The sequence below is a fragment of the Manduca sexta genome, chromosome 16, assembly GCF_014839805.1.
Source record: "Manduca sexta isolate Smith_Timp_Sample1 chromosome 16, JHU_Msex_v1.0, whole genome shotgun sequence".
Classification (NCBI taxonomy): Eukaryota; Metazoa; Arthropoda; class Insecta; order Lepidoptera; family Sphingidae; genus Manduca; species Manduca sexta.
Window position 1 is genome coordinate 565,256 of NC_051130.1, and position 144,179 is coordinate 709,434.

General features: G+C 37.7%; 6 protein-coding genes across 19 annotated transcripts; 3 read left to right on the forward strand and 3 right to left on the reverse strand.

Annotated features, from left to right (window-relative positions):
* The first annotated feature begins 1,672 nt into the window (after positions 1 to 1,672).
* LOC115452841 (probable serine/threonine-protein kinase kinX) lies at positions 1,673 to 39,539 on the forward strand. Of its 10 annotated transcripts, none has more exons than XM_037439247.1 (14): positions 1,683 to 2,087; positions 4,459 to 4,770; positions 13,642 to 13,769; positions 23,631 to 23,768; positions 24,373 to 24,478; positions 25,300 to 25,320; positions 26,155 to 26,246; positions 31,777 to 32,409; positions 32,868 to 32,933; positions 33,348 to 33,446; positions 35,693 to 35,815; positions 36,164 to 36,236; positions 36,535 to 36,590; positions 36,830 to 39,539. In XM_037439247.1, the coding sequence occupies exons 1-14, from the start codon at positions 1,931 to 1,933 to the stop codon at positions 37,298 to 37,300; spliced, it is 2,475 nt and encodes an 824-aa protein (XP_037295144.1). In that variant the 5' UTR covers positions 1,683 to 1,930; the 3' UTR covers positions 37,301 to 39,539. The 10 variants fall into 10 exon arrangements, with proteins under 10 accessions (XP_037295150.1, XP_037295148.1, XP_037295144.1 ...); XM_037439244.1 differs by having other exon boundaries at positions 1,685 to 2,087; positions 13,642 to 13,814; XM_037439253.1 differs by lacking the exon at positions 4,459 to 4,770 and having other exon boundaries at positions 1,673 to 2,087.
* Positions 39,540 to 41,244: 1,705 nt separating this feature from the next.
* LOC115452843 (NADH dehydrogenase [ubiquinone] 1 alpha subcomplex subunit 11) lies at positions 41,245 to 42,158 on the reverse strand. Its single transcript, XM_030181450.2, has 2 exons — positions 41,577 to 42,158; positions 41,245 to 41,370 (listed from the first exon to the last, which is right to left on the reverse strand). The coding sequence occupies exons 1-2, from the start codon at positions 42,076 to 42,078 to the stop codon at positions 41,360 to 41,362; spliced, it is 513 nt and encodes a 170-aa protein (XP_030037310.2). The 5' UTR covers positions 42,079 to 42,158; the 3' UTR covers positions 41,245 to 41,359.
* A 445-nt stretch (positions 42,159 to 42,603) lies between these two features.
* Positions 42,604 to 44,523, forward strand: LOC115452844 (F-actin-capping protein subunit alpha). Its single transcript, XM_030181451.2, has one exon. It carries the CDS (start codon positions 42,641 to 42,643, stop codon positions 43,502 to 43,504), a length of 864 nt encoding a protein of 287 aa, XP_030037311.1. The 5' UTR covers positions 42,604 to 42,640; the 3' UTR covers positions 43,505 to 44,523.
* A 5,590-nt stretch (positions 44,524 to 50,113) lies between these two features.
* Positions 50,114 to 78,962, reverse strand: LOC115452595 (alpha-2-macroglobulin-P). Its single transcript, XM_037439346.1, has 28 exons — positions 78,491 to 78,962; positions 75,790 to 75,962; positions 75,509 to 75,581; positions 73,870 to 74,032; positions 64,752 to 64,922; positions 64,246 to 64,361; positions 63,452 to 63,650; positions 63,063 to 63,188; positions 61,933 to 62,118; positions 61,299 to 61,478; positions 60,547 to 60,864; positions 60,014 to 60,239; positions 59,575 to 59,744; positions 59,091 to 59,237; positions 58,550 to 58,657; positions 57,895 to 58,091; positions 57,288 to 57,370; positions 56,884 to 57,002; positions 56,496 to 56,634; positions 55,786 to 55,910; positions 55,438 to 55,560; positions 54,690 to 55,056; positions 54,211 to 54,356; positions 53,834 to 54,011; positions 53,367 to 53,527; positions 52,966 to 53,083; positions 52,402 to 52,595; positions 50,114 to 52,090 (listed from the first exon to the last, which is right to left on the reverse strand). The coding sequence occupies exons 1-28, from the start codon at positions 78,598 to 78,600 to the stop codon at positions 51,143 to 51,145; spliced, it is 5,364 nt and encodes a 1,787-aa protein (XP_037295243.1). The 5' UTR covers positions 78,601 to 78,962; the 3' UTR covers positions 50,114 to 51,142.
* A 25,593-nt stretch (positions 78,963 to 104,555) lies between these two features.
* Positions 104,556 to 117,222, reverse strand: LOC115444092 (juvenile hormone esterase-like). Of its 5 annotated transcripts, XM_037439329.1 has the most exons (4): positions 109,510 to 109,603; positions 107,506 to 107,641; positions 105,941 to 107,205; positions 104,651 to 104,987 (listed from the first exon to the last, which is right to left on the reverse strand). In XM_037439329.1, exons 3-4 carry the CDS (start codon positions 107,128 to 107,130, stop codon positions 104,720 to 104,722), a joined length of 1,458 nt encoding a protein of 485 aa, XP_037295226.1. In that variant the 5' UTR covers positions 107,131 to 107,205; positions 107,506 to 107,641; positions 109,510 to 109,603; the 3' UTR covers positions 104,651 to 104,719. The 5 variants fall into 5 exon arrangements, with proteins under 5 accessions (XP_037295224.1, XP_037295226.1, XP_037295222.1 ...); XM_037439327.1 differs by lacking the exons at positions 107,506 to 107,641; positions 109,510 to 109,603 and adding an exon at positions 117,001 to 117,222 and having other exon boundaries at positions 104,556 to 104,987; XM_037439325.1 differs by lacking the exon at positions 107,506 to 107,641 and having other exon boundaries at positions 109,510 to 109,726.
* A 17,698-nt stretch (positions 117,223 to 134,920) lies between these two features.
* Positions 134,921 to 141,015, forward strand: LOC119189510. The gene is made up of 2 exons (XM_037439409.1): positions 134,921 to 135,459; positions 139,530 to 141,015. Exons 1-2 carry the CDS (start codon positions 134,921 to 134,923, stop codon positions 140,272 to 140,274), a joined length of 1,284 nt encoding a protein of 427 aa, XP_037295306.1. The 3' UTR covers positions 140,275 to 141,015.
* The last annotated feature ends 3,164 nt before the right edge of the window (positions 141,016 to 144,179 follow it).

Sequence of the window (144,179 nt, forward strand, 5' to 3'; positions counted from 1 at the left end):
GTTAATTCATTTTTACAAAAGAAAGACTGAAATACCTTGGTCTAGAGCAACTTTACGTGAATAGGTTGCAACTGTTCGATCAGGCACGTTATCTGGATATAATGCAGTTAAAACATATCAAATGTCATAAGGCCAAATTCTAAGTAATTGAGTTATAACGCATTCAAAATTGTTCATTCCTACATTTTTGTATGTTTTTTAGGTTTTAGAAATAAAATGGATTTTATATTCGGTCTAACAGTGTTTTATTCCATCATATCCGAACACAAAACTCTAACATAGCAAAAATTATATATCAATAAAAAATTCTAAAATGTTGTCAAGCCCTGATTTACATATATATGGCGCACTTACCCCGAATTTGATTTGACAGCCATAGTTTGTTATAATATTGATTGATTAAAAATTATCCAAGAGCAATGCGTGTAAAACTTATTTCTCTATGGACTAAAGTGAGTGTTTTCTTTATAATGTTTCATATTGGCGTTTTTTTTACACAGGCGCACTTACCCCATTTCCGGAGGCAAGTGCGCCTACTACCATTTTTTTTTACTTTGAGCAAAATATTATTAATTTATGGTCCGATTTCCTTGAATGGCTATAGGTTGTTATCACAAAATACCAAATATTCTTAAATTAATAAAATTACATTCTTAAGTCAGCACAAAAAGAAATTATTTTGCATTGAATCCAGCTATGAAATTTTTATGGCGCACTTCCCCCGACTGACCTTAGATATTGAGAATCTTTAATATTCTATCTAAATTTTAAATCCCACCAGCAGACGAAAATACAAACTTTTGTAATCCTCGGTAGCTGGTTTAGCTTCTCTATTGCCCCGAATTCTGATGTCATAACCAACTGATAAACAATCCTTATCTGTTGACTGAGCACCGCATGCAAATTACGTAAGATTTTAGAACCTCCTCAGTCTAACGGCAATGAACTAGTTCGTACAAATGACCCTGTTTGAGTCATAAGGCAGGATTTTTACACAGATCTACTTATCTAATATAATATGGTCTCGGCACGATGTGTAGCTTTAACATTTTTGAAACGCGTGCCAACGGCAGATAGTGCATACAATGTTTCCTTGTGTCGCCGTCAGTCATTCATGTTACTCCATGAATGTAGAATCGTAGCTCAGTACGCGTAAATAATTTCATATTTTCCGCAAGACAATTCTATAATACAAATGTATACAGGAGTGGGTCAGGCGACGGGCCCGCGCCGTGTCACCAGTGCGCGTAGGAGCACCGCTGCGTCATCCACGTGCATCTCAAAAACCTTTCCACAAAAACTCACGCTAACCGAGCAGCGAGGCAAAAGGCGACGAAGCTTTTAAACTTTAGGAACTTTTTCCCGTCGTATCGCATTCGTCAAGTGACAAGTACCTACACAAAGTGTCTAATTAGTATTCATCTGGGCGCGTGTAGACCTCTTCGCGGTGGGGACGGGTTATTAGCCGGCGCCGCCTCCGCGCCCAGGCATATTGTTCCGAGTTCTGCCCACCGAGCGCCGTACGCTCGCCCGACCAACGATAATTCATATTGTCAATATTTGTACTGCAACAACGAACCGACGATTTCACCAGAGGAAGCCGAGCCGGTGGCTGGGAAGGCAAGAAGTCGGCATAGCTGTTTGAAAATGATATACGGCTGTGTCACTTCAAGCCAGCTCAATCCACCGGCTTTCTGCATAAAGAAGATTTGCGGACGCTGCCGTAACGCGAAAATTCGGATCGCTCCCGTAGCGGCGCGAATCCGGCCGGGAGAGGGCGCATTGACAGCTGTCACTGGGCGCTATTTCGCTTTCTTCGCGGCCGGACGTGGGAGGAAATCGTTTATTTTTATCACACACGACGATGTTCCCGTAGAGTGCGACCGGCTGTGTACGTGCGTGACGAAACGATCGAAAACAAGACGACAAAATGCCGAACGAGGAGGTGTTGGGTCCGCGGAAGACGATGTTCGTACTAGTGATTGTTGTGGGATGTTTCGCGGTGCTGTGGCCCAGGATTCTGTCGCCGCTGATCTTGGGCCACTCGCGGGACCAGCTCAAACCGAACGCGTTCGACCGGGAGGCAGGTAAAGTCGGTATTTTTAACACAAGCTCAATGTCAATACCGCTGGACGTGCTCGACCGATGGTGGCGTATGTTGCGCACACTTTGCCATATTAATTAAATTAGATGGCCAATAACTCGGTTAATTATAGCTTCGATATTAAAAATCCTATTTTGAGGACACATTACATAAATGTTTGTAGGCGCGCAGTAATGTCGCGGCACGGTCATATTTGCGATGTGCAGAGCGAGTTGGCTATGCAAATAGCAGCTGGTCCAGTTGTTGACTGTGAGCGTGTAATATTTACAATTGTTCGATCGGAATGTGGTGTTGCGTGAGAAAATCATTATAAATAGGAGGGCATGCATTGTGGGGTAAATGATTTAATATCTCACAGGAAAATATGCACTACTGGAATATAGGTGCCACAAATACTCTACAAAATAAAACCATGTAAAATATATATCAGAGAAGGGTGTCTAAACATGTTTGTCTTGGAGATAAAGTAGAAAAATATCCTAATTTCCAGCCAGTGCAAAGGTTGCAGCCATAATTTTTGGCTTAAGAGACACATTTCTATAATACATACTTATTTTATAGTGCTGGAAAAAATATTAAGCAGTTGTTAAATAAAAAAAAACAAATTGTAAAGATAATATTTGACGACATCATAAAACATTTGCTATGTTGAAACAAACTATTATTCTTTTGTAATAGTCAAAGGTTTTGTATGTTTGAGGACACTTACAATTTCCATACAAAATTATTCAAACAATCTCTTACATTGTTATTTACTTAATACACAACAATATGGATATTTTACTAGAACAATATGGATGGTATACAATTGTTATTTAATATTAACAACTTGCAGACATAAAATTCAAAATTATTATTAATTGTTATTGCGCTGATTTATTTCTTTTTCAAAAACATCAATCCAAATATTACCTTATGGTTGTGAAGTTTGGTTGCCACAACATAGGCCTCAAACATGTACTTATGAAATATAATTTTAAAAGAGTTACACCTAAATATTTATCTTGTCATATTATAGCTAATTCAGCTATGTATAGTATGTATAGGTATTTCATACAGTCAATAAATAGTTAGAATTTCTATAGTTACCTTTATGAACTCTGCCAGAATTAATATACTACAAGAATAATAATCCAGTCTATAAGCATATTTCAAAAACGATCTCTTATTAAGACCGTCAATGCTATGATTCTGCTTAATTGCATCCTTACTCTGTTATTCTTCAATATTACGTAAATTACTTATTGAATTTAAATCCACATTAACAAGTGCTATTGTATGAATTACTGACAATAGTAGGTACATTGTTCTGTCTTGATATAAACACATTACTAAAAATATATATTAAATAAAATGTATCAAGCAATACAAACCTTATAATCTATAAATAGTGGTCCATTCCAATTATAATACTGTTACAAAGCTGCCTTATCTTTTGTTTTGTATATGAAAGCTTAATGCATTACACATTTGATAAAAAATATGTTTACAATGTTTTAAATGTGGGCTATTTGCCATAGGCCTGTTTTTCCTGTAAATGTAATAATTAATACAAGGAAATGGATTCATAGTTCACAATATTTAATTAGGAGGTATACTATAATACTCTAAAATGGGGCTTATCAATTCAACAGTTTGGTACATATAAAATCAGTTATTCCATAGTCCAGTTACAAATATATAGAGTTAGTGCCGGTAAATGATATTTTTAGAGTTCTATTTCTAATAGACATACATGGCTTTTAAAATAAGAGTTAGGCAATAATTGTAAGCTAAATTAGTAGACTTTCATTTGTTATTATTACATACATTTATTGTATCTTTACTGTTATCCTTTTTTGTATTACACACCTCCCTCTATCTCTGCACTGCCTTTGGTCGGCTGGGACACAATGCCCTAGGCAATAACTCTACCTATATACCATATATATACATTAAAATAAAAAATAAGTAATAATAATTTTTATGCCAAAAAAACTATTTGAATAGTATGGATTTTATATTATGGTCAATAATGGTATGTAATGTCTAATATTCTTAATTGGGGTGACTTACAAGTATCACAATTGTCCATGAATGGTACAGTATTATCAAACTTTATCTCCTGTATTAAATTAGTATCAAATAAATGTATAATGTTATTATATATCAAGTTGTGGATCGTAATATTAAGTCAGTCTACGAGTAATGTGACTTGGACAGCCTGAAGTTATGTACTATACTCACTATTTTCTATTTTATACCGAAAACTATAACTGGTTTAAGTAATCCAAGTTAATTTAATTGTTTAATGAACACATGATTATAGTACAGTCCTTTAGGTTGCTTTAATACAGCAAATTGATTCGAATCAGGATGCTGCGAAGTGATGTTCGAGACAGAACTGGCGGTATTGGAACTGATCAACGAGGTATGTAGTTCAGCAGTCCATGTGGACGGAAAGCTCTCTCCATACGCCGCTGCGGAGTGTCGCAAAGCCGTCAACGAGACCTGCGGAGTAGATATAGCGGCATTCCTAAAACGAACTGAGAATATCGGCAAGACCTCCAAGAAACTAGTCGAGACTATGAAGAACAGCAACTCCTCGTGCCTTAAGGAGCATTTTGGCGTGCCCGTCTGGAGTCTCGCTCCTCACCAGGCGTTCAACTCATGGACCCTACAAGACAGTTAGTGTTGTGTGCCTGGTACTAAAGTTGAACGTGTGATGTGTTGGCGTCTCTTTCGCTCTTGCGTGCATGAAAGGGACGGTAGTGTTTGCCTCTTCGAACGTGAATAAACCAGGCGATTGTTTGCGACTAACAAGCATGCTGTTTGAATTGATTATGAAACTAAAATGTTTGTTTAACATAATTAATGTGTTAATATTTGTACAGGAAAATAAGAAATCGCGTATCGAGTCACGCGATTTGAATTAAAATTTAACCTCCGTTCAACGTTTTTAATGATTATTTTACGGCCGATAGCATGCACAATCCCGATAGCTATCTCCAGATATACCAATCAAAATAATTAATATGTACGAAAAAGCGGCGATAGCCTAGTTGGGTGTGGAACGGACTGCCAAGACGAATGTCCGCAGGTTCAAATCCCAAGGGCACACACCTCTGACTTTTCTAAAAAATCATGTGTGTATTCTTTGTGAATTTATCGTTCGCTTTAACGGTGAAGGAAAACATCGTGAGGAAACCTGCATACCTGAGAAGTTCTCGATAGGAATTTCGAGGGTGTGTGAAGTCTACCAATCCGCACTAGGCCAGCGTGGCGGACTAAGGCCTAATCCCTCTCAGTAGTAGAGGAGGCCCGCGCTCAGCAGTGGGCAAGTATATAATACTCGTACTGGGCTGTTATTATTATTTTATATGTACGTGCATTTAAACATTCTTATTGTTTCAATTCCTCCATAGATATCCATCAATATAATTTCATTAGTAGTTAGACAGGCAGGCTAGTCATAGTAATCAAATACCTTTTGCTGCTTTAAAAGTATGTTGCGTATCGATTAGAATAAGGGTAACAATGGCGAAGGTCCATATAACTAGATTACCGCCGGGTTTCCTTTATGTAGAATCTAAATATTATCAGAATGATTTGCAGATTGCGTTTATGCATGTTAATACCTATATTATGTTGTGTCGGGTTCATAATGTTTCCTTTCGCCACTGAAGGGTAGGCAGAACAAGACATTTCGCAAAAAATATTTAGTATATTACATTATAATACTGATGCATTTACGTAAGCAAGTGCTAAAAGTAGCCCGCGTAAACAGCCGTAATGCATCTTTGCGGAACTACGATTGTTTCGGATGCCTTTACTGTGTAATATCTTTGCTGATAGAGTGTGGGATATATTTTATAACCAACTGGATGGTAGAAATAAGTGCGGAGTCTGGAATTTATGTCCGAGATGGGCATTGGCTAGCTCCCTATCACATCATGGGAACGTTACAAGGCAACAAGTTAGTGCTCTATACCTCTGCCTACACGTTTGAGGATGTAGGTGTGATGTGTGTTTATTTTTTTGTTTTGGTTGTAGAGAAAATTCGGTTGTATCAGCTCGTTTCGGATAAGGTTAGCTGGTCTACACCAAGAGACCAATAATGGCCAGGGCTTTATTGACAACTGTGGGTAAAGGAATGGTCAGTTACTATTACTTTTGTCTTAACTGTGATATTTGTATGCTGAATGGCTTATATTAGCTGTTACTTTAACTTGCAATTCGTGAAGTAACTGGTTGTAAAGTGCCATTAAGCTGCCTTGTATTTTATGTTGGAAGGCTAGTAGTCATGCAAAATTAATAGGACAAAATAGGCCTTATTCAAAAATGCTGTCGACACGTCCTTCGTTAACAGTTGTTGCATGTTACAGAACAAGCTGTTTAAAGTTATACCAGATGTTGTTGATGTTTTGTTCTCAGACATTTGACACAGTTATTTAAATAATATTGTAAAATTATATAAGTTTAAAAAACAGATTCATTTGCATAATTCTTGTCTTTGATGATGTTTTGAATTCTGTCGTTTTTCAATAATCAATTTTAATGTAATATTCGAACTGATGCCAAAAATAAACAAATTAATATAAATATATAGTAAAAAATCTTCTTATTGGTCTATTTTCGCGATGGATCAAAAAGAGTGGAATCGTTTATTCAAAATGGGGGTAAAATAAGCTTTTCCTATGTATACACTCAGTGTTGCTCGGCAAAAACCTTTCCCAGAGTATTATTCTTATAAACTTTTGAGGTAGAAAAAATAGCTCATACGTTGAACTGGGATATGGTCTGAATGACCAATTGCATCCAAGCCAATTCAGTAGTTTTTATATAAAATACTAAAAAAAATTTCACAAAATTGTATACCTAAGTAAGATTCTAAAAAGTTGTTCGTCAATCTAAAACTGTCAAACCATCTGTAAATAGTAAATAGGATGGTGTATGCGTAGCGAACGAGTAATACCCGTTCCTCGTGGCCTCTGCAGCTACGCAAGAACAAAAGTCTAGTCATATTGTCACTTGCTGAGGTCACGCGTGGCGCAACGCACGAGCGCTAGCGGCGCTGTTTGCTTATTAGATGTATTGAATGTGTACATGTCACTTAGCGTCCGCTTGCAAGGGCGTAGGATTTTTTTTAAGATAATTCTACCAGTAATGCCAGATGGATGGCGATTCAAGTCATCGTAAATTCGTCATAAAGTGGCTTAAGGCCGCCCTGTTGTGTAGATATGCGAGGAGCCAGAAACGGTCTCCAATTTTCCCTTCGGCGGTGTGAAAAGTGATCTCTGTATAATTTTTGTAGCCTAAAATTAAAGAATGACAAAAACCCTTGGAAAACAGGGGTTCTAACGCGATCTTTTCGCGAGAGCCTATATAGTACGGGTCCCCATTCGGAATTCATCGTCGTCCTAATACAGATAACCTAAATGAGCCAACACTTCATTTTCTTCTTGATCGTATTCTTCATCACTGAAGGTCGTGTTCGTCTTGAAAACCTTGTAACCAAAAATAATTGGAGGATAATATCTGGTCTATTAGCGGGAGTAGGTAACCAAGATCCCAGGATCAAGATAACTCAACTCGCCCAGCTGGCCTGTTGCCGCTAGATTATAAAGACGAGCGAGATTCTATGACCTAAAATGACACCTAACAAGTTCTGACCTTGTAAATTGTAAAGGTGCGTATATAACTATCAGTAAATTTTGCACACGATCTTACCGAAATTGAAGTCGGTTCAGAATTTTAAAAAATATGGGATAGAGCACCAAGGATAATATAGCTTCCTGTTGATGCGAAAACACCCAGATTAGGCTAATAAATCCAGAGATTAATATAAATTAAAGTTATTAAGTCATATCATTAGTCAGTTTCATGAAATAGTGTACCTATGACATGTGTTAAAAATAACCCAACAGTACTTGTTAACGATACTACGTTAGACGAGTTTTAAAAGAATCAAACTGGCTAACTAGCTTGAATTTTAACATGCCAGACATTCTCAGAAGTGATAAATTAGCCTATGATCGTCGCGTGAATTCTAAAAATAATTACTTAAAAACTTCGTTAAGTTTGGGAACTCATTAATCATTCAACGCGAGATTGCGACGATTGTTTGATCCAGAATTGACCTCGGAACTGAAACATGTGGCCCACATGGGACTCTGAGAAATATTTACATTACACCAGAACACGTCATCTTTGTGATGGAATATTTTTTATTTCGAATCCTGTTCCGGATTAAACACATTATAGGAATGGAATGATATGCTCTCGTCTACTGTCTAATCTACTCCATTGTGAGCGCAACGTGTTGCGCTTTGATGGAAAAAGAAGTGAGAAGAACAACTAGGGAAAAGAAAAGAGGACATAAATTGGATTTTAAAACAACTATTAAAAAAGCTGCAAAAAAAGATGAACCAAATCAATTTCTGTTAAACATATTTATTATTTTGCTTTTTTTTTTACAATTAAAAGGATGTAGAAATGGGGACCGTTGGAGATTTTTACCCAACCAGTGATTGTACTAGGATACGAATAAATACCTAATAATATTTTTGAAGTTGTAGACAAAGAAGCAATTACTACAAAAATCGAGGTTTTGTCACCCTTATATAATTCGATCGCTTGAAGTGTACCAAGATTTGTATCGAGCAGAAATTACACTAACTGACAAAACTTTCTTAAATACTTTTGATGCACGTCCTGGAAATAAACCCCATCATGTTTTACATTATGGTACTGCAAATCTACAACTGAACCATTGATTTTAAAGTTCAGATGTTCAAATTTTCGACCACGTAATACTAGTAAGTTCTTTTTTAGTTTGTCTCATGTAAGAACGAACTATGCAGAACACATTCACAGTCCCGGATCTTGAATTTTTCCGAGGCGGGGCAAAATTTGAAAAATGCCGCCCCCACCCACCTATATTTTTACCTTTGTCATCATCATCATCATTGCGCCCAGCGGGAAATAATTTTAGTATTGAATATACTGGATGTCTCAATAATCAAAGTTGCTTTAATGGTGAGTTATATAGTCGTCTGCCAAGTTTGAATTTGCCGCCCCCTGAATTCGCCGCCTGGGGCATGGGCCCCGGCTAGCCCCCCCTTAGGTTCGGGGCTGCACATTCATGATTGGTCTGTAATGAGCTCAATAGAGAGCATCTCATGTAGATCTATGTATGGGCTCCTACTTAATATTTAAAATAAAATAGATTGCATGTAATTTTATAACACTTCTTGGTTTTATATTTTTGTACTAGTATTGCTCTTAATTTGATATGACGGTATTAATATTCATCAGTGAAACCTTTATTGGTCTATTAGTCTTAATGCCATTAATTTAATAAGTATAATTGAATATGCAATTTCGAAAAGGATAGATTTCATAAATCTAAATTATCTAATAGAAATTTATATATAATAACAAATAACAACAAAACTTCTGTAATTTTTCATCGCTAACTGTATCCAAATTGTAACACAACATTATCTTTTTTACACTACTTTAGAAAATAATAAGGTTTTTCCATTTCCTAATTTTTTTACATTTTCAGACATGTCCTTTTCGAAATTGCATATACAATTGTACTGTTTGTTTTCCAAATATAATAAAATAAAATAGATAAAAAATAAAATAGCTTAGTTTCACTGTGGAAGTGATGTCGTGCCGGCACAGTTAACGCTTTGGGACCTTGTAGCGCCATGTGTTTTAAACAAATTAGGTAACATGCCAATTGGCGAACGGGTCGTAGAGTCGCAAGTTGTGGGTGGAAGCGGTTTAAGTAAATAATTGTTTTTTCTAATTACATAATTTTGCATTAACTATACAGTCGTAAGTCATGAACGGAGGAGGTTTATGTAAATTAGTTTTTTTATAGGTCGTAAAAATGGCTTTACCGTAGATTGGATAGTTTTAAGCAATTACAGACATTATTTTTACTAAAAATTAATCTGATAGTCTTTAAATCTTCACACAAAACAGAATTGACATCACACAGTGTGTGTAAATGGCTCTATTTCTTGTTAATTTCCTTTTTCTTTTAATCTACGAATTCGTAAAACATTTCGTAAATTTATAGTTTTCTAATAAAAATCTTCTGTAGCTACAATGGTTAAGCTACTGTTATTACCTTATCTTTTCGTACTTTGTATATTGTCTCACTGTTGGGTCTAATTTACAACTGAGAAGTTTTAGACCTTCGTTTAACACTGTCCTACTCCTAAAACTAGTTGATACTGTATATAACTTAACATATTATAATAAAAATAATATTATACACTTCCCTCTGCTGAGTGTAGAATTCGAAGAAACGTGGAAATACTATTCTAAGTTTGTTCTTGAAAAACATTTATTTATAAACTGGTATTTCATTAAAACAAAACATTATTTAAAGAAAAACCTACCAGCCACTACACTAAGCACGGGCCTCCTCTACTACTGAAGGAGTTTAGGCCTCAGTTCCTTCAGCAGGTTCTGAGACTGTACATGCCTTCAATATTTTTATGGAGAGCTCTCAAGTATGCAGGTTTCCTCAAGTTTTCTTCACCGTTATAGCAATAGTTAGCAGTGCAGCGTTAAAATATTTTATGTTGTGTTTGGCGCGGAACACAGTAGCGTTTTATAAAATTGTGATCGAAATGAATGGTAATGAAGTTGACTTCGCTTTAGTGTTTTATATTTAGGTAAAAAGTTCTGGACGGTGGGGGTCAGTTACCAACAAGTAAACCGTATGCTCGTTTGCCACCTATAATATAAAAAAAAGCTAATTTGTATATTATACATATTTATTTGTTAAACGTTGGATAAAAGGATAACTTAGCTCTTTGTAAGTTTAAATTATAAACAATTTATATCTTATGGATATCATCGGCTCTTTCATATGGATGTAATAGATCCAAGTAAATAGCAAATTATGGTCCAATTGGACTCAAGAATGTCTACATTTAGGAAGTTCTTTCAGGCATCCAGTAGACATCCTATATTCGGCCAAATCAGATAAAACTAGATCGTATATTTCAAGGTTTATTCCAAAGGCATCCAGTACACATCCTAATTTAGGCTAAATCTGGTAAAACTTGAACGTATATTTCTAGTTATAACTCATACACACTGAACACTCATTGACGTCGCCAATTTAATCATTACAGCGGATGTAGTGACACGAATATTTGTTAATTAACTAATTGTAGTCGGAAGTAGCACATTTTTATATATTTTTTAACTGGGTGATATCAATTCGTTTGTTTCATGATGACGGTTGTCAACTGGGAGAGTTTGGGGGCAAAAAATCACACCTTGGGGAACATCTCGTATAAGTTTTTGTACCATGACTTGATCTGCAGAAAGGTTTAAAGTCGGCAGACGGTCCGTCGTAAAGACAGCCAAATCCTATCTCGATTAATGGATTATTAATGATAGGTTTTCAAAAAATGTTCCCAATCGCTTTTGTCGGTCCATTGTGAAAATGGATTAGAATAAAATCTTTCTTGACATACTTAATTAGTTTATTCTCAGGTTCGGATCGATTGGAATCGTTTATTGAAAGCGTTTGTAAGCAAAATCCTTTCTTGATTGATTGATGATTCAGACGAATGGATGGGTTTTGTCGTGGCTTATCGAGATCCCAAGTTTCTCAGAATTGTGTCTGATGCAGCGAAAGGCCTCTCACTTAGATAATCCTGCCTTCCGTTCAGTCTCAAAGTACGTCCGCTTACACTATCAGCGTCGGCAACTCTCGCTTGCCAAGACCTAATACTAAACATCTCAATTAATATCACTTGAAATTCACAATGAGTCACTCGTACGCTAAATTAGGAAGTGGCCAGTTTTCGTCATACAGCGGCGCTGGCGCTGCGTCACGGCCCACGGCGCATCATGTGGGTAGTCGGATGGCATTGTTGGGTTACAACTTTGGTTCCATACGGAGGTTCATGGGCGTAGCTATTTTCTAAGGTACTAAAATACTTTCATCTTGTTGATTTTATCATATTTAACGTTTATTATCATTGTCAATGTACCTATATTCATAATCTCATTATTGTATTAAAATCCGTCACAAATATCAAGTACGACTTCTGTTTTTCAACTGGCTATACAAGATTTGATAATATTTAGACTTTAGAAAATAAGTGCATTACATTTCGTCACGTGTCGTTAGAAATTTAGATGCTTCAACGTCTTGGTGTAGGGAGGGGTTATGGAAGCCTAGTTTCGCCTACTGGGCATATTAACCCTTGATTAATACATTTGGAGGTGCAGAACGGGGTCGATGGTTAATGTGATTGTAATTACAATGGCATTAAAATATTTGTTTCTAAATACAATGTCATATATAAGAGATGATTTCATAAAAGTTACGCTAATGCGCGGGGTTCGCTCTTCCAACGCTTCCAATAAGTCTGCTTGGAAATCTAGCCTAAATACAGAAGGAGACATAACAAATAATGTATTATAAATATCGTGCATTTGTTGTTACCTTAATTGTATGTCCTCTCTCTATTTATCTACCTTTCTTCTCTCCAAATACTTCTTAGTACTTTGCACTTTGAAAAGAGCAACTAAAGTTTCCTTTTGGTCAGAGACTGGTGGAAACTGCTTTTCGAATTGTGGAGTAAAGATTTGACTGAGTCTAAATAATATTCATGTTATAAATTTAAATATATTTCATTTAAAAAATTGTCTGCCTTTCCCCGTAATTTTTCTTCGCAACCATTTGTCTATTGAATTCTTTATTCTGTACCTAATATTTTATTTTATTTTATTTTATTAGGACATCCAGTGGTAATTACAATAAAACTTATAACTAAGTAAATCATTTAAGAAAAACACGTGTTAAAGGCATTACCTTCAGGCGTCACAGCATGCACCGAATGGAACTACTTATTTAGTTAGTTATGCCGTGAACTGTTTATAACTGTCCTGCAACCAACTCCTTCCCAATCTTCCATTTAACTTCCAATAATCCGAGCAACCATGTCTGCCAAAATCTAATAAATTGAATACCGATTTGTATGCTATAAATTTAACAAAATGATTGTTGTAATAAATACCGTATGTCTAATCATTTGCTGTGTGTCATTAACTATGTATTTAATAAGGTCGATTTTGCTTTGATGCCAAATTGCAGTGCCAATGGACAGGATGTCGTAATACTCTATGCTTTCAATTATCATAGAATCTAAAAATCTATTATGCGTTTTAAAAATGTGTATGAAATTATATTTTTGCTTTTAATCTTGGGATTTTTATGCTTGTAAGACAGACGCGGGTCCAGTGATTTGTTGGGGAATCATTTTTGTAGGGAAAAGGGGCTAATATTCTACACCCATTTATTTTTTTCCGAGATTGGAATTAGTATTGAGGTTCGTTACCTGATCTGTGTTATCAAGTCACAATAAGTTCAGTAATGATTGAATCAATACATGAAATGAAACAATACATTTATTAATTCAGATTTTATAGATTAAAAATAATTAAACTAAATTACAATATGACTGCGTCCAAAATTTCATACATTAGCTAACGCACTATTCCCTCTACAGCTGTGAAACAAGAGCGTCCTCTGAACCGCGGCGCAGGGCCGCATCCAGCACTGCGAGAGCGGGGCCGCGCGATCCCCCAGGGCGTGGCCCCCGCGAGACCCGCGACGCCGATGCCGCCCCACGTTCGGGTACGATCCTCCCCGCTATCAGTGTACTATGAGCTCGACATCAAGGTCAGTCGGTGTGTGTGGCGAGGCGCTTTGCAGGTAGGTGCGGGTGTTCATGATGGGGGCAGGAGTGGGAGCAGAAATTATTGTAGATATATCTAAAACCTAAATAAGCTAGCAAGATACCCATAAGGCTTGATAATTCGAAGTTCATACCGATACAATGAGTTTCGCAATGTTGCTTGGACCGAGAAATGGACAAAGCGGTCGAACTTGTCCAGACGACTCAGAGCTACCATCTAGTCTCGAATATGCTTTGTCTGATTCTGCGGTTAAGCAGTAATGTGAAAGCCACATTGGATATCGGTTTGAAGGACAAAAGTACTTGAAACTATTCGCATACCACTTAGCATCTTATTATTCAGTAAAAGTGGCCTCTTATGCCATCTTCCAAGTATAGTATCAGGGTTGATGTAATCATAATATAAAGATAGAATATTATAACACGAATAATTTATATTATATCTTTTTGTTTAAAAAAGTTATTTGGTTAATATCAAATTTAAATTCAGCCAGGATATCATAATCTCAAGATTATTTATTGCTTGAAATATTAGAAATTAGAAAAATATAAATCGAGAAAGGTTTCGGGGCCCGATGATCCCACCCCCCCATTGTGAACGTCCGTCAACTAATTCTATAGAACCAGCTTCGCCTATGTGGACGGTAGAAGTGCTAACACAGTTGGTAAGTGTTCCGCTTTCTAAAACACTAACATAACGAAGTACATCATTACATTTATTTGCATTACATTCTAAACAGTGGTTTGTTATTCGTCAATGATTTTTTTAAATAATTGAAATCAGCAATGCGTATCTGCTTTTACGGTATGCTAGGCTGGCTGTCAAAATGAAATAAAGACAAAATATACACACATTCACGTTTTGTTCCCAAAAAGGTAGGCAGAGGCGCAACTGGTGCACCCATTTTTCGTATATATTCAATTCCGTGATGATAGGAGGCGAGTCTATCACAATATAGGCACAAATTTAAAATCCGAGCTGATACTGAAAAGAAAAATCCAATATCACTTTACCCGACCGAGAGATAGAACACGAGACCTCATTGCAGTCGTACTGCAACCATTTAGTCCGAAGTATGACTGCACTAATTACGTCTCTGCTAGACCTCACTGCAGTTGTACTGCAACCATTTAGTCCTCATACATCGATAAACGGCGTGAACTTTACTCGAGGAATGCTTAGTGATAAGTAGTGAGTAAACACGTGTTCCGTCCGAATCGTAACTTGGCCCTGTTTGGAGAGCGCACACCGTAAGCTATGAGGCAATTCCGAAGTGAACAGAACCTATTGTCCTACATGTCGGCAGCGGCGTCGGTGCAGGTTTGATGCACGGGACGGGAGGCGAGCGTACAGCGTTTATAGAAACATTGCGAGACGGGTATGGTTTGTGGGAGATATGAATTCTTGTTAGTAGTAGAGAAAGAGGCGTGCAGTGTAAAGCAATAAAAAAATTGTTTTATGGTTTTTTATAAACTGAATACTGAAATTACTAATATCTGTCCTGGGCCCTTATTCTGTATGATAGTGTAAACGCGTAACGCGGCCGTGTCATGTTATCTTCGAGAAATGTGTGTGAAATGGTATTCTGTAAGCCAAATTTCTATAGTCCTAAACATGATGCGTTGTGTTACGTGCTTGCTACGCACTGTCAAAATAACGTGCGGGATAGAGAATAAGGCCCTTGTATTATGGGCTCTTATTTGATATGCCACAAGTTAATTTGACAGTGCGTAACAACGCGTACCGATTCGCGTTTAAAACAAAATTGGCACACAGAATATCATTCCACACTAATTTCACGAAGATAAAGTAACATGGAGGCTACGAGTTTAGTCTTCATAGAGAATAAGGTCTCTGTTACTGCTGAACTTATCTTGTTAAATATTGTAAAGGTTTAGGCCTAATTATTACGTTGGCTGGTCTGGATGGGCGCCGTTATCATATCTAACGTATACTATTTCCACATTCGGTCTCATTAAAAAAAAAAACTGGGATTGGAGTGGTGATTGGGAGATTGTGTGTGAATATTTGGAATTTGTTCAGCTAATTTTGCTAAGTACAAATCAAATATAAGAATCAACTACACAATAAACACCTCGCATCGAGTTGTACGTTTGTCATACAAACATTACCTAGTATATAGTCTACAATATTATAGAGTAGAGACTTAAAATAATCCTTATTTTAAGTCTTGAACTGAAAATACCTAAAACACAAAAATAATGAGATTTTGTTTGACGGAAAATTCATGGCGGCGACTGATCCTTGTATTAATATTTCGTAATTTGATGTTTGTATTTTGTTCAGCTATTTTTGTTGAGTACAAAATCAAACCATATTGTTATTGTTGTGGTAATTAATTCCGCTGTTCGCTCACAGCTCAGAGCGTGGCTTAGATAGAACGAGCTGTTAGGTGCGTGATGTCATGTTCATTATTATTTTCGGTGGCCCGCGGTACACGGCCGATGTACGCTGTAATTGTATAGTGTAATGTTATCAGTAATTACATACGGCAGGATAGAAGATTTTTTTTTTTCAGAGCACGTTTAGGTTTGCAAATTTTTTCCATTTCTAACATTAAACTATCTTCGCAAACCCGCACTAGGTTTGGGCGTAGGGGACAGACGTATCAAATACAGCATTCCCCCCACTCTGAACAACCTCTGTGAATCACAATAGTGACGTTGCTTACAGATTAATCAATAATTAAATAAAACTCTAGTCGAGTCATTGGTAAACTACGCACTAGGTAACTTTACCAAATTTCATGTATATCCGCTCAGAATTACGTTTTCTAGCATCTAGTGTAGTACGGTGGATGTATGCGCGTGGTCGAGGGACCATTTGCGGTCGCGACACGGCGCGGTACAGTTATACGACACTAAACACCTGGAGTTGTACGTGAACAAACATTACCCAGTATACAGGCTACAATATCATAGTGTAGGCTTATTGCTAGTCTTGAACTGTAAAGACAAACTTAGTGAGATTTTGTTTGACAGAAAATTCATGGAGGCGATTGATTTCTTGTATTCATATTTGGAGATATTTGTTGTTAATAAGTTTTTGCAATATACCGACGATATACTGGGTCTGCATAATGATTTCTTATGTTTACGCGAATGTTAGACATTGAAATTAAACTAATTTTCGGATTCTATCGCCCCCGTCCCCCCCGTGACCATGAAGGCTGCAAAGTCTTCGAAACGTCGGGAGAAAATAAAATACTAACACCGCGATAGAATCCGAAAATTAGTTTAATTTCAAAGATATACAGGGTCATTTTAACATTGCGTTATTCAAAGAAACTACATCACCTTTGTTGACATTGTGCCAAAAATCATCCTTTAATAACTATTACTTTCACGAAAAATCCTGGTTTTGGTTTTCAGATTTTTTGTTCATTTTGTACTTTAATTCGAATATGGGTTGTGTGGGGGTGTATTTCTGACTGCGATTTTAAAATGACTCGGTATAGTGTAGCCTCAATGTACTTAATAGGCGATGTCATATAGTAGGGAGTAAAACATGTGGAAGGTTGCAGGTTTGACGTCCGCCTTCAAGGCACGTACCTCCGGTCCTAGGTTTTGTTTAGGTACAGTACGAAGCGGGATTTTTATTTCGTCAAAGGAATTTCTAGATGCTGCCAGCAAAATCTAATAAGATAGTTCCGACATGACTTAAACATATAGGCATCTTACAAGCTCCACACAGAATTGAATCTACGACCTCGCGCACAAGGCGATCGCCCACCGCTCTCCCACATGGAATCCAGTAGATCGAAATCGAACCCGCGACCCCGAGGTCACGACACGAGCAATCCATCAAGCCCCTATAATGTATCAAACGCAACGAAAATTAATTAACTGCAATGTTTGTAAATTGAGATGTTTTGGCCTACTTTGCGAAAGAGTGTTCTTTAATGGTATTAATCTATGTAATCAGATGTTTATACATATCTCGTCAGTCGACATTGTATTGGACACCACTCCACTTACATCAGGTCCATTGGGGTCAATTTGCCGTGCACTTATAAAAAAAGCGACCATCCTACTTTTAAGTGGAATAAGAAGGCTATACAACTCCGACCGTTGAGCTATGGCACAAAGTTCCTCACACGACTATGTTAACTATGGACTAGTTTTTATTATTATAACCTTAGCCCTTAAACGGAAGCCAGATAAATATCTACCCTCTTAGTCATACGCGTTTTATATCTAAGGACGGAGTAATGCTGTGATAACAAGTCTGTTTCTCAGTGCTGACGGCATGGCAGCCTTCGCCGTGCGTAGACATAGAGCCGTTGTGATTGGCTAATATTGTTGTATATCAATATTAGCCAATCACAACGACCCTATGGCTACGCACTGCGAAGGCTGCTATGCCGTGAGCACTGAGAAACACTTGTTATTTAGCTTTGCTCCGTCCTTAGATAAAAACGTATATCAATACGGGCGCTAGAGTAGAAACGGTACTGTTATTCTTCTAAAATGTCAAACAAGGGGAGTGTTTGTGCTTTTATATTCTCGCTAGAAACACTAACCTTTCTCTAACCCACAGCGAAGGTAATAGTAATATGCATTAGAAATATCTACATCCAAACATATAAAACAAAGTCCCCTGTTCTGTCTGTACGTTATCGATTTTCTCAAAATCTAGTGAACGGGTTTTTATGAAATTTGGTATGGAGATAGTTTAAGACTGGGAAGGTTATAGGCTACTTTATATCCCAGGTAAATGTATAGCGGGACTTTTATCCCGGCAAACTCCTTCGGGTAGGCGAAGCCGCAAACAAAACTATCATCAATAAAAATTAATAATAAAGAAAACAAACACAGCTTAGTGCAAGACAAACAGACGCTGGCATTGGACTCGACCGCGCCGACCTAGACGCGCGACAAAAATAGACAACCGGCGACATTTGCACGCATCGTACGTGGACTAGACTTAGTTTTACTGGTGGTATGTTTCTAATATGTGAGTTCGCCTGGCTCAGTACTGCCCCAATGTCCATTTCTGTAGTCAAGCAGCAGTGTGTAGTCACTGTTATATTCCGGTTTGGAGGATATTGTAGTCAGTGTAATTACTGGACATAATAAGACTTAACATCTCATGTCTCAGGATGGCGAGCGCAGTGGAATACCAAACAATACTTTGTAATTCAAGGTGTTGAATGGTGTTTCTACTGTTTATGGAAGGTCGTATCGCTTACCATCAGGCTAACGGCAAGTTCGTCTCGTCATTAAAAGCAATAGAAAGAAGTTATTTGTAATATTTACAGTGGCATTAGGAGGTGGTGAAAGGGTCAAACGTCTAGGGCTTCATAAGGGACGAAAAACCCACATTTTGGCAAAACAGTAAAAGGGCCTCGCAGATATTTATCGTCTAGAATCTCGTTGGTTAAGGCCGTTATTATTTATTTACTGCTAGTCGTTTGCAGCTCACAAACTACCTCTCTCGGATTGTAACGTTGCGTACTTTTCCGGGTAAGAGGTAGCCCATATGATATTATAATTCTGGATAAGATTTAATTCTCCTGTGTCAAATTTCATCTAAATCCGTTCAGCGGCGTCTTCGTTTACTTCTATCAAATATCCAACGTTCAAATTTATAATATAATGATAGTAAGGTTTATATATTATATTAATTCTTGTTTGGACTTACATTTCCCGATTGTAATAAAACTGACCGATGTTGGCACTCGCGTTAAAGATTTGACTTATTAGCGTGTAACGGAATGCGCGTGAGTCGCTTGAGTTCGTTTTCTATGCGCTTGCACATCTTTTACTATAGGTACTTAAATTATAATTAGATATGATGATTTGAATTGAGTAAGTAGATAAATAAGTCACTTGTATTTTGATGAATTATCCAGTTTGCAAAATTTGTGTTCCTAATTTAAATAGCTAAAATCAAAGGTGCATTGGTATTTGCACCTAATGCCGGTTTTAATGTAAAAGCACAGTGAATATAAAATTGCCAGTAAATATTATTATATCATAATTCGCGGTTACTGACGTGGTATATCGTCGTAAACTGTTTTCGTGGTTATTCTAAAATATTCTCAAACTACGCAAATCGCAACGAAAACAGATCAACGGGAAGTAGCGGAGTTGTCGGCTGCGAATAGGGCGTATAGACGTACGATAAAAAATCGCATGCGATTTATTTAGTTGCGCGATATTACAGTACATTTTTGCATTATGTAGGTACTCAAAAATTATACTTTGGTTAATTTTATACAAAAGCTGTACTTGTAGCCTGCAAGCGTATCGACTATTTACGAATGTTTTAACTTTATGGCAACTGTCTGTTATGAGGAGATCCGTTTGCTCTTCTGCGAAAAACCATTCCATTCTAGTAAACCGTCGCAATTATTTTTCATACCAATTTACCGGCATTTTTGGACGGTTATTCCAAACCTTTTGTCGCAAACACGATTAAAAGTAGCAAGTCTGTTCACACCGGAAGCTGCCTATTACAGGAAGCCATGAAGCCGTGACGTACACGTATACCGAGCGTTGTACATCACATCTGATTTAGTCTATCGGCTTCTACGATACAGTGACGTTCTAGTGAAAGTGATTATGGAAATACATTAATATACACAATTTAGAACCACTAGCATCTTAAAAATAAAACCGACTACTAAAACAATAGAAAGAAAAAAAACACAAATTAACAAAAACAACCCGACTCCAAAGACCATACAAAAACAAAATTAAATAGAACGTTAACGAGAAATTAATTAAAAACACTAATAATGTTATCTACTATGAATTTCGTGGTTTTATATTTGTCACATTTAGTGTTTTTGTGAATGATAAAATTATCAAAATAAGTTCACACATATAGCCCCGAAGGGTTCGGTAGAGTTAGTACAAACTACAAACATATTACGTTGATATATCCGTAATGTGATAATATGTGGAGAGAATATTAGCATATATGATCCAAGTCGGACAAAATCCTGGGTAACTCAGCGGTGCGTTCATAGAATTGAAAAAGTTGTCCGTTTTTTCCCGACCGGGAATCGATCCTGGCACCTCAGTTTAGAGATAAAGTTCGCTTCTTACCATGCAATGAAACAGCAGTTATAAAAACGCATAAATCCATACTTGATAATCGTATATTAATATAACAATAAATAGAATAGCATTTTTAAACACAAGATTTTGCAATGGATTCAAAAAGAAAGGTAAATAGAAATTGTTTTTTTTTATTAATACTCATAACAAAAAATAAGCTAATTAATCTGGTAACAAACATCATTAAAAATAAACGTATTTTAATAATAGTAAGATCCCTTAAAACTTTTTTAGTATAAAGTGCGTTACTACCAACATGACCTTGGAAGTGTAAATATAAGGGTAGGTCGAAGAAGTGGAACATTAATTATAAATAAATTCTATTTATCGTACGAAAATAAGAAAGACCTATGTTTTCCGGACCGAGGTATCGCCCCGGTTCATAATACAGATTGGGTAGCGCGGAATTTCAATTTACAATCTCGGTCAATGTCATAATGTCGTGACTTTTCGCCTGTCGGATGTATTTACAGATATTCTGGACACGTCAGCGTTGTTTTGGGAATATCGTTTGGGAATGAGAAATATGAAGGAATATTTATGTCCTGTTTTTATACACGACTATCCTCCAAGGGTTGGGCAGAGATGTAACTAGTCCACTCACATTTTGTCGTTATATACGTCTCTTAAAACGATGACTGAATCTATCGAAATATCAGGTCATAGGGCACAAACCCAGGCAATTCAGATATATTTTCATAAAAAAATAGTACAGTCAACACAAAAGTAGCTGAACAAAATCGAGACTTCAAATCGCCCATTTAGTTTAAATAATCTTTCTTTGTGTAAAGTATTTTTTTTATTATAAATCCTAAAGCATAGGCGATTTGAAGACTTAGTTCATCCACTTATGTGAGTGAGTGTACCTCCGTGCTGTCTTACCCTCTTATTCATAGACGTTATTTATCTATGGACGGAGCATTGCTGTGATAACAAGTCTGTTTCTCAGTGCTGACGGCAGCCTTCGCAGTGCGTAGACATAGGGTAGTTGTGATTGGCTAATATTGAGATACTACTTGAATCTAGTTGGCGGTCAGATAAACAAAGCTGAACAAACAGCAAGCTGTCAGATAAGCAAAGCTGAGAAACAGACTTGTTATCGCAGCTATGCTCCGTCCTTTGATAAATAACGTCTATGAATAAGGGGGTTATTTGTCGACTCCACGATACTCAGCTGATAGATAGGCGAGAACGCAAACTGCTATTACTTATTGTATTGTCTATTAAAGTTTGCAAAACAAACATTGCTTCGGTTTCATACAAATTATTTTATTTAACTTCAAACAGATATTGTAAATGTGGGTAGTTAATTTTCCAAATTCAGTTAATCCCTTTCCATCAATATGATACCGGTTAGGGTGGTAAGTCATGAATGTTGTTTCAGCTTAATAACGCATGCTGCTATTTATTATATGTTTTACTAACAATCCGAGTGCTCTGTTTTATAATGTTGGTAAAACTTTGTTTTCGTAAGCAGCATTGGTTCTTGAAATTTACAAATTGTTATGAAAATTGTTTTCAGTCTTGGGAAACTTAAAAGTTTAATTTATATAGTTAAAGTTTAATTTATATAGTTAAAGTTTAATCAGTGTTACGATGACAAGTGAATGATCTAAGGGCGGTAATATGGCGGAGCGCAGCGCTGAGTATTATTTTCTGTCAAACTGTTATCGACATTTTCCTAATTGAAATAATATTCAAAATCATTTGACACAATAATATAATGTTATTTATTATTGTGTTATGGATTTTGAACATTATTTCAATGAGGACATTGTCGATAATGGTTTGAAAGTAATAAATTATCTGCGCTGCGCTCCGCCATATTAGCGCCGGCTGTAAGGTTGTCTAATCTAGTCATAGTGTTAATATACCAAAAGAACTTAAGTCAGTCATTGTAAATTAATCACTGATTAAAATGTGCAACAGTGACGGCTGAACCAATGCTTCTTACCAGCATTTCAATTTTATGATAAAGTAAAAAAAAATACAATTTTACATTATTGTGTCAAAACTCAGGCATTTGTGATCTGTTAATAGAAATTGCGGATAATGTAAACAGTCAATTGAAAACATTACGAGTTAAATCTTTTTGCCAGAAAGCTGATTCCATTTGAAGTATCGCAGAAAGGATTCAAAGGACATCAACTCTCTCCGATGATCCTAAATCCCCAGCCAATTTATTGTGAAAAAAAATGTAAACAATTAGTATAAAGGCTTGTTTACATTGTCTGAGAATTTTGTAGCATACTTTATGATTTTGTATGAATGATTCCACTAGGCAAAAACATTTGGTACTGAAAACTTGCCAAAAAAATTGAGTGTTATTGCACTAGAAGGCATTAGAACGGCCTCTGTTTACCCCGTAAATAATACGGATTTATTGCACCTTTGTTAGAGTTGTTTGGTTATTAGCATCGAGAGGAGATTCTGACCTGTTAGTACTGACGAGTGAAGATTCCAGATGATAATTTCAGGTGTTTTGTTAAAATATGTAATGGTATTTTTACCGCATAGTTCCAATAATGTATTTAAAGACAATTTGAAATGGCGTGATTTTTATAAAGGTAACATTAAATAAATAATTAGTTAATTAGGATCCATGGATAATATCCTCGATCCTGTTTGTCGAAAATTTAATTTTCGCAATGTCCATAGGGATTTAATATGTCTAGCGTGGCTGATAGCAGCTAAATATCTTTTTTTTACAGCCACCACCAATCCCGGGCATGCGGCCCCCGCTCGGCTCGCCCGGGGGTCCGGTGCCCACGCCAAAGTCGTCCATGGGGTTCGTCATGCCGATCTACACGATATGCATCATAGTGTTCTTCGTGTACACACTTAGCAAGGTACGTGGTGGTAGAAATATACATCGCGGTGGTACCTACCCAGGCGGACTCTCATATGAGAGACTAGTAATATGATTAACCGATACTTGAATCGAACTATTGATGTCAGCAAATGGCTAGTCAAAAAAAGAAACAGCGATAGAAAAGAAAGCGGCGATAGCCTAGTTGGTTGTGGAACGGACTGCCGAGACGAATGTCTGCAGGTTCAAATCCCAAGGGCACACAACTCTGACTTTTCAAAAAAATTATGTGTGTATTCTTTGTGAATTGTCGCTTCCTTTAACGGTGAAGGAAAACATCGTGAGGAAACCTGCATATCTGAGAAATTCCCTATAGGAATTTTTTTAGGGTGTGTGAAGTCTACCAATCCGCACTAGGCCAGCGCGGTGGACTAAGGCCTAATCCCTCTCAGTAGTAGAAGTGGCCTGTGCCCAACAGATGGACAGTATATAATACGGGGCTGATATTGTTATAAATGGCCAGTGGTGAAGACTGCGCGAAATGCTTTCGACAACCCGCTTGTTAAATTTCGTGATCTATTTCGACAACTTTTAAAATTTTGCTACCTCTCCAAAAGCTAATAGTTCCTATAACGCCCCGTCAGATCCTGTTCAAGCGCACCGCGTCCGCCTACGAGCCTGTGAGTCCCGACCCCCACTTCAGGAGCAGGGTGTTCCGCGACGACTCCAGGACGTCGCCCGACAAGCTCGGTGAGTTACTGCATACATTATTATGAGTACAGGGTGTTATAAAAATTTGACTACATTATAATGTTAGTTTGAAATTAGTAAGCCGTTAAAAAGAATAACCCCCTTATTCATAGACGTTATTTATCTTAGGACGGAATATTGCTGTGATAACAAGCCTGTTTCTCAGTGCTGACGGCATGTCAGCCTTCGCAGTGCGCAGACATACGGCCGTTGTGTTTGGCTCATATTGAGATACAACTTAAATCTAGTTGGCTGTCAGATACACAAAGCTGGATAAACAGCAAACTGTTAGATAAACAAAGCTGGGAATTAGACTTATTATCACAGCCATGCTCCGTCCTTAAATAACGTTTATGAATAATGGAGTTAGTCGACTCAGAATGTTTATATTATGATTTACTACATATAAAATAATATGAATTAGAAAATTAATTTTCGTGAATGGTTTTGAAAATATAAATATGAAATTGGGGAAGATGGGGGAATTAGGGCCTACTAAATAATGTCAGGGATTTTTTTTTATTAAAAGTAAATTTTATCAATTATTCTCAGTGTGTGCGTATGGAATGTCAAAATGTCCAACATTGATGTTGAGCTATATGTCAAATATACAAAACAATACTAACTAATTTAAAATGTTCGCAGTTTGTATGTGATCCTAAGTGTTATACAAAAATAATAATAATTATTCTTATAAATTGTTTTGACGTTCATTATTGCAACTTTGTTCGCCTACGTGATACGTAAAGTATTTTATTTATTTATTTTGTAGTACGAAATATAGTTGTTTAATAACCGATTTGTCCTTTTAACGCTACCAGGACCCAAAGAGAGGGACACAAGTGAGTATAAATACGTCATTATGTGTAGTTTTTAATTACATTATAAACAGGAAACATGTTACAACGATAACAAATACTGCGAAGTGTTAATTAATTGGAATAATAGGGCTGACTTTCCTCTGTGGTTTTATATGTGCGGGTTAATGGTTACTTCATGGAATAATTAAGGCATAAAATTAAAAGAAATATATTACTCTGTTAGGGGGCCAGGAGCACGTCCTAAATTGATTAAATGGTATTTTTGTTGTTAACACAATATTTGACATTACGTTGAATTATAAATAATATATTATAATATATAGGTTTTAAATGTTTGTTGGATTATCCTGGCAATCAATGGATGTCATATCGGCGTAAACACGTAAAAATACATCAATATAATTTGTATAATTGTTTTAGTTTATTAATTAATATTCGAGTAATGTTATGAAAAGGTAAATTAATCACCCGTTAAATTTTATACATAACGATTCAAAGCAAGCTGTATGCCACGCGCATTTGCCACTATTTCCTTAATAAAATTTGTTCTTAAACAACCAGGATGTTATTTCAAATATTAATGTAAACTTCAATATCCTATTAATAATGTGGTAATGGTTAAAATCGTATACCTACAAAATGGGGATTCTCTAAGTAATTGGACACGCCGGCATAATTGCACCGACCATCAACGGATACTTTCGTCTTTTGCCGGTCGATATTTTGCTTGGATTTCCCTTTACTCATAGTCCAGTAGTCATTGTACAATGCTATATAAAATCGGTCTCTGTGAATAAAAAAGGGGTATGAAAGACAAAGATAAGAGGAAGACTAAACATGATGGTAACTGCTCAGGGGATGTTGAACTGGAGGCGCTGCGGGCGCGGCTTGCGGAGACCGAGCGCGCCATGCAAAGGATCGTCGGCCAACTGGCTCAGCGCGACGCGGTACCCCACCACGAGGGCTGGTGAACTGGCTAGGGGCTACCAGACACTCACTGATCACTCTAGTCGGGATGTTTTACTTAGTCGGGAAAATGTCGAAAACTAGTCATAAAATTCTTCATATGATTATTATTTTTGCTATAAAGTATAAAGGTAGGATTCGTATTTATAATAATAAATAAAGATAATGAAGATCTATAGAAGAAACGTTTAATACTTCGTCTCGTTTATGAAATATTACTTAAATGTTGAATCTAAAACGGAAGGTACTTTAGAGAAGAAGTATATTTTTAAATTTAATTAAAAAAAAAATATTTTTTTTACAAATATAATATTTTGCATGTAAATAAGAAACGTAATATTTTTATGGAATATAGATAATAGTTAATGAAAAAAAATCGTATACTTATATTAGGTATCTGATTAATGATTCGAATAATTATCAAGCCACTGCCATATTTTAAATACAATAACAGTCGTATGTTTAAATATAAACACAAAAAAGTTTTAACATAGTTAGGAGGGTCCAAAAAAACACATCACAAAGATATAGCCCACATCTAGTCTCCTAAAGCCAGTTCACAACTCTTAAATCAATTATATTGTCCAATGTACGTAAAAATAGACGCTTGTGGCATGGTGTCGGTGAGCCCTTATGTTCTTCGAGCCCGGATTACGTTATAGTCGTGCCTTAGAAACGTACAAATTTTAACTATTGGACGTCCCTGTCACTCATATAGAATTTATTGTAAGACGAAGAGTGACAAAGCATTCGATAGCTAAAATGGTAACGTTTAAGAAAAGGGCAAATAGATGTTTGCTGTAGTGTGGCGGGGAGATTTATGTAGATGTAGATAGGGTGGCCACTTTAATGCAAAAATATACAGGAGAAAATAAACAGTTGCACAAAAACGTTAAAAAAGTAAGGATATGCGAAGAGAGTAAAGAAAAATTAATTGACAAATAATAACTTACAAGAATTTAGTATTTTACATACCAGGGATTTAAAAAAAAAATCATTGGCAATCGTGAAGAGAAAAAGCTGTTTAACACGATATTGAAAGTAGCCACCCTGTAGAAGAGTTGATTGTTAATAAAATATATTTTTGGTATTTTTGTCGATTTTATAATATTGTCGCTAACATTGTTCCCCTGTAACTGTTATTTTGTTATTTTAAGAATATTTGTTGTCTTCCAATTTTATTTTAATTAAAACATTTATTTAAATTGATAAGAAATGGATTAAAAAATAACAACTATAACAATATGCACCAGTGCATTATTTGCGAATGGAATTATGTTTGATACAATTTAGAAATAACAAAATTAAAAGAAACTTTTTGATTTTGCTAAATATTTACAAAATTTAACACCTAAATAACAAATTAAAATAAGACTATTTTGAAAGAGATGAAGTGAAATTGTGATTTTATCAGGGTGTAGAATTTTACATTGCAAATAAAAAAAATATATTTACAGATCGTGCCCTAAATAGGATATAAAGTATAATGAATTTTACCCAATTGTCGTTTAGACGGTGACCATATTTGTATACTAAAACAGGATATTTAAAACACAATACAGTCTCACTATATAACACCTTAGGTAACACTATTTGGAACCACGGGCTGTCATTAACAACTAATAAAATGCTATAAGATCGAAAAAAATGTTAATTTAGGGTTTATTAGGTCGACGAGACAAATACGGTGACAGCGGGACGTGTGGACACATCACTCGTGGCTCGTAACGCGCACGCCGCGTTGGCCCCGGGCCAGCAGCTGAACATGCCCGATCTGATGCATCCATTCTATTTTAACACGCGCGTCCTTCGTCATTTGTTGATTACGGCTATTTTTACACAATATCATTTTTGTTTTGAAATTTTTTTACCACAATATCCTGTTGAGTTTTATTAATGTGGTAGTTGCGAAAGCGGTGTGTTCGTACTCAATTAAAAAATGATAGAAAAAAATACTTGTCCAATGGTTACAGACAAAATTGGTTCTAAAAACCACGTATAAAATGATAATTTAATCCTGAAACTATGCTATTGATACCGACCAACCACGTCTAATATCTGCTGACATTCTCAGGTGGCTGTTGGGTCTAGACTTTAGAGCTACGACTGAAAGTGGTATTGGACCCAACACGGTTTGGGATGTCATTCTAGGCTCAGTACTACCGATGTTTGCGTGGAACTCCCCATGAGAACATGTTATATTGTTTTTAAATGCCTATTTAACTATAATACACTTAAAAACCAAACTAATAGTGTGCATTGTCGGGCGCAGTTGTTACTGCAATATCGGGCCTGGTGGCAGAGGTACATCAGCAGATGGAGGCGAGCTACGCGCAAAACCAGCAGCGACAGGTCAAATGCATGCCTGCCATCCCTTTCCTGTCTCCCCTAACACTGGCCTCACACTTGCCATGTAGATATGTCATAATATTTATCGAAAAAAATATGTTTTTTTTTTTATTTATAAAATTGTTTACTTATTTTTTTTTAGTTAATTTTATATATTTTCTGGAAAAAAATTGTCGGTAGTACACGTTTTTTTAAAAACGAAAGATAAAAAAGGGTTTTTGTTTGTAATGTTAATTAGAAACAAAACCAAATCACATCCATCTCTCCCCTAACTCCTGTGCAGCGTTTGATGTGTTACAACAGAACATTCCTTTAATCTTTTTCATTATAATTTTACGAGCACGTAATTAATTCGTTATTACTTCATAGATATGTACTGTCTGTTTTGATGTCAAAATTATAGTACATTTGATGGTGAATACAATGTGGGGGATTTATGTGGTACGACCTCTGCTATAAGGTCTCTGGTTCGAATCCTGAGTCGGGCAAAGTGATAAGATTTTCTGGTCAGTATCATCAGAGTGTGAAAGTTGTGTGTGAAGTGGCGACAGGCTCGCCACTTACATCACGGGACGGAACACACATTCCAAAAATTTGATGCACCAGTTGCATCGCTACCTACCATTTCGGGGATAAGGACATGATGCCTGTTAGTTTTCTAAATGTTGACCAACCGTACACGTTGCGTCCCTTGTCAGTCGCCAAAGTTTTAAAGCCAAATAGCCCTTTAGCACAAGATTAATACAATAACGTGAAATAAATGGAGTTGGTTCGCGAAAGCAACACGTTTTTGGCACACGCACTCTATCCATGACCGCGGTTTTGGCAACAAAGTTTCGGTTTAAATTCCAATTTATTTGAAACTGAATGTTTTGGAGTATGTTTGTGAAAACACTTTTTTGAGATGATGAGTATATTTTTAGTTAAAATGTATAATATTCGTATAATAATATGATACCTAAATTGCTGCAACTATTAATAACGTATCAAAACATTTTGTGTGATTATTATTCCCTATATAAATAGGTTTTGGAAAGACTAGAATAATCTGAAATTCTTGCAGTTTGTGGATTCTTTTTGTTCCTTTGTTTTTGTCATTTTATCATTTTTTTTATTTATTTCAATTCTATGCATTTTGGTTTGTCCTTTTGTGTGTTCGCCTTTGTCTGTGTGCACCTGGTACCATGCCTTAATAACTTTTAACCTTATAAAAATCACAGCCACAATAACAGTACCCATATAAATCCTCTATTTAAGGCCCTACCGCGTGCAAACGGCCTTTATTTACGAATAATTCCTTTAAAAATCAGTTTTGGGATGAGTCCCGCGTGACAAGAGTATAATACAAGGAAAAGTCTATCCAACCTAGCAAGCCAATAGTTTCAAGAAGCTGTGTGCAATTTAAAAAGCTCAGCAATATTTTATTAGGGGTCGTTCAAGTATTACGTAACGCAATTTTTGAAGATTTTTTAGCCCCCCACCCCGCTATGTAACGCGCCGTAACGTTTTCCTGTACGCCAAAAAGTTACGTAAGTCTAAAGTATTTTTTTTTTAATATTCACAATTTGTCACGCAAATTACCGGAACATCGTTAAAATACCTTTGTTATTGTTTTAAAATAAAAAAAAAACAATGTTACTTAATGCGTTGCACAAACACCCCCTCCCCTCCAAATTACGTTACGTAATACTTGAACGCCCGCTTATCACATACAATGGTTTTACTTTGTAGTTCATTCGGTGTTCAAATGCTATTGTACGTGTAAACGTGGGAAGCAGTGACGTAGCTACATTGGCGGCGAATTGAATATCATAAGTTATTCGAGCAACATTTAGACAATAAATATTTATCTTGCTCTCAATGATTATCAGGGTTTATTTGGGTTCAAACGTAAACGCTTGTAAGCCAAAAAATCTTGTGTTCATAACTAGTAAGAATAAATGTTTAAGCAGGCAAAATCGCCGCGATTTTGAACAAAAAAGAATATCTAATTTTTTTTTGTAAATGATTACAAAGTAATATACAAGGCAACTTTAAACAATTTGCATTTAAAGGAAACGGTAAAAAAGTAAGTTTCTGAATAAAAAAATGTTGTGTCGACGGCACGCACGGAGAAAAGATTTTCGGTTATTACGCTCTGGATGAGATGTGCAAACTATAAACTTTGATTCACACACACTACTGAAGTGTGTGACCTGTTAAGAATACCATAAGATTGTATTCTTGGTACACGAGGCGTAAAACCCGCCATATTGGCACATCTAAGTGTGTCGCGTTCCAGGATCAGCCTGTGTATCTATTAATCCGGCCGGCAAAATTGTGTCGAATAGTGAGGCATAAACATTTCTCGTCAATCAATACTCTATCTGAACCCTAATCACTTACCATCAGGCGTAGTGGGTTCAGTTTCCCGTGGCTGGATAAGAACAATTCGATTATACGCAATCGTTACCAACGTTCTGTAAAAAGACAAGTTGATACCATCCATACATCTTTAATATGGCTGTTGTCCAAAACTCTAAGCACAAACTTATTAAACATAACTGCAACATAAATGTAAATAAAAAAAAATCTATAAAAAAGCTAATAATTCAAATACTTATACTCAATATCGTTAAGCTATTATTAATATTTTTTTTTGTGTTATGTTACTTTTGTTTTTTTTTTTTAGATAATCTGTGTTATCGCACTTTTTATTTTCGAGCTATTTTTTGGCGTAGGTAACTAATCAACGCACGCTTAAAGCTTCTACTTATAACAATTTGGTTAGAACTTAAACAATTTCTAAAATATGAAAGTAAAAAGTTTGAATGTTTTGAAAAAAGTATTTTATAGTATGTAAAGAATCTTAACAGTAAAGAATGTAACATGTCAATTCATGTTTAATCTCTAACCACCCCTTGTATCTTAAATATTTCTAACCAAGTTTTGTAAGTATACAAAATTCTCCAAAAAAAGCTTAGAGAATATTAAATATAGATGTTACGCTTCTATAGATGTTACCTCTACCCCATAACGAAAACTAGTCCAATGCTATCATAATGCTTTAGAATTGAGTGGCATTATAGAATTAATTCTTAAGTGTAAAAGGTCTTATATTCACTGTGAACAAAGGCCTTTAGAAACAAGGGCTGTACTTACCATAGTATTTATGCGTTATAGGAGGCCCAGGATGAGCAGGCTCGCCCGTACACGAACGGTACAATACTTCACAACACCGGCCCGGTGCATATCGTCGCCAGCGAATACCAGGAAGCATCCAAGGAAAAGAGTCCTGAACCTCAGAAGGAAATGCCAGAACCTTCACCTGAGGTGAAGGAACCTGCCCCTGAATCTGAAAAGCCTCTGTCAAAAGAATCTTTAGAGACGAAAGAGTCTGAGGAATTAGAGGCTGAAAAACAGGAAGAATTGGTTCAAGAAATACCTGCAATACAATCTGAAGAAGCAGAGAAGGACGATGTTAAAGAAGAGAAGGGTCCAGAACAAAATGACTTAAAACTCGTTGCTGATGAAGAAGTAGACGAGAATGATGGCGAAGCTAAATCCGATAAAGAAGAATCGGGTTCAGAGCCAGAGTTAATAGAAATTAATAATAAAGAGGATGAACTGATTAAATTAACAAACGATGACGTAGAAAGCGATGACTACGTCAAAGTGGTACAGGATTTCTTGAACGAGGAAGCTAAAGTAGCCGGGAAAGAAGAGAAACAATCGACTCCGGATCTCCTGGAAGAAGCTATTAAAGAAGACTCACCTGATAAACCTGAGGATGACCAGGAAAATGCTAGTGTAAAGGTAAGATTGTTTTGATGGCCTAGTTCTAGAAGCCCATAGCTTGTCAATAATTACGTCACAACTAGTGTTGTTACTAAAACGTTAAGTTGATTAATTGCATTTGCTTGTTGGGGAGTGCACTTAAGTGGATGGCTCCCTGCACTTACTAACATTGTGATCGGAAAGATTTTCAAGTTAAAATAATAATAGTATAATATGTAAAACTGTATAGAGAAAGTTACTCGTGTGATGGTAAACATTATGACAAAATTGTGATAAAACCACATTATAAAAAGTTTTATAACAAAAAAAGTAGCTGAGTTGGGTTCACACTTTGTCTGTTTATATTTTCTCTGTACAGCATAGTAATTTTCAATTTATTTGGGGATTAAGATGATGATACTTTAGCCGGTGATAGAAGTCGGACACTTTGTAAAGTTAAATAGAATAAAAATATTTATCAAATTATGTTCCAATAGGTATTACCGTTTGTGAAGGAGATGTCGCCAAACTGTGTTTTGTTACAAAACTGTACGGCGCTCAGTGTGAGTCCTGGGATTTTGTGAGCATTCCCTCTCATCCAGGCGCCAAGGCTTCAGGTGTCCGCGTTTATCCATGACATGCACCATTCACACATCTGAAGTATTAGATCCGATCTCTCAGTCACTAGATCTTAGGTTTCATAATTAGCTGTTATTGCAATAGATATTAAAGCGAGGGGCCTGGCATCACTCTTGGATTTGTCATATTTATCGTCGTATACCATTAAACACTTGTCTGGAAGCAACATATAAAACTTATTATCAAGCAATCCCCTACCAAATAAATTCTTAGCACGGGTTTCGCTTTCCCCATTAAACATAATAGGTTATTCGCTGCGTCAATATAGCATGATAATAAACCTATAACATTAGTCCACGCTTGCTCCACTTCCCCGTCTCACGAGTCTCGTCCCGTAGGTGGTAGGCATGGAGGTGACGGCGCACACGGCGGACGGCGGCGCGCTGCCCCGCGCTCCCCCGCCGCCCGCGCCGCCCGCGCCTGCGCCCCCGCGCCCGGTGAGGCCCTACTGCACTGTGCATATCGTGCAGACTTTGTACGATATTGATTAAACTTAGTTTCAATCAGGCCGGTGTTCTTGTGTCAACCGGCGAGGGATAATCATCTCTCGTCAGTCGATATTGCGACGCTACTCCACTTATCATCAGTAAGATCAGACAGTGTAAACAAGCTTGTAACTTAGCTTTTGATCTTTGGTTTTGCCTGGGTATCACTTATAATTTATAGCTAGATGACTTCTGGTGGTCCAATCATATCAGTATCACCCGCTGAACTAACTGAAGACTACCTAAAAATTTCATGAAAATCGCTATTTTGGAGTCCATAGGAAACATGCATGTACACTTATGTGTAGACACTTAATAACAATAAAGGTAGTAAGTGGAGATTAGTTTGTTCGCACTGTCTGAATTTTTAATGCATAACAGAAAAAGTCAATGGATTTTTTGTTTATTGAAGGGTATATTATTTATTAAATAGAGTCAATGTTGCTAGCGCCATCTAGTAACTGCCACTGTTCAATTTTAAACAAATTGTTGATTTTCTATTGATTTTGAATCAACAGTATTTGTATGTTTATACCCTTTTATAATACAGACCAGCAAATTAATATTTGAATAACGAACGAAACCAAAAACCTGAGAACGGTGTTTAGCATTTGTTTATGCATTTTACTATAACACGTCCTACATTGGTTTATGTTTATTCTATTTTCAAAACTTCTTTAAGATAATAATTTATTTTTTATTGTTTGGTGTAGTTAGAGCGCATAATTCAATAATTTACCTTTTTGTACTTTTTGAGTGTGGTAACACATGAAGTAATTTTATTTTATTTATATTTATAGTAACACTAAAGTATATAATTTAATTTATATTTTAGTTATGTTCGATTGACACATTCCATTACTGACACTGCTTTGCTCAAATATTTGCTCAAAGAAAAAATCTGAATAAAGTTGAGTTCTTACGATATAGAAGTTACTCAGTAAATGACAATAGATAAAAAAAGGAATTTAATTGAGTGCATATTTTTTTTATAACAATTATCAGAAGAAATTTAACAGTAAAACTGCTTACATTGCATTTTTTCAACACACATTTTTGCAAGGGCATAGGCTTAGTATTCTAGGCTTTGGGGTAGGGTCAAAACTAAAATTTCATAAGGGAAATTATAATAATTAAACTCAAGTACTTACTTTCGTTTGTGCTTGTTTTGAACGGGGGATAGTGGCGTCCCCGGCTCCCCAGCTGCCCACGCTCATGCATTATTAATGTTTTTTTTCAATAAATATATTTTTTTATCCGTCAATATAAGCAGTTTTATTTTTGTAGTAACATGTCACGACTTACTAACAGTATTTTACTTACTTATATTTCTTTTATGTATTCTGTTTTACAATAAATAAAAAAAAATAAACAAATAATATGTTTAGAATGTTTTGTAGATTAATGCAAAAATCCTTATTAACAGTTAATAACATTTTGCATAGTGAATTTAGAAGTAGTCCGTAAATTGAAAACAGTGAATTAACCCGTGAGGTAGCTGAATGTTTGCCGGCAAACATTGACAGCTACGCGTGTGACGGAAAAATAACCTTATTATGTAGTATATATGTAGTATATAAGGTTATAATCCCGTGACACACGCAAATGTCATGTAGCTGTCTTGGCTCGCCGGCGATTCACGAGAGACCAAGAGTTAACCAGAGAATGATAAAACAAAATTTAAATTACAAAGTATTTTAGTAACTAATAACTGGGTGGTAGAAATTAGAATCAAATGAACTGAAATTAGTTGCGTGATGCTCAGGATACTTATAGTAAAAATACGTGATGTCACAACCTCAAAAATCTAGAAATAACACGGCCAAATGACCCTTTCACAAGTTGAAAATAAGAGCATAAATGTGCATCAGGCGGTAACAATTTGCTCCATATTATTCAGAATTAATGTCATAATTTTCACACTAAATAAACCTTCCATGAAAAGAGCAAAATTTTTCATTTACAATAAAACCGTGGCCAATTTACACAGTGACTAGTTTGCCTCGGGTCCTTATCATACTGGGGGATATTTATAGTGGTAACACTCAAATAAATGAAATATTATTAACGCTTAGATCTTGTCGTTCTGTGATTAGCTTCATTTTTAAACTGACTTTTCATGTAGGTTTCAAAAACATGTACAGAATATTAAATTTGAAGTTCATAAGTTGTTAGGCATAACGCACGTATTTCCATAGCACGAGGCGGAGGAAGTGAAGTCGATATTCCTGGAGACGGAGATTCCGCAGAAGTCTCGGGTCCTCGTCGCGGACTTCGTCGAAGACAGGCCCGAAGAATCCGCGCCCAGTAGCAATTCCCCAGTAAATATCAAAATTGTTTCAACATACCGCCGATTTGGTTCACGGCTTGATGCTTGACATTTTGGAAAGACTAATAAAATCTATTCATTCTTTTTCGGAATACTAAAACTTAAGATCGCGCTTAGGATAGTTTGGGCTGACTAAATACTCTACTTTACTTCAGTGACAATGTTATGTTTAATTTAGTACTAACACTTTCTATTTATGTGCTCCTGGTACTTCACTAATCTCGACCTTCAGCATGCTTACGTTTTCTTTATGTTTTTATGTTTTTTTTCGTGTTTCTATGTTCAAATGATTTGTTTATAGTCCGAATTTTCATTTTAAGGAAATATTTATTTGGTACAGATGGTGGTGAGCGGTAAAATGACCTTGTCACTCATACAGGACGCACCGAGAGACACTCCTGAGAAGGATCCAGGTAAAAACTATATTGATATAATTTTAAATCTTAATGGTCACGTCGCCTTTTTAGTTTATTGAGCAGCATGTAACTTAAGATGGTGAGAGGTCCTGGGTTCGAATTCCAGGTCGGGCGATACTTTGTGTGTTTTGTTACAAGTGTTGTCCAACACTGGTTCCTCTAGATGGGGTTGAGTCAGAAAGGTCTATCAAAAAATCTAAGGCAAAACTCTTCTAAACATAATAAAAGTCTTGGAATGAAAGAAGAGAAGAACTTGTGGATTAGTTTGGTCATATTTAAAATTTTCTTTTTTCAGAATCAACAGTGGATGATTTCACAACAGCTAGTGCGATCACTCAACCAGCCGCTGATGTAAGTTGCGACATTTAAATTGATTTTTTAGACTGGCGTATTTTCAAAGTGGAAACCATAATCATTAGAGCTTTACGTTGTTTCCACACCTCCCAGGCTAGGTTATTTCTGGTTTAATTATGTTAGTTTAATGTTTTATGGTTGCAAATACATAACAAACTATATAACATTTTATTTCTAAAATGCCTATGGTATTTTTTTTAAGTTTCTTAACTATACATAACTAATACACTTTACAGAAACAAATTGAAGAAGAGTCCGACGAAGAAATAGAAATCGAAGAAGAAATAGAAGTGGAAGAGATCGAGGAAGAGGAAGAAGTTGAAGAGATTGAGGAAGACGAAGAGAACGAACCGGTGGAGGCGGAGAAACCAGAAGCAAAGGAACCAGTCAAAGTGCAAGAAGTAAAGGAAGCTGTTAAAGTACAGGAAGAAGTAAAACAAGCAGAAGAAGATTCCGAAGAGGAGGTAGAAGTAGATGAAGATGAGGAACCAATACAAGATTCGAAAGTTGAACCGGTTAAAGAACTAGATGCCGATAAAGAAGAAGAGTATTCTGAGGAAGAAATTGAGGAGGATGAGGAACCAGTGGAAGAGTCAGTTAAGGTAAAGGAACCAGTGAAATTAAAAGAGCCAGTTAAAGGAAAACCATCTGTAGAACATTCAGAAGATGATAAGGAACAGAAGAAAGCGAAAGGAGATAAAGAATGAACTGATAGGAATTAACTTGTAGTGAGAGAATGTTTGGTGGTTCTGTAAATAAAAATATTAAACAAGTAAAATGGATTCAAATAAAAATACCTACATTATTTGACCCATTAAATGGACTCCAAAGAAGGAATTAGGAAGGCATAATATTTGGGGACCACCGAAAAATTTTCATGTTTGAAGAAAAAATACATCAGGCAAAAACAACATTAGTATATTTTATACGGAACCACTAAACAGTTATTTTATTATTATCTTTAAATATAATTTTAAAAATGTTTATTTTTGCAAGTTATATTTTCTTATGCTTTCGCTCGTCACGTTATTTTTTACAATTATATTTTTACCTTCGATCGTCGTTTCAGATGTATATTTTGTGCAAATGTGGCCGTTCGCTTGTAGTATAAGATTTTAAGTGTGTTTATGGACGTGGCAATTTCTGGGGCAGAATTTATCAATATAAAAAAAGACCCCGAAATTTTAGGCCTTGACAAATATAGTAATAGTAAAATTACTATACTAAAAAGATTTACAATTACTCAGGTTTGCCTATGGTCCTCAATGACAGCAAAAATTAGGATTGTATATTCATCAATCGAAAATGAACCAATCAAAACAAGTAATTAGTACGCCATCATTTAATTCCGATTTTTGCATTCAGTGATTTGATAATTATCTATTCATTTCGATTGAGAGAATGTAAGGCACGGCATAATGATGCCTCAGTATGCTGTGAAAGTGCGTCCATGAACATGGAACTACGAATTTAGCATTGCTCTCAGTGTTCGATATTTTTGTGCCAAATTTACTTCGAGCTTTTTAATTTTTGTCATAGTTGACCCCACACATTTTGTATTACATTAACACCCCATTGGCAAGTTTCCGGTTTAAACTACGATATTTAAAGAACCGGAATGAGGTAGCCAGATTAATGACTGGTTATTATGAGTTTCACAGTTAATGCGTCATGGTGAAGAACACAATGCATTACCATGTACTTGTAATTTAAAGTTTTGAAAGATTGTTTTTCGAAAACGTTGCTCGTCTCATACTGTTCAATTACATATTTTAACTTCTTAATATATATATTTCAATGGGGTGATATAACTATGTATCAATGTGTCATTTATAGGTTAGCGGTGATGGACACGGCTGAGAAAAAATCGATTAAATATTGAAAGTCTGACTTATGATCAGTCGCATAGAGTTTATAATAACGCAAGTGTAATATTAAGTGGAGCGAATTTTTTTGTTATGATATATTAAATCTTATAGTAGATAAAATTAAATGGGGTTTTAATTGTCTTCGATTAGTTCAATTGCCGGCACTCCGTCAGCGCTGAACCTTTAAATTCACAGTCGCTGCTGGTCATGGTTGATGACGTCATTTGTCGTTTCTTAGGCTGTCTTGCCAAAATATTTGTGGATTAGTATAGACAATTTTTTTACCCTTAGCAAATCTAATTTGTGGCAAATCTTCCTTCCAAATGTTTAGCCAAATTTTTACAATGTTTTCCTATTATACACTAATGTATGAATTATAGGTAATAATATAAATTAATATTGTATGATCGCTTGCAAAAAATATTGTATTAAACTATAATTAACAAGTTTCTTTTAGAATCTATTATGTACAATTTCTTAGAATATAAGAACCAGTTATGGATGTGCCGACGTATAATTATCAAAAAAGGGTTGGATTGATCCTACAAATTTTTTACAGCGATTTTTCTTGCAAGCGATTTTTCATTAGTATCATGCCCCAACCTCTACATGTGTTAATGTATTGGGTGTGTTAGAATAGACGGTAATTTTGCACTGGCGTGTAGTTTTTATGCATTTAAGTTTATATCTTTGTGATTTGTTAAGAAAAACATTATTTATTTTGTTATATTTTTTTGCGGAATGAACCCTTTATGTGCGAAATTTTTCGTCAATATTTTATCATACCTCATTATGACGGTTAGGTCTCTGGGGTAAAGTGATACATCGCATAATAAGGGTGAAAATATTTATTTTTGAATGTTAACTAATTTATATTATTGATTGTAAATTTTTGTTTAATGTGGAAATGTTTTTAGACGTTTTATAATCGAGTGTAACTTATTAATACATGGTATTCAGCATTCCTTGTCTTTCTGAATGTGTAGTAGATCCAGATCAGATTGTCTATTTAAATGTAAACATACACATTTCCGATATGTATTGCTTGTTTTAGTTGTAATAAAATAACAGTAAAAAATGTTTTTTTTGTGCAAGTCTAGTTCCCAGTTATGGACAAAATTATCGTTACTTCAGCCTTAAGAAAATTTTTAGCTGAGCAATTTCTGAGAGGGACTTGGTCAAAATCAAAACCATATTCAGCTATTAACTTAGATTTTTGACATAAAGAACATCATTTATAGGGCCTTACTTTTAAAACTGCCTATTAAATAAGGTTGCATAATGGAATATTGTTTTGCTTTTATAGAAGAATAGGAGAAATATAAGTAATGTTACATCTCACCAAGTCTTACTATCCAATAGTAGGTAGAGATTCAATATCCTAATTTGAAAACATCAATACTGCATATCATTAGTAAACACAATGGTTTTCTTTTTAAGATGATAGCTAATCATTATTTGGTATTTTTTGTAGATATATCTTCTATAGGTCTCTTCTATTTCAAATTTATTTTGTCAGTTACATGGTATTGTCTTGTATTTACCACTTGACTGTCTCAGTGGCATATAATGTATACGCAGTACGGGGACAGGCCATAATAACTCTGGGTTCTTCCATCTTCAAAATTACTTTGTAGCAGCTTAAAGACAGGAAGTCCCTTAGCAAGCATGTAAAGCCTTTGGTCCTGCACCTGATCTCTCTCCACTCATGTCAGATTACCATCTTACTGACAATGGGAGTGAAGAAAGAGTGCACCTGTGTATTGCACACACACTTGTGCACTACATTTCCTGCATACTTGGGTGATCTTCATTGAGATTGACCACTGTGGCCAAAATTCGGTTAGGAAGAAATTATTATAATCAGTTTACCACTTTTACTTGTGTAGTCTAGTTCAGTTACCTACATAAGATGAATAAATACAAAACTTCAAATGGCTTATACACCTTTGTGTTGACATTTCATTTTCTTCACAAAAATAGAATAAAAGGTACTTAACTTCCAAATAAAACAATTTTTCGAATTTTATTAGTTTTTTATATTCAAATTATCTCCTGATGTTTTGATGACTGCAGCCTTCATGGCCACAGAGCAGACCAAGGTGCTGCTCATCCAAAAAGTCAAAGCTACAATAGATATTGTATATGTGTATACATACTTGTGTATACACACAAGTAGTATATGTGTATACTTGTAAACATAGGTAGATACCTATGTTTACAAGTATATAACAAATAAAAATAGTTTCAATTAAACTTACTGTGTATAAACAATTTGAAGTTTTAAATTTGTTCAGGAAATTTCATGGCTGACGGATCTGCTTGACAACAAGCAGAAAAACATTCCTTGAGAATTACTATTTTGTAGGTCATTTTAGAAATCTTTAGGGAAAGTCTATGTCAGGGATGACAAACCAATGGCACACATGCCAGTGGAGACATGAGTCAAACAATTCAAACATGCATGTAACATCCTAAACATTGTATACAAATCCTTCTTTGGGGTCACATAATATATTACAATATGTAACAGGTGTAGTGAAGCCACTGTACCGAGCCCTAACAAAAACAAAAACAAAAACAAACATAGTTGGGTCATAAAAAATCACTAAAGTGGCTCCCACTTACATAAATACTGGATCTGCCTGGCACTGTAAAGGGTATATTTTTATTTTTTAAATAATGGCATGTTAACTATTAAAGGTTTCATCATCCCTGGTTTAAATTAAACAGTTCATATTTTGCTGATGATATTTTCTCAAATTATAATAAAAACATTTAAATCTCTACTTTAAAAGACAACAAGTTAACCATGGTTTTTATTTCAACACTTAAACAAAATTAAATTATGGTTTGATTTTATTTACATTCTACATTCATTGGAAACTAAAATCACCTTCAGTTGGGACCTGAAAAACAAAACAATATTTCATTAGAACTAATCAAGGCTTTTATCAATTTATTTTACATTTAAACTATAACTACATAATAAAGTCTGTAACATAATTGATTAAAATTTATTTAAAATTGAACTGCTTGATTTAGGTTCATAAACAGTTTCTACTTTCAATGTTAGCAATAATACAGAGTCACCATTATTAGTAAAATAACATACCTGTAGTATAGTTCTTCAGCTCATCAAAGTTTTCAGTGATTGTCCAATCATGTTTGACCGACTTGATAGTTTTAGTAGCATGGGCCACTGTAGGGAAGAACTCTGTGCCACTGTCAATAGCCATCTTCTTCACGACAGCCGCGGTGCCCAACACAAGGGCAGCGGGCAACGCTACCGCACCAGTCTTCATCCAGGCGCTGAAAACGCAGCCCGCGGCAGCACCACCCATAAAGTAATTTAACTTGTCATTTTTCCCTCGGTAGTTTTGTGCCACGTTTGTGGTTACAGTGAAAGCAGTCGCCATGCCCACCAGCGGGCCTATAATGTAAAACATTCGACCTGCAGTGTTCACAAAACCTTTGGGTCTCGAGTACATAAGGACATCCGCAGAACCGGCTGCAAGACCCGTAAGGAACGCATATTTAGATGTTACGAAGGTCTTCTTGTAAATATCGTGGCCCTCGGGCGTATCGTAGTATTTGTAATTTAGTAGTTTACTCATTGTGATAGCTGGTGAACTCTATGAAATAAGAGTTACACAACACAACCTCAAATGCAACTTAATTTATAAATGTCAAATATGACATTGCACGAAGTGTTCAGAAGTTTTATATACGTATTTTGCAAATATTCAAAATGTATCAGATTTTAATACGAACTTCATCTGATTCTTATTGAGGATAACAATAAGATTTATATAATTAGACTAAGTATTAAAATATTCCGCTTTTTTTATGAATTACTACTTTGTAATTTCATTTGATTTCTATTTGAACAAGGTTTATAAACAGACAACTTATTTTGCTGCTTGAGAAAGCGTTCATTTTAAACTTTTAATTTTGTTTTATAACCATGAAAAATATATATATATTTTTTAATTTCTTTATCGGTTGAGTAAATAATTTTAGTTAAAGCTTTTGAATTATACTAGGTATTGAGCTGGAGCCACGAATTATTCTAAAAGATTTTTTTAAATTTGCTTTTTTGAACGCATCTACGTATACCATTCTTGTGTAGCTTATCCGTCAATCCGTCATTACTCATTACTGTCAAAAGTATCAAAAATGGCGGCGGACGGTGACGAAGTGATTAGTGATCAAGAAAAAGTGAGAATTGTCTCGGATTTCATTTTACATTCACCACCAGGAGAGTTTAACGAGGTGTTTAATGATGTAAGAGTTCTACTCAACAATGACACCCTCCTTAAGGAGGGCGCAAGCGGGGCCTTCGCGCAATACAACAAGGACCAACTCACGCCCGTGTGTCTCGAAGGGTCGAAGTTACACACACTCATCACTGACTACAATGAGCTCGGCGGAGGCAGGTTTTTCGACCCTCGTTCCAAGCGCTCGTTCAAATATGACCATCTTCGCAAGGAAGCATCAGAGTACGAACCGTACGAGCCGGAGCAAGGGGAGTCGTGGCGCGCGGCGCTCGACGAGGAGCTGACTGCGTACGTCGGGGCGCACTACAAACACGGCGCCAGTCTGGTGGTGGGTCGCGCGATGGAGTCAGGCGTCGTGCAGTTGGTGGCGTGCATCGAGGACCATCAGTTCCAGCCGAAGAACTACTGGAACGGGCGATGGCGCTCGGTGTGGTCGCTGACAGTGGGCGGCGGCGCGGCCGAGCTGCGTGGCACGCTGCGGGTACAGGTGCACTATTACGAAGACGGCAACGTCCAGCTGGTGAGCTCGAAGGAGGTGCGCGTCCCGTTCGCGGCGGCGGGCGAAGCGGCCACCGCTAAGGAGTTCGTGCGGCAGGTGCGCGAGGCGGAGAACACGTACCAGACTGCCATCTCGGACAACTACAAGACCATGAGCGACACTACGTTCAAGGCGCTGCGGCGACAGCTCCCGGTGACGAGGAGCAAGATCGACTGGGCGCGGCTCGTCTCTTACACCATCGGGAAGGAGCTCAAGAGCCAATGATGTCCCGCCGCTGCGCTCTGAGCCGCAGCGGCCGCTCCATGCCTCTGTATATATATTCGCGTAAGAGTAAAACTTTGTTCAAATGTTTATGGGCGTCAGAAGCGTGCCCCGCGCTTCGGGCGCGTATTTATCTATGAATATATAGAGAAATGGCTATTGTAACTGTTAAATTGAATTGCATTTTGTTACTGTCAGAGGGGTATGTATAATTGTGTAGCGGGGTGCAACGCGGCTGTCTCGTGGCACGGGGGGTGCGTCGGTTCAACGAGTTTTGTCCATTTTAATTGTTAGCTACAAGTACATTATATTGCATGACATTGTACTTAGGTGTGGACCCGTTTAGACTCTTCTCTAGGTCTAGTGTTCTGCGACACCGAGTCGTAAATGATTTGTGATTAATTTATTTGCTTTTTATGAATGATTGTTGTGTGAGCAATATGGTTGAACCGTAGCTTAAGCTTTTTCTAAATAATTTCAGAAAGCATGTCAATTACAACAAATGATAATACATGAAAATCTGAAGCTACGCAGATGTTTAATTAATTTATCTCGCATGAACACAGAGTTATTCCATCCATTTCAATATTTATTTAATCAGTATTATGAATATTGCTTGCATAACAGTGGTCAGCAACGATCGGAACAGAAAGGCGTAAGCAAAGTTCTGTAATGGTGCATTTAACTGTAGTTAATTAAAATTGTCCACATAGCTTTAAACGCGGCTTGTGTGAGCATAGAGCAAAATATATACTTTCAATTTACGAATGAGGAAAATGCATTGCTCTAGTGTACCTACCATAAAAATAGGAATGAAGGATGTTGACATTATTGTCCACAATGTGAATTTGAATGAAGGCATAAACATTTCTTTTTTATACCTATATATAAAGCGTACTACAATAATTTTGTAATTATTATTCAATTATTTTAATAAAGAACATAAATGGATCTAAACACCCATATTCTGTAATGTACGATTGAATTCATTTGAATAAAAATATATATTAAAATGTTGCTAAGTTCTGTTTCCTTCCAACCATTTCATTAACAGGAAAAATGACACCCAGCTGCCCGCAACATACATGGATTGATTACAAAATATTAATTTACAATTTAATGCATACTACAGTTTGAGAATTATAGAGATCTATTTAAAATTAGAGTTGTTCCCACTGAGTTATCACTTACTAAAATACAAATTTTAAATCCGGTTTTTAAAATGGTTAATTAAAATTCTAATATTTATTTGAATCAAAACACTATTTTGATAAAAAGGTCTCTAATAATAAATATTTCATGTCTCATACCTATTCATACATATTTTATCAATTCTCAATTTGGTAACATTTAGAAAATAAACTGCAATATCTGTGACAATTTTTATTACACGGGCCTTGTCGCCATTCAGGCATAAATTCCAATCCCTCGCAATCCAACTGCGTTTTATTGAATCGAGAACTCACAAATTTTAGTTGCCAAGTGGGACTCAAATCGCTTGGAGGCCGGCGCAATATACTTTTAAACATGCTGCAGGGACACTTCGGGCTAGTTTTATCGATGACCTCTGGGGTTAGAGTAACGGCGATTCGACCCATGCGATCTAATTCACATACCTTAATAACATTGAAAAGGAGATACTATAGTGAACATTCAGTTTTTCCTTACGTTATACTATAGTATAGAGTACGTATAATGAGGGAAAGTGAGTCATTGAGGGTTGGCGTGACCGCAAACTATTAAAAGATCCATATTAATATAAGCGAAAGTAACCGTCTGTTGCGTTTTCACGGTTAAACCACTTAACTAATGGAGATGAAATTTGGTATGGAGCTTAAACCCCCAAGAAAGAATATATCTATATGTGCCCAGGCAATTTGTCCCTTCTGAATACCACGCGGGTGAAACCGTGAGCAAAGGCTATTATCTAATAACTATTTAGTAATAGAATTTTGTAACAAGTAATATTGAAACCTGTCAAAAAATTAAAGGATTGGATCGCACTAGCCTTAGCGAGATATCCGATACTGAACCAATTTCATCAAACGAGATGTCCTTGAAGTATTGATCCATGAAATGCTTTACCCAAAGAATATTATTACAGCGTGTTAGATTTTTAATAGCAAACATTTGTTTCGGCTTGGATTTATAAGTCCGTCGTTCTTGATGTATCACGACTTGTATTTTGAGGTATATATAATAATATCAGCCCTGTATTATACCATACCACTCTTGGGTACGGGCCTCTACTACTGAGAGAGATTAGGACTTAGTCCACCACGCTGGCCTAGTGCGGATTGGTAGACTTCACGCACTCTCAAAAATCCTATATAGAACTTCTCAGGCATGCATATTTCCTCACAATGTTTTATTTCACCGTTAAAGCAAGCAATAATTCACAATGAATACACTGATCATTTTAGAAGTCAGATTGTGTGTCATTGGGTTTTGAACCTGCGGAAATTCATCTCGGCAGTCCGTTCCACAACCAACTAGACTATCGCTACTTTTTTATGTATATATGCGCACAAGGTTTTTACAAACAGAGGCTGAAGACACGCGTGTTATGTCAAGCGGTTTCATCGCGTATGCAATCAACTAAAAGCAGTTCCCAACTGCATCGTGCTTACAATGCGTTTTAGTTGCCTTCGAAGCGCATCGACAGTAAAACCGCAATTTTTTTAGTACTCGAAATGTTATGAATTATGATTGTTAGGTTGTCTGTATCAGATTCGATTATCTTTCCCTATCGCTAAATGTTTGCACTATGATTGTAACGCTATATCCTCAGTTTAATATTAGGTCATACGTGACCACCAGGGTTTTAGATGATGCCAAGCAATGTCCCTCTGTAATGTTAGCTTTCAAGAACGAGCCTATTAAACTTGTTATTGTAAGACAAACGTGAAGTAAAAGTTATGTTACGCTTCGTATGAAAGATTTCCATAAGCCGAAATTACTTGCCTTAACTCCTACTTGACTTCAAGGTACGCAACGTATTATATACAGGCAACGATTCAAGTATTGAGCGTATTATTGGCAATGAAATTAGTTTACAATGGTGATGCATTGCTTGTTTACTGTTCTGTGGAAACAATGTCTAATAGATCTGCATGAATAAAATTTAGTGCTTTCTAAACAATCATTCATAGCTTGTAGGGTCTCTCTTTTGGGTATGCTCTTTCGTACTTAGTCACTTTTACTGGTCCTGGGCTAGTCACATTCAAGTTCGACGGGCGATCCTCGCCATGTTGATTCATTTACCTGTTGGTGCAACGTTGCCTTTATTTTGTATTGACCATCGCTCAAGCATCTGCCGTCACCTGTCCAACTCCAGTACCATCACGAATTATCTATCTCGAACTATAGTCTCTAGTCGGATTTTCTACGTATGTTAGTATTATATATACATGTAGGAACTGGGTACGTAGTGATTGCATAGATCTAATGACTAATGCGGTAATACAAGTTTAATTATATAGTTTACGTCACTTTATTAATACATTCATGTGGGTGTGTTATGCAACTCCATATAGAAAGTTATTTTTACTATGTGCACACATTTTTTATTTATTTATAGACCTGCAACGAAGGATACACATCATACAAAAACAATGGTGTAGCGTTGACATAATGTACAGTGTGACGTGTTTCTTCAATTATAGGAGACCGCAACATGCAAACTTAAATATTTGTACAGCGGCTAAAAATTGATATTTGTTATTAATATTATTTTGACATAATATATGAATTTATGAACACATTGCAGCTGTTTATAGATTGTGTGTAAACAAGCATTTTTTCGCCTTTCGGTAACTTCTACGTAACTAGGTGTTACTCGCGACTCCGGCCGTGTAAAAAAGAACCCATCTTACAGTAGCCTATATTGTGTTATCTTCGATATGGTCGATCTGTGCGCAAAATATATTCCAAATCCTTTTTAACTGTCATCGAAATGACGGTCATTGTTTTCAAAATTTGCGAAAGCGTATCTTAATGTCTTCAACAATGATGAATGAGACTGCTTCGGTGGCGTAGTTGTACTACATGCGCGGTACGGTAGCGCTCCGAGTTCCTGGGTTCGAATTCCGGGTCGGATGACGTGATATTTGGGATTTTTCTGCTCGGTATCAGCCCGCAGTCTGGAATTCTATCCGATATGGCGATAGGCTCGCCCCCTATCACATCATGGGACGGAACACACTTGGCGAAAAATGGGTGCTCTAGTTGCGCTTCTGAATACATCTTCGGGGATAAATGCGTGATGTGTGTTTGTTTGCCTTCCTAAGAAAGTTTTCTTGTAGCTACAGCGGTTGAGGTAACTGTATATTGGAAAATACTAAAACATTTTTTGTGATAAAAGAATATTGGTAGGAGTTAAACCTGTCGCGTTACTTGTTTTGCATACTCGTTAAATAGAAACTTATTAAACCACCTAGATTCTTATCTAATAAAGACTATCTCATAAGGCAAGTAATTAAAATACAATCCAAGATTTAGATATATTAATAAAAAACGAATAGACATAGAGTTACACATGAAGATATAGTACAGTTCTCTGTAACATATGACAAAATTGTTTTTTAAAGTCAACTGTTCGCCAGTGACTTCCTTCTCTATAATCAAACTGCCAAAAAATGCAAGACTCTTTAGAGCAGGAATGCGAATATTGCAAAGGTTTATTATAACTGCAGTCTCGTTTCCTCATGATAACTACAATAAAAACAGTCCGCGCAATTCTGAGTATATATCGCGGATATGATAAGCAAAGAACTGTTTGGCTGTTTTATAAACGAGGTCCCGTGAGATAAACAATTGTTTCATTTTGCTTTGATAAAATACGACGCTTTTATTAATTTAATAAAAACGAATCATTCCCAAGTTTTGATTAAAATACCAAGGATGAGTTCATTGATGAGCGACGGTCCAGGATTTTGAATTACTTACTGCACTTTTAGGGGATAGCTAGAGACAACCAGGGTGTCATGAATCATGATATAATAGTTTCAGTTGATATAGTATATTTTACTGGTGGTAGGTCTCTCATATGTGAGAGTCCGCCTGGGTAGGTACCAACGTAATGTCTATTTCTGCCACCAAGCAGCAGTGTGAAGTCACTGTTGTGTCCGCTTTTAAGGATATTGTAGTCAGTGTAACTATTTGACATAATGAGACTTAACATCTCATTTCTCAGGATGGCGAGCGCGGTGGAATACCAAACAATACTCTGTAACTCATGATGTTGGGTGTTGTCGTATCGCTTACCATCAGGCAACGCCAAGCTCGTCTCATCATTCAAAGTAATATAAAAACAATATTATGTAAAAGTATGTAATAGTAAAAGGAAAACAGACATTAAAGATAAATCCGAAATTATTTAAGTAGAGCATTAGCATGTTACATCTATTTAGATGATTTAAACATCGTCAACTATAAAAGGTTGTTGGAGACATTTTCTTTGATGGCTGTAAAGACCCGAGAAGGGCAAATCTTACTACACGACGTACAGACATTATCAGAGTTTGCCCTGGTTGATAAGGGTTGGTAGCCCGTTGTCGTTTTGCGCATTTCTCGGCTAAGTCTTTAAGCCAGGCATTATCGTGTGTTACGCCATCAAAGATAGTTTTAAAAAAAATATTTAGAGCAGTACGCCTGGTATACCAGAAATTTGGTTATTTAGGCCTCCGATCATCATATTTATTTTATTTTATTTATTTGAGGATTGCCGACAAAGTTTACTATAATACTAATATAATAATATATTCTAAAAATAAAACTAATTGTAACTTAAACTAAAGGCAACCACAACATGCGTAATACAATACAAGACACGAAATGCACAAGCAAGGACGTTTATCATCTGTTTTCTGTAGTAAGGTCTATCACTTACCCCCTACTTTAGTCGAGACGGTGTACACTTATATGCCTATAGCGAGTCTTTGCCACTTGCATTTGAGTTCAAAATCGACTGGTGTAGATTAAAATAACCTGCATAAACTCATCCTTGCTGCTTTAATTATTAAGGTCATATGTTGTGAAGGGTCAAATGCACTTTGCGCTCTGAATTTACTTTACCGTGTTGTTTATTTAGTTAATTAACCAGCTGTATAATATTCAGTACGCATTGCATAGATAAGTACAGTCAGCCACAAAAGGAGCTGAATAAGTTAGATGTACTTGAGTGACAAAGATAGAAAGCTGAAATATTATCAGAGTTATATTCAAAAATAGAATGTCAGATGAGATGGATATATAATGTTGGCACTGCTTCAAAGGATTTGGAACAATGTTCCAGCCATGGTTCCGGCACTGCATTGTGCAATCTGCGGCAAAACATTTTTACTTCCTACTGTTTTATGTTCTCATAGTAGCTAGCATACAATAAAAATCGACAGACAAAAGCTTCTTTTTTCAAGGGAGAATTAGTAGAACCTTGGCAATATGACGGGTGATAAGTGATACCTAAAGAAAGTTTCATATTTTAATTTGTTACTGCATTTTTTTAAAATCTCGTCAAGAGACTTTCAGGCATATATTATGTATCTTTCACGCCCGGAACTAAAGAATGAGCCAATGTGAGGTCTGGGGTCGATCCAAATGAAAATACGAATATTAAAATCACAAATATTTTATTCGTATCATATAGATATCATAATTTACTTATATTCTAGCGATAAATTATTATTCCGACAGCGGTGATCGACAACATTTTGCATACAATGGCGGCCATTTTGAACACAATGCAATATGGTGTCAATTGTCTGTCATAAATGCATTACGAGGTTGTTAAAAAAGGTTCTTTGACATGTGTGCCAAAATATATTAAAAGTATTTACCCTATTTTTTTTTCTGGGCTTGCTTTACAACATGATCAAGCATTTTACTTTTTAATTAAAAACGTAAAACTATATTTTGTTAAAAACTATGGTTTCTGATTTTTCAGTTCCTTTAAGTTTTTACAAGACTTGTTTAACATTTCTATAATAATAAAAGGTTAATAACCCATTCTGCCAACTAGTATATAAACATATTAAATATGTGTAAAAAAATATAATTTAAATAGACTCTACAAAAGTCTAAACTAGTTTGAATATCGTAAATTCATAACCGTTATTCCAGGAAAGAATAGTACATAATATAAGTAGGTATATTGACACAACGCTGTAAACAATCCGGCGTGAAATCTGACACGAATACCTAGCGACTAAAACCGGCTGTGAGCTGACGACAATCGGTGACCGACAAAAATCGGTCGTCTGCGTCATACAGCGAATATAAGTACAGCAAAGGATAATATTAACTTACTATGTTTATAATTTTTACAGCCTACGTTTACTGGAAATTCACTTAGCTATGAAACCTGCATCGACATCTTGTCAACCGTTTCTAATGGAAGAACAAATGAAGACTAGGTACTGTGCATTCACTTTATATGCTGTTATGCGTGTTTTTTTTATTCGAGCTATTTTCACACGCGTTTTTACTATAGTTATGAGTTTACTTGACGAATGATAGAAACATAGTAAATAGTATTTCATTAAAAAAAATATTGCAGTTTTTCTCAGTCTTCATAGATTAAGTTACTACAACCATCTCCTTTGAGACCAAAATTCTTACCTTACAAGGCGCATAATCCCGAAATTAACCCGTTGGTGTAATATATCTTCTGTAATTATCGTAATTCAAGGGCAAGTAGTACATTCCTGGGTAGTAACCATGGTACATTCTGGGATCTGGTCTTTGTGGTTGCATATTTGGAAACCTTAAAGGCGGCGGTTTTAATTCTGTTGACATAAAACTATGTGGTTGCGTTTCAGGTAAAAAATGTGGTTGAAATTCCATAGACCTTACATTTTGTGGTTGCGTTTTTGGTGGCACAAAATTCTGTGGTGGTAGCACTACTGCTGGTATAGGTCCTTCGATCCCAGAAGGAACTTCTAGATCTTTCTCTGAATCTATGACGTGAAAATCTGTTAAATTAGGGTTATCTATAGACCCATTTTGATCTTTATGTTCGTCTCTGGTTGTTATGCTGTGTTCTTTTTTCTTAGATTCTTGTATTTGTAAATCTAGCTTGTTTTTACTGTCTTTTGTTCTGGATAATATTTCTTTTTCGTTATCATTCTGATTGGTTTTCAATTTATTTACTACTGATTTTAAGTTCATATCAACCGTATCACTCACTGCTACGGATTTAACTGAATCAGTATATTCATTAGTTTTGATAATTTTATCGTTACCTAATTTATCTTTAGAATCTCTCTTTTCACTATCAACGTATTTCCCATCTCTCTTAACTTCTATTTTATCTTCCTTTATATCTTTTACCGTACTATTACTAGCATTAGATTTAACAGTTTTGATAAAATCTTTGTTATTATCACCTTTCCTTCTCAAAGTGAGGTTTTCGTATAAAGGATCCTCTAGAGGAACCCATCCTGGTGTGTCCTCGTAGGGGATCTCCTGGGATATGAGGATTTCGCTGCTGTCGGAGGGGGACTTTGCCTTGGTGAAGAGGTTGTCTGATGCCGTATATTCGTTGGTTTCGTGCGATATTTTTGTTGGACAATCTTCTGGTATTGTGTAAGCCTGGAAATAGTTTTCAGTTAAGTAATTTAGTATTAAGTGTTACTGGTGATTCGATCTGCACGAAACGCTTTTATCAGAAAAACAATACACCATTTTCACTTTTTTTAAGTTTTTTAACTCCCACATCTGGTGTATTTCACCTTTCATTATTAATATATTTAATGGGTTAGTACATAATATTATGTACTTTATGATTGTAACAAATGCCAAGGCTGTCTGGAAGACATTGTCTCAAGCGATAAGACCACCCAAAGTATATATTTTTTTGTAGGTGTAGAGCTATTTTGTCTGTGCAATATATTTAGTATTACCTGGGTATCATTCACAGCGGGTCGGTAGTAGTCGTGGAGCCTGACGTATCCAGGTTTGGTTCTGGCGCGGGAGCCCACTGCGTGCACTGAGTAGCACTGGTGCCCTGCGTCGGGCGGTGCGGCTCCGCCCTTCGCGCCCAAGTACAACGTCATCTTGCTAGAGTTCGCTGGAGTTAACTCGATGCGGCGGAGCACTGAAATAGATTTTTATGATGCTCGTAATGTACATAAGAGATACCCTACCTACTTCATTCTTTGCAAGATTTGGTGGTTAGCGTCGGCTCATTTTTAACGATTATATTATCTTGTTAACAGACACCATCTACATCGAATAGAAAGCGCCGCAGTTATGTTCCGATCAATCACGTTTTTATCGTATTTACACCCACCAAGATCACATTTGTAATTAGACAACTTCGAAAACAGAAAGTGGAAATTACAGACAAAAAGCGAAATGGCGGTAATTTTCAACATCAACACGCAATTGTTTAAAAGCCTTCACTTTCCTTCACCCTAGAACGCCAGCCAGATTGCATTATAATGGATATAGATATCAGTACTCACGCGTGTCTCGCTTGTGTAGTTGTGCGTACAGCAGCGCGGCGTCTGGTGCGAAGTCTCCCGGTAACGTCACCTCCAGCAGCGCCATCTCGGGGAACGCGCTGTTCCACACCACGCATGTCTGCAACAGACACAGAGCTTTAAAAGGTAGGGAACGAGGGAAGATCCTAACCCCTAATAAGGAGTCCAACGAGAATTGTGCTGGCATGCTTATATTCACCCGAAGAGCCATCAATATAGATCAGTAGAAAAACCCGTCATAGTGGGTCATGTTTTGAGATCAGCCATTGTATGTTTGATCTCTAATAGGTTGCCATAATTACCAAAAAACATGGGAATATCAGCGTATCTAGAGGCCTACAAAGGAGACAGTAAATAATAAATTATAAACAAAATAATGTTACCTCAATAACGGCAGCACAGGCGCAGTAGACACCGCTGGCGTCGCAGTCGAATGTGCCGTCGGTGGTGACAGTCACTTGCACCAGCAACGACTTGCCCTCCGCCGGCGCTGACCACAGCGAGTGGTACGAGCGTGTAGCTTGCATCAGCGCGCATCCTGTGCCTGGGAGTTGCAATTAGAAAGAGACATTAGGGTATTTTGTTGTATTTTATAAGACTCGATGAAGTGCGAAGCAATTAAAAAGTATGGAGTTTAATATGATACTTATTATATCAGGAGGATAAGTGCATGAAATTACTTATAAGTTATATTGAAGTGTTTTATTAGAAAAATCTATTTTAAGACAAGGTATTCTGTAAAATCGGAGCGAGCATTGAAACTATCTAGCATTAGTTGTTCATCTCTTTCACGTGGGCATCGTCAGGGTACTACTAGACTAGATTATTCTCCTAGATGTAGTCTTCTTACCTTCGACAGCAACATGCAGCTTGTCTCCAGTGCCCATCTTCAGCAGCTCGGGGACCTTCGCCCCGTCTATCAGTCGTGCGCTCCTGGTAATTCCATAACTGTACGCTGTTACAGTCAGGTTGGCTCTGGGCTGGCTAGGTGACCAGGCTGTAATAGCTTCTAGGGCTACGAGAGTGTCCTGATAAAGGAAAGACTAGTAAAAATACACATTAAGAAAGGGAGAATATTAGAGTTGAGTTATTTTTTTGAATTCCTACTTATTTGTAACAAGAATGTTGAATCAAACCATTATAAATTAGAATTTGTCAATTTCAATGTTTTAATTTGTCCCTCCTGCGCCAGGGACAGCAGCGCGTATGATGTGGTGTGGTATGTACCTGCGTGGTGAGGAAGCCGCCGGTGTCGGCGCGGTGCGCGGCGAGCCAGCGCAGCGCGGCCGCGGCGGGCGCGCGCGGCACGAGCGCCTCCTGCGCCAGGGACAGCAGCGCGTAGCTCGTCGCCTCGATCGTCGTCGACAGACTGCCTGCACCACACATCAATCATATTAATCTTAATATGGATCACTTGCTTGTATCTGCCATAGCGAGAAGTCACAGCGTCACATCACAAACGTTTTAGCCTGTAGTCAATTTTATTTGGAATAAGAGTTACTAATTAATAATTACTAATCCATGAGATATCTGGTTAACTTCAAACGATTCGCATTGTATTACAGTATGAGCTTACTTAACTTCATTTATCCATGAAACAAATTCAATTTAAATTCCTACATGTAGTTCTACAAACATCCAAAAATCAGCACGAACTTTCACATTTGAAATATCAATAGTAGCGGGAGGTAGGGTGTAATACTCACTCGTCTCCCACCACACGTAATCCTCATTCCTTTTGGCCATGTTCATCAGTTCCATAACCTCCTTTAATTCCTCATCTTTCCGCAGTCCTCCTCCAACCGATCTCCGCATCTCCCACATAAAACTTGCCTCATTTGTCTTCCTCAATTCTTCCTCGTACCTCTTAAGCCTCATAAAGGCATAAGCCAATAAGGCATGAGCATACACCCTGTTTGGATTTTTAGTTTTCATGGGTGGGAGTGCTCGGAGGCAGGCGAGGGAATTTCTGATGACACTGTAGGGCAGGGGAGAGGCACTCTCGACCAAAGAAGTGATGACGTAGGCAGTAAGGGCTACGCTTGCTATTTCACCATCTTCATTCAAACCACCCTGAAATAGAGTAGTGACTGAATTATGTTAGTGGAGAAGTTGACCTGCCCGTGCTTTGTACGCTGAGGTTGGTACTTCACAAGTTCCTGAATGGATTTCACTTAGTTTAAATAGTGTTAGAAAATCTCATATGAATTATATTAAGTATCCGATCTCAGTTATGAACAAAGGACCTTCTAGTCCATAGACGCAGCCACACTAATCCACAGAATCAAATCTTTATACTATTATTTTTTATAGTACTCATAAACACGGCTAAATTACCCTCTTACATCTGACAGTAAGATGAGTGCCAACTCTGCTTCCTTGGATCCTTCCAGATAGTGCGACTGACGAGCGAAGATTAACTAAACAAATTGTATTGTTAAGATCAAAATGTACCTTGAGCTCCCTGTGGAAAACATGACCCTCGTTCCTAAAGCATCCGTTCTCCATTTGCTGGCTGATGAGCCACCTCTCAGCTCGATCTACCGCCGGTGGAGCGGGTAGAGAAGGCCATAATGCCTGAAACCAAGGAGATCTTAGTAAAAACATAGTTTATTCTTTTATGATTTTTCAAGCCACGAGGTAAGCAGCACGAGTGGCGCTATCAATAATTAAGTTTTCTAAAGCAAATCTCAACTTCATACATAGTAACGTTAGTTTCTTAGCATCAAGAACATAGCGTCTGCGGAACGTCTTATTCTTGCTTTTTATATACAGTATGAAGTTCTAGAAAGTTCCATGAACCTGGTGTGCTCTCCGCAGGTATCTGACGACGAAGGCTGTGAGCCAAGTGGACGGCGTCTGGTCAGAGGGCCCGAACGCGCTGAATCCTCCTCCTGGGTGGAGGTACTGAAGCTGGCGGGTGAATCCTGCGAATTAATAAATACAATTCTGTATCGATTGCTTTGGCATATAAGTCAGGAAAATACGGCCGTTTCAATAAACGATCTTAATTTTATTCGATCCGATTCCTAGTATTAACCAATTAAAATAGTCGTTTCTAAGCATGTCAATAACTTTTTCCTAATTGGTGCATTTTCGCAATTAATCTCAAAAAAGTAAGTTAGAAAATAATTGTCATGAATCCAGTTTTCGAGGCCTACATGAGAACATGAGTTAAATATGGCACTGGGATTATATAAGGCACGGCAAGTATATAAAGAGTAGGAAATTTATAAGCCGTGTGAGATATACATATAAGATGTACCTATCTTACTGCCGCATTATCATTAGCGGCAAGATATCCACTACTGTACGTGGGTCTCCCCCTAAGATTTTCAGATCAGACGTCCATCCACGAAGTGGACAGATGACGTAATAAAAGTCGCAGTAGGTCGCTGGATGCGGGCCGCTTCCAATAGGTCGCCAGTCGCCACACTATATATTTGTAATAATTTACAAACCAGGTCCACATTCATGAGAAATGATTTAAAAGAGGAGTTGAAGTGATATACCTCTAGCGACATGTTCCCTGGCGGTGGTGGCGGCAGCAGATCTCGGGTCCAGCTGGGTCAGTGCGAGGAGGTTGGTGGCGAGTCGCGCCATGTTCTGCTCTCCGCAGCCTCGTGGGAGCAGCACTAACGAATCCGCATCCTGCAAGATATATTTCCAGTGTTCTAATTAGCAAATAATGAGTTCAGTTTTGTGCCAGACTCAAAACTTGGTCTTGATCTCGTAATTTTTGCGAGCCCCGGCGTCTGTACCCTACATGGATAACAGTGTATATACGATACAGTCCCTTATAAAGAAAATAAACTTCTAGAATTTTGTCTGCATGTCATTTTATTGGCGTTAGGTGTCCGTTAATAAAGAATGGAAAAGGTTGTAAGAAATATCACTTACAGCATACAGCGGCCCCGCGGCGTCACTCGAAGTCCAAATAGTCAACGACTCAGTGCCGGGAACAGTGGGGACTGTGGGCCACGTCCATGACACTTCAGACTTCCTGAAGTCTTTATCACCTGAAAAAAATAAAATTGAAAATTATAAAGAAATCGTTTTTTAATTTTTGATATAGAACTGTATCATCGGCAGAATGAGGGCGTCCGATGACCCTTATTGCCGGTACAGTATTTGAAATGTTGATAAAACTTCACCTGCATTGTTATATTATATTGTATGTGTGTTAATCATAATTCTAACTAATCGCTGTCTAGTTCTACTACCTTCTTCAAGTAGTTTAAAAGACAAAGAGTCAAACACCACGTGAAAAAACTGATAAAAACAAGCGAATCGAAATACATTACCAGTTCCGCACAGGAGTACAGATTTGTGCTCCTTGACCGGCACGCCTTCGGGGTCGATTATGATCGGAATGGCTACTTCGTCACTGGAACAATACACAAATTATAATTATACTACCAGCCCTGCGCCACTGGAACAACACACACAATAATAATTCCAGCCCTGTATTATATATCGTCTACTGCTGAGCACGCGCCTCCCCTACTACTGAGAGGATTTAGGCCCAGGCAGCTGCCTGGGGCTCCGCGCAAGCGACAAGGTTTTCCCGGGATGAAAAGTAGTCTGTAGCACTCAAGAGTGATGTAGTTTCCTATTAGTAAAAATATTTTCTCAATCGATTCAGTATTTGCTGAGTTCAGCGCGTTCAAACAAACAAACTCTTCAGCTTTATATAATAGTATTAGTATATAGATAATACGGAGTGTCTATAAACGTCATATCCGCAAATACGCTTTAGGCATCGCGCAGACACTACAAACTTATTGATAAGCATTCCGGTTAACACTACTTTCATATAAAACTGACAGTTGCTGAAACACCTTTTACTGCATTTCTTGGCAATCAATTGACAGCATCTACCCTATGACTTAGTCAGTTTATAAGGATTACCTGACGTTTCTAGCAGTCCCTTTGCCGCACAGTCCGTCATGAGCCACCACGGCTCGGAGGTTGAGAGCACCCTGACCCGCCAGCCTGGCCCAGATCTCAGTCCGGCGGGCTATAGCCGTACGAGCTGGTATGCACACCGTCTCCACCCTTTGCGCTGGACCTTCGATGTGCTTGTCAGTTAAAACGAGGATTTGAACCTGGAATTCATTTGGGTAGTATTCTATGAATATTGGAGATATCTGTTTTTTTTATTGAAGTGAAACGACGAGACGAGCATTTTTTTATTCGTGCACGGCGAAGTGGCCCCACTGCACCTGATAGTAAGTGAAGTGGGGTCGAATAGAATGTCTACTCACGAGAGATGATTACCCATCGACAGTCGACACAATTATGCCGGCCTGTTGGAACCGGATATACACAGGCTAAGCCCGACACACGTGGGCAATGTGGACGGTCATGTCGGATTGCCGTCACACCGAACTATGAAAGTGCACTTGTGCATTGCGCACACACTTGTGCACTATAATATACATATCCTGTGGAAGTGGCTGATCTCTGTTGTGATTGGTCGCCGTGGCCGAAATTCGGCTAGGAGGGATTCATATAGTTATAGGTACGTATATAACAAGTAGTAACGATGTTATAGTCGACTTACATTAAGGGGTTCGTAGAGGTAGTTGAAGAGTCTGAAGCGAACGATGGCGGAGTCACCTCGCCGCAGTCTCCGCGGGCTGTCGGCGTGGATGAAGAACTCTCGGAACACCTGCAATGAGGACAAACGAGCAAGTGGGTCACCACCTAAAACACTAGCTAGCTACAAAAGAAACCCCATCACGCAGTAGTATGAAAGAAAGAATATTGTCGCAGTACACAAGTAAATATAAAAAGAGAGAAAATAGCAAAGTATTAAAACATATTTCATGTTCGAATTGCAACAACTACGTAGCTATCTCAGCATAAGCTGTGTTATGATAACGAAAACACAGCACTGGTTTCAGTGGCCTCCTCATTTACTTAACATACGCACGCCGCATTAGTCATAAATCAAAGCAAATATATTTATTATGGCTGATTTGGATTATGGCCTGTATTGGCACCGCCCAATCTGGGAATTGAATCACGACCTCTAAATCTATAGCCCATTGCCCCGAACCAAGAATAGGCTATTTTGATGTTTATGAGATTAAAATACTTACTTGTAAAACTGCTGGCGGCGCCACCCCTATGCCGTTCCTGGACACACACAATACCCCGGCTTCGAACCTCGTGATAGAATCAGGAGTACGAGTGTTAGCAATAGCTGTCTTATTCCCATCAACAGCTAGAAGACGCCATAGCCAAGCCTGGTTAAAGAAAAACGTACTTTAAATTAAAACCATTAAGTCTAATTTACTAGATATATCGTCAATTCTATTCGAATTCGAAAAATACTATCTACCTAGAGCATATTATAAATGCTGCCTGTAAGTTGTCTGATATCAAGATAACTTTTTCTCTTTCATGTCTTTTTTCTTTAATTATGAGATGTATTAAATAATCATTATCCACGTCCGAATCATCACCATTCGATGTTGTTATAACTAATATCAGCGCAAGTCGAAAATGATTAATTGGTGCCGTTTTATTTCCTTCTAAAATGATTAGAACTAAAAACCGTTAAAATACTATCTCCAGCCTCACCTCAGAGAAGTCAGTCCTGAGCATGTTGCTATCATCTATGAGCGGCAGCGGCGCCGGGACACAATGCCTGGTGGTAGGTACCTCGCCTCCCAGAACCCTGACTCCAGCAGTTGCCAGCCATGTGGTCATCAGCTCGCGACTGTTGGTCGGCAGCTCCAGAGCATCCATGGCTGCGAAATTCCGTAGATTATCTTTGCAATTATCCATAAAGGTAGAAAGTACTTTAGTTGGTTAAAGCAGCAGCAGAAATAAAGCTTAGTGTGGTATGCCTAGTAAAAGTAAAATAAAATGAGGGTCTCTACCATTAGTAAAAGTTAATAATTTTCTGGAGTTCTATCTAACACTATTTAAGTTGGACTTTACCAATATTACCATATACAATTACAAGCCGTTTTAAATGATAATGCTCTTTGCTTCTCTATCCTTAAAATATACTTACTCAAAAAACAATCCCCAGCTGCATCATACCCAGTGAGGTTTCTGTGGCTATCTATAAGCCTTTTAAGACTTCGCATCACTTCTTCCTTGATGTTCGGGAGCGGTTGGACCCATTTGCTAGCGGTATCCAGGACAGTCAGGGCACATAGAGCTGGTCCGGAAGTCTTTACTCGGAGGGAAGCTATGGATCCTGGAAGAACTTGGCGAGAGAGCCAGGCTGCTTCCACCTGGGAAGATGAAAGTTTTGAGCATAGTGTAAGCAATTAGGCAAGTGAATTACTTGACGCTAAATGATCACCATGGTCCAAGAATGTTCGTAACGCCGGCAATTGGTAAGAGTATTGCTGACTTTTAATAAAAGGAATAGGTTAGGAAGGATTTTTTGAACCTTCAGCAAATTTACCGACATTATCATATACAAGACTAACTTCTCCCTTCTTCCCTTCTGTTCTAAAAGTTTGGTTTAATGAAATACTAATATCTTTGGCTTTGTGTTCATTATTGATTATAATAATTTACTTCAAATATATTTACCTTATTCGCAAAGCACTCTTCCATCTCAAAATGCTTGCTGGCGCTAACCAACTGTCCGTTATAATAGAAATATGCAACCATGTGGCTGTCGGGGCACATCTGATGCGTCACTTTGATCGGGAGCATGACCCTCGGCAAATGTCTGTCCAACAAGGAATCGCTATCATTTTGCGGCGTGGAGACCACGTAGCGATCGTTGGCTATGTTTGTCAAACATTTGCTGTTCCTGGAAGCTGTTTGGGCTTCGGTGGCTGAAGTGGTTATAGGGCATTGGGTTGTCGCTCCCCAGCGGTAAATGATGCCACCTCGTGTTATTACCTGGTAACAATTACACTTATGCTGTGTGTATGTGTATATGATGATATGGGGAACACCAAGATAGAAGGAGACTGAAGGTTCAGAGATAGAGCGAGAATTTGCTTAGCTAAAATAAGAAAGATATTGCAGTTATTTAAAAAAAGAGTTACTTAAATATGAGCCATTTGCTTCTTCTAGAAATTATTTTCGATTTTTTTTAATTCAACTTGGATATACGTGGATATGAATTATTAAAAAATATATGATTCGCTAAGATATATTTTATTTAAATCATACACGGGACTGCATTAAGTTTGTTTATACAATTCGTTCACGTTTTCCTCTCTAAAATGAACAATTAACGAAATCACTTGTATATTAAACCGTTTTTCATAAAAGCTCTTGTTTATAATTCTAAAATCATGCGTCTCATTCGACAGTTATTAATACCATACCACAAAATGCACAGTGACAGCAGTGGTGACGTTGGGCATGTGCAGGTACAGCGGCACGATGGTCCTGGCGGCGCGGGAGTCCGCCTTCAGCGGGCCGAGCGCCGCGTGCGCACCGGCCGCGCGCTGCACCGGCAGCGTCAGAGCGGTAGCCGTCGTCGACGTGTCGTTGGACAGGCTGGCCTAGGGGACATTACAATTTTATACTCAAAATATGGTAGAACAGCGCTGTTAACGGGCTAGTTCAAAGGTGTGGAATATTGCAATAAACCTAGCGTAGAGTAACAGGTATGATGTCCCGTTTTGTTTGTTCAGCTTACGTCTGCTTTGTTTTTACAATTGTGCTATGTACTGTGCTGTGTCTCTTTATAAATACTCGTATAACATGTCATTTAGCAAATTCATTAAAGTAGGGGAAGCTACTTTAACCCTAAATGCTACCTTATTTTATCCCAGCGATGGGAGTTAGTTTTAAGAAGTCAAAGTGAACTGTTAATCTAAGAAATCAAATGTACCTGGCACAATACACTGAAATTCTAAATACCTGAGACAGACTTTCGTCAAAGAACATATCTTATTGGTCAGAATCATATTTGAACTGCACCGTGCTGTAATAGTATACCTTCAAAATAGTTACCTCAAACCTATAAAGTGTGGCGTCGTCATCCCCTGGCGGGAACATGACCTTAGCGACGCCGCTATCGTCGGTGTCGGCGGTGGCGCAGGTGACGGCAGCGCGCGGGGTGGCAGGCTCGGCGCGGTGCCGGCACACCACGATCTTCTGCGAGGACGCTGGCTTGTCGTCCCAGCGTGTTGCTTTTACCTGGTGGTGATACCAACGTTCTACTGAAATGGGTTGCTTTCCTTGGTGGTAATAATTTTATCTTAAAAGGCCACTGTTTGGTAGACTATCACAGTCTGATTCCAGTTGTAATTAAATGTAATTGGATTTCGAACTGAATTCGATAAACAGTTGAAATTAGGCTACATCCTTTCTGCGTCGATTTTTAATCTATATATATAAAAATCAATTGCTGTTCGTTAGTCTCGCTAAAACTCGAGAACGGCTGAACCGATTTGGCTAATTTTGGTTTTGAATTATTTGTGGAAGTCCAGGGATGGATTAAACGGTGACGAACATAAATAATAAATAACGGAAAATACTAAAAACGACAATATAAGTTTTCAATACAAAATGTTCCTACCTGTCAAACATTTCATGTCTTTTCTCTTTTTAGAAATAAAGAACTGTAACATATATATAGATGTATTCAGAAATAAGTCTGTTTCATAGTTGTATTATGAGGTCCGATTTCTTTGGTTTATTTTGTTCAAATACAAAACATTTCAGAAATAAATAAAGTGTAAAAGTGTCAGTGGGTTCTTAAAAATAGAAAATAAATAAATAAATTTCAAGACTATTATTAAAATCTATCATCAATTTGTCAGTGCGTGAGAACTTTATTTATCGTTATTGTCGCAAAATGCCACGGAGAAGATGACTTAGATAGTCGAAGTTAATCAAATGTACGACGAGCTACTTCACGTGCAAACCGTACTCTCGACTAGCGAGAGACAGATAATGATAACATACGTATTGTATGGCAAAATTGTGTTTCACAATAAATAACAATAATAAATGTATGTAGGTGATACGAAGTTCACCGGGTCATCTAGTGCTTAATAAAAAGAAGTATATGGGTAGGAAGTAGTTGAAATTATGAAGCTCTAATAGTCGGAACCTAAAGGCTCTGTTAATTATCTTACCTTTAATTTGTGAGGCAATCCTGGGGATACGACAGCTCGATGCTTGGTGAGAAATTCCAGAGTAACGGGTTTGTCCACAACCCGTGACACTACCGTCGTATTCTGCCAGATCCTCGTACCATCCTCCTGTAAACATTTGCATCAAATAGTGTGTTGAGAGAAACCTAAGGAAAATCTCGAGCAGCATCTAGAATGGGATGTTGTAATTCTTGATGATCAGCACAATTAGTTGATTTGTGTAATGTTCTTCATGTTCTTTTCAAAAAGACCATTTATGAGTAGCGAAGAAAAGAATATCCGAACCTTTTGTTTCAAAGATTTTGATTCAAGATGGAAGAGATCTCAAAGCTGTTTTTGAGTCTGCACGTATGCTTTTGTCGTTAACTAACCTGAAAGGAGAAGTCAGCGATGATGACATCAGGCGGGTTGACTCCAAGCAGCCCGACGCGGCGTGCAGCTGCAGCGTGGCGGTGACACGCTTGCGGCCCGCGCAACTTCGTCACGGTCCTGATGCCGGAGGAGTCGGGCGAGCCGGCGCCGCGGAGCCGGATTACTAGCATACCTTCCACTGCTTCTGCCCACGGGTATCTACATATCAAGAACACTTTATTATGATACCTTACTTCAAAAGAAGCTCTTATAAGGTCATTATGCCGCCGTCTGTCTGTCAAGGCCATTTTTGTGATTAACGCGTAAAGGTATCAAGTTGAAATTCATATTATCAAATCGTTTATACGGTGTTTTTTAACTGTGAAATTTAAGGTCAACCCGATTAAAAGATATGGCCGTTTACTTCACATACTTTATAATAATAATAAATAATAATATCAGCCCTGTATTATATACTTGCCCACTGCTGAGCACGGGCCTCCTTTACTACTGAGAGGGATTAGGCCTTAGTCCACCACATACTTTATAAGGGAATCAAAACCTGTAGGGTATTTCCAGTTGACTTAGTTTTATTCTAAAACAGTAAAGTGACTTCGTTGGATGTTAAATGACCAAAAAACCAAAAATAATGATAACCAGCACGGCTTGATATATCTCATGACACAATACCGTGCAGTAGTTACGTTAAATTTCAATTTTGGGTGATATTACTATGACCTTTACCATCAAGCTAGCGGCTTGCGAGTCCTGACATAGTCATATACGAGATACCCATATATTCTGAAGACATTACCTGACACAGACAGTCCACACAAGTCTCTCGCTGGTCCGCAACACGCGCGGCGCGTGTCGCACGCTCAGCTGGAACGGTGGCAGGTCGTAGTTACCCACCCAGAACGTGGCAGAACCCTGGGGTGGAAGTATTAATAAGTACTGAGAGTCTCCAAGTTTACTGGAAGGTTTTGTATGGTTACTACATCGTTTAGTAATAATTGTCGAATTCCTTTTTTCAAGCATTACTTTCGTTGAAGGTTTACAATGGGCTTCTAGTTCCTATGGATATCTAAGTCTTTCAAGACTCACGTGCAGGAGCTTATGCCAAATACTTGCCGGCTCGTCTAGATAGTGAGATTTTTAAAGCCCAAAACAATTGATCCCAATCCTTATTTCTTTATTTGGAGTCGGTAATCCACCCAAAATATTTTTTCTGGTTTTGTCAGCTCATTTATTTACCATCAAATAACTAATAAAATCTGTATAGTTGATTTGTGAAGTGTCTGGCATAAGGAGGTAGTTCACCTGCGATCCATCAGCCAAACTGGCTCTCACTGTCCACCGTCCTGGCGGAGCTAGTTCATCCAAGTCGTACTGCAGTTGTGCGATACCCTGCCGGGTGTGAACCCGCGACCACTGCGTCACGCGAGTACCATCCCATGCGCCGCGAGCGCCTTCCACCCACACCTCATCGATCTGGAAATTAGAAAACATGCCCGTGGTAGGATATTTGTATCCGAATAGAGACCACGGTATACAAGGTGTGTAACCTGGCATAGTGACCAATATTTATTCTGTAGCCTTATAGGTACCATGTAATAGCAACGGGCATGAAACAAACTTTTTGGACGAAAGCCTATGGCCCTTTTTCTGAGACAGTGGCCCCATTAAGCGAGCTCATTTCTACTGTAATATAGAAATATGTATGTCTATAGCATGGCCCATTCCAAATTTAATACAAGTATCTAACCCGGATCAGGTTTATGCCCAGTTGTATTTATTATGTCTACTGCTTTGACGGTATCGTGGTCTTTGTTATAAAAATATATTGCATACACTGATAACCTCGTATTCTGATAACTCTTTTTAATGAACTTTGAATTTCAATATTAACACGCGTAGTTTATTAGTCTATGGGAGTCTATGGGAGAATGTTCTAGATTCGATCTCCGGGGATATATAATTTATTCCAGTGTGTTCGGATTTCAATGCTTATTATCTTGCTGTAGAAAAAATATTGGTAGTATGCATTCCTGAGACTCCTTAAGGTTTTTGTAGGTTTGTGAATGTTAAAGAGCGGCGATAGCCTAGTTCAAATCCCAAGGGCACACACCTCTGACTTTTCTAAAAATTATGTGTGTATTCTTTGTGAATTATCACCTGTTTTAACAATGAAGGAAATCATCGTCAGGAAATCTGCATACCTGAAAAATTGTCTATAAGAATTTTGAGGGTGTGTGAAGTCTACCAATCCGCATTAGGCCAGCGTGGTGGACGAAGGCCTAATCCCTCTCAGTAGTAGAGGAGGTCCGTACCCGTTAAATTTACCAACCCGCGTTTAGATAATAGTGAGTGATAAGCCCTAAACCTCTATTTTAGAGAAGACTGTTGCAGTATGTGGATTCCTTGCTTACCTTTAGAGGACGGTAGGGCATTTAATCACTTTTTTCAATCTCACATATCTGAACCACTCCGATTGGGCCGTTTAAGACTTGTTCTTCTGGCACTTTATACTAGAGTGAGATAAGATGTCATAATATGGAAGAAATACTGAGTGAATGACGGTAATCGGAATTCCCCGAACATTAGCCACGATATTTTTGTCTGTTTACTTTTTAATTGAATTTCTGGCTGCATCAGTCAGTCTACAGTACTAATATCAAACCACGGAAGAAGAGAAACAGACTATTCATGGTGTATTAAGCCACGACTGTCCTTTTTCAAGTTGTCATTCATTGATATTCGTGATTCTAATTTATTTAGTTTTAATATGATGCATTTCAGTCTCTTGTTTGAAGGCCACGATAAAGTGATTCCTCTGCACCTAATCGGAAGCAGAGTGGGCTCCAGATAGAGTGTCAACTCTTGAGAGATGATATCCCTTGCCAATCGATACACAATTACTAGATATATACGATCTAACCCCGGAATGCGCCACACGACAGCTACTATGGTGGGTTTTACACCTTAGATCTTATTCTCTATACACGCTATTTTGAAAGTGCGTAATAAGTAAGTAACGCACCGCGTCGCGTTTAAGACTATAGAAATTAGCATAGGAAATATTATTGCAATTTCCTACTCCTCAAGTTCACCAAATAATGTAATAAGACCGTGTCATAAGTTGACTCTGTCATAGAGAACAAGGCTTCTTGTGTACGGTGGTATCTGTCCTGGAAAATTGAATTTTACAACAACAGATATACTGGTAGGTCTCTCATATGTGAGTCCGCCAGGGTAGATACCACCGCAATGTCTTTTTCTGCCGCCAAGAAAAAGTGGTAGGAACAAAAGGTGTAGGAACTCCTGTGTTCCAGTTTGAAGAACATTGTAGCCAGTGTAACTACTGGACATATTAAGATGTAACATCTCATGTCTTAAGATGGCGAGCGCGGAATACCAAACAATACTTGGTAATCCAAAGTGTAGGAAGGTGTTTCTACTGTTTACGGGCGGTCGTACCGCTTACCAGGCGAACGAAAAGTTCGTCTCGTCATTCAAAGTAATAATTAAAAAAATACAAATATCCTACAGCCAGTAATATGCTACAATAGTATGTCATTAACTTCCTGCTCCTTTGGTATAAGAGCGTATTTGTGAAAACAAAGAAAACAACGGTCCGCTCTCTAGGTCGCTCATTTGCGTTATTAAAACTTACAAAGTGTGCAAATGTTGCACGCTCACGCTAAAAACTGTGTCACTGGCTCAGTAGGTGGTAGCGGGGAGCCGCAGCGTCAGCTGTTTGACAAATTGTCTGTTGGTAAAATAACTGTAGATTTTATTCATGAGTTTCGAAGGCAAAATATAAAGTTATTGTGTCATGGACATATGAATGATGTATTATCCACGCATATATCTGTATTGGGAATTCACGGCCTCCTCCTTCACAAATGGCTTCCTAGCTACCATTCTGATCCCCCCCCCCGCCCCGCCCCGCTCCTCTCCCGAGACAATTATTGGGCACTCGGTCTTAACACCGAATGCACGGGGAGACACTGATCGCGCCCTAGACACACAGTTAAGTGTATATGTCGTGGTTAGAAATTCACATTGGGACTTATAAGGGCCTTCGAAGATTTCCCCTCCGCCTATCCTAAAAAGTACCCCTCCTTCCCCCATTTCCTTTCCCACTCTCCATTAAGCCGCTGCAGTTGCTAAGCCAGGGGATTCCAGTATCACACTCCCAGGTTTTCCCGGGCGTTGATGACAGGGTCGCGATAAAAGAAGTACCACACGACGCCACAGAAGTAAAACATTTTACAAAATAACCTAGTTTTAAAATGTCCGTCACATGCATGGGATGTGTACCGCGGACCGGTAAAAACAGGTTTTGGCAGACAATCGCTATATCAGCTACATAAAGGGTCCAGCATGTACAGTTAGCGGACCAGTTTTACCCGACCACCAAAGGCGGGTAATATTTGTGTGAATATTCATTGGACTTGTAGAGCCTGTTGTTGATGTGGGAGGCAGAGCTCTATCTTGAGGATTCTTGATAATCAAACTTCTAAGGTGACAATAATTATACAGCTGGGTACTTAGATGGTCAGTAATTAGAATTAGTGTGTATTCTTTGTGACTTATCGCTTGCTTTAACGGTGAAGGAAAACATCGTGAGGAAACCTGCATACCTGAGAAGTTCTCTAAAGGAATTTCGAGGGTGTGTGAAGTCTACCAATCCGCACTAGGCCAGCATGGTGGACTAAGGCCTCTCAGTAGAAGAGGAAGCCCGTGCCCAACAGTGGAACAGTATATAATACAGGGCTGATATTATTATTATTATCGTATAATTAGAATTAGTGGACTTACTGCCTTTTTTTTTCTTTTTGATATGAGATTATACTGGATGTCCTGTGTTAATTTTTTTATTCCTTTTCGGCATGACTTATTGTTTGTTAGCCTGACAAGGATCGGCTTATACAAACACACCAGACTTTCGGGTGACCGCTTTAGGCGCTCGCAACCCTTTGAAATTAAGTAACCATACGTAGGGCAACCCACTAACGGGTTACAGTTGTTGTGTTTCAGGAACTCGTTTTTAGAGCAAATGGCCAGAGTTATATCGTCCTCTGGATCGGGCAGAACTGAACGAACCTTTCCTCCAGGCTAGGGGTCGCAAACCGGTATCCCGGATTTCGAAAATACCGGAATACCGGACCAAATTAAGAACTTCAAAATACCGGTATTGATTTTACAAAAACCGGGATTTTCGGTATTTTATAAAAATAAAATTCAGTACAAAATGTGTGTATAATTATTAATTTCTCAAGTTTTAAATCGCAAAAATTTAAGCTGCTTGCAATTTCATTCATTCGTATAGGCGTATATTCTATAAAGAGCGAGCAAAATACATGGCTTATGGCTATATTGCTACTTTTGTTTTGTTCTAAGCATAGCGGTGTTAACCGTTAATTGTTATTTTTATTAGAACTTATTAGAAATATTTTTTGTTCTTAAAGTCTATCCTCATTACTCATAGACGTTATTTATGTAAGGACGGAGAATTGCTGTGATAACAAGTCTGTTTCTCAGTGCTGACGGCATGGCAGCCTTCGCAGTGCGTAGACGTAAGGCCGTTATGACTGGCTTATATTGTGATACAACTTGAATCTCGTTGGCTGTCAGATTAACAAAGCTGAACAAACAGCAAGCTGTCAGATAAACAAAGCTGAGAAACATAACAGGGGGAATAGATGTAAAATACAACCTGTTTAAAAGCCTTGAGCTGCCTACAATAATGGCCTTGTATTTCATGGCAATTTCGCGGCGTTTACCGAAAGGCTGAAATTGTCCTTATTTACCCTATTTGCAGCCGCGGAGACACAATCGACTTGCTCCTGAGAATAAATTTGCAAGTCATCAGCATACAGATGGTACGCACATTGAAGATTTTGTGTTAAGAGGTTTATAAAGATAAAGAACAATAATGGGGAGAGTATGCCGCCTTGAGGGACGCCACAGTCTATATCACACCAGCTAGACGAAAAATCGTCTAGGCGCACCAACTGTTGGCGTCCCTGAAGATATGACGAGAACCAATTCAGTCCCGTGGGTGAAATAATAAGGTGGGAGAGGTTTGCAAGAAGAATGTCGTGACTGACTATATTGCAGGCGTTGGAGAAATCAACCAAAGCCAAAACAGTGACTTTGGAATCTTCCATCCCCGCCCTAGCGCCCTATTGCCAGTCACTTTGAGGAGTGCAGTAATAGTGCTATGGCCAGACCTGAAGCCAGACTGGAGTAGGCACAGTAGGTTGTTTCAGTGCACATGCTCAGATAGTTGCTTGTGAGCACAGGCCTCGAGCACTTTCGAGAGAAAAGGAAGAATAGATATGGGACGGAAATGCTTAGCAAGTGATGGGTTAGGGATTTTAGGAAGAGGGATAGCAATAGCTCTCCTTCACAAAGACGGAAAGATACCAGTGCTGAGGGAGGCGTTAATGATATGAGACATGATTGGTAGAAGTAGGTCCAGGATAGGGATTATCATGCAACGACTTATGTTGTCACAGCCAGTGGCATTGGATTTAATGGATAGGATGACTTTTCTAATTTCACCCAACGGCACAGAAGAAAAATGAAAAGTATTAATGTTAGGCCTGGATAGACCCGCTAAGAAATCCATGGTACGACGCCTAGTTTGGTGATCAATCATGGTAACAGATGTGAAATGTTGATGAATGTCATCCAAACCAATAGTCGCACCGTGGAGATCTATGTTTTTAACTTTGCCAATACCCAGAGTTCCGAGGAATCTCCAGATACTGGCTGGCAAGGAAGAAGAAATATTACTGCGAATGTGTCGGCGTTTAGCATTACGTACCATCTGGTTACACCGATTCCTTGTAGCCTTAAAAAGGCACCAGTTCTCCTCCGAACGATCCCTTCTGTACTGGCGAAAAGCCCGGTCCTGACCATCCTCATCCCATGTGTAATCCATGGTGCAGGAGGACGTTTTAATTTAATTTTCTTTAAAGGGGCATGGGTATCAAAGAGGGAAGTGACAGTGCGATTAAAAATTGCGACTTTATCGTCAACAGAGGTGGCTGCCAATAGGTGATCCCAGTTAAAGTTAGCAGCGTCTCCTTTCAGCTTATCCGCATCAATGTGACCAAAACTACGCAAGTGCAATATCTTAGAGAGAGACATGTAGATGAGATCATGGTGAGAGAAGCCAGGAGCGGGAAATTAACCGTGGGAGAAAACAGGGGAAGGAGCAGAGGTGAGGATAATGTCAAGCCTAGTGTCGTGACCATCCATATTATGGTGGGTGGCTTCCAGTAGTAGGACATGCAGTTTAGCAGAGTCAAGGACAGTCAGGAGTTTATGAGATCGGGAAGAGTGGTTGGCAAGGAGATCAGTATTAAAATCACTCATGATGATGTGATGAGCATATTCTGATTTTATAGATTCCAGAACTGTCTCCAGACTGGAGAAGTAATCAAGAGATGGGGGACAGTAAAAAACACCTAGTAAGGTTTTCACTCTCTTGACCCAAACCTCAAGAAACAGAAACTTCGCATAAGCAGAATAAGAAGCAGAGGAAGATATTACAGTTTTATATTCCAGGTCGCTACGTAAATATATAGGGACTCCGCCCCCTCTCCTATCAACTCGATCATTTCTAATCAAAATGAAACCAGGGGGGGGGGGGTAAAGGGTAGAAGGAAGGTGAGGTTTGAGCCAGCTCTCAGAAATCAGAACGGCATGAACGTTGGCTTACGAAAATAATCTTTTTTCAGTCAGATTTTAACTAATCACTAAGCTGTCATTAAAATTTGACATTTAATTACTAACTTAAATGTATATTTCCTATTTTTTCTAATATTTCTTCAAATACCGGAAATACCGAAAATACCGGTATACCGGAATTTATTTTAGGTCAATACCGAAAATACCGGTTTTGAAAAATGGTCCGGTATTGCGACCCCTACTCCAGGCCAACCACCTCAAACGTAATAAACGTAATTTGCAACGACTAATCGGCGCGTTGGTTGATTATACGCTCACTCAACTGTTCTTGTCTACACACATGTTTACTTTTATGTATTCTCTTTAGAAACAATCGGAAAGAAATAGTCGAAATATATAGTACATTGTATGATTTTTTCAAGACTTTTGCGTAAAATAATTATGTTATGATCACACTACATCATAATGGTCTACAGTCTAAAATCATATGCCTGAGATTTTTGGCTGGGAAAAGCGCATAGATTTGAAATATAGGTTAGGCATAATATTATGAGCGATATTACGAATTCAACGAGACGTGCTTGTCTTTCGCCTGATGGTAAGCGATACGACCGCCCATAAACAGTAGAGATACCATCCAACACCTTGAATTACAAAGTATTGTTTAGTATTCCACTGCGCTCACCATCCTCAGACATGAGATGTTAAGTCTCATTATGTCCAATAGTTACACTGGACACAATGCCTTCCATACTGGTATACAATGGTGACTACACACTGCCGGTTAGCGGCAAAAATAGACATTGCGGTGGTACCTACCCAGGCGGACGTTCACATATGAGGGATCTACCAACAGTAAAAATAATTTTCTATTTTGAAAAAAGCTAACTTTATATCATATTCTCTTTATTTGACAAGTACAGAACCGATTATTTCGGGTCGTCTGCGCTTTAAACACGACACAGATTATTAATCGCAGTAACAATGGACGATCGATGAGTCAAGTTTCAAAACCCTTCGTAACGTCTCTTTGTCCGTATGACGCAGTAGTATCTTTGTTTATCCGTGTCTTGTTACTGTAATTTTAGAGTTCCGTAAGATAAAAGTATATTTTGGGACAATCGTAATCTTTCTGTTTCGAGATTTTTCATCTAAGTAATTGAATGAAATAATTGGCATAAATGAAAATGAAACATTTTAGTATAAATAAACATTGAAAAAAAAACGATTTACGGATTGTATCGTGGTTATTTATATTATTATTTTCTCCCGACGTTTCGAAGTCTTTGCAGCCTTCATGTTTACGGGGTGGACTTCAAAAGGTCGGACTATGAAACGTTAAGTTTGAATTAAAAAAAACACAGTATAGTCTATATGTATCTAGCAGCACTATGCAAGTAATGTCATATGTAGTCAAGTAATGTCATTCTGACTTAAAGGATATTGCATTGCCACGCCAACGTTATTAATGGGCAATTTGACCCTCGAGTGTCGAGTAAATTCAAATAGATTATATTGCTTAGAGTGATTTATCATAAAAATATGGTGTTTGTTTTTAAGCAGTGATGGTTACTATTAGGCGAGTGACTTGCTCTTCGAATATTTGTGTAAAAACACACACATATAATGCTACCGAAGTAGCAGATAAACAAAAATGTTACAGAACCCTCTCAAACGCGAGCATTTACTTACTTTAATTCTTATAAACTGCAAGTGTTTTTGATTACTGATTAATGTTCTTTGAAAAGAATTCGGACGAGTGAGGGGCAATGAACTGAAATGAACTCTGCTTGATGGCAGGATAAAGGGATTTCAGTGTTCTGTTTCAATATTCTAAAGGTCCCTTTTAATCGAATACTAGCAAATCCTTAGTTAAAGTGTAGAAGAACGGAGGGATAGTGTCGCTGTAATGTTAAAGGTCCCTTTGTATATAATACTAGCGAGATCTGAAGTTAAAGCGTAAAACAGATAATAGTAAGTGTCACTATTGATGAAAATGTTCAGGCAGGGGGATTGTACCTGACCGGTCGAAACCCTTCTTATGATTACTGTTCAGAGGTGGTATCGAATCGTTGCGCAAAATTTGTTATCGTGATTCAAAATGGCGGTATGATACGGCTTTCAGGATCAGCAATTGTTTATTACTTTTAACAGTTCATTATTCTGGATGATAGGAGACTGAGGAAGAGGATATAAGGCGAGTGTGGATGGAAAACTCGGTGAGGGTTCGATCACTTTGAATGTCAGAAGGAAAAACCTCGTGTCAAAAATATCTTGAACCGGGGATGTAAGAGGAGATTGACGACAGTAGAAAAAGTGAAAGATGTGTGCCAGGTTCTGGTAAAGAGGCAATTGATGATTTCTGTCTACCCTTATGGGGTGTGATATTATGTGTGTATGTTTTATTTTATCGAAACCACGGCAAAGTGGCTTCACTGTACCTGAAGTGAAGTGGAGTGAAACCTAAGAAAATACCGGCTAGCAAAACATAAATACAGCCCCGGACAGTCAACACAGCTATGTCAGCTTGACTAATTACATGTCTATGTTTTAGAAAGGAGGAAACTCGTATTCCACAGCATAATAGTGAGACGGAAGAATGGGTTACCAAATCTTTTAGTTAAAACTGGGATGGGAGCGAACACATAGCTGTGGTTTCGCAGCGTGGTTCTATGAAGGAACGAAGAGGGTGGGTATTATTATTCAGTCCCTATAAGCGTGGGGTACTCACGATTCCATGCGAGGGTGTCAGATCCGCCTTAAATGCGAGTACCCTGACCCTCAGCGTGTCTCCGGGCCGGTACCGCGCCCTCTCCGTCTGCACCAGTACCACGCGTCCGCTCGATATACGGACGGTCAGACGTCGCTCCCATGAGCATTGCGCTTCTGGGTATCTGGAAACAAATGGTTTTGCAAACATCCTTGGGTTAGTCACGACATGATAATATGTTAAGTCCCCCCGTTGCTTATGTTCCGAAATAACCTGTTAAAATTTAGATGAGTTGACAACTTCATGCGTATTGAGGACTTGTGGGTCATAGATCGAAATCTAAGCTAAATTAGTTTTGCTTATACAGCTGTGAAAATTACAGATAGCTTAGCTTATATATTTAAAATTCAAAATTAATAATATCATGTAAGTTATGATGCATGCTGTAGTTTACTGTAAGTAGAGAAACACACTTATCTTCTACCGTTATACTGCTATATGTGAAAATAATGTAATATGTGTTTTCTGTTGTAAACTCTCAAAATAAATAAATATGGTTTGCGGTCTGCAATTAGTATCTCCTCTACGAAAGTTAAGCTATCTAACTTAGCTTAATTTTTGAACTGTTACCTTTATTACGGTCATTGAATAATGTCAGTATTACCATCACTGATAGATTTTTATGTAAGGTTTTAATCACACACATATGCACGCCTTTTATACCTATTGCATACAACGCCGTTATATTTCGTCCCATGATAGGGGGCGAGCCTATCGCCATATCGGACACAAAGTCCAGACTCCGGTCTAGTACTGAGTAGAAATACCCAATATCAGTTTGCACGACCCGGGAATCAAACCCGAGACCTCAGCACTGCAGTCGTGCCATCATACAATATTAAGACAATTTAATCGTTAAACAAATAACTATACGTTTTTACCGCAACACAATCTTAAGTTAAAAACCTTGATTAAAGTAGTCATTGGTACTAAGAAATAATTATTCATCATTAACTGATCAACGTTTTTATGTCCTCGCCTTCGAGTCACGGAATGAGGATCACGATTATAAAACTGACGTAAGTTCACGCTTTTTGCTTAACGGGCTAGGCAGAGGTTAGTAAACAGTTCTTAGGGACTATATCCGTCCCATAGTAATAGGAGTCAGTGTAACTACTGGACATAATAAGACTTAGCATCTCATGTCTCAGGATGACGAGCGCAGTGGAATACTAAACAATACTTTGTAATTCAAGGTGTTGGATGGTGTTTCTACTGTTTATAAGCGGCCGTATCGCTTACCATCAGGCGATCGGGGAGCTCGTCTCGTCATTCAAAGCAATAAAAAAAAATAGAAGGCAAGCCTGTCCCACTGCTAGGCACGGGACTCCTCTTCCTGCTTAGTGAAATCTTTTAGTTAATTACCAAAATATTACTTATTAAATTGTCTATCTAATAGTGTTGGTACTTTTGGGTGAAATGCACTATTTATATTATAAACAATTAAAACAACCCAACTAAAGATAACATAGAAATATGATCTTTAACTTTTATCTATACGTATTTTAACTTTAGTATTGATAGATTATTTGTTCCCAGAGTCGTGCGCACGCGACATTCATATTTTTTTTTATCTCCCATAGTAATTACATCTCCTTACCTTAAACTAACAGTTAATTCCGCCTTTGTGTTCGGCAGAAGCGGTACAGACATGTCCAAACAGCCGCCATCACCTAAAAAATAGAACATCGTAAATTTACCAGGATCTCCTGATCTCCTTGAGCTATTATCTAATAGCATTCAGTAACAAGACTCTGAAAACATTCACCTGCCTTCCGCCATGAAATTAATCAAATAGGAAGATAGGGAGAAGTTGGAAATATTAACTGTTCACTTCCCTCCATAGCAAATTAAGAAGCGAACATAATAGTTGCAACCTACCTGCAGGTAACTCTCTAGAGGCGGTGACGACCTGCCGATCTTCAGTCTCCAGTATGAGCAGCAGATGCGCCACTCCCTCGGGATAGAACCTGGATATACAGGCCCTGTTGGTCCCGCCCGCTGTGAGCACTCCCGGGACGAGGAACAGGTGGTTCTTGTCGGTGCATGGAGTACTAGAATAAATATATTTATTATAAATTTATTTATTTATTTACAAATCATAGCACTTACCGGCTTGCATAGTGTGGGGATTGTTGTCAATACATTGATTAAATTCGTATATTACTGTAAAATGTCATGCTTTGTATATTCGTTACGTATAGATCTTTTGTGTTAAATAAAATATTTTTCCATTTTTTTCATTTTTACATAATGGGTTAGGATGCGCACTAATTTAGAACTTGTATCGCGTATCCTTTACAAACCTGTTACAGTAATTAAATTTGTTAGACTCTAGTGCGAAGTCTCAAGGTTACGATTGGGGTTGATGTTAAGTTTAAAGCTATATTTACTAAAGAACGCTATTAGAACAGTGATATTACTAATATCTATGAGAAAGTTGGGATGCTTTGATGTTTGTTAGAAGTAAACGCATCAAGAGGTGAACAGATTTGGAAGAAAATTGGTATACATACAAACAATGTCTCAGTTACATAGGATCTTTTTCTTAGGACTTTTTATCCCGGTGATTTGATTCCGAAAGAAATATTTTATTATTCAGTCTGATATTTTAACTTGTGAGGAAAAAAGAGAGTTTGTCTATTCCCTGTAGGAAGGAGAAGCAAGTCTGCGCAATATACGGGAGTGGACTGCAATAAAAACGGTCGAAGAACTTTTCCGGCTAGCCACGAACAAGGAAAGGTTCAAGGAACTGACTGTCAACGTTCAGTAATGGAGAGGCACCTGAAGAAGAAGACTATTCCTTACTTTAACATATTTTAGATTAATAATACTGAACTTCTTTTATCATTGCCGCGGTAATGCACTATTTACGCAAATTTTATTCCGAGAAGGGTCACCGTACTATGAAAAAAGGTTAGTTTGATAAACATTTGGTCAGCTTCCCTCCATCGGTAACCCGGAGAAAATAATAAACTGGAGGTAAATAACCTGAGATAGCACATAACTGTAACCGCTTAAGCACTAAGTAATCTTTATGTATAATACAATGTTTATTTCTGTAACATAAAAGAAATGCAGCGATTTACTGCTTCGGTGGCGTAGTTGTGCGGGATACGTCTTTAGCTTTACGGTCTCGGGTTTGAATCTCGAGTCGGGCAGAGATATTGAGTTTTTATTATCGGCCTGAAGTGTGAAATTTGTACCCGATACAGCGATAGGTTCGCCTCCTAGTAGGATGTAGGATGACTTAGATGCGCTTTTGCCTACCCCTTTGGGGGTAAAAGGGTAATAGCTTAACGAGTCTGAATGTTGGAGACAAATACCAACAAGACTCTAGCTCAGGTGACACCTTTCTATACGAATTTAGTCCAAGCAACTGGCAACTAATCTATTGTTGATCTGTTTAGCAATACAGTTGAAGCTACTCATAATTTCATACAAATTGTATGTAGAGGAAATATTGAAAATATTGATAAAATTAGTACTGAAGATTTGAACTTAAAAAACCACAGTTCGTTAATATCACAATTAAAGTTGCCAGTTCTCACGCAAACATACGTAGATATCCATACTTTTACTTTAAAAACTTAAATGTTGACTAGCAAATTTTATGGTATCGGTTTTTCGTAACGGTGTGCGCGCGCATCGTAAAAATTTACTCTCATTATGTTTCCCTAATACACCACAAGAAGTATAAATTCAATAAATACAATATATAACCGAGTACGCCCAACATTCCAAACGCCTTACGAATTTGGACACAGCCCTAGCTTGGGAGCAATTTAAACAATTTATTTGTAGCCTAGGACTGATTTAGCCATGTCTCACAACATTCCGATGTGTAAGGGAGTTTGTTTATAAATATCCCCATTGTAACGTTTACTTCGTTCGTCTAGATACTTTGGCTATGAAATCACTGTTATACAGCCATAAGTTATATACGATATGAATATTAGACAATTTGTGTAATTTATTTATTTTCATCAGAAAGAATATCTAATATTTTTATTAAATATAGGAAAAAAATCATAAATCATATGGCTTTTTAAAAATGACAAGTTCTGTGACTTATGGAGATATGATCGATTTTAAAAAAATAATGCTTGATGATTATTATAATGTGACGTATCTAAATGCGGCAGTCAGATTTTAGTCTTAGGTAGGGTAGTTAAAAAAAATTAAGTAATCAAAGTTGTAATGATGGATAATTTTAGTGTAAATAGAATAAGATTATTCTGGAACATTCCAGAGGATTCGTAATAATCTGAAGTTGTTCTTGTGGGAGAGAAAGATAGGACATGAGTTAAATAAATGTTAATATTGTGTGGGGAAAAGGATTGCAATTCTTAATGATAAACTTAATAACAGCATATTTGTGATAACAATCATCTCTTAAGAAATATAAAATCGAGTGTTTTCGTTAAAGAAAATATCCATAATTTTGATTTAAAAGCGGTGACCGCCAAGAACCCGTAGTCTGCGTTTAACGTAAGTTTAATTATATAAAATTTCCTATAATATTAGTACTTAATAGTAGTAATATTAGCACTTAGTAGAATAGTAGTAAAATAGTGCCAACCTTATAATATTCCTTGGTACTAAAGTCTCATTTATGTAAGGAGATGCAACCGCATTTGTGATGCACAAACAGAAAATCCATATTAGTCTAAACATGTTTATTAGCACCATAGTATAAATTGTTCACTTCATAAATAACTCACAAAATATTTATTTCTCACTTGTTTAATATTATTTCACTTAAAAAACCGGCAAACCAAGATTAAAAACAAATGCACATTTATTTACATCTTCAAAACATTTTTTATCTGTGCTAAATAGTTTGTATTAATTAGATTTGTTCTTTACTTTTGAAAAAAGAATTCTATCACTCACTTAATTCTTTTTGGTCCATCAGTAATGACAAACAATTTCACATAATCCAAATAGGTGGAAGTGCGTAATTTCACTCGTTTTTTGTAACGGAAACGGAACCGGAGTGTGACGTCCGGCGAGATGCGCGCGCGCCGACTACTGCCCGGCGTACTCGCGAAAGGTCGGCCATTGGATGTTACGCGCGGGCAGATGTCGGCAACAGTTTTTGTGTGGTTTAAAGTCGCGGTCATACTTATACATAATTTAATAAAACACGGCATGAAATGATGAAATACCGTGAAGATTGTTAGATTCATATACCACACATGCACATTGTTATATTGTGTGCGGCGAGTCCTATTCCCGGAAACCCAAATAACTCCCTTTCCTTTCTCATATATATACCATTAAAGCAGGCAGATTTTTTTTGCGTACTTACGATCAACGATAGATTATACTGGACTCTACATCTCTAAAGTAGAGTATTTGAAATAGTATAAAACGACAAAGAATTAACCACGAAATTATGTTAACAAGTTTTTGCAAACTTCAAGTTTTTATTTGTAAGACTAAAGTATATGTAATTGTTAAATTATTTGCGCCATTTTTGTAAAACAATCTCGATTTTGTGTCATTTAAATACAAAGTATATATTTCATTGCTCACAAAACCCAAATATTCGTCCAAATGTGCCAAATGCAGTCCTACTATTACATCTAGTATATTATTGAATTGTATGCCAAAGATAATTGACTTCGAAATTCTAAATCTCGATTCGGGATAAATGTTTGTGTATTCTGGATAAGCTAGCTTAGAGAGTGTGGGAGTAATTCCCCTCATGGAAAATAGCTTTTAGGTCTGGGATCAGGAGCATGAAGGATGTTTTGTTATATCTAAGATATGGCAATAGGACCCAGCGATCTTACCGGGTTTGAGGGATTTGCGCATTGTATTATATCTATTTGTTATTTATACATAGTGTCTAACAAGCTGGATGTTAAGAAACGGACGAGCTCCATCGGAAATAAAAACATTTTTCAATACCATCTACTGAATGATTGAACGGTATATTCCTTAATTACGTGAATATTGCCAATTAATAGTGTTATAACCACGCAGTCTAAAATTTAAAATTTCGAGTCCTAAGTTCTAGTTATACTAACTGTAATGTTATTCAAACAGAAATAACCGTATTCGTCGACTACTTAATACATACATAGTATCACGCTTCTATCCAATAAGGGTAGGTAGAGACTATGGATTCCCATTTTGCACGATTCTGTCATACTTCTCCCGCTTCTTCCACCTTCATCAATCTTTTCATGCATTCCCGCCGGTTCAGGGTACTTTTGACCTCCCCTTTACTAAGAATTTCAGGTATCTGACATTCGAAGGTTCGGTGCGGTCGACCCCTACCAGCTCTTCCATCCACATTCGCCTTATAAACCCTCTTTGTCAGTCTCCTATCATCCATCCTCTTCAAATGCCCACACCACATTAGCATACCCTTCTCAATTTTTTTTTGGTTAACTACTTAATGATAGGAATAAATACTTTCTAGGAGACTTCTAAAAGTATATCCGATGATACTACGTGACCACACCCTAACTTCCAAGAACGTGAGCGTCTTGTTTTTGCTCCCTTAGTTATAGTTATTATTGTAACCGTATGATTTCATGAGCGCATACAAATTAACGTTTTTTTGCCCAAAGCGTTGTGTAGCATAATGTGTTTTTTGTTCTAACTCTTCGGTTTGACTCAGCATCCGGTAACTGATAATGAAGTCAGTATTATTCAGTATTGTAAACGATAACAAAATAATATCAGGCCGATTCCTCAAGTTAAAATATTTAAATAGAGGGCGAAATTTTTAACAGTAGTTTGAGTTCTGGATGATACGGCTGGAAGGGACCAGCCGAGGGACTTGAGGGGCACGTACAGTCAGCCTCAAAAATAGCTAAATAAATTTGAAACTAAAACGTTTCTACATATTTTAATCGAAATATATTTTTTTTATCTGAAATAAGATAAACCCTTTGAAGTGACTTCTAGGCTCTTTAATTAAAGTTCAATTATGCTTTTACTGCACTGCAATGCAGTTTAATAAATTAGACATAGCAGTAACAAATACTGCTATGTCTAATTAATAAATATAATTATGATTCTCTGTTATTCTTCAGCGCTTTTCTCCAATTCCAATATGGCGTCAGCGCAACACATTTTCCAATCCGCTTTGATGTATCCAGGTCTGAGGCAAATCGTTAAAAAAACTACACAAAGATGATCGACCTTGGTATTGGGATGCGAATCCAAGACCTCCCGATGTAAAAATTAATACTGTCTCTACATTACGCAAGCGATATTTTTTCTATATAATTATATGACAAGACGAGCATGCCGCACGCCTGACGGTAAGCGATACGACCGCCTACAAACAGTTGTAACATCACACAAAAACTTTGATTTACAAAGTACTCCGTGGCACCCACTGCGCTCGTCATACATAATGCTTAGTCTCATATATTATAAGTAATTACGCTGACTACAATGTCCTTCAAAGCGGAACACAACAATACACGCACACTGCTGCTTGGCGGTAGAAATATAAAATTTATCGCACCAAATGTTGTTGACATGCGGCTGGGTTAATAGGTCGACCATCGACCGCGTCAGTGGGACAATCATTGTTATAAAACATTTAATAACACGCTGGTTAGGCGCAACTGCCGCCATGTGGCGTTTGTTGCGAGCCGGCGTTGATTGTGGGTATGATTGTTTGATGGGAAGAATATTAGTTGACATCATCGCTGCATCGATAGATGATAGTCTTGTTAGGAATGGAGCAGACTGTCGGGACGAAGATCGGTAGGGTACATACCCCCCTGAATTTTTGAAGATATTGTATTTTTTTTTAATTATCATTCGCTAAAAGCGGTAATAGCCTAGTTGGGTGTGGAACGGACTGCCGAGACGAATGTCCGCAGGTTCAAATCCCAAGGGCACACACCTCTGACTTTTCTAAAAAATCATGTATGTATTCTTTGTGAATTTATCGTTCGCTTTAACGGTGAAGGAAAACATCGTAAAGAAACCTGCACATCTGAGAAGTTCTCTATAGGAATTTCGAAGGTGTGTGAAGTCTACCAATCCGCACTAGGCCAGCGTGGTGGACTAAGGCCTAATCCCTCTCAGTAGTAGAGGAGGCCCGTGCTCAGCAGTGGGCAAGTATATAATATAGGGCTGATATTATTATATTATATTATTATCATTCGCTTTGAAGGTAAAGGAAAACATCGTGAGAAACCTACATATTATAGGACCCTTTCTTTTAATTTTATCCTTGGTGCTTTATAACTAGCTTATCTAGTTGTAAACGTCCCTATTCTTGAGGTTAAAATGCCTCTTTAGATCATGATTTTGTCATCCGCATAGCTATGGAGGAAAGTGGACAATTAATATGTCCAACTCCTCCCTATCTTTCTATTTGATTAATTTCGTTGCGGGATAATGACATATTAGTTTTCCCTGAGACTCGCCGAGCTTCACTGCTCGGTGTCACAAAATGCGTGCCACTGCTGATCCTGGCTCACAGGAGTTGTAGTGGTGGGTGCGAGGATGGGAAAATTTCGTAACCTACATAGGTAAAGCGGAACCCCGCCCCCTTCCGTCACCTTTATGTGAACACACGAGTTCATTAAATTATTAGTTGTAATTAATGATATATTTAATAACTAGCTTTTGCTCGCGGCTACGCCCGCATGAAGGAGTTTTCCGAGATTTTTTTTTCCGACTTATTTGATTTGTATCGTTATATTATGACCAAATTACACTAAACTCATTATAAATTGTAGCCTATGAGTTATTTAGATGTATAACCAATATTACTGTAAAGTTTCATCCGAATCCGTTCAGTAGTTTTTTCTTGAAAGAGAAACAAACATACATCCATCCTCACAAACTTTCGCATTTATAATATTAGTAGGATCGTCCGATAAATATTATAAGGATTATTGTAAACTCATTTGAAAAAAAACCCTACATAGGTACTAGGTACCACCAATGACGTAATAAAAACATCTTAGGGTACCAAAGCAAAGCTATAAGAATTGCTGAGGTATGTGAAGTCTGCCCGCACTAGGCCAGCGTGGTGGACGAAGGCCTAATACCTCTCAGTAGTAGAGGAGGCCCGTGCCCAACAGTGGGACAATGTGTAACAGGGAGCCTATTGCCATATCGGGCACAAATGTCAGACTCCGGGCTGATACTGAGTAGAAAACCTAATATCACTTTCCTCGACTCAAGGATAGGATCCGAGACCACAGCGCTGTAGTCGTACCGTAATACGACTAAGCGTCCGAGGCAGTCGCATTCCAATATGGTATTCCAGTATAATTTTGGTAACATCAGAAGTCTCTCGCTGGTCAAAATTAGCTTTGGACTACCCACGTGCTGTTTATTGTTACGGCGCGAGTATTCTAATGCTTTTTTTTTAACACAGGGAAATCTGTTTACGGATTTTTGCCGGACTCGCCGGTATAAACTGTCCTACCTACCTCACTCCCTAATATCGAAGGTCGCGGGGTGCGCAAGTGCATGCAACCGAATATTCTAATGCTAAAATATTTTATGTGATTTTCGCTCAGTGACAACCCTAATGTGTTTGGTCGATAGAAATCGATCAACATTACCCGCGCTTTCGATTTACTTACTCCATATAAAACTTATGTACGCAGTTACTCTTATTGGAGAGCTGTTTGGAAGTTAACCTATATATCACTGTACTAGCTTGTGCTAGCGACTTCGCCCGCGTGAAAGAGTTTTCCAAGATGAAAGTCCCGCTATTTATTTTCCCGGGATAGAAAGTAGCCTATAATCTTCCCAGGGTCTTAAACTATCTCTATATCGAATTTCATAAAAATCCGTTTGGTAGATTTTGAGAAAATCCATCACATACAGACAGACACAAAAGGGGACTTTGTTTTATAATATGTGTAGATGTATGTTGAATGTTTCCCAACGGAATCCGAACGAATTTAGAGATTTTATAGTTCGTAGGTAATTTGTGATCGCCTTTTCTGTAGACCTATAAAAGACTGTACATTGTTCCGATATATTTCAAAGGGATTAGGCAGCATTTTAAATGAAAGCTTTCCATTGCCTTGCTTTTCCTACATCTTTAACAATCATTGTCTTATTTCAACCAATTTACCTAAAACATTATTGAACTATATACAAAAACCTTCCCTGTGAATCACTCCGTCCGTTCCTGAAAAGGCTACTAAAATCCGTTCGGGAGTTTTAGAGTTTATCGCGTTCAGACATACAAATGTGGAGGGGGATTTCTTAACCAAATTCAAAAGAAAGGAGGAGTTTCTTAATTTGACTGTATTTTTTTTATGTTTGTTACCTCAGAACTTTTGCTTGGGTAAACCGATTTTGATGATTCTTTTCTTTTTATAATATAAGGATATGCCAAGGTGACAAATCTTGACCAGTGCTAAGCAGGGCTTTGAAATTAGAAGTTCGGATACTTATGCTGCTTTGATTAATTATTTAGCAATTATTTTTACCATCATGTTATCATAGTAGGTATTTTGAAAACAAAATATTGATTATATGTTGTTTTATTGTGTTGATTTTGGTGCAATGGCACAAGCTTCCTCTACTTCTGAGAGGGATTAGGTCTTAGTCCACCACACACACACACATGGTGCGGGTTGGTAGACTTCACACATTCTCAAAATTTCTATTGAGAATTTCTCAAGTATCGCCGCTTTTTTATGACCAACTGCGTTTCTTATCATCAACAATATTCTAAAATTCATTTGATAATATGTTGCCAGCCTCCTAGACCGAGGACGATGGTCACCACTTACCAGCAGATATGTTTCGTCCAAACGAGGCCCTAGAAAGTTTAAATTACAATTAACGTCTTCGGTCATTAAAAACTTTCACGTTTTACGTAAGTATTTAAATTGAGTATTACCTGCAATTACTTATACCAATCGGTTTTCCGTTTGTTTATTTACATACCAAATTAAGTCTTATAACCTGTTAAGTAGTAATAAAACGTCAAAGCAACGGTTCCGTAGAATATAAAATAATTGCTTTTTGCCGCCGCGTGATATCTTACATTTATTACATTTTATCATAATATTTTATTGTTTTTGATTCTATACTTGGGGGCTTTGAAGTTAGCTGCAAGCGTGTTAATTGTAACAGAAATAGTTAAATATTTTCGATAATATACCTATCTAATATATTTCGTAGCGGTATTTGGAATCGTGTTCTACTTTGAAGAATTTAATTCACGATAACGGTTCCCGTGGTATACCTAAAACATAAAAAAGGATAATAAAGAACAGTTTCGTTTTTATAGTTTGCAAGGTCAATGTAGTCCGTAACATTTCGATGAAATTTAGTTACAATTTTTAAATATAGCGCCACCTAGTTTTAATGTAATGAACTATTTATGAGACTCGACTTGTAAGTTTAACAAGCGGTTTGCACATATTCAGCTAGATGGTATTATTTTATAATATACTAATATGCAACAAAATATGTACCCATATATTGCCGAGATTACATGCATTCTAAGTCGTGATGGATACAATCGGAAATCGAACTCAGCACCTCGCGTTCGTACTCCAATTACTGAAACTAGACTAATGAGGCTATAATAATAAAAGAGTTCCTATAGTACGTACAATGTTCCACTTTGGTGTATATGTCAGGGCCCTTATTCTGTATGGTAGTGTAAACGCGTAACGCGGCCGTGTCATGTTATCTTCGAGAAATGTGCGTGGAATGGTATTCTGCAAGCCAAATTTCTATAGTCCTAAACATGATGAGTTGTGCTACGTGCTTGTTACGCACTGTTAAAATAACGTGCGGGATAGAGAATAAGGTCCCAGGCCTTTCACTGTTTTTGACATACAAGTTGGGCTATCGTATCTATTTCCAAATCCCACATATATTTTAATTGATGGATCATCCAGGAAATAATTTCATGGTGTAGGCATTTCCGGCTAACTTTTGCCATCTTAATTATCTAAGTCAGAAATAGTACTGTTGATATTATAAAGTGTGTAGAGGTATAGACCCTATTAATTTTTTGCCAACCATTTTCGTATTTTATGCCACACTACACCACACCTCCACAAAAAGAACTAACTCTTTAAATCAACACCAAAAAACTGAGCAACAAGCGCAATAACTTCCACAACAAAAAGTCAACTCAGTTGGCGGCACAATTAAAAATTGAGAAATTCGCATTACTGGCAACACTCCAGCCGGCGGGCGGCAGACGGCAAACTGGCCACCCGCGACCAAATAAAAATTAATTTTTGCATTTTCACTTCGCTTAATAATTGTCGGTATTTAGCTCCGAGTTTTTACGAATGGCAATAATTTGTTTGCAATACTATGTGCACTTCAATTTGGTTTTAAGTGTTATTGTTATTGTTGAATGGTTTGGATTGTTAGAGTTTGGTTCTCGTTCCGGATCATAATCTAGAGCTTTTCTATTCGAACCAAACATTCCCGAGTTCACAGTTAAATGTGCCTGATATCCTATTGCATCATGAATGTAAAAGTTTCAGGTGTTTTAGTTATTTCGCTCCGTTAAAGCCGGCAATACACGTTGGCCCAGCGTTCCCAAGCGAAGACCAGGCCATAATTTATAAAAGCTACTTTAATTAAGTAATAATTAAATATTCTCATGTACCTTGACTTATCATAAGTGCAACTATGTTCGCCTACGTGATGAATAAAGCATTTTTATTTTTTTATTTTATTTTTTATACCAATATTATAAAGAGGAAAATTTGTTTGTAGGTTTGTAGCGGTTAATCTTGGGAACTACTGAACAGAGTTTGAAAATTCTTTCACTAGTAGGAAGCTACGTTACTCCTGAATGTTATAGGTCACCTTTTCATTCCGGGAAAATACAAAGAGGCACTTTTATCCCGTAAAAATTGTTTTATGCTGGCGGAACTGTAGAAAAAAGCAATACAACCATATAACTAGTATATTTGCCTTGCCTTGCTATTGGTGCGAGTTGATAACTTTAGTGGGGTGAGCAAAGCGCAAATGTCTATAAAAATCATTTGGCGCATTAGTGGTGGTGATTATTGGCGGCATATTATCCTCATTTGCAGTCGCTCACGATCACTTGTTTCACTTCGAACTGGTGTCGGGATTTCTGCACAAAAAAAATAAAAAATGCAAGGCATTTATTGGCTTCATATAAAAAAAAAAAACTTAACGCGTATATGCTATTTGAAATTAGAATTGTTGGTGATTGTACCTTTATTTGACGATGAACGAACCAGCCATTGTTAAAACATTTATATGTCATTGAAAATCGCACATATTACTTTCTTCCCAAATTTTTCTTTTGCTAAGACAATTTATTTTATATATACTTCGAAAATATTTTTTGTCCGATTTCGTCGGATATTGGACGGTACCACACAATCCAACGCAAACATTCTTGGATACAGTTACTGGGGCGGAACGTTCGGAATTTGAACAGAATTCGTTAGAAAACTGAAACGTCAGTTTAATTAAAGGAGTCTTTATTGAGTTTTTTTTGGCTGCGAATGACACAGAAAATAAGCCAATATTATCCAGTATTTTATACGGTAGTACGAATTTGTAGGTCAACTAATAGAAAGAAAGAAGTTTATTGTTGGAACAAAGATAAATAATTAAAAACAATCCTACATAACATAAACAATCATTGCACCAACAATGAAATGAAACTGATATCGAAATAAAACTAGCTGTCAGATTTTATAGAAGCTTTTTTATATTTTAATTTTCCTGTTTTAAATAATTTTGCGGGATTCATGGGGCGGTCACCGGAAGCGATATCCACAATACTGTATGAATATGATGCTCTGTACGCATTCTACATGATTTTTAAATAGGAATGAGGGATTACACTTAACTCACCAAATTTCATACTCCGAGAAAAAAAAAAAACAAATATCGCTTTGTCTAACCCGAGATTGAACCCAGGACCTCAGCGGTGTACTACGCTCATATTATAACTGTGCCACCGCTCCGAGGCAATTCGTGTGCGCTCGGTCTCCACACTAAATGCACGCCCATGCATGGGGGAACATTTGCAGCGGCTCTACGTACACAGTGAAGTGTGTATACACCATGGTTGCAATTACACATAGGGGCCTATGAGGGACTCATGAACATTCCGCTCCACTTCACTCCGTCCATCTTAATACTTCCTCTTCCTCCCCCCCCCCCCTATTTCTTCTCTTCCTCTCTTCCTCCAGGGCCTCGCAGTCGCTAAGCCAGGAGGAACCAGTACACCGTCCGCAGATTTCGGAGACTACGGAGTCTGTACTTGAAAAAAAAACTGTGCCACCGGGGAATTCATTAAGCTGTATAATAAGAAATAGCTAACCACAAAATCAATGCAGTAAGAATCCCAAATTCGCAAGCATTCTCAATCATTATCAAGCGCTCAACGGCTATATACCAGGAACGCGCGGCCCCAGGGGTGTATTTGGCTGCAAACAAGTAGTGTTGTGTCGAGGATTCGGCTTCGGGCACAGATTTAACCGAAAAAATAGGCCGAAGAGATAAAACTGAAAAAGTGCTGAGTTATTTTTTTAATTTCGATGCAGTTTATATAATATTATTCATGTTTTGTGTCAAAGCGGCATGTTTATATGTATAATACATATACAAGCCTTTTATTCCCAAGAGGAGGCAAAGAAGAAAATAGCGCACCCACTTATAGCCGTGTGTATGTGTGTGTACGTCCCATGATGTGATGAAGCCGAACCAGTAGCATCGGACAAAAAATTAAAATCCTAAATATAATAGAGAAAATTGTTGAATGGATTATGTTTGTTTTCCTATGTTTTCCGCTCTAAATCCTCTTAGTTATAGACGAGACTTGTATTTAGTATTGGGAAAGTAGATCGTTAATAATAATAATAATAAGCCCGCAGGGACGGCTTTGTGGCGAGCCGACGGTGAGTGGCGACACCGCGTTCCCTGATTCCGTGGGGGCTAAATGAGACCCCCTGACCCTTGGCTTGCCTTAATTGGCCGGCTAGGGGTGGAAGTCGCAAGAGCTAAGAACCTCAGCTCCAGGGTGGAAGTGCTCAATCTGCGTAATAGCGAGGAAACCCGCTCCGGGACGCGACAGCGACCCGCGATGGTGAAATCGGTGCACACCTCTCGACACCCTTAAGCCACCCACACCGGTGTTGCGTCCTTGGCTTACGCCACTTATGGGATGCCCATCTAGTGGGGGGCAAGTCACCGTCTGCCTTGAATACATAAGATTGAGACATTTTACTTGGCAGGCGTCCCGTTGTCTCAATCAATAGCTCAGCAACCAGTCCAGCTAGATCCCATCCGTAGACCCAGTATAATTCCCATCTTTTCTGCAATAGTCCCTGCACCTTGCAAGCACTATCTTTGGCTGTATTTCCTCCATAAGTACAGACAGAGAGAATGCTCGCAAGGTGTATAAACCCCAACTAGAGTAATGTATTTTAAAGGGGCCTCTACGTGTTGGATCCATGTCCCCACGCAAGCCTTCCAAAAGGACCGGCCTTTACGCCGTGATTTCCCGCATAATAATAATATCAGCCCTGTATTATATACTTGCCCACTGCTGAGCACGGGCCTCCTCTACTACTGAGAGGGATTAGGCCTTAGTCCGCCACGCTGGCCCAGTGCGGATTGGTAGACTTCACACACCTTCGAAATTCCTATAGAGAACTTCTCAGATGTTTACAGGTTTCTTCTACAGGTTTCCTCACGATGTTTTCCTTCACCGTTAAAGCGAACTATAAATACGCAAAGAATACACACATGATTTTAGAAAAGTCAGAGGTGTGTGCCCTTGGGATTTGAACATGCGGACATTCGTCTTGGCAGTCCGTTCCACACCCAACTAGGCTATCGCCGCTTAATACGTTTAACTATTACAGGAATGAATCAATGACGAAGTTATTGCGTGCCCGGTCCGACTACCGCTCCGTGGTCTCCGGTTCTAATCCAGGTTCGGGTAAAGTGATATTGGGTTTCCTACTCAGCATTAACTCGAAATCTGGTTCTGTATGCAATATGACGATAGGCTAGCCCTCTGTCTCATAATAGCATGGAATAAATACAACAAAAGTGAGTACACTAGGTACCTCTGCCTACCTTTTCGGGGACAAAAGACATGAGTATACGTTTATGTGTGCAGGCCTAGTGACTAGTACTAGAAAATACAATCAAGCAACATAATTCGGTCTCAGGGTACATCACTATATTAGTGAGGTAACCTTCGTTGTTTGCCCGCGTTAATTATGACAAAGTCCGCGGGGACGTGCGGCCGCTTCGCTGGCACGGGGTACGCACGTACGCTTCGATTTACAGGACGGATTAGAGGTTTGGGACGTTAGATGGGGGTCTGGACCCACACATTACCTTTTTTAAGGTCAGTTCGACAATTTTGTGATACTATACTGAAGCTTGGCGAGTTTATAAAAGTAACACCAATTATGGAAACAAATAGAATTTAGAAATGACAAATATTTTTTATTTTGACTTCAGTTGTTACTCTCTACACACAGTCGCACATAATCCAATCTTTTATTTTTATGATCCGGTTGTTTTAAATCATAAAGTGCACATACTATTCTATAAAGTATTACTTGATACAATTTATAAAAAAATGTCGTCGTAAACGTTATTCTAAGTTCTATCATATATCATACTTTACCAATAATCATATAAAATAATATGAAACAACCGCATTTCATTTAATATGACACCAGCTTGGTAAACTATTTGTTTACTCCCCAACAGAGCTGAAGGGTATTCTCCGAAAGAGAACCCGACACAACATATACATAGGTAAGAACGAAAAAAAGAATTAAATGCCTCTGCAAATCGCAGACTGCAATCATCATTAGCAAATGATGATATTTTATATTAATTACGAAAAAGAAGCCGGCAGGCATCAGTTTCTATGGACCCTTCGCCACTGCCCCCCAGTCGTTCCTTAACAATATTACCCCCCAAACTCTCTGAGTCCGGGCAGTATCCATGTTAAGCCCGCCATTTCCCGGGCGAGCGGGCCGCCTCGGGAACCCGTTTTAGCACGGTATTCGACACGGGCCGCCGAGCGCCGCCTTGCATCGTGAGGGATTCGTCTGCTCAAATTGATTTGCTGCACAATACTTGTAGCGTAAGGGATTTTTATAGGCAGTATTAGGTATGGGCTTTCGTACGCGAGGGCACAGCTGGATACTACATTGTCTTGATGAGTGTAGACTTGTAGGAGCATTGCATTTGTGAGAAATGTTTTAACCAGGGATGTTATGGATATGAAATTTCGGATATGGATACGGATATGGATATAGGAATAAAATTATATCGGTTTCGGATATGGTTACGGATATGTAATTATTTCGGATTATCCAGTGGTTTCGGATAGTTTCGGTTACGGATATTAGATTAAAGTAAAATAAAAATATTATGTAATACAGTAGGGCGACGATTACTATTATTCGTCGTCATCGTCGATTATTAATTATCGATGAACTAATTGGGGGACATGGGTGTTTTAATTTGAGATGAAGTTTCAGTGAAGTAGTGCCACCCCATCTCCGGGAAAAGTTTTTGTCACACTGTTTACATTTTACAAAATTACCTTTAACTTGATCAAAAAATGTCCAAATTAAATTACTTTAGACGCATTTTGTCCTTATAAATCAATTTAGTACGTAGCACAACATTTTTGCTACACTTTAATAAATTAAGTACCTACCTACTCCTAAATTTAAAAAATACTATGTATAATTGAGGTTATGTTATGATTAATAATAACAAATTACAAAATTCACGTAGCGCGTGAGCAGTGAAACAAAAACCTGTCGGACCATATTATCCGTAACTTATCCGAAACTTTTATAACGGATACGGTTACGGTTACGGATATATTTTTATTTCGGATATCCGATAGTTTCGGTTACGGTTACGGAGCTCCATAACATCCCTGGTTTTAACCAAGAGTTTCGTTGAGGCTTAGCATTATCTTACTATTAAGTTATATCACAGGTTCCGAGTTTTTTTCACATAGACCGCTTTCAACATTTTGCTGGTTCCGGTGGACCTTTTAATTTATTCATTTTAAGGTTTGGCAAAGAAAGTGCATTACAACTATTTCTCAAGTTTACGCGAAAAACATTGAAATATTTACAGATTTTATCGCGGTTATTAATATTATTATTTTCTCTAATCATTTCGAAGACTTAATGTAAAATGTAGGTAGATATTGTAACTGACTTGCGGACGACCAACACCTCAGTCCACCCTGTGACCATGAATACTGCAGAGTCTTCTTCTTAGCTAATTGATATTAGTCTTATGAAACTTTAAAATAATGAGGACGAGGGCACAGAGCGCTAACAGTGTTTTGTTATTTAGAGTTCTGGTACTAATTTGGGCTTCCATGACTCGTTACACTTACCGTCTGGTGGCTAGCTCGTCTCGTCATTCAGTATAAAAAATCTTATCTCTCCACACAGACGAATGTAACATGACTGGTATGTAGTGATATTTTCCGCTCGGCGCGCTTCTGAGCACCTGCGCACCTGCAATACGATGTGACAGGGCTGTCTAAACATGTGGAGTTCAGAAATGTTGTGGATTTTCACATATTGTTCTTTTACGATATTGTGCACAATAGCCTAGTTTCTTATGGAACGGACTGCCGAGACGAAGGCCCGTAGGTTCAAAACTCAAGGCACGCCTGTGACTTTTCAAAGGTACTATTTTTAATTAAAAGTAAACGTCGCGAGGAAACCTACATACCTAAGAATTTCGAAGATATACGAAATCTGCCAACAGGCCAGCGTGGTGGATTGAGGCCTAAACCCTTTCAGTAGTAAAGGCCCATGCTCAGCAGTGCGCTGTATATTATAATACAGGGCATTTTACACTTTTATTATTTTCGCCATGTCTAGATCTCGTGTCAGAAGTCTGCGTTTGATTTTGAAGTCGGGTGACATGCTGTATAGATTTGCTCGTAATTAGATTCTCCAGACAGGGTTGACATTAGACCCGCTACTGCTCGAAAAAGAACCTTGTGTTGACCCCACAAATAAAGATAATCGAACTTGCAGCCCGGGTGAAATATCTTTCCTGAAAAATTTATATTTTCGGGGTAAAAAGTAGCGCGACCATGTCTTGGATATACATTCTACTCTTTTAATGATACGCTCCTATAGCATTTTTATTCCAGAAAGACTTATCCGCTTGACCAGCGTAGGCTGCGCCCTATTGCCCCACTTAAGTGTATCAAGATACGTCATAGGCTGTGTATATTCGATATTAAACAGACATAATGTATCCAGTGTTACTACATACATACTACTATATACAACTACATAATCAGGCTCAGTGAGGTTAGTTTATTTCCGCCGCCCCACGTATATAGGTAGGTAGGTTTATGTATGTATGTATTTAGATTTCTAAATCTATATATTATATATAAAAATGAATCCCTATTCCCCTTGGTCACGCCATCACGCGTGAACGGCTGGACCGATTTCACTAATTTTTTTTGTTGTGTTTGATTTTGTCAGGAGAAGATTCTTATGAAAGAAAAAAATCAAAAAAATGCGCGGAAAATTAGAAAATTTAAAAAAACAACGAAAATATTAATTTTATATAACTGTCGATTATTGTTTGAAATAAATGTCAGCGATTGACAGAATGCGCGCTACAAATTCAACGTCTGTCGGGTCAACTAGTACTTAATAATTTTCCATTTGTTTGTGTTATGGAAGGCACTAAAGTTAAATAAACGAATGATCAATTAAATCGAGTGAGTGTCCTCTGAAATCTGCCACCCATAGGCCGCGGCCTATACGGCCTATTTACAAATCCAGGACTGGTGTCCATATAAAAACACTTCCAGTCAGAGTCGGTAGCAAAAGCTTAAGTTATTTCTCTTGCAAGCCCTGCGTGCGCTCTCGCGCGTCATTGCGGGAAGTAATTCGATTTCCCGTGCCCGCGCCGCACACAAAATATATTTTTCCAAACTGTCTCAAACGGATCGGTATATATTTCACACTTTGTATTCGCCACGTTTTTCGGTTGAAATGTTTATTGATTTAGAACTATGAAACATTGATTTTTCTGTAAAGGCGGCGTGTAGAATGTCAGTCTGTTGCAGGAAAAACTACTATGGAACTAATGCTGAAGTTGATTAAGTTGAAGCAACTGTATACTTCAGTGCACTGTGTATTGCCAAAAAGTTGCGCGATGACTGAACCATCGTTTTTGTATACAACTGACAAATAACTAGTAATTAAATTGCATAAATTTTGATGTGGTATAATTATTGTATTGAGTTTGAAATCAGTGTAAAAACAGGAGTTTTATTACGAAGATATAAGACGAATAAAATACTCCATGAAGTATCGTCAATATTATATTTTACTACTAATATTATTAATGTGTATTATTGATATTGTAAGGAGTAAAAGCAGAAAGAATAGCAATGGCGGAAGGTGACATTTTCCAAAAGGCAATCTAACACAACTTATACGTACTATAAGTTGTATTATATGTATAAATGCAGTCTGCAAATCGTTCTAATGATAATAAGATTCTACATAAATTCTACATAGCGGGTAGTCGGCATAAATCGGGTTATATGGACCTATCGCCACTGCTGAGCAGATTTGAATGAAATTTCGCACATTTCGACCTGAAACACTTAGCATTATAATCCGGCAATTTTTTTTTTGAAAATATATGAATTTCATGCGGCGATAGGCTAGTTGGGTGTGGAACGGACTGCCGAGACGAATGTCCGCAGGTTCAAATCCCAAGGGCACACACCTCTGACTTTTCTAAAAATGATGTGTGTATTCTTTGTGAATTTATCGTTCGCTTTAACGGTGAAGGAAAACATCGTGAGGAAACCTGCACATATGAGAAGTTCTCTATAGGAATTTCGAAGGTGTGTGAAGTCTACCAATCCGCACTAGGCCAGCGTGGTGGACTAAGGCCTAATCCCTCTCAGTAGTAGAGGAGGCCCGTGCTCAGCAGTGGGCAAGTATATAATACAGGGCTGATATTATTATTATTATATATGAATTTCATAAATTTTTGCAAAAATATAGCGTTAGTGTTATAGTTTTGGATCATAACAGTAATTTTGAAAATTTTTAGCGGGAAAGGTGTCTCACATTCGAACACGTTGAGACACTTAGTCACTCATAAAAATACCTGTTAATTAACCTTTCTTTCAATCAAAATCCACTTCGCGCTTAATCGAGGTGTGAAGTCTGTCCGGACTACCCGGGTCGCCGGTTAAACGTGCCCCGGTCATAATTACCCGGGTAACATCGGCTGCGTGGGTTCGCGTTTGTATGTATTATCCGGTATTTTTCTGATCGCTGTAATTTGGCTTTGACAACGAAGCTGTTTGTTTAATGGGCGGGATCATCACGTGATGGGACAGACAACGTTGGAAATTGTTTATATATTGCGGATGGTAGACGAAACTATTTTTGCAGTAAAGTGACGAGCGACGATAGCATACTTGAGAATGGAACGAACTGCCGAGTTGAATGTTCTCAGGTTCCAAACCCAAGGGCACGCACCTCTGACTTTTAAAATTATGTGAATATTTGTGAACTACGGCTTGCTTTAACGGTGAAGGAAAACATCGTGAGAAAATTGTGTGTGTGAAGTTTACCAACCTGCACTAGGCCAGCGTGGTAGACTAAGGCCTAATCCTTCTCATTAGTAGTAGATACCCGTCCCCAACAGTGTGTACAATTATAAATACGCCAGTGAGGCAGTAATGAAATATACTATATAGCAATCTGTGGTCCACCCACTAATCCAAGCGACGTCTAGTAACCTCAATATTCGACCCCATTGCAGGTGCAATACTAACTACTGGTTCAAAGTATTCTTTGTGTTCCATAATGTATTCGGCTCGCAGACGTGTGGGTTTCAGCGAAATATCTCTTTGACTATCGCTACTGCTAGGGTTGGCAAAACCGAATTTCATTTTATACTATCTTATATAAATGCGAAAGTTTGTCATTTTGTATGTTTTTTAGTAGTTAGGGCAAAAATAGTTGAAAGTATTTGGATGATATTTGGTATACGAATAGACGATGTCCTGGATTAACACATATACTTTTTATCCCGGTAATTTTCTCCCATGGGAAGTAATAGAATGCTTTCGTTACAATCTTTTAAGGACTTTTGTAGCGGAGATTCTCTTCACGGGGGGAAGTCACGAGGAGCACACAGTCAATTATAATAAACTAAATTAAAATATACTCTTGGCCCTGATATTATGGATTCATTTGGTTCAAAAACGGCAGTAGGCCCCAGCATCGAGTAGAAAAACTTGGAAATTATTAAATACGTTCGCGGCTTCGCCTATGAAAGTAGCCAATGTCCTTCCCAGGGCCTCAAAATATCTCCATAACTAATTTCATTTAAATGCATTTGATAGTTTTTGAGTTTATCGTGTTTCAAACAAACAGATGCTTCAGGGAACTATGTTTTATCATATGTAGGGATAATTAATAAATTTGCCGCAACGATAAAATGTTAACATTTGAAGTCTATCATTCAAGCATGAGTGTAATTGAAGTTTTTTTTATAAGTATTTAGAGTATCGAAGTAGTAATTTCCGATAAATCTATATTTTACCTCATTACAGGCATGGAGCTTAGACTTTAGCTATTTACAAAAAGAACATATTATCTACTTTCTTTAAATCTTTTATCCCAACAGGGCTTTTTCAGAATGAAATTAGTACCCAATCTAAAACGATAAGCCGATGCCGCATCATTTTATATGCTAATGAGAAGGAATTGGAGGAAGACCGTGGATACAAGGGAATCGACGCAATTTACTCGAATACTTTAACTATCCCCGCTTAGTAATGATAATTTCAACGAGTCTTTGCATCTCTCTTTTGTTTTAGAAAGAAATGTGGTCTTTATGATTTAATCTTAATCATTGATATATAGGTATATGTAATACGTACTAGATCTGGCGTTCCGTACATTCATTGTACAACTCAACTGTACTGCAATCCGTACATCTGCCTTTAGTATGATTTTAACATTGACAGTGAGTGGTTATGTACGGAGTAACGCTCATAATATAAGAACTCAAGTCAAGTGTAAACCTGATGTGAATAAAAAATATAAGTCAAATAAGTAAAATTATTTGTTGTTCAAGTGAATAAATAGGTTTTAACAGTGACGTTGTGGTGGCTATTTTAGTTCAGAATTTGAACAAATAGTTTATATGGACGTTGGTGTCTATAGAATATACGTCAATGATTTTAATACATTGTTCATGAATTGCTTCGATTTCAAAGATACTACAGAGTTATTACTAGCTGCACGATTATTGTAAGGTCTTCGGTTCGAATCTCGAATAAGGAAAGGTGATATTTGGTTTTTGTTCAGCATCAGCCCGGAGTCTCGAATTTACGCTTTTGGGACAGAATACAGACGTCGAGAACTGGGTGCATTAGTTGTTCCTCTGTTTACCCCTTGGGGATAAAAGCGTGATATGCGTTTGTATTGCTAGAGATGATATGATATCCCAGGGATGAAGACAGGAAAAGGGGGAAGACAGGTACAAAGATGGTCCGATGATATAAAGCAGTGGGAAGTAGATGGATGAGACTGGCATAAGACCGAGACCTTAAGACGACTCTGGGGGAAAGTTAAGCAAGACAATCAGCTCAACACCGATGCTGAGTATTTTTTTGTTGTCAACAAAGTCTTTATTATTATTATTATAAGGTTCAATCCAAACTTACCTATCATTTATTCGTAACGGCCGTGAACAAAGAATCTAGTCACAGTGACGTATTTCCCTCGTTTCGAGTCTGGATACACCTTGTTAACGTCCAACAATTAACACCAAATCAAGTCTATCTCGTCGCTTCACAGCAATTAGCACGTCTGACGGAGTCATTTTTCGGGGGTAAAAAATGCTCGGGAAAAATGCCAACCCTATTCGAAGTGGCAACCCTATCTCGATGCAAGTGCCAACCCTGTGCAATTGTAGTGAATGGATATATATCGCGGTATCAAGCGGCGCATCGACTCCACTTCGCAGTAATGTGTGCGTGCTTACGAACGGTTTATTTTAACTTGTAGTTTGGGAGTGTAGTTGGACTGAACGGCTTGAATAAGGCAGTACCACTGTCGTATTAAACCTATATTGTTGTATTGAGGTTACTAAAGGGCTCAGAATTATAATAAACAAACATCCAAACGTTTTCGCAAGCTTTTACATTTCGCATATCGGTTAAACAGGAGTCATACAAAAATAACTAGTTTTATGATAGAAATAGTCAAATTAAAAACGTGGGGTCTAACTGTTTTGGTATTTAATAAAACCCGATGATTGCGTTCGTCTCTTGCCGATGCGAGGTTTCTAATAGTAAATGAAAAATTATGAGGATAGAAAACCACCGACTGAAAAAAAATCAAATAATTTTAAATAAAGAACCTAACATTCATAAAGATAGCGATATGTGCAAAGGATGCATTAAATTTCAAATAAAGAACATAATTATAAGATTACGTCTTACTATTGAAGTAAACCTTCGTCATTCGATTAAGTTCTGGAGCGTCTGTGAGCCAATCAGAGCTGGGCCTAATTGTCGAAACCGAAACCACGACCTCTGATTAGTCGTCTGCTCGCTCCCAACTCGCAGGGAACGTAGTAGCCACTATTTTACTTCTTACTAATATAAATGCGAAAGATGGTGAGATGGTGACTGTTATATCAGATGGTCCCAAACTTTTTTTTCTCATAGAGTGAATGATTAAATCAGAGGTTCTCTCACTTTTTTTCTCATAGACAACTTTCAAAATTTTGCTGGTGTCGATGAACCCCTTGCAGCTAAGTTTCAGTCATATTCCCCAGAAGATTTAAATGTAACAGTCGTTGAGCTTATTAAAATATTATCTGGCTACATTGATAGGTGATATCAAACCAACATTTTAGTTCTTAACTATCAAAATTAGATACATTTTCGTGGACCCCGCTTACGAACTATAAACTTAAACCTTAGTATTTCGTCTCTACCTGGAAATAGAATCCTGTATCACGAGTACGAGGAAGCAATAACATTACCTTTATATACATTCAAGTTAAACTGTTCTCTATGTATTGACATTAATTATATGACTTGTGCCGACTGCGCAGACAAAGTGTAGTGCACATTAGGATCTACAGGGTGTTGTTATATGCAGAGGTATTTTATACCTGTGGATACAATAAAATACCCACGAGGCAATTCTTGTGCGGTAATCTCCACAGTGAATGCACGCCCATGCATGCGGCGACATTTGCCGCGGCTCTAGCCACACAGTTCAGTGTGTATACTATTATATTTAAATTAATAAGACGTTTTGTAGTTTTTATGTTATAACCTTTTTGGTGTTTTGTTCTTTTAAAAAGAAAAGATATATATTGTCAGAATATATTGAGTTATCGAAGAAATGGCTTTTCCTTGCATAATTGATAATTAGAATTGAAATATGACAGTATATCTCTTGGTTGTAATTAGCATTAAGGCCTAAGAGAACTCTAGAACATTTCTTGGCCTTCTCAACTCCGCCCATTTTAAAAAGGTTCCTTTGCTTCCCCCAGGTATCGCCTCCCTACTTTCCTCTAGGGCCCTGCAGTCGCTAAGCCGGGGTTTTCAGTATTCCTTTCGCGGGTCTTCCCAGTGTAGACTGCGGGTTACGATGCACAAAAAATAAATTATTAATTTTATTTTTTGGTAATAGGCAGTCTTAAAACATGTTAACCTTTAATTTGTAACGCACTTATAGACAGTACATTAGGATGCAGGTTTTACTTTGATACGACATTTTAGTTTGATACGACAAAAAAAACAAATACTAAGTAATACTTATACAAAAACTATGTTACTACGTATTTCACATTACCAACAATTCATACTTTTTTGTGGGTAAATAATTTGATACCTTCTTTCTGTGTCTGTAGGCAATTTATGACACAAAAGCTATTTGATTAACCTATTCCTCACATTTGCTACTTATAAAAAGCATTTTATGCCTAAATAACTTAAAAATACCCTTAATGCAGCACCAGAAATCTTATTTTTTGTGTATTTGATACCTCGTTTATGCATTACTTAGTAAATGGAGTTGTAGTACGTATCAACACGGTTACCTTTACGCCTAAATCAAGTTTTGTTATTAAGTCAAATTAGATACCTAGTTTGTGCATCACCTGTAGATGCAATTTCAGTACGTATAACAAGTAAGTAACTTTTACACACAAGTCAAAGTGATTTTATTAAAGCATACCTCGTTTAAGCATCAGCCTGTATACGTTGTTGTAGTATTATTTACGGCTACCTTTACACCCAAATCAACATTTTTTATGTTAATGATACCTCATTATGCATCACCCTGTATATGTAGTCGCAGTACATATAATACGGAGGCAAGTCCAGCCATTATCTGTGGCGGGTGTTCCTGCCCGGGGTTTGTCGGCACGATCCGCGATCAACACCACAATTTGGGGTCATTTTGGGACAATTTAAATGGATATATATATATGGATATATGGATATAGAAACTAATATATTTTTTTAAGGTGGATTGATCTTCGTAGTAATTATGGCTATTTAATAGCTATAAAAATTGAATTTCAATATTCGAATGGTAATTCAATGCAGACTATGAACTATAACTTAAGGTTTCGAGACTTGCTAAGATATTTTTTATTGCTTTGGTGGTGATACCTACCCAGGTGGACTCTCACATATGGGAGACCTACCAACAGTGAACTTGACTTGTCCTTCTTTAATCGAGGTTTAAAAAGATTGCTCACACCTCGGTAGACAACGACTGGGTTGTTCCTCTGTCATTGATTTAGTACTTGGACGGTGGATGCTGCTGAACATCAGGCGGACAGCTCGCTCGTTTGCCTACTAAGGCAATAACAAAAATCTGGGTTCTCTTTAAGATAGTAAAATATTTTGTGAGTTTTTAAAAACTTGTTCTTCAATTTATCACCTCGTGATTTGTTGGAATTTGAATTGGTCTCCAGTATAGGCCTAAGGATTTAAACGTGTAACTTAAAGCGACCTGAGAATTCTACATAAAAATGTCAAGGGTATATGAAGTCTATCAATACACGCTAGGGCAATGTGGTGAACTAAGGCCTATACCCTCAGTGGTGGTAATGTACGTGATCAGCAGTAAGCAGTACGTACAGGGCTGGTATTATTATTATTACAAGATAGTCTTTCCCACTATCATACTTGACGTAAACCTTGACCTTATGAAAGAATTTAGAAGTTATGTTTAATCTTTCCTACTGAAATAGACCAGGAGAATTGCAAGTAAAAACTAGGTAAGAATTATCTCCCAAAATTCCCAACATGGTCACTAAAGCAGTTCGGTTTCCGTTGATGATAATTTAAACACTTAATCACGGCAAAGTCGAGTAACTTTATCGGTAAGAACGTGTGTAATGCACAATAAAGGCGGCTAACTTTACCTACTGGCAAAATACTGTACTGAAAGTTCCTATTGAAGCAATATGTAGCGTTATAAAGGATTCTTGGTTATTTTGAACATATTGCCCGCCGTCAGACAGATAATCGTAACAAGTTGTGGTGGGCAAAGTAGAAGGGAAAAGACCTCGCGGCAGAACACCTATCCGTTGGGTAGATTAAGTGACTGCTCTCACTGGATTATCTCTTGAAACTCTCTTAAGAAGCCAAAAACTGAACAAAATGGAAACTCATATAAACAGCCACGAAGGCCTTTCAGGGACACGACGTTTAATAATGTAGAACACGACTAAGGAGAAGGAGCCTTGTGTCACAGTGTCACTACTGGACATAATAAGACTTAACATCTCATGTCTAGGGATGGCGAGCGTAGGGAAATACCAAACAATACTTTGTAATTCAAGGTGTTGGATGGTGTTTCTACTGTTTATGGGCGGTCGTATCGCTTACCATCAGGCGAACGGTAAGCTCGACTCGTCATTCATAGGATTAAATAAAGTGTATGTACAGACTGAACCTGGCACGCGATTTACTTACGCGAGGCACTATGGCGGGTTTTACATTTTGAATATATATTTTTTTTCCATCGTCCGAATATCCATCTATGACGATTGTCATCTAGCTGCGATCTATCTATTCTCAAAGCTAGTCTGTATCGTATAGATACCCGTCTTGTAAGCCGGCCTAACGACGCGTAAATCTTCTATCAATAGTAAATTTCGTTCGCGGCGAGAGAAAAGGCACCGAAACGAATCCAATTTTAAGATGGCGCGTGAAACGAGGACTGTTCCGCTTCGTCCCGCACGATTTGATACTTCACTCATTAACATGGTAATATATAATGTAGAGGAACAGAGGGCAGCATTCAATGTCATGAACCCTACTATGCTTACCAGGTGCAGTAGGTGCACTTAGCCGTGTCCGTATAATCACCAACCCCTCCCTTCCTCCTCCGCGCAACAACACCATCAGTTTACTAACTGCAACTGATCTGCAGCGGATCCAAGGATCGAAATCACATCCAGAATGTTCGTTCGCGGCCTACATAGATCAATGCCATACCAGATGACCATCTGTTCCTATATAGAAGATACCGACATGTTGTAAATAACCAATGCGGCAATTATATTTTGTAGTCATATTGTACTAGCGTTGTAAGGCGATTTCATTTCTATTTTTTTTTATAGTTGCCAAGTCTTCTGTTTATTTTACTTCTTTTGGTAATGTATTGTTTTGAATGATTGTAGTAATATTAATAGTAACCCAGATTTTAGTGTCTTTTTTATATTATCAATGCTTAGTATTCCTGTAATTGGCTTGCATGTTTGTACCATTGTATTATTATCAGCTATTTCAGGTATGTTGATATACTAACTGCTGGTGTACCATAAAAATAAATATATTAAACGGTAAAAAGCAGAACTCACCCCGGATTCAAACGGAGGAAGCATTCATTTTGCATTATTGAAATAATCATAAATTAAATAAAGGACCGCGGGCACATTATGGGTTTACGGCGGGAATTGAAAAGCCATTTTTAATTCAACTAATGTACGGGCGAGCGAGTGTTACTGATGAATTGTCTAGAATGGAATCGGAAAAACAGTTTCATTCAATCTATTTGGAAACTAATTGAATTGAAATGCCAATTAATATACGGTTTTATCGGACTGTTGTTATTTTTGTCTGTTTTGTGAAGTAAGATAATGAAATACCTATATAAGCTTTCGTTTTAGTGCAAGGGTAGGTAGAGTTGCGAAACTCAAGTGGCAGTGGGCACGGCACATAGCTCGTAGAACTGATGGCCGTTGGGGCGGAAAAGTTCTGGAGTGGCGACCACGAACCGGGAGACGCAGCGTAGGCAGGTCCCCCACGAGATGGACCGACGACCTCGTGAGGGTCGCCGGAGCCATGGATGAGGGCGGCCCAGAACCGGTCCCTGTGGCGCTCAATGGGGGAGGCCTATGTCCAGCAGTGGACGATTCCCGGCTGCAATAATGATGATGAGAGGTTTATCTGTCGTACTAAATGTTCGATCAAATGTCTAAAGGTGCGTCTTTGGATGTTCATTTAAAGATACTACCATGACATTTTTCTACGTTTGCTGAAGCCTGTTAACCATCGTTATGAATACTCATTTACACGTTGTATAATACACGTGTATGACCTGAGCAGTGCAGCCTGTATGACCTGTTTTCAGAGCCATTTTTGCTTATTTGTTTTAAAGCTATCGTTGTAACTTAAATAAATATAATATAATTTCATATACCAGAAACGAGGTTTTTAATTTTTTGTGCAGGTTATTTTAACTATTAAATCCTTAAAACCTTAAAAAAACATTAATGCCAATTTCCACAATGAAACGAAAGTACCGCTCTTTATTCTAAGGAGTTAATTTGTAAAAATGGCGTCTACGGCAAACTTAAATGAGTAAACTTGTATTTCAGACGAATGGAAATGGCGGGAAAAATGCTAATAGCGATCGTTGTAGTTTAACTGTTTATTGGACGGCTTTGCGAATTAAGGTTATTCTCGTGACGATTTTCTTTGAATGCTGGGATCATATTCTCGTTAATAATAATAAATAATAATATCAGCCCTGTATTATATACTTGCCCACTGCTGAGCACGAGCCTCCTCTACTACTGAGAGGGATTAGGCCTTAGTCCACCACGCTGGCCTAGTGCGGATTCGTAGACTTCACACATCTTCGAAATTCCTATAGAGAACTTCTCAGATGTGCAGGTTTCCTCACGATGTTTTCCTTCACCGTTAAAGCGAACGATAAATACACAAAGAATACACACATGATTTTTTTAGAAAAGTCAGAGGTGTGTGCCCTTGGGATTTGAACCTGCGGACATTCGTCTCGGCAATCCGTTCCACAACCAACTAGGCTATCGCCGCTATTATAATATATTATAATTTTAAAATAATATTTACTTTTTTTTATCTTTAATCTTATAAATCAATTAATCTTGTACCGCAACTATCTTAGATAACCCTGATATCGCCCGAAAATGAATCATCACGTCGTAACGAACACTATCAAGTCACATGTCATCTTCACATATAATAATTGGAGTAATTATTGATCTTAGTATTGCTACACAATTTAATTAATTTACAATATCCGCTTATTAAATACTCAGACAAAAACACCGTGTTCCTTATTTTAAAACATTTATGATAAGTATTATTTGTTGCTTAAACAATTGGATAGCGTGTACGCGACGCCTTATGCTTCACATTATTTCTTGCTAGGTTTAAAATGGAAAAAGTCAAATCACCGACTAGATATGTTAAAGGTACATAAACTTTCTAAATCGTTCAATAAAAAAACCGAGAGGCTAAACTACACACTACAAGGCTCAATACATAAACATTAGACGCTACGCCCGCAGCACTACCGGGCATGGTGGGGTTCGGCCGCATGGGTTTTCTATAATGCTTCTCGTAGATTCCATCCCACAGTTCGAACCTGGCTCCGAACATGGAGTTTTCCAACCGCACTACAGGGCCTAGGTCCATGTAAGGAGACCTGGTGATGTTCGTTGCTGGCCAGGTTGGTAGCGAGGATCCATCGGGGACAGGTTTTCTGGAAAAATAGGTTTTTGAATTAATAGTAACAGATATAAGCTATTTGATATGGGGCCGTTGGAGTATTATGTAACACAATTTTTTAAGATTTTTGACACCCCCACTCTCCCATGTAACGCGCCATAACGTTTTCCTATACGCAAAAAGTTATTTAACTCTAAAGTGATTTTTTTTTGTAATATTCAAAATTATTTTACGCAAAATACCGGAAAGTCGCTAAAATACCTTCGTTATTGTTTTAAAATAAAAAAACCAATGTTACATAACGCTCTGTACGAGACCCGCCTCTGTAACGCATCGTAACATTTTACAAGAGCCCCACTCCCCCCAAATTGCGTTACGTAATACTTGTACGGCCTCTATCATAGAACGTAGATGAGAGAGTATTCCAGAAAGAAGGGGTCGAAAATATCCCGCGTACACCGATGCAACTTCTGTAAGATGTGGCAAGCATTATAGGACACCGAGCGGCTCGGCGCTCGAGTCGCTCGAGCTCGGCGAGCCTCTATGAACGCTAATCACTTATAACCCGCAACGAATTAAATCAAATAGAAGTATAGAGATATTTTGGAAATATATTAATACTATATCTCAGAACTTGGATATATTTATATGTAACCTGTCAGAATTCACTGAAATGGCTCATAGATGTGTTGAAGTAAAATTAAATCATTGTTAAAATTAAATCTGTATAACATCGCATTGGTTTCAACTGTTATGGTGTTATAATATATGTATAAATAAATATTATAAGTGGAAACAAAAGAAGTGGAAGACGGAGTATAAGGAACTTCTGTAACCTCACACATCTTACGAAACACCACAGCGGGCTGTCGCGTTGTTTTTTTTAAACATTAGAACTGACCGCGACTAAGCCATTGATATAAAATGTAGGCTATAATGTGGATCTACAACTTATAAAATAAAATTTAATATAACATATATAATTACCCAGTAAGTATGAAGTTGGTCCAGAGTGACCGCATCATATTTTGCATGTTAATATATGCATCTGTTCTGCCCGTCGTGTTGTGGTCGGTCATGATATTGGATTGCTCGCAATGGTTGGTCCCCGTCACATTTGTAAACAATATTGGACTAGTATTTTCATCCACAAATGAATATCGATATAGATATATAGGCTGATCCTTAACGTCAAGACGTAAAGTGAGACCCTTAATCATTCTATACCCCAATAGAACATCGGTGTAATAATCTACGTATTCTAAAATTGTCGATGTGTCTACAGGTCTATCTCCGAAATAAAAAGTCCTGACAGTGTTTGCCACTCTTTCCTTTTCTTCAACACTCTTAAATTCTAGTTCATTTGGCAAATAATCTGAAAAATGCTCATTCATCTTGCTCAGCCATCCGTCGTGTACGTATGGCAATCTGAACATACCTTCATCTTTAGCTAGTCCATATAACAATGGCATGGCGGGGAAATCTCCATTTTTCAGTATGTCTTCAGGGTCATCTTGTAGGAACATTTCTACTCCAAAATCTCTTTCTAGACATGCAGTGAAGGTGAGGCTGGAATCTGGAAGGCTTAAGGTGCTTATTGACAACATTGCCAGCGTTGCGGCTGGAACTGTCATATAGAACTCTTCCAAGGCTGCTATATCATTTACATTAGAGTAATTCAAAAGCCTAGCGTAATCCTTTGCGTTCTGTATTGGATCGTATTGTATTGCAATGGCGCCGTAAGTGCATCCGCTTTCTGGTATTGCCCTATGGAAGAGATTTCTTGTCATGTTCGATATCGTTAATAAGTCTGTAGAGATCCCGCCAGCGCTGCATCCCATTACAGTCACGTCATTAGGATTGCCCCCGAATTGAGCAATGTTTTGGTTAACCCATCGCAGTAAAGCTGCTTGGTCTTTCATGCCTGCGTTTCCAGGAACATTTTCAGTGCCTAAACATAGGAAACCGTACGCTCCAAGGCGGTAGTTAAATGTGATCAAGATCATGTTATTATTTTTGACGAAGTTTATGTATTGTAATGAGCTTCCAGATCCGAAAACAAAACCTCCGCCATGGACATTGACCACGACTGGCAGATTAGTATCGTTAGTATCGGGGACGAATATGTTTGCTACCAGACAGTCTTCTTGCATAATGTACGGCTCAGGTATCATCATAACAAGCTGCGGGCATACGACACCTCGGAGAACTGCTTCAAATGGTTGTGTCCATGTGGGTGGAGGTAGAGGCGCCTGTGGTATCAAATCAATTTTAATAAGAAATTAAGAAGTGTTGATACAACACCGTACCATATAATTTAGTGATCATATCACAACAAAACCAAAGAACAAAATTTAAACAGAAAAACCAAAACTCAACAACGATACAAGCCCCTTGAAAAGTAAAATGAGAATGACACCGACTTCAAAACCACTGTAAAGTAATATCGACTTGCGGTTTGCTTATTAGGTAATTTTAATGATAGTGAATGGTAAATCATTTATTTGCGAAAATTGGTACAGTATACAATCTTAAATACCAATATTACATACATTTTAAACACCAATGCAAGACGTTCATTCCATGGACTGCACGTGCGAGGTAAAAAAGATCGGTGCAATCGCAACATACTGCTACGGATAGTTTTGCTGTAGTACGTGTGAACTCGACTAGCCACTACTAGAATGGCTGCCAAAGAGAAGGTTTACAAGTTTGTTTGAGTACGAAATAGACGTATCTTCGTGCGTAAAGAACTTACTACCGTCCATATAATGACCAGAACAATGGATTGCGTGAAGAAACTTTATTAATATAATAAATTGATTGCGAAAGTGGTCCAGGTGGACCTCCAGGGAGACTTGACAGGGTCTACTTTGATGTGGCCAAGAAATGATGGTTCACATTTCGTAAGCGGAAGCGAAAATTGTTTGTTTTGATAGTAATAAACAAAAATGTTGGCTCGACTTCATCTGTCAATGTAGGCAGACAATATTTTAAGAAGCTTAGCGACTGTGACATGTAAGAACTTGCATATTATGGGGAATATGGTAGAAAATTTGCTCAGGGGGCCGCCAGAACCAGCTAAGTTTTGATGTGGTCTATGAGAAAAAAAAGTTTGGGAACTTCTGATAATAATACTTGAGTTCGTTCTAAAAACATTCATTCACAAGGATGTGTTCATATTATAGTCACTAATAGATTTGTTACTCAACTATAATGGCATCTTAATATATGATGAATACTTGGTGAAATATTATTGTTAAGTAAAATGAATTTACGAGAGTATAAGTTTTGGGGCTTCTTCGATTAATCACATGCCTGTATGAATTTTTGTCGATTAAAATTTATTCCAAATTCCTATTCGTAAAACAGTTAAAACCTTCCTTTATCCGAAATTGATAAAAATATACATTATTTTCATAATAAAATGTATGCTATTAATAATTATTTTAATTTTCTTGAAAAATTAATAATGCTACAAATAGACGTATATCGCAACCATGTAATTTCCCTATCAATTATATATAATTAGAAGCTATCTATTTGACGAGAGATTATTTAACCGCCAGTGCGCGCATACTCACATACTAGATAGTGAATTCGGAAATGACGTTATGAGTACTTGATTATTTTGAATGACCAGAAAGTTAAGATAACGCCGAATTATATTTTTAAAAAGCAATTAAAATATTGTGTTTACCCGCACTATATTCAGTATTGATAAAGATTGTAGTTTGCTGGACACTGGTTGCTTGCGACTGAATAGAGATGTTTCGGGTGGAGGAGATCTCTCGCTGCCGGTCGTGGTCCCTTCCATGGTCGGTAGCCAGAGGTCCTGGCGTGCGGTGACCTACTTCTGTGAGGTGGTCATCTCGCAGAAGTAGTGTTCAAAGAGACTCGGAGCGTGAGGATCCCACCCGCCGCAAGAGGAGACGGACTGCAATATGCGGCCGCAATACCGTGCAGGGGCGGCTACGGATAGTTACTTTCGTCAGAGGAAGCCCACAGCCGTCCCTAATGCGTCGCAGAGGACCACTGCGGAGATTTAGTTAGTATGACGTGCGTTGTATGCACATAGGGTTAGGAACTCTGCCCGACGGTCGCCTGAAGGTCAACGTCAATTCAGACGGTTCAAAGCTGGGTCGCAAGGCATGATGACCCAACATAATGGCTCAAACGCCCATGAACGCTGGGCGGTAGTAATAAAGTACTCTTGAAAAGAATGTTTAGAGGAAGACTACGTTCAGCAGTATCTATGGCTGATAGTTCGTAAATATTAACGACAAAATAAACAATTATACTTGTTCAATAAAATCATTTGTTTCAGAGAGGTTATCCTATTTATTGTAAATAATGAAAATCATTAATAATGGTGTAATACCGACGTTAACACTTAACTTAAAATTGATGAACTCGAGTAATAAATTATAATCCCTTTATGATTGGGTTCGATTAGGTGCATCTCCCACTTCATAGTCTCAATATTATTTATGTGTAAAATTATATTTAACCCACTAACTTCTCAGTTAAATAATAAATAATTATTGAAAAATTACCTTGAATTTGTCCCTTCCCGTGGGCGTAGTCGCATAGGGAACATCGTAGAAACTATACATGGAGCCATCTGGGTCCTTATAGCCCCGGATCGGGCCGTGATGCGTGGTGACGACCCGAGACTCCGAGGTCTGAGCGGCGGCAGTAGCAGCCGCGCCCAGCAACACGAGCAAACACAACATCTTGACACTGTGTGGCCAATACACTGAGGACGGTTTTATATAATTATACTACCGAATCGTGTTTATCACTCGTGATTTCGCAATACTTAAATTATCAGCAAATTTTTAAATTCTGTTTATTTTTACATAGTATTCAATGAAGGCGTTTCCGCTGTCTGTTCGCTTAGATCTTTTAAAATATTCAACGGATTTTAATACAGTCTCCAGTAATAGATAGAGTGAATTAAAAATAAGGTTTTTTTTCATGTGTAATACATACCTTTTATAGTACAGAAAATATAAAACAAAATCCACCTTCGTATCTGTATGCCTGTCTGAACGCGAAAAACTTTAAAGTTACCTAACGGATATCAATGTAATTCTGTATTGCGATAGTTTGAGATCCTGGGAAGGACGTAGACTATTTCCTATTTATATTCCTGTTGACTTTAATCTCGAACACTCATTCACGCGGGCGAAGCCGCGCGCAAAATGTAGTTGAATATAAATTGTTGCACGCTAGTTCGTTTACGAGAAAGCCGTACATCTAAAACGAGTAATACAGTGTTTGTAAACATAGTCTGTGATGTTTTGTTTTTTTTTTTATTACAGTTGAATGACGAGACGAGCCAGCGGCCTGGTCGATGGTAAGTGGCTCCCGGCTATTAACTTCAGTAACGCCAAGCCACGCCACTGCCTACCGAGAGACGAACGCCTTTTTCCTTTGAACAAGGTGTTGTGCACTTTGCCCGTGTGAAAAGCCTTTTTCGCTACAAGAATCCCTAAATCACTGTAGCGTCTCATAGCACCATGTTCACTACGATCAGCGCCTTCTATTTCAAAAACCATATTAAGAAAATCGAATACATATTTCCCGCTAGAGCAAATTACCAGTATGGAAATATATTAATACAGGACATAGTCTATCCATGTGCCAAATTTCATCCAATTTCGTTTAGCGATTTTTGCCTTTATTTAAACAAACATCTAAACATTTTAAGGAATATTCGTAAATTTATAATATTATAAGATAAGATGAAGTGAATCTATATCGGTTGATTGCAACAATGATGTCACGTTATCAAGGTAGGAAAACACATCCGCTGACAGGTGAAGCAGTCGCAGATGGAAGAATGTGATTATATATAATATGAATCACTATATTGATGAATAAAGAACGCAAATTCTCAGCTGATTAAGATAAATAGGAGGATAGCTCATTCTCTGTTGCTGATAATAAGCAAGCGGATAATATGGATCATTGTTAAGTAAAGATTTTATTTATTTACTAGCTGACCCGACAGACGTTGTCCCGTCTTAACTATGAATTTGCAGCGCGCATTCTGTCAATCGCTGACAATTAGTTCAAACAATTGACAGTTATATAAAATATTTTTTTCGTTAAGTTTTCTTAAATTTTCTAATTTTCCGCGCAATTTTTTGAATTTTTTCTTTCATACGAACCTTCTCCTGGCAAAAACAAATACAACAACAAAAAAATCGGTCCAGCCGCTCACGCATGATGGCGTGACCAAGGGAAATAGGGATTAATTTATATATATATATATATATATATATATATATATATATATATAGTTTATTATTTATACACATAATATACATTATTATTATTGTACATTTGTCTTACGTATACAATAAAGAAATGAAAATAAAATATAAGTAGGAAAGGCAAAGTAATAAAACATAAATATTATTTTAGTTTTTATTTACTTATTGATTTTTATCTTAAAAATTTAATAACACCAACAACCACGCAGGGTTAGATAGTTAACATCATTAACAACAACGTTTCTTCTACGAATTCTTTTTCTGAAAATGAGAGCGTTAAGAAGCATGTGCGGGGTGACTATGAATAATAGAGTGCGGAATACTACGCTCATGTGTAGAGTGACAGAAGATGTAGTAACCAAAATTGAGAAGGGTATGTTAAGGTGGTTTGGACAATTTGGAGAGGATGGATGATAGGAGATTGACAAAGAGGATTTATAAGGCAAATATGGATGGAAGAGCCGATAGGGGTGGACCGCACCGAACCTTCGAATGTCAGATATCTGACATTCTCAGTAAAGGCCAGCTCAAAAGTACCCTGAACCGGCGGGAATGCATGAAAAGTTTGATGAAGATGGAGAAAGCGCGAGAAGTATGCCAGAATTGGGCAGTGGCAATCCATAGTCTCTGCCTGCCCCTATGGGATAGAGGTGTGATTTGTATGTATGTTGTAAGTTGTTTTACGACTTTTTTTAATTGTTAAATTTAGAGATTAACTTCATCATATAAAAATAAGTACTTAATTTAATTTCCGCTCGAATGTCACTAAATCTATGCACATCGTGAAGATTAGGTAAACAAACCCGTGCGAAACGCGAAGTTGAAAGCAGGGTGGCGGTGGTTGAGCTATTTATCCAACAACTGGTCATTGCATCGGTTTTGATGCGCGCGCGCTATATGCCTTCGTGTGCCACGACTTTTCATCGCCGTATCATTCGATGTATCTATGGATGTAGCATTAAACAATGGAAAGTGAATAATACCTTTCCACCAATATTTTGTATTAAAAAACGTTAATAATGTCGTTAAACGTTGTGATTTTCAGTTCCAAATAATTAGGATGTACTTATTATAAAAAGTAACAAACGTTTAGTCCACGCTGCCTAACTATAATGATCGGCCGGAAACGATATTCTATAATCGTTGTTATATTAGAAAATATATATAAACTAGTTATTGGCTTGATCATTTTTATATTACCCACTCTTGTGTTAGTTTTGTTCCGACATTTATAGTTAGTGCACATTTTATATTATACTATATACCTATATTACAGTACTTCCATATACAAATTACATTACCATTTTTCCAAAATGAGAATTATTTAAATTGCTCAATAAAAAAACCGAGAGGCTAAACTACACACTACAAGGCTCAATACATAAACATTAGACGCTACGCCCGCAGCACTACCGGGCATGGTGGGATTCGGTCGCATAGGTTTCCTATAATGCTTCTCGTAGATTCCATCCCACAGTACAAACCTGGCTCCGAACATGGAGTTTTCCAACCGCACTACAGGGCCTAGGTCCATGTAAGGAGACCTGGTGATGTTCGTTGCTGGCCAGGTTGGTAGCGAGGATCCATCGGGGACAGGTTTTCTGGAAAATTAGAATTTTAATTATAACACTGGGAATAGGCCATTGGGACGGAGAACAGAGGAGTATGTCTGCCTTTCTGTATTCAATCGGGAATAAAAATAATATGAGCTTATGTGTATTGTAATAATATGCTGTTCTGCACCTTAGCTCTTACTGCATGGGCAGGTTTAATAAGTGATTTAAGCCATATCCACTGGCCAGAAACAGCCACCAGATGTATGGTAGATGCACTCCTAGTTTAAAAAAAAATATAAAGATTACAGAAAAATGACGTCGATACTATTCCGTTTATACAAATGCAAGTTTTATAAGAACTGTAGTGGCACGCATTATAGGACATCGAGCGGTGAAGCTCGACGAGTCTCTGGGAACGGTTATCAGTTATAAACCCAACAAATTGAATCAAATAGAACTATAAGAAGGTATTGGAATTATATAAGTGGAAACACAAGGAAAACGGAGTACAAGGAACTTTAGTAATCTCACACATCTTACGAAACACCACAGCGGGCTGTCGCGTTGTTTTTTTTGTAAAACATTAGAACTACAACAATCTACAAATCTACAACTTTTAAAACAAAATTTTATTAAACAGATATAATTACCCGGTAAGTATAAAGTTGGTCCAGAGTGAGCGCGTCATATTTTGCATGTTAAGATACGCTTCTGTTTTGCCCGTCGTGTCGTGGTCGGACATGATATGGGTTTGGTCGCAGTGGTCCGTCCCTGTCACATTCGTAAACCATATCGGTTGAGTATTTTCATCAACAAATGAATATTGATAGAGATATATAGGCTGATCCTTAGCTTCAAGTCGTAAAGTAAGACCCTTCATCATTCTATACCCAAACAGAACATCGGTGTGAAAATCTACGTATTCTGGTATTGTCGATATGCCTATAGATCTATTTCCGAAATAAAAAGTCCTGACGGTATTTGCCACTCTTTCTTTTTCTTCCACACTCTCAAATTCCAGTTCATTTGGCATAAAATCTGAAAAATGCTCATTCATCTTGCTCAGCCATCCTGTTAATATGTTTGCTATTCTGGACATACCTTCCTCTTTGGCTAGTCCGTATAACAATGGAATGGCGGGGAAATCTCCATTTTTCAGTATGTCTGCGGGGTCATCTTGTAGGAACATTTCTACTCCAACATCTCTTTCTAGACATGCAGTGAAGGTGAGGCTGGAATCTGGATGGGTTATGATGCTCATTATTCGCGTTGCCAACGTTTCGGCTGGAACCGTCAAATAAAACTCTTCCAAGGCTTCTATGCTATCGATATTAGTGTCATTCAAAAGCCTAGCATAGTCCCTTGCGTTCTGTATCGGATCGTATTGTATTGCAAAGGCTCCGTAACTGCACCCGCTTTCTGGTATTGCCCTATGGAAGAGATTTCTTGTCATGTTCGATATCGTTAATAAGTCTGTAGAGATCCCGCCAGCGCTGCATCCCATTACAGTTACGTCATTAGGGTTGCCCCCGAATTGTGCAATGTTTTGGTTAACCCATCGCAGTAAAGCTGCTTGATCTTTCATGCCCGCGTTTCCAGGAACATTTTCAGTGCCCAAACATAGGAAACCGTACGCTCCAAGGCGGTAGTTAAATGTGATCAATATCATGTTATTGTTTCTGACGAAATTTGTGTATTGTATTGAGCTTCCAGATCCGAAGACAAAACCTCCGCCATGGACATTGACCACGACTGGTAGATTAGTATCGTTAGTATCGGGGACGAATATGTTTGCTACCAGACAGTCTTCTTGCATAATGTGCGGTACATTTATTAGAATATTGAGTTGCGGGCATATGATTCCTCGGGGAACTGCTTCAAAAGGTTGTGTCCATGTGGGTGGAGGCAGAGGCGCCTGTGAAATATTTGAATTAGAAATTAAGAAGTATGTGATGAAACTACAACGTAACATATTATTTTGTGATCATATCAAAATGAAAATAACACTGACTTCAAAACGACTATACCTAAAGTAAATATGACTTTAGCTTTGCTTATGAGGTAATTTAAATGATATCAAAACTAATAGGTCACTTAATAGGTTGCACGTGCGCGGTAAAAAAGATCATTGAAAGAAAAAGGTGCTGCTACGGATAGTATGTAGTATGAGTGAACTCCACTGCGACGGCGAGTGGTGCGGTGACAAATGATGTCGCAGACACCATAATAAGCAATTCCTCTCAACACTCTCTGTGGATACGGTGGTAACATACAAAGAGATCCGATTTTTCTCCACGTACCCGGGTTCTCCACTCTGTCCGTAAGATTGGGATCATCGTCAATTCGAAACGCTCGTCTTAGCGAAGAGCCAAGTGGGCTACGCAAGTATTTGGGAGCCCCTGCCCAGAGGAGTAAACAGAACGTGTGGCCGAACATGCGCTTTGTAAAGTGTTAATCTGTGGCGTCGCGTGACGTCCGTTTGGCTCTGTTCAGGACTCCTAACTTTTTACAGGCTAGGTTAGTTTAGATCTGCAAATGGCTTGTAATTACGAGTCTAATGTCGTCACTCGAAATTTCGATGAATGGGTCTTTCTTACCAATGAACGCACATAGCTTATTTAGATAATTACATACATTTTTTTCTATAAAATTGACTCTCTTCTTTTTGTCTTCTACTGTCCAAAAAAATCCATGACACGACATTCTAGAACATTTTATTGGTTATAATCACTTTATTTATGGAGTAGTTTCGCTAAATAAGTATAATATGAGATAAGATAGCATGAAACATTCATTCTCAAGGATGTATTCATATAGATTTGTTACGTAACAATAACACTAGCGTGTTAATTTGATTTCTTTTTAACCGACTTCAAAAAAAGGAGGATGTTATCAATTCGACGTGAATGTTTTTTTTTTGTATGTTTGTTACCTCAGAACTCGCTCATTTATGAACCGATTTGAAAAAATATTTTTTTATTCGAAAGAATATCTCTCCAGATTCGTCCCATATGTTTTTTTTTTCAAAATCGCTTCAGTAGCTTAGTTTTAAACTTTAAAAAACTAGAATAATTATGTCGTCTAAGAAAACGAAATCACGTATTAAGCTTTCCTGTGACGTTTTTGGTTATGTTTTTGCATTGAGTTTTGTTGAGTGTACTTCTTAAATACTTAATAGCATAACACCTTTTCCACTTTACAGGGGTACTCAGAGGTGTAACTCCTGAGCGCGATAGTCGTAATGTGAGCGAAAAACAACTACGCCATCGAAACAGTCTATTTTTTACTAACACAAAAAGGCAAAAAATAAAAATAATTTTAACAAAAAATTAAACCGCCTTCAAAACCCACTCAGAACAAAAAAATAATTTCACATACAAGTATATATTGGATACCAATTTAGGAGTCGGTGCCTAATTAAAATTGCTAGTTAATGAATGAAATGGTGACATGAAATGTCTCATGAATCTTATTATGTCCAGTAATTTCACTAGCTATAATGTTCTTCTAATCAGAATGCAACAGTGACTACACACTACTGCTTGGCGGCAGAAATAGATATTGTTTTGGTTCCTATCCAGGCGGACTCTCACATATGAGAGATCTACCACGAAAATTCCTTATCAATTATAATATATGACTAGAAGCTACCTATTTCACGAGCGATTATTTATCCGCCAGTGCGAGCGTACTCACATACTAGATAGTACCTACGGAAACGACGGAATGATTTGATGAGTGATTACTTTTAATTACCCGAAGATTAAATAACCTCGAATTATTTTTTCACACAGCATATTAAAGTCATTTCTGTTTACCCGTATTATTCTTTGTATTGATAAAGATCGCAGGTCGCAGAGTGCTAGTTTGCTTGCGACTGGTTGATCTGTCTGACTGAATGATATTTGGAGGAGGTCTACGTTCAGCAGGACATCTATGGCTCATGAGATGTAAATATTTGCCGATGAAATAAGTTGGATTGTCCTATTTATTGTAAATGATGAGAATCATTAATATTGGTGTGTAATACCGACTTTAACTCTTAATTTTAAATTGATAAAGCCGAGTAATAAATTATAATCCCTTTATGATCGAGTTCGATAAGGTGCATCTCTCATTTTATAGTCTAAATATTATTGATATTCAAAATTATATTTAACCTACTTAAGTCTCGGTTAAATGATGAAGGCTATTAAAGATTAAATACCTTGAATTTGTCTCTTCCCGCGGGCACAGTCGCATAGGGAACATCGAAGAAACCATACATGGAGCCATCCGGGAGCTTGTAGCCGCGGATCGGGCCGTGATGCGTGGTGACGACCCGAGACCCCGAGGTCTGAGCGGTGGCAGTAGCAGCCGCGCCCAGCAACACGAGAAAACACAACATCTTGACACTGTGTGGCAAATACACCGAGGGCGGTTTTATATAAATATACTACCGAATCGTGATTATCACTCGTGATGTCGCGATAGTTAAATTATCAGCTAATTTTTGAATTCTGCTTATTGAATATATATTGTTGCACGCGAGTTCGTTCGCGAGAAAGTCGTGCATTTAAAACAAGTAATACAGGGTTGCAAACCCTGTAATGTTTTTATTGCAGTCGATTGACGAGACGAGCTAGCAGCCTGGTCGATGGTAAGTGGCTCCCGGCGTCCATTAACTTCAGTAACGCCAAGCCACGCCACTGCCTACCGAGAGACGAACACCTATTTATTTTGAACAAGGTGTTGTGCGCAGCTTTGCTCATATTAAAGCCTTTCTTTATACAAGAATCAGTCAATGCAGCGTCTCATAGCACCATGTTTACTTACGACGCCAGCGCTTTTTTTTTTCAAAAACCAGATTAATAAATCAAATACATATTTTCCTGAGGAGCAAATTACCTCAATAATGACATAGTATCCATGTGCTAAAGTTCATCCAAATCCTTTCATGAATTTCTGCCTTTAATTAATGCAACAAACATCCAAACTTTTTCACGAATATTCGTAAATTTATAATAAGATAAGATGAGCTGAATCCATATCGACTGATTGTAACAATTGAGTCATGTTATCAAGCTAGGAAAATATATTGCGGTGACTATGTGTAGCAGACGCAGTGAAAGATAGGGATTAAATGTATAATCCGTTATGCGATTCATTATCGATGAATCAACGTAATATATCATTTGCTGATTAAGATAAACATGAGGATAGCTCATTCTGTCAATGATAGTAAGCAAGCAGATCCTATTAATCACTGATAAGTAAAAATTTGTTTTTTTTTTATTGATACATATAACACAATTATTAATCTTAATTGATTTCAATACACCTATAATGGGCCATTTCTTTGTATTCCTGCAGGTTGCATATATATATATATATATATATATATATATATATATATATATATATATATATATATATGTAAGGGAATTATAATGTGTCTGTAAGGGAATTATAATGTGTCTATTTATTTATTTCCGTAATAGTTTAATATTTCAAGTGGCAACACTTTGAGTTGTCAATTTCAAAGTGAAACGTCATACTATCTGTCAGTTGTACGCTTGATCGAGGCAGAGTCAGTTGCTCTCGAGAAGGCGACCGCGCCGGTTGTGCGCACTGACTGAGAAATAACGATATGACGGATACAAACGAAAATCTGTTTTCTAATTTGTCTGATTCTGCGACAGCAGCGGTGGGATCGCTTCCACAAGAATCCTGCGAGCCTATTACTCAGAATCAAGCATATTTTACGCCGGAATATGAAACTACAGAAAATATGGCAGAAAAATCGTCACTGCCTAAAGCGGACCGACCAGGTGTACATTCACCGGAAACCTGGGCCATATTTTTTCAAAATATGATGACGGGTCTCCAGAACACCAACCAGAGACCCTCAACAAGTGCCACGGAACGGAGAAAACTGAAGGCAAGTGAGATTTATTTACCACCATTTGATCCAGATGATTGTCAGTTTACTGCAGCACAATGGTGTGAAGAAATTGACCAGCATAGACAAAACAACTCTTGGACAGATTATGAGACCAGGAATGCTGTGTTCACTCATTTAAACGGACGTGCAAAAAAGTGGGCAGCACGGTCGTATTCTTTGTGCAAAACTTGGGAGGAGTTAAAGGAACGACTCACTCGACAGTTTGCTGCTACAAAAAGGTTTCATGACTTGTTTCGCGACATGGTGGAATACAAAAGTGATCAGGCGGCAACATACATTGAGTATTCAACCAACAAGTTAGCGCTCATAGATCGTCTGGAGACCGCTTGGAGTGAGTCAAATAAAATTGAGGTTGTAATCTCTGGCATTGTGGATGTTCAGGTACGTACTGATTTACTTAAAAATACCCCAACAGACTTTGTTGCACTTGATAGACATTTGAGTACGTACCCTAACATCAAGAGCTTCAAAAGACAATTTGATAAGACCCGTAATGAGCCTGAACCAGTATGTTTTAAAAGAACTAGAATGAATGACAAGCCCATAGATCGGCGATGTCATTATTGTAACAAAATAGGGCACTTAAAACGCCATTGTTTATTGCTCCGCAATAAAAATTATAATAAAAATGAAACCACCGCCCACCCACGGGCGCCAACCGATAAATCCAATGATAAGCCAGTACAATGTTCTTATTGCCATAAACCTGGACATTCTGAACCTACTTGTTTTACAAAGCAAAGAGATGAAAAGTTAAAGGATCTTAAGGACCCTAAGTTGAAAACAAAATCTGTCAATGTATGTTCACCGCCCAATGACTCTTTGATTGTAATGTGCATAGGTGGCTATAAGCTACAAGCATTGATTGATAGTGGTTCAGAGTGCTCACTTATTAAAAAGGAAATAGCTGATTGTCTACCAGATAAAAAGGAAATTTCGTTTACCCGTCTCACAGGTATTGGGTGTAAACCATTCTTTTCATTTAGAAAAATGACCACTTATGCCGAGTTTGACGGTTTTCATACGGAAATAACGTTCGTTATTGTTGATTCGCATTTAATGCCCCACGATGTAATCTTGGGTAGAGAGATATTTAAAACCCCTGGGTTGGTCTTTACCCTCAATAGTGACGGTGCTAAGATAGCACGAGACATTAGTGTTAACATGTGTCTTAGACAAAATACCAACTTGGAGCTAGATAATATTAACACGGATCTAGTTGAGCAATGTGATATCGACAGATTGAGGATCATACTGGAAAAACATGAGAATAATTTTACTAGCGGAAATTCTACGACGACTGTAAGTACAGGTAAAATGCAAATTAAGCTTAAAAACCCTGATAAAATTGTACAACGACATCCGTATCGGTTAGCTCCATCTGAACGAATTGTGATGCGACAAATAATAGCCGACTTAGAGAGCAAGGGCATTATACGTGAGAGTTCCTCCCCATTTTCAAGCCCTGCCTTGCTCGTGAAGAAGAAGGACGGATCAGACCGCCTTTGCGTCGATTATAGGGAGCTTAACTCCAATACAGTGCGTGACAGTTATCCCTTGCCGTTGATATCCGAACAAATTGATGCCCTCGGGCAGGCTTCTTATTTCTCGAGTTTAGACATGGCGTCCGGATTCCACCAAATTTTGATGGCGTCTCAGAGCGATATCGAAAAAACTGCGTTTATCACACCTGATGGTGTATGGGAATATTTGAAAATGCCCTTTGGTCTTTGTAACGCGCCTTCGGTATACCAAAGAGCCATCAATAAGGCACTAAAAGGGTTAAAAGACAAAGTGGCCCTTGTCTATATGGACGACGTTCTTGTATTCTCTAAAACGAAAGAGGAAGCGTTCCGAGATCTAGAACAAGTCTTATCGGCTCTATCAGAAGCTGGATTCGCTTATAATTGGAGGAAATGCTCCTTTCTGAAGTCCTCAGTTGAGTATTTGGGCTATGTTATAAGTGACAATAGTATCAGACCTAATTCTAAAAAGATAAAAGCTTTAGCCAACGCTCCTTTACCAACTTGTGTCAAAGAGCTACGGCAATTCAATGGTCTTGCTGGCTATTTTAGGAAGTTTGTGCCCAACTTTTCAACTATCATGGCGCCTCTGTACGCGCTCACCAAGAAAGATGCCAAATGGAATTGGACTGATGAACATACAAAAGCCCATGCCACTGTGATAGGGTATCTGACTACCACGCCCGTACTGGCGATTTTTGACCCCAACAAACCAATAGAACTCCACACGGATGCGAGTTCGATTGGATATGGCGCGATTCTATTTCAAAAGATGACAATCAGCTCAAAGTCATTGCTTACTTCAGCCAAAGAACAACGGATGTGGAAAGTAGATACCACAGCTACGAGCTGGAGACTCTAGCAGTGTTTAAGGCGCTAAAACATTTTCGGCACTACCTACTCGGCAGGGAATTCAAGGTCGTTACAGACTGTAATGCCTTAAAAGCATCACGTCATAAACGTGAACTTTTGCCTCGCGTACACAGATGGTGGGCGTACATGCAAACCTTTGATTTCGAAATAGAGTACCGAAAGGGTGAAAGGATCCCTCATGTAGACTATCTTAGTCGAAATCCAATAAACTCCAAAGAGGTAAACGTCTCGCGCGTAAATGACGAATGGTTACAGGCCGAACAAAAGATGGATTCCGATATTAAACGCATCATAGAATCCATCGAAAATGACACAATAGACACTAACCTTAGGTCATCATACACCTACAAAGACAATTTACTTTATAAAAATTTTCAAGTAAATGGCAAAACTCTAAGTAGAATAATAATTCCCAAAAACTTTCGCTGGCAAATAATTCAAAAATTTCACGATGAATTGAAACATCTAGGCTGGGATAAAACTTTGTCGAAAATAAGAGAATATTTTTGGTTCCCCAATATGACTTCGTCTGTTAGAGCGTATATTGATCATTGCTTACCGTGTAAAATAAACAAAAACCCTTCCGGAAGAAAACAGTCTGCTTTACATCCTATAGAGAAGATTGCGGAGCCATTCCATACTATTCATATTGATACAAGCGGCAAATTAACGGGTGGGAGGCTATCTAAAGAATATGTAATCGTTATCGTAGACGCTTTCACAAAATTTTGTCATTTAACCGCTGTTAAAGACTTAACTTCGCGATCTGCTTGCGAAGCCCTACGACAATTCGTTCACATATTCGGAACACCCAAACGAATTATCTCTGATCAAGGTACTGCTTTCACGGGTCAAGAGTTTCAGAGTCTATGTAGAGAGTGGTCCATTGAGTTTCATGAAATAGCTAGCGGCGTATGCCGAGCCAATGGGCAGGTAGAACGGATAATGTCCGTACTAACTAATTGTTTTACAATATCCGAAAATCATGAAAAGAAGTCTTGGAAATCTGCTTTGGGTGAAGTTCAACTGGCTTTGAATTGCACTATATCTAAAAGCACAGGAAAGAGTCCATTTCAATTGTTAATGGGTTGCAACAAATGTCCACCTAAGTTAAATTATCTTGCAGCTAATCTGAACGTTCACAATGATCAAGACCTGATGGAACTGAGAAAAGAAGCTAAAGGTAGGATGGACGAGCAAGCAGCGAAAGATAAGATCCGCTATGATGCTAATAAAGCAACGATTCGTCCTTTTGCTATAGGTGATTTGGTTCTAGTCCAAAGAAATCCCCGTATAATTAACAAATTAAGTGAAAAGTTTAGTGGACCCTGTAAAATAACTAAACTTTGTCCAAATGAGCGTTACATGGTCGAGCCAATATCTGGGGGACGTGGTCAGTATGTTTGTCATGAACGATTACGCAGATATCCAGCTAGCCTACCAGAATTGTCTGAATGTTTAGATTCTGTAGATTTTGAAGAAATAGATGATTAATTTGATTACTTCATAGTAATCGTTATAAACGTTGATGTCTTGATTATTAATGAGACATCTAACTGTGAAATCGACGTTTAAATGATTTGTAGAATTAGTTGATCGTTTAAGTTCGAGTTTAGCTTCAATGAAGAAAGTGTTATTTTGTTTTTCTGATGATTGCAAAGTTCAGTTAATAAATGGTTAGTAATTATTGCCGACAGAAAACTTATTCTCCTATCGTGCGCTGACAGCTTTAACGCTTTGCTATGAGTTTGTGCTGAAAGCTTTAACGCTTTGCTATGAGTTTGTGCTGAAAGCTTTAACGCTTTGCTATGAGGTTGTGCTGAAAGCTTTAACGCTTTGCTATCAGGTTATGTTGAAAGCTCTAACGCTTTGCTATGAGGTTATGCTGAAAGCTCTAACGCTTTGCTATGAGGCTATGTTGAAAGCTGCAACGCTTTGCTGTGAGATTATGCTGAAAGCTGAACGCTTTGCTATGATACTATGTTTAAAGCTGCAATTGCTCTGCTATGAGGTTACGTTGAAAGCTTCAACGCTTTGCTGAGAGATTATGGTAAAAGCTTTCGAAGCTTTAGAATATAATGAAACATTTTGTGTTGCTAACGCTGAAAGCTGTTTAAAACGCTTTGCTTGTACTAGGTTGATATTTACAACTGATGTATTATCCAACGCGAGAGCGCGTCGGTTGCCAGAATGGCCGTGTAAGGGAATTATAATGTGTCTGTAAGGGAATTATAATGTGTCTATTTATTTATTTCCGTAATAGTTTAATATTTCAAGTGGCAACACTTTGAGTTGTCAATTTCAAAGTGAAACGTCATACTATCTGTCAGTTGTACGCTTGATCGAGGCAGAGTCAGTTGCTCTCGAGAAGGCGACCGCGCCGGTTGTGCGCACTGACTGAGAAATAACGATATGACGGATACAAACGAAAATCTGTTTTCTAATTTGTCTGATTCTGCGACATATATATATATATATATATATATATATATATATATATATATATATATATATATATATATATATATATATATATAAATTTAATATGACGAAATTTTAAAGGCCGAAATATCCATGCATATTAATTATTTTTACGTTTTTCTTTCAACTGCGAGAACTAATCACTAACTAGACGTGAATTAGAAAAGCACTGTTACCGCGCTCCTGAAAGTGACTGACGATATCAGAGCGGGCATGGAGGATGCCAAAGTCACTGTTCTGGTTTTGATTGACTTTTCAAATGCCTTCAATACCGTCAGTCATGACATCCTTCTTGCAGTCCTCTCCCACTTTTTGATCTCTCCCTCGGCACTGGACTGGTTCTCATCTTACCTCCAGGGGCGTCAGCAGTCAGTACGTATTGGCGATTCCTCGTCAAGTTGGTGCGATATTGACTCTGGAGTCCCTCAAGGCGGCATACTTTCCCCATTATTGTTCTCCATGTTTATTAATCTCATCACTCAAAACCTTCAGTGTGCGTACCATCTATACGCCGATGACTTGCAGATATATTCTCAGGCTGGAGTTGATTGTGTATCTGCAGCTGTAAATAGGGTAAACAGGGACCTTGCATATATTAAAGGCTGGTCTGATAGTTTCGGTCTACCGGTTAATCCAACGAAATGTCAGGCCATTATTGTAGGTAGCCCGAGAATGATCAGTAGGTTGGCTTCAATAAGTATTCCATCTGTCATATTTAATGACACTATCATACCTTGGTCGTCTACTGTTCGAGACCTAGGCTTACACATCGACTCCACCCTGAGCTGGAGGCCCCAGGTAACCTCTGTCTGTCAAAGAGTCACCGGTACTCTTCGCACTCTATATCGCCTTAAAAACTTTCCTCACGCCAAAGACTAAGACTATGCTGGTGCAAACCTTAATCCTTCTCATAATCGATTATGGTGATGTGTGCTATTTTGACCTGAATGCAGATCTACTTAACAAACTGGACCGACTTCTTAATAACTGCATTCGACTCGTATTTAACCTTCGTAAATATGACCACATTTCCTCGCATCGTTTGCAATTAAAATGGCTACCTATTCGCCAGCGCAGCTCATTGCGTGCACTTACTACCCTATTCTCTCTTCTTATGTCCCCTACCCCACCTACTTATTTATCTTCAAACTTTCAATATCTTTGTGACAGTCATAACAGAAACCTTCGCTCTTCTAATAATCTTCTTCTCAAATGTCCCCCTCATAGTTCTGACTTCACTCATTCTTCTTTCACTGTTCAGTCTATTCTTATGTGGAATTCACTCCCCCTCGAAATCAGGGCGTCCACTACGCGACTAGCGTTCAAAATGAGGGTCCGGCAATTACTCTCGAGTAAAGCGGAAGAGTCACCACCTTAGTTCTTTATATATTACATGTATATATATATATATATATATATTATTATACATATATATTATAATATTTATCTTATGTATTTATTTATTGATGCGTATATACGTACATTTATTAATTATTATTTGATTCCTGATTATTTTGTTTTTGTTCTTATTTTCCTCTTATGCACCTACCTTGATTATCTCTGCACCACCTTAAGGTTGACTGGTAGAGAATGCCTATGGCATTAAGTCCGCCTGTATACTTTTGTATATAAATAAATAAATAAATTTAAATTCTTTACTTGTCAATACTTGTTTAGTTACCCAGATTAAAGGTGAAACAAAATGTATGAAAATGGACCTTAAGCTATAACCTTAACATGTTTTCAAAATAGTAAATGCGTTTACCAATACCTAATGATGATTTGTAGATTGCTTGTTTCTTTAAAAGTTGTTTCATACTTCAAAGTATTTTTAATACAGTTAATTTGTGACTGCCTCGGTGCCGCAGTTGTATTATAGTACGGATGCTTTGCTAAGGTCACGGGATCGAATCCCGGGTCGGACAAAATGATATTGGATTTTTCCATTCAGTACTTACCTATCGCAAATTCATAAATCCACATTAAAATCGTAATGACAGCCTCCGATAGAAACATAATCAATAGATTGTGATTAGTTCAGTTTCGCGTACGCGTCAACGATGCAACTTCGCGATCGTAAAATATTCAAAATGACAAAAAAAAAATCTAAATATAGACTCTATTTTATACGTTTTAAGGTCGCATTTAGGGGACCACTTTAAATTTCTTTGTGCCTGACCGACCAACACGCGACATACGAGTTTAGTGAATTCCACAAAGTAGCGGCAAGGTCTGGAGTAGTGTTGCCTGATGTCCCGATTTGCGCGGGACGTCCCGATTTTCAGAGTTCTGGGACGTGACCCGTTATGCACCAATAAAATTATTAAAACCATTAAGTATTATGAAAAAATAAACTACGCATTCATCACTGTGTTGAGTGCGACGATGCAACCAAAATAGCACGTATCATCTCAGTAGCGCTGAAGGTACAGTTTTGTTTTATTCTCTTGCTTAGAGATGCGACTACCCGGCGATCAGTGCTTTGATGTTAAAACAGAAATCCAAATTAAAACGCAACTTTAGCATGACTTGCAGTGATATTTTTTGTTAAACGCAATACATAAAATTTAAATTAAAAAAAATACTTGCTTTTTTTATGTTCCGATCTACAACACTAAAACTCGATTTGTTTTACCTTCTTGATTTTAAACAAATTGATCCTGGCAACACTAGTCTGGAGGTACACGATATTTGACGAGCCAGAGTTTTATGGCGGCTGTACACTCTCATGCGAGTGCTTTCGCGATGTCTCGTCGAGAGCTCTCGCGCGAAAGGTGGAGAGACGAACGTGACCTTGTACACTCTCGTTTATTCAGTACGCTTTGCGAACGCCGAGAAGATGGACGCGTTACAGGTTACGGAAGCTGTTACATGGTTTACAGTGTTTACTGTTCCTTTACATTTTATAAATGTCCCAAAAACTAATTCATTAATTCGAAAACAAACCAAGTTGGTTTGTGAACTTCATCACACCCTGCAATAGATTTCAAAGAAGTATTGTTGTCCTGTATGTGCCCTCTGAACGTTGCCATAAGCGAAAGCTTCTTTTATTTAACTCATCGATAGGAAAGCCTGAATCAACTGAATGACGCGAGAGTATACAGTGATGCACTTGCGCCGCCTCGCGGGGGGAAGCGAGGCCCTTTGACTCGCGCTCAAAAAACCGACACCGAATGGAGAGCCCACGAGTGACTGCGAGGCATCGTGAGACAAAACGAGTATACCCTGTACACTCTCGCGCTCGCCTAGGCTCGCCGTCCCTCGACGAGAGTGTACAGCCGCCATTACAACTATCACGTGCCCTCGCAGTGTTACCAAACTTTTTTTTATTATTACCTTATTGTGCAATATCTTGTTTATTTTATACTTTAATACTTAAAATAATGTTTCAAAAATACTAAAATATTGCTGTGTATTATTTTAATTAGGTACACTTTTCATTAATCATTTCATCATAAATCATTACTTATTTTATTTTGTAATACAATTGTGTGTTAAATCTGTGAGAACATCATGTAATAAAAAAAAATCTAATATCAGAATTTTTGAAATGCTGTGTCGTTTTAGCAAGCTTTTTGGTAAAAAAGTTTATACTGACAACACTGCGAGTTTAGGCGAGAAAGAGTACGACTATTGTATTGAATAATCGCGCGCTCTTCGGACTCGGTCAAAGACTCGGACGCATTGCCATAGTGTCTATCTAGCAAAGAAATGGTACAGAAAGCATAATATGACGTTCGGTAATGTGTACGTAGTCTTCTTTTAGGTATTATGACAAACCGAAATATTAATGTTGGAATTAAAATAAATGTCGGAATATCATGTAGAATCTAAAAAAAATACGATACCAATAGATTTAAATCTTGTAACTTTAGTAATTATGTAGGTAACTTTTTTGGTAAGAAAACTATTTTATTAACGAAAATAACGTTTATAATTAACGAAATATTTTTGTAGTAATTAATTATTGACTCAATGAACTGCTGCAACCAAGTCAGTGAACGTATTGGGAGTTCATTTGTGAGCTGACCTTCTGAACCCTATAGGTTCGGTAATAATATCATCAGCTGTGACGTAGTTCATTCACTTCAGTTAAGCGCGCTAAGAGACAGCGTGATCAAAAAACCATAAATCTAAAATCGGGATTATTGACGTAAATATTCGTTACTTATGAATAATTTTTTGCACGGTGTTAGTAGAGGTCACCAGGAACCTGTGGTTTCATTTAGTAACGCAATGTTGAAATGACCCTGTATAATAAAAAATATACACAAAAAATCATGTTTTTAATTTAATATTATTATTTATTTTATCAATTTATTACACACAAAATAATTCGAAAACTAAACATACATACTAAATACAAACATACATAAAAAATGAAATATATATACCACTCACTTATTTAAAATGCAAAATAAGCTCTGTCAGAGTTACTGTGTAAAAATGTTTACATATTCTGTTGTAACACATTATTTCAGTTGTGACACCTTCTGTTGTGATCTCCTGTATGCGATAGCGCTAAAAATATGAGCCTTATCCAGATGTCCCTTACATCTCACCAAAAATGAATAAAACGCCTATACACCCTTAGCTTAGTAAGGTTGCATAGGTTATAAAGGACATCTTTACACAAATTAAACTAGCGTTTTAGGTAATAAATGTCACATTACCTAAATGTGAAGGGTAATAGAAGGTCCAAACTTATAAAATTTTAAGCAATAAAACCCTTACTACATTTTTATTGTCTTTTTATTTAGAGTAAATGGAATAAAAACAATAACATTACTATTAAAACTATTAGTTATTTTAGCAACAAAAATTCCTAATCATAAATGTTTTAAAATAAGGAACACCGTGTTTTTGTCCATCTAATAAGGGGATGTTGTAAATGAATTGAATTGTGTAACAATACTAAGAAAGATCTATAATTACTCCATTTGTTATATGTGATAATGTCACGTGACTGGATAGTGTTCGTTACAACGTGATGATGCATTTTATCAAAGATCGTTCCGATATAAGATAAATTGATTTATAATTTTCAAAATAAAAATAAATTAGTGAATATTATTTCAAATTAAAATATTTCTGTTTTGTTACTTTAATAATCTATACTATTATATAAAGCTGAAGTGTTTGTTTGTTTGTTTGAACGCGCTAATCTCAGGAACTATCGGTTCGAACTGAAAAAATGTTTTGTGTTGGATAGCCCTTTGTTCCTGAAGTGCTATAGGCTATATATCATCACACTATAACCAATAGGAGCGGAGCAGTAATGAAACATGTTGCAGAAACGGAGAAAATTTATTAGTTTTGAGAGCTTCCGTTGCGTGCGCTGCGTCAACGGTTAAAGTTATGCAACAATGATGTATGACGGGATTGTTTCTCTTAAATAAAACAAAGTCCCCGCTGCATCTGCCTGCCTGAACGTGTTAAACTCAAAAACTACCCAACGTATTAGGATAAAATTTGGTATGGAGACAGTTTGAGACCCTGGAAAAAAAAAAGGGGTTCCGGGAAAATATATAGCGTGACTTTTATAACGGTAAACTTTAGCCCGAAAAACTTTATAACGCGGGCGGAACCGCGGGCAAATGCTAGTAATAATATAATAATATCAGCCTTGTATTATATACTTGCCCACTGCTGGGCACGGGCCTCCTCTACTACTGAGAGGGATTAGGCCTTAGTCCACCACGCTGGCCTAGTGGGGATTGGTAGACTTCACACACCTTCGAAATTCCTATAGAGAACTTCTCAGATGTGCAGGTTTCCTCACGATGTTTTCCTTCACCGTTAAAGCGAACGATAAATTCACAAAGAATACACACACACAACATCACGCATTTTATCCCCGAAGGGGTATGCAGAGGCGCAACCATGGCACCCACTTTTCGCCAAGTGTGTTCCGTCCCATGATGTGATAGGGGGCGAGCCTATCGCCATATCGGGCACAAATTCCAGACTCCGGGCTGATACTGAGCAGAAAAACCTAAATATCACTTTGCCCGACCCGGGATTCGAACCCAGGACCTCAGAGCGCTGCCGTACCGCGCATGCAGTGCAACTACTCCACCGAGGCAGGCACAAAGAATACACACATGATTTATTTTTTTTTTTTTAGAAAAGTCTGGGGTGTGTTCCCATGAGATTTGAACCTGCGGACATTCCATCACCTGGATCCATCGGTCCCCAGCCTATATACTAATATCCATCAATAATTTCTAATTTTGCATGTGGTCACAATCATGTATTTGCCATATTATTTTGTTATGATATATTTACACATCTACATACATATTGTACATATTTATTACGTGTACAATATAGAGCTTAAAATAAAATATAACTAAGGTAAAGTAACAAAGCGGCGATAGCCTAGTTGGGTGTGGAACGGACTGCCGAGACGAATGTCTGCAGGTTCAAATCTCATGGGAACACACCTCAGACTTTTCTAAAAGAAAATAAATAAATCATGTGTGTATTCTTTGTGCCTGCCTCGGTAGAGTAGTTGCACTGCATGCGCGGTACGGCAGCGCTCTGAGGTCCTGGGTTCGAATCCCGGGTCGGGCAAAGTGATATTTGGGTTTTTCTGCTCAGTATCAGCCCGGAGTCTGGAATTTGTGCCCGATATGGCGATAGGCTCGCCCCTATCACATCATGCGACGGAACACACATGGCGACAAGTGGGTCGGGGATAAAATGCGTGATGTTGTGTGTGTGTATTCTTTGTGAATTTATCGTTCGCTTTAACGGTGAAGGAAAACATCGTGAGGAAACCTGCACATCTGAGAAGTTCTCTATAGGAATTTCGAAGATGTGTGAAGTCTACCAATCCCCACTAGGCCAGCGTGGTGGACTAAGGCCTAATCCCTCTCAGTAGTAGAGGAGGCCCGTGCCCAGCAGTGGGCAAGTATATAATACAAGGCTGATATTATTATATTATTACTAGCTTTTGCCCGCGGTTCCGCCCGCGTTATAAAGTTTTTCGGGCTAAAGTTTACCGTTATAAAAGTCACGCTATATATTTTCCCGGAACCCCTTTTTTTTTTCCAGGGTCTCAAACTGTCTCCATACCAAATTTTATCCTAATACGTTGGGTAGTTTTTGAGTTTAACACGTTCAGGCAGGCAGATGCAGCGGGGGACTTTGTTTTATTTAAGAGAAACAATCCCGTCATACATCATTGTTGCATAACTTTAACCGTTGACGCAGCGCACGCAACGGAAGCTCTCAAAACTAATAAATTTTCTCCGTTTCTGCAACATGTTTCATTACTGCTCCGCTCCTATTGGTTATAGTGTGATGATATATAGCCTATAGCACTTCAGGAACAAAGGGCTATCCAACACAAAACATTTTTTTCAGTTCGAACCGATAGTTCCTGAGATTAGCGCGTTCAAACAAACAAACAAACACTTCAGCTTTATATAATAGTATAGATTATTAAAGTAACAAAACAGAAATATTTTAATTTGAAATAATATTCACTAATTTATTTTTATTTTGAAAATTATAAATCAATTTATCTTATATCGGAACGATCTTTGATAAAATGCATCATCACGTTGTAACGAACACTATCCAGTCACGTGACATTATCACATATTATAACAAATGGAGTAATTATAGATCTTTCTTAGTATTGTTACACAATTCAATTCATTTACAACATCCCCTTATTAGATGGACAAAAACACGGTGTTCCTTATTTTAAAACATTTATGATTAGGAATTTTGTTGCTAAAATAACTAATAGTTTTAATAGTAATGTTATTGTTTTTATTCCATTTACTCTAAATAAAAAGACAATAAAAATGTAGTAAGGGTTTTATTGCTTAAAATTTTATAAGTTTGGACCTTCTATTACCCTTCACATTTAGGTAATGTGACATTTATTACCTAAAACGCTAGTTTAATTTGTGTAAAGATGTCCTTTACAACCTATGCAACCTTACTAAGCTAAGGGTGTATAGGCGTTTTATTCATTTTTGGTGAGATGTAAGGGACATCTGGATAAGGCTCATATTTTTAGCGCTATCGCATACAGGAGATCACAACAGAAGGTGTCACAACTGAAATAATGTGTTACAACAGAATATGTAAACATTTTTACACAGTAACTCTGACAGAGCTTATTTTGCATTTTAAATAAGTGAGTGGTATATATATTTCATTTTTTATGTATGTTTGTATTTAGTATGTATGTTTAGTTTTCGAATTATTTCACTAACCTAAAAAAAATTATAACATATAAATTAATAAATATAATAAATATAGCCTTCAAAAACTGTCATAGTTCAACAAAGAAATGATTGTTGTGTATGATTTAAAAGTAAAAATCAGGACAACTATTTAATTAATGATAATTCCAAGGAATAAATCTGTGGCGGTACAGTTAGTGCATATACCGCCATCTTGTCAACATCGCCATCTGCCACTTCCTTCCGTAGCCAGTCAACACTTCGCACAGCCAGCCAGCACTCGCCATTAAGGATACCACACGCATGCTGCCAATGCAAGCCTGGTACCTTCGGCACTCCTGCACGGACTTCGGCTCCAACGTCACGGCACAACTGCGCTACAGCCGGACCATCTACTCTCTGGCACCGACATGCTATACGCTTAGCATCGAAGACTCGACTGAAGACCTGAAGACTTTCGACCTCCGGTCTCCGGGGGGGAGTGATGTGGCGGTACAGTTAGTGCATATACCGCCATCTTGTCAACATCGCCGGAACTGCAAGAGGATCGATGCAGTGACACAACTGGAGTGATAATCACACAGCAATCACGATAGATGGCGACATCGATCCTGAATCACGCTTGCACAATTTGCGCGACGTGCAGCATATATACCACCTCCGAATAGGAACTGTCGGAGGGGCCGCGGCCGGTCAGGCGCAACATCTGCCTGACTGGGAATCTTCCCCTTCCATAGAGGAACGCAACCATCTGTTCCTCTACAGTGGCGTCAACCTTTACGCCGCTACAAATCTTACCTTTTCTTAAGGAGACACAGTCTGCTCCAACATGTTCTTCCAACTAACACGAAAAAAAGATGGCGGAGTTGTTCATGAATGTGTCAAGAACGATGAGCTAGTATTGACACTTCAAATAAATTAATTCTTTATGGGAGATTATAAACAAGACCAGGAAATATCGCGTTACACAACTGACGTGTTACAAGAGAATTAAAATTTGGGACACCTCTTAAGTTGTTAATATAAACAATACGGGGTGAATAATTGTAGTTGTTGTCATTTTTTTGCGTAGTTAATATCCTATAGAACAAGATATATACGAAAAATAAAAAGTCATAATTATAAAAAATTATATGTGTAATGATTTGTGCGAAGTGGGCGTATGCAGACACCAACAAAATGTATGGAATTAAAAAGTTGAATATTTTTTATTATAATGTGTAAAAATAAATACTAGAAATATGTTTATGAAAAAAATTGACATAATAAAAAATTGTACGCACTGTATTTCATTTTTATAAAAAGTAGATTTATTATTATTATTTATTATTTTTTGGAGTCTAACTCTTCGGACAGAAACATTTTACAAAGTGCGCTAAAAATATGAGCCTTACTCATCTATCTTTGAAAGTAGTGGACCTATGTTAATTTAGATAAAGCTAATAGAAAGAGCACAAAAAATAAATCAGTGGTCCCTAGACACCTTTAAAATCCGATTACAAATGAAAAAGTTACAACGAATTTAAGACAAAAAAATATGTTTTTTGGCTCTCCTGAAAAGTGATGGTTTGTCCCTTACGACAATTGAAATTTCCGGTATCGATATGTAAGTCATTATTGATGAATCACCACCAATTTTTAGCTAATTTAAATAAATATTAGGACAGTTTATTATCATAAATCAGCAACAGCTGATAGTAAACAAGCGGATAATATGAGTCAGTGGCATGTAAAGATAACACAGCTCAACAAATCAAATATTTTTGTTGTTTCCCTATATCTCCGCAGATTTTTATATTTTAACCTCCGTATCCATATAAGTTATTTATTTAAGGACAGAGCTTTGGTGTGATAACAACTCTGTTTCTCACTGCTGACGGCATGGCAGCCTTCGCAGTGCGTAGACATAAGGCCGTTGTGAATGGCTAATATTGAGATACAACTTGAATCTAGTTGGCTGTCAGATAAACGAAGCTGAACAAACAGCAAGCTGTCAGATAAACAAAGCTGAGAAACAGACTTGTTATTACAGCAATGCTCCGACCTTAGATAAATAACGTCTATGAATAAGGGGGTAAATCTCCAGTTTTCGAATATACTTATAAAAGAAGATAATAGTGTCTGGTTTGATAATTCTGGCGTTTTTTTTTTATATATTGCGGACTTACTTCCATAGATATTTCTCCCATTCAACCACAGGGTGGTGCAGAGATAAATCAGGTAGGTGCATCAAGGAAACATGTATTTTATATACTTATTAAATAATTTAAATTTACAGTACTGTTCATACCTACGCCTGCTACAAGTTTTAAAGCAAGAAATGGACTAATCGCACCCAATCACACTTGTAATTACCATAGGCGTTCTATGTTTACTTCTACCGACATAATTGTATTTTATTTTCTTCTACTTTTTTTTGTGTACTGCAATACACGCTCTTAAATTCGGAAGCTGTTTTTAAATTATTTTCGTTGTGACAAGTATCCCCAACATGGTCCTACGGAGCCGGATGATTAGAAAAGTCGTCAGCGCAAACTAAAAACAGAAATATGATATTTGGTGAAAAATTTACCAATAGTCAGTTAATGTGGCGTAACGGGACATCGTCGTGGCATGTGGATTGTGGATTCCAAACAGTGTTCAGCGTTAAGTGTACCTTATTTACCCAATATCCACTCTTAATCAGGTAGTATTTAACTTAAAAAACTAAATATAAGGTTAGTAGCACTTGTACCCATTTATGTGTGTCAAAGTTTACCCGCATTGATTTAGCAGCTAAGCAGAATCTAGGTAATAAATTTATTATCGTGAAACATATCCCCGTAAAATTCATTGCCTAATTAATTACTATTAATTGTAATTTATATTCCTTAGTTTGCTAATCATTGTAATTACAAAATAATTGCTTATGAGTTATTATAGCCTTTCATCAATAGGTATATTATTATAATAAATTATATTATATACACATTAAGGATAAAGTAGGTAGTAGGTACTTTGTTATAATTGTGGTTCTAGACTAAATAAACGAAACAAAATTATTTTATATTGTTACCTGTATACGTTCCAGGTTTAACATCCGCTTCACAAGCTTCCAAAATGACTGAGAGAGAAGAAAAGGAGTTAATAAAAAAGCGAGCTAGTTTTAAGGGTCGCCTAACTGCATTCGCTAATTATCTAAATGATTTGAACCAGTCATTGAGCCAGTCACAGGTAAATGAGTTGCAGATACGAATAAGTAAGATTGAAAAGTTGTATGACCAATATGACGAGGTGCAATTGCGTCTCGAATGTTTAGTCGATGATGTAAACCTGCAAACACTAGAAAGAAATGATTTTGAAACATTATATTATAAGCATCTCTCTTATGCTCAAGATATTCTTTCACGTAACATTAAAAATGAAGTCTCTGGTAGTGAAGTTTCGTCACATTTAAGCAGTCGTAAACAAGTTGAGTTGCCCACGATAAACCTTCCATCATTTAATGGAGCTTTTGAAAGTTGGATCGAATTCAGGGACACTTTTGCTAGCCTTATTCATACGAACGATGATATGGACGATATCAATAAATTTCACTATCTTAGAGCATCGGTTTCCGGATCAGCATCTACTGTCATTCGATCTGTTGAGTTTTCTGAGTTAACCATTAAAGCATCGGAATGTTTGCCGGCAAACATGACAGCTACATGACATTTACGTGTGTCACGGGAATATAACCTTATATACTACATAATAAGGTTATTTTTCCGTGACACGCGTAATGTCTTGTAGCTGTCATGTTTGCCGGCAAACATTCCGATGCTATATGGGACTATCCTGTGGCCTGGAAATTATTGTGTGAGCGTTTCGATAGTAAGCGGGCGTTCATTCAAAACCACGTTACAGCTTTATTTAATTTCGAATCACTTAATAAAGAATCTTCAGATGGCTTAAATAGTATAATAGATCATTTTAATAAAAATTTACGTTCATTGCAATCTCTAGGTGAACCCACTAGCTATTGGGATACTCTTCTCATTCATATGATGATTCAAAAGGTGGATAAGAAAACATCTTATCATTGGGAAGAGTTCAAAGGTAGGCTGGATAAAGAGAAACCATTAACATTAAAAATATTCCTCGAATTTATGCAAAAGCGTGCAGAACTCCTTGAAAATATAGAACGGTCTCGTGCTGTTCAATCTAATCAGACTGTTAAAACCAACGGCAAGATTAAAACTATGGTATCAATTTCCAATACGCACCCGAAGTTAACAATAGGTAGCAACAGCTCGATGACATTAAAGCAGTGTCCAAAGTGTAATGGAGACCATCCTCTTTATAACTGTTCTCAATTTCTCAATCTAAGTAACGAGCAAAGGCTAGATTTATTACCCCAGTATAAATTGTGCTATAATTGTCTTCGTAGTGGTCATTATGCCAACCATTATAAAAGGAATGGTTGCAAAATTTGCAAACGTAAGCACAATACACTATTACATGTTTCGGAACCCAAAAAACCAGCAATAATATCTGTTTTTACGGGAATTGAGAGTGCAGTGGAGCCATTAAACCCGTCAACACAAGATGGACTGTCAACTCAACTAACACTGTCAGCTTGTGTTGATATGTCATTAGAAACTGATTCAGACACTTTATTGTCGACTGTCTTAGTTAAAATATATGGTAAACATGAATCTGTAAATATCGCGCGTGTGCTGCTCGACCCAGGTAGTACGTCTTGCCTCATGACTGAGAAAATGTGCCAATTATTAAATTTGCCCGTTAATCACATAGATAAGCCTATCTTTGGCATCAACAATTCAAAATCATACACCACCAAAATGTGTCGTGTTTTAATAACATCATTAAGTTAAAAATTCTTTGCTATGTTTTGCCGACTATTACCGATACCATACCTAGTCGTCAATTAGATATCATAAATTTAAACATTCCAAACGATATTGCTCTAGCTGACCCACACTTTTATCTACCGTCTGAGGTGGACATAGTGATTGGTGCTAACATTTTTTGGGACTTACTAGGGTTACAAAAGATTGAGTTAGGACTAGGGAATCTCAAACTTTGGGAATCAAGACTTGGTTGGCTAGTTTGTGGAACTTTACACAGTATTTATTCAACGCGCCGGTCGCATCCAATATCGTGTAACTTTATAAAAGTTGATTCCAGCATCAATTATCTTCTTAATGATGACATTCAAAACATTTCAACGCGTTTTTGGCAGCTCGAAGAAGTTAGCCCTAAGTCATCATATTATTCGGAAGAAGAAAGACTGTGCGAGGAACACTTTGTGAATAACACGACACGATTAGCTGACGGTCGTTTTTGTGTTAGGATACGTTTAAAGCGATCACCAGAGCAATTAGGTAACTCATCGGAACGAGCTAAACGATGTCTGTTTTCATTAGAACGTAGGTTTAAAAGTCAACCCTCCTTTAAACAGCGCTATATTGATTTTATGTCAGAGTATTTAAGCCTAGGGCATATGTCAGAATGCCAGTTAAACCCACTTTTGCATAATTACTTCATTCCATACCATGGAATTGTGCGGGAAAATCGGTCTTCCACGCAACTCAGAGTAGTTTTCAACGCCAGTAGTCCATCGACGTCAAGTGTATCATGTAATGAGCTGCAGGTGGTGGGTCCCACTATACAGGACGACCTACTGTCTATTCTTCTCAGATTTAGGCAACATAAATATATTTTGGCAGCCGATGTAGAAAAAATGTATCGCCAGATCGTCGTACATCCTGATGATAGATTTCTGCAAAAAATATATTGGCGCAATGACTCATCCGATCCACTTAAGGTGTTCGAATTGAATACTGTAACGTATGGAACAGCTAGCGCGCCGTATCTTGCCACTAGATGCCTCAAACAGATAGGTCTTGAGTGTCATGATGACAAAATTTCTAACATCATACTTCATGACTTCTACGTCGATGACCTTCTTACCGGCGATGACTCAATAGAAGAACTAAAAAATATACGTTTATGAGTAATTGCTGCACTAGCTTCAGCTGGCATGCAACTGCGAAAATGGAAATCTAACGATCCTCAAGTTCTTTCTACTCAAGCAGATAATCATTCACTTGATTAAAATATCAGCGCTGTTGAATCTAGCAAGACATTGGGCCTATGCTGGAAGACAAAATCTGACGAACTTTGTATATCAGTTGATAGTAATTTACATAATTTAACTAAACGAGGAATGCTTTCAGTTATTGCTCAAATCTTTGACCCTTTGGGCTTATTAGCCCCTGGCGTAATTTGTATGAAAATGCTGCTGCAAAAAATGTGGTTGCACAAATTGTCATGGGACGAATCGTTGCCATCAGACATTGCCAAATCTTGGTCAGAAATACTTCAAAGCTTACCAGCTTTAAATAATATTCGCATTTCCCGTCTTGTTCTATGCCATTTTCACGAAGTCATAGACATTCACGTTTTTTCAGACGCTTCTCAATATGCATATAGTGCGTGTCTATATGTACGCAGTGTTAATAATAATGGTGATACGTTAGTGCGTCTCCTTATCGCTAAAAGTAGAGTGGCTCCCATAAAGCCCACTACTATTCCAAGACTGGAGCTCTGTGGAGCTTTAGTAGGTGTTCGTTTGTATGAGAAGGTGATTGCCTCTCTCAGAGCCAAAGTTAGACACACAACCTTTTGGACTGACTCCACCATTGTATTATGTTGGTTGAAGACGTTACCAAACAAGCTTCAACCGTTTGTTCGTAACCGTGTCGCTGATATTTCGGAAAGGACAAGTAACTGTTTCTGGAGACACGTTCCAATAGATCAAAACCCAGCTGATTATCTATCACGGGATGTAGAAATAAGCTCGATCTTGTCTTTGATTTATGGTGGTCAGGTCCACAATTTTTAAAATATCACATGTCGCTTTGGCCTTCGAATCCATTAAAGGTGAAATCCTTTCCCGAAGTTCGTGCTGAACTTTCGTTGCACTCTTCCTTGCTGAGCCATATACGTGAGGATAACAGTTTGATTGATTTTAATCGTTTTTCTAATATTAATAGAATTAAACGCACAGTATCGTATGTTTTAAGATTTATTAAGGCTTGTAAATGGAAGCCTTTAACGACCGATTACCTCAACAATAGTAAGTTACAAGAGGCATTACATGTTTTAATTAAAGTATCTCAATCTGAGTCATTCCCTGAATATGAACTTTTACTACAAAAGAAATGTTTAAGTACTAAAAATCCATTGCGTAAATTTAATGTCGGCGGTCGATTAGAAAATTCGTCATTTTGCTATGATAAAAAGCACCCTATATTGATACAGTCCAAACATCGGTTAACTAAACTTCTATTTTCTCATGAGCACAAACGATTAATGCACGCAGGACCACAATTAATGTAAGCTTCTATTGAAGAAAGGTACTGGCCTATTGGCGGTCGTAATTTAGCAAAATTATGCTACCGTCAGAGTATCCGCTGCAACCGTATGAAAGCAAAAGTTATCACACCTCTAATGGGAAATCTTCCAGGTCCGCGTTTGCGACCAGGAGGTTACCCGTTTGAGTGTGTCGGTGTAGATTATGCTGGCCCCGTCATGGCAGCAAATCGTCGTGAACGAGGTTGCAAATTAATTAAAGTATACATTGCCATTTTTGTTTGCTTCACAACAAAGGCAATTCATATAGAGTTAGTAGGTGACCTTACTAGTGATAATTTTTTGTCAGCTCTACGCAGTTTATATCTCGACGAGGAAAACCCAAACACATTTACTCGGATAATGGTACCTCGTTTGTCGGTGCATATAATGATATTGGCAAGTTTTTAAAAAGTAACTGCCATTCATTGCCTGCGAACATGGCCAACGAAGAGATTAATTTTCATTTCATTCCCCCTTACTCTCCACACTTTGGAGGACTCTGGGAAGCGGGTGTTAAATCTATTAAATATCATTTTCCTAAAGTACTGGGCAATTGTAACCTTACCTATGAAGAGTTGAACACTGTTCTGGTACAAATAGAAGCCGTATTAAATTCACGCCCGCTCACCGCTATTTCATCCGATCCCAACGATCTTCAGCCATTGTCATCAGGACACTTTCTCATTGGACGTCCGTTGACCGCGATTCCTGCTTCAAACTTTAAAAACTCCTGTACTAGTTATTTAAATCGATTCCAACGAATCGAACAACTACGACAACACTTCTGGACCAGATGGAGTAAGGAGTACATAAGTGAACTGCAGGAAAGAGTAAAGTGGCGATTAAATCATTCATCTCTCAAAGTAGACAGTCTCGTCATCTTGAAAGAAGAACATCTGCCACCACTGAAGTGGAAACTGGGCCGTGTTGTAGCAGTTTATCCTGGTTCTGATGGAATCACTAAAGTGGCAGACATTAAAACTTTGAGTGGAGTCGTTCGAAGATCCTGCAGCAAGATTTGCCCACTTCCTGACGTAGACACTTCTGGTTGAAAGGGAACCGGGGTCATGTTCATACCTACGCCTGTTACAGGTTTTAAAGCAAGAAATGGATTAATCGAACCCATTCACACTTGTAATTACCATAGGCGTTCTATGTTTTTCGGCCGGGTAGGAGTACAGGGACTAACCTATTGTCATTCATATCTTATCTAACTCCAGTCCTAGATGCTGGTGGACAAGTTGAAGCCGCGTACTTCGACTTTAGAAAGGCATTTGACACAGTTGATAATGACATTTTACTCAGAAAGTTCGCTGCGATAGGCTTTACTCCTCATCTTTTGAAATTCTTCGCTAATTACCTTGGCGATCGCAGACAGTATATTGAATATGCCGGTTATGAATCTCGCCTATACCTCACTTTATCAGGTGTGAGTCAAGGAAGTACACTAGGACCATTAGAATTCATTATCATGGTTAATGATCTTCCATCAATCATCGTAGAGTCGGAATGTCTTTTGTTTGCTGACGACCTCAAGATATTTCGGTCCATAGCTGATACATCTGATTCTGAGCGTCTCCAACGAGATATTGATAGAGTTGTGCAGTGGAGTGAGAGCAACAAGCTGTATTTAAATGTGGTCAAATGCAATGTGATAAGCTATAGCCGTGTACGAGCACCACTCAACTATCAGTACAGGATGGATGCCGTGATCATACCGCGAGTTATTTCTTTACGGGATTTAGGAATCCAGATGGTAGCAGAATTGACCTTTCGTAATCACATTATTGACATCTGTAAGAAGGCTTTTCATAAACTAGGATTTATTTTGAGACACTGCAATAATATTTTTGGTACTTTAGTAATCAAAATTCTATTTAATGCGTTAGTTTGAAGTCAGCTCGAAACTAACGCTATAATATGGAATCCTCATGAAACAAAATATACACTCATGGTGGAAAAAATACAAAATAAATTCACTCGCTTTCTATATAATAAGCAATATGGTGTGTACCCTTATTATCCTTTGATGTACCCCAGCCTGTTTGTGATAGCTATGGTTGGTTACTGCAAGCTGGAAGTGAGGAGGGATGTTGGGCTTGTCAAATTAATATTTAAAGTGTGGCGCGGGTGGGTCCACCTGCCGGAGGTGCTCTCCACGCTACAGGTGTGCGTGCCGAGCGGCCGCGTCAGCACTCGGCGCCACCTACCACTGTTCCGCCTTCAAACACCGCGAACAAATATTCTAAGGTTTGCGCCCTTGTCACGGGCCATACGATTGCTTAACACTATATCTCAGAACTTGGATATATTTATATGTAACCTGGCAGAATTCACTGAAATGGCTTGTATAAATAATAATAAATATATTGAAATAAATTGTTAAAATTAAATCTGTATAACATCGCATTAGTTTCAACTGTTATGGTGTTATAATATATGTATAAATAAATAAATAAATAAAAAAAATAAATAAATGTTTACTTCTACCGAAATAATTGTATTTTATTTTCTTCTTCTACTTTTTTTGTGAACTGCAATACACGCTCTTAAATTAGGAAGCTGTTTTTAAATTATTTTCGTTGTGACAAGTATCCCCAACAAGTAGGATTTAACGAAGTGCGAATTATTGTTGTGTTAATTATCTAGTATTGACTTCACGGGTAGACACGCCATATGATCAAAGAATCCTTAACTATTGGCAAAGCCATCGTAATAAAGGAGGTAATAGGTAAGTAGATGATTGTAGTATCTTTATCAACATTTACCAGAATTGTGGTTTTGTATCGCGATCTTCTTTTGTTTCATCGCTGATTAAAATTAATCATTGCATGATGACAATCAGTATCAAGTCACTACACGCTATAAGTGTTTCCAATAAAATACTGTAAATAATGATAAATAACATTGGATCGACTTATAAAAGTGTATCAATCTAGCCCATCTTTGTCGCTCCACAACAATGTTGCGCATGCTACACACAATCACTTTATAATTTACCAGACTGAAACACAAAGTTTACAATCTTTACACGGGGTCAGGTCGCGGCAGACGGCATTCAGCCTCTGAAAGCCCTCCCTGAAAAGGCTCTTTCAGCCGACGATAGAGGTTGCTATCTCGCATCGTCAATGCATCCATTTGAGCTGTTGTTTGTGTGTCGACGTGGTGTAGTAATGACGTTTGTGTTTGAGATTGAGATGCGTTGGTTAGCCGTGTTTTACCGAATCCTACCATTCTACCAAAAGCTACTATTGCAAATAAGTATTTATGATAGTGTAAAAATGTGTTATACCGATCCTACTATTCTACCAAAAACTATTGTAAATGTGGTTTGTAATTATGGATGCCAAGATTTATATTTGATTGTAAACAATAAACCATCAAATGGATTATAAATTACGTTTGTCAGACTGATATCTACGAATACTTGATAAGTCAGTTCATATCTCCCACAATCAAAGCTGGTTGTCTAAAAGAGACCGCTTTTGAGCGACAAGATCGCCTTTCGTCGCGTGATTTTGTTGTATGACGTGGTGTACGAAAGAGTGTTTCATTCATTCATTCATTCATTCCTTTATATTTAGAATTTAAGTGTGAAAACAAAATTTTGTAATAGCAGCCTCTTCTGACCTAAAACTGTTGATACTATGTTCATCTTATTCGAATAGCGATTTTTCATAATATTCTAATCTAAACATATTATAAAACGAGTCCCCTTTTCTGTCTGTTTGTATGTTATCGATTTTCTCAAAATCTACTAAACGGATTTTTATGAAATTTGGTATGGAGATAGTTAAAGACCCTGGGAAGGTTATAGGCTACTTTCTATCCCAGGTAAATATATAGCTGGACTTTTATTCCGGAAAACTCTTTCACGCGGGCGAATCCGCGAGCAAAAGCTAGTAAATATATTAACAATTTTTGTATGTGTATGTTGGCGTTAGATCGCCAGAGTTATCGTTAGGTAATACCATTAAGTCACCACGGTAAACAATTAAATACGGTTTTATTAAGAGATGCTTATCACATCACGGTCAAACATAAAATGCCTCTGAAATAAAGTCCGTTCCGTGACCATGAAGGTTGCAGTATTCGAAATTTCGGGAGAAAAATATATAAATAACCACGATAAAATCCTTAGTTTTATTGCAACGTCTAAATTTCGCGTAAACAAAAGGAATCAGTAATATTATGTGTTTTAGTAACTATGATTAAATGGAAATCTTTAAAATGTTCCTGTTTGGCGACCTTTAAAACTATTTTTGATAAAGTTATCTGCTAAGTATAATCTTGATGAAATCGGTTTAGTTATTACAGAGATAACTATCCTGAATTCAAAAATAGCTACACTCAAAACTACGAAATTGAATATAAAAAAAACTTTTAATGTGTTGGTATTTGACATATTTATTGGATTTTCCGAACAGAGTTCTAGTTAGCCCTACCTGAGATGGGACAGGCGGGGACGTATCATTCGGCCATTAATCCGGCTATTTTTCGGTGACCGAAAACCCATCCCTACACCAGTGGGAATATTGAAACGTCGCAATGCATAAACTTATAGATTTATTTCATAATTTATCACATCTTTTTTATTTAGGTGTATGCCTATTTGAACATAGAAGGGAATTGCGAGACGATGATCCGCATATTCAAAATCCAAGGCACGCACCTCTGACTAACTTTAGTTTCTAGTAACTATTGTTTTTTTTAAATATTTTTCGCTTCACCGGTAAAGGGAAACATCGTGTGGTTTTCCACAAAAAGACCTGTAAAAAATATAATACTATCCTTTAAAAAGAATAGTATTATATTTATTTTATTTATTTATAACACTTTATTGAACATCAAACGTGAAAGTACATACAAACATAAAATAGGAATAATAATAAAATAATGACAACAGTACAATAGGCGGTCTTATCACTTTCCGCGATTGTATAAAGTCTACTACATA

Coding starts and splice junctions, on each gene's coding strand:
- LOC115452841 (XM_037439244.1), top strand. CDS start 1,931: ATGCCGAACGAGGAGGTGTTGGGTCCGCGGAAGACGATGTTCGTACTA. Junction 24,479..25,299: donor GACGTCGCCCGACAAGCTCG/GTGAGTTACTGC, acceptor TAACGCTACCAG/GACCCAAAGAGAGGGACACA. Junction 26,247..31,776: donor AACTGGCTCAGCGCGACGCG/GTACCCCACCAC, acceptor TATGCGTTATAG/GAGGCCCAGGATGAGCAGGC.
- LOC115452843 (XM_030181450.2), bottom strand. CDS start 42,078: ATGAGTAAACTACTAAATTACAAATACTACGATACGCCCGAGGGCCAC.
- LOC115444092 (XM_037439327.1), bottom strand. CDS start 117,180: ATGTTGTGTTTTCTCGTGTTGCTGGGCGCGGCTGCTACTGCCACCGCT. Junction 107,206..117,000: donor CGGGAAGAGACAAATTCAAG/GTATTTAATCTT, acceptor TTGATACCACAG/GCGCCTCTACCTCCACCCAC. Junction 104,988..105,940: donor ACCAACTTCATACTTACTGG/GTAATTATATAT, acceptor CTATTTTTCCAG/AAAACCTGTCCCCGATGGAT.
- LOC119189510 (XM_037439409.1), top strand. CDS start 134,921: ATGACTGAGAGAGAAGAAAAGGAGTTAATAAAAAAGCGAGCTAGTTTT. Junction 135,460..139,529: donor CGATCTGTTGAGTTTTCTGA/GTTAACCATTAA, acceptor ATTTTTTGTCAG/CTCTACGCAGTTTATATCTC.
- LOC115452844 (XM_030181451.2), top strand. CDS start 42,641: ATGGCGGCGGACGGTGACGAAGTGATTAGTGATCAAGAAAAAGTGAGA.
- LOC115452595 (XM_037439346.1), bottom strand. CDS start 78,600: ATGGTGCTAATAAACATGTTTAGACTAATATGGATTTTCTGTTTGTGC. Junction 63,189..63,451: donor TCGCTGACTTCTCCTTTCAG/GTTAGTTAACGA, acceptor AAATGTTTACAG/GAGGATGGTACGAGGATCTG. Junction 52,596..52,965: donor ACTACACAAGCGAGACACGC/GTGAGTACTGAT, acceptor AATCTATTTCAG/TGCTCCGCCGCATCGAGTTA.